Below are 141,609 nucleotides of genomic sequence, written 5' to 3' on the forward strand. Positions count from 1 at the left end.
CCCTGTCCTCTGGGGTTTGCAGCCTAGCAGGGACGACACTAATAATCAAGTTATATTATTGTGATTAGTGCTATGAAGGTAAATAATAGGAAGACAACCAAGTCTGGGAGTCAGGTGCAATTTCTCTGAGAAAAGGGCGTCCAGAGTGAGACCTAGGGGCTGTGTAGGATGAGCTATGGAAGGACAGTGCGTCCAGGAATGAGTGTAGCTGGGGTATGGACAGGGGTAGAGGAAGCAGCACATGCTGAAGCCTTGGGCAGGAAAAAGAATGGGAGCCATGAGGACCTAGAAGTCCAGTGTGGCTGAAGCATCAGGAGCTGCGGGAGAGTGGCGCAAGATGATGCTAAGTGGGGGGTTGGAGGCAAGTCACACAGGGCCTTGTAGGCATATCGAGGATTTGGGACTTTATCTTCAAAATGGGAACCCACTGAAGGGGTTAATGTGGGGATGACAGGATCCACCAACTATATGGAGACCAGCTGGGAAGCCATTATAGGGTGAGAAAGGGTGGCTGCTCAGGTTAGGACGGTGGTCATGAGGATGGAGAGGAGGGAAGAGATTTAAGTGATATTTGGGAGGTGGACTAGACAGGGAAGGGGAGAGGAAAGTCTGAAGGATGGTACCAGCAACAAGGTGGATGGTAAGATAAGGAACTCTGGTGAGAACAAGTTTGCAAGGAAGGAGCATGGGTTCAGTTTAGGACAGGTTGAGTTTGAGATGCCTGTGAAGCATCCATGTGGAGACATCAAGTTGATAGTTCGGGATGTTTGGCAGAAGCCTGGGCCAGAGACACAAAGTTAGGATGGGTGGAAAGTAACCGTGAAATCTCCCTTCGCATACAGATATTACAGCGTCTGAAGCATTTTATCAGGTTGTTTATTTATCCATCTTTCTTCCTACTTCAGTGATTCTCAATTTTTTAGTGAGGAAGATTGTCCCTGAGCTAACATCTGTTGTCAATCCTGCTCTTTTTGCTTGAGGAAGATTGGCCCTGAGCTAACATATGTGCCAGTCTTCCTCCATTTTGTATGTGGGAAGCCGCCACAGGATGGCTTGATGAGCTGTGTACAGGTCTGCATCTGGGATCCGAACCTGAGAACTCTGGGCCACCAAAGTGGAGCTCGCTCACTTAACCACTACACCACCAGGCCAGCCCCAAGTGATTCTCACTGTTTTTGTCCTGCCCATTCCTGGACCTGTGCAGCACTCTCTCTAGAAATGTCTCTCATTGTGTACAGTGATTCTCCCTGGGCTATAGGCTCCGTGAAGATAGGAAGATGTTGCTTATTTTTGCATCCCCAGCATCCAGGACATAGTTTAGAAACTCACTAGGTTTTTGATTGATGACTGACCAACAGAACACATGAATCAATGACTGTGTTGGAATCTACTTAAGAGCACCGATTATAGATAGCAGTTGACATCAATCTTTTATTTTTAAACACCCATTATTATAGTTAAAAATAATCTTTATTTATTTATAAGAAAAATATAAAATCATACAGGGGATCAAAATGAAGGCAGCTTAAAAAGTACAGCACAAATATATATAAACATGTAGTACCACAAAAACTCGTAGTTTAAAAGCATTGCCTTCATCAGCTGAAGAAATGTCCTCCATGAAGCTTCTGAGGGCCTGCCTCAAAGGAGAATGGTCACTGGCTGTCACATAAAATGGAAGAGCATGGCTCAGCTCAGGAAGTCATGAGAAGCTACCCCTTACATTTCCAAAAGGGTTGACAAAACTCAATCATTTCATTTCGAGTTGCACCGTCAGCTCCTTTGATCTCTTCAGTTCAACTGCGGAGTTGATTTCTAGGAGGCATCCTCAGCTGAACAGAGCCACAGGAAGAAAGAGAACAGGCTCTCCTCTGCTGAGGACCACAGGTGCGGCACCCACTCCCCCAGAGGCTCCAGCAGGCCCAGCACATGGCTGAGCATCAGGGCCATGATCCTCTCTAAACACAAGAGAAGCAAGTCTTGCCCCATCCATTTATGACCAAGTGCACAGGGTTCAGAAGATTGGAATCTGAATTCCCAAGTAGGAAATCACAGAACAAATGGGGTGAATGTTTCCCGTCACTTCCTTGGGCATATGTAGTTATGTATGTTTCAGTTACAAGGGCAGAAAACAGTGTTAATGTTATCAGGCCCAACGTGTCATTAAATGTGAAAGACAATCCAACAAATTGCTTCCACATGTGTAAGTCAAAAAAGGAAGCAGATGTTAGCCTGCAGCTGGGACAGAAAAGGCCATGGGCATATAGAGGAAATCTGATTCGAGAAATGAGGGGATGGTTCTAAAGTTAGCAACACAAAGAGCAGAAACATGGACTCAAAGGAGAGGAGAACTACGCAACAGGGAGGGCAGACGTGGAAAAAATGTTCTAAGGAGGATAGTCCTGGCTCAAAACTAGACAAAACAGATTTATTCATCTAAAAAAGAAAGGGAAAGAAAATATGCCAGACCTTACTTATTAATATTGTATTGAAAGGAAGACGTGTTTATATTACATATTAGAGAGGAAGAGGACAGGCTAGTGCTCCTGGTCGATGTCTGCACAAGTGAGGGAGCTCAACTCCTCTGCCTTGTTACATGAAAGCCACTGTTCCTCACCATGGTAAAGAGAGAGCATTGCTACGCTGAGAGAGAGAGAGACCAAATGCCCACAGACGGCTCACCCTAACTCGACATGGAGGAAAAGTCCTACTGAATGCTAAAAGTAATTCCCAGAGTATGGAATTCTGAATGACGGGCTGAGGTAATGATGGGCACCTTCAGGAGGCTGGCACCCCCATCTCAATTATACCGACCTCAATCTGCTTATACCTGTCAGTTTGTAAAAGAACTCTCCTCTTCCTGTCTTAGCCGGGCTGCTCATAAGGGTTCCAACAAACAACCAATAATTAATAGAAGGTTGGTCCTAGGTTGGTCTTAACCAAGCCATGAAGGATGTGTGTGTAGATTTTATACTCCAGCAGAGGGCAGTACCACATAAAAATTACTATTAAGGAAAAACTGAGGTGCAGCCTCTTTTGTCAATTACCCTGAATTTTCTGTATTATTGAATAATTATTATTTACTGTCACAAAAATGGGTAACTTGTTCATACGGTTATCTTGAGTATCAGTGGACAATCCTGGCAATCAATTTAAGCCCTAACAACTTTAAATCTTACAATTTTACATAACACTTGCTTTACGTGAGTCTCTCTCCTCTCACATGAGTCTTCCTTTGTGTGTGTGTGTGGATGTGTGTGTCCTGGGTGTGTGTGGTGGCTAACACAGCTTTACTTTCCATTCTCTTGAGTCTAGTAATTTTTTCGTGCGGCCAAATAAAATGCATCTTAGTATAAAGCCTCTTCACATAACAATGCAGGTGAGAATTTTGTTGAAGAGAGTTTGTGTTGGAACTTAGCTAAAGAGATTTCCTCTTTCTATAAGCAAAAGGCCCTCATCACAAGCAGTTTAGCTCATAGTGTGGTCAATTTAAAGTGGATCCCTACAGACAGCATAATGAGCAAAGCTCTTATGTATTAATGAACTTAAATCTTAACAATTATTTGATCAATTAGTCATAAAGTAATTTCCTTCCTCTTCACGCTCCCCTTTGTAAAGTATCAGCATATTTATGCTATTATGGTATTTATTTGCTATAGATTAAAGAAAATTACTTTGGCTTATTGTACAATTAAGATATAGTTCTATTTCAGCTGAGAATTACTCTTTGATATGTCTGGATGTAACACGGATAAAAGTCATCCCACATTTAGTCATTAGAATCTGAATGAACTTTAAAAAAATCTTTTGCTTAAATTTCTCTCTGCTAATATTAAACTCCTAATAATTAAAACTTTTCCTAAGGGAAATGCCAAGAGATACAGATGGCCATATGGGCAAATAATGGTAGAGTCAAATTAAAGCAGCACATTGACATCAGCTCTCCATTTTAAAAAATCCCTTCCCCTCTGGCGCTTCCCACATGCAATTACGATAGGAATTTTAAGCTTTCAGAGCCAGAAAATTATTAGCAATCAGGACTTTGGAAATAATGATGCCAAACGGAGAGAGGAGGGGGTGGTGTTCTGTGGTCACAAGGGTTTCCTGTAATTCCTGAATTTAAAGATAAAGGAGCACTTGGCTCTGCCCGCCTCTGAGCTGCCTGAATTCTGTGTCTTAACCTTTCTGATCCAACTCAAAGGTAAGTTCAGCTGACACTTATGAACAACAGCCATGTTCAAGATATGTATGATGAGAAGTTCAGTGTAAAGTCAGTTTCGAGATTGGAATTTTGAGTGTGGAATTTTGGAGCCACGTCCCATGGAAGCAGCGCCGACAGGGACCCATGTTCCCAAGCCAGCCCACAAAAAGCTTTTAAATCAGAAATGTGTGAAATATAGAACTGACGGTTCTATAGAAACTAATCATTATGTATATCAGCATTTTCATGGGAAAATTTTCATCCCATTTTCTAGATTTTAAATCTGGGATATTAGGAACCTGTTTTGATTTTTCATTTGTAGCCGTGGCCTTATTGGAGGGAGTTAGAAGCCTGCCTCCCTCAGCTGCTGTTCCAAGGCACTGAGATGGCCCTCGGCCTGCTGTGGCCTCCAGTCAGCAGGGCCTCAGGGAGCTGGGAACTAGCGAGAAGACCAGGGCAGCGCATGGGGCAGCAGGGGAAGGAGGGCAGGGTGGCGGGGAGGGTGTTATTCCCATCCCCTCCCCCCTCAGCCTGCCCTTTCTTTTTGCTACTCCTCTGCCCCCTGTCAATCACAGGTGGGGGGAGGCTCGGGAAATAAGGGAAGCCTTCCCAGCCTTCCTCCGTAGGAATGATGGCTGGGGCTGGGGGCGGAGGTGCCACCTGTTCTGCTTTCCTGTCTCCGGGGAGGTTGAGGCCTAGACGTGGGAGGAGGAAGGCGCAGGCTGAGGGAAGGGAGCAAGAAGGGGTTTTCCCTCCTCCCCTCCTCCCGCTCTCCTCTCCCACTGCCTCTATGTGGTCACAGAGCCTGAAGGCTGGTGTCGAGCTGAGGCGACAAGTGTGCCTGGGTGGGATGAGGGAGGGGCTGTGAAAGGAAAGGAGTGGAGGCAGCTCCCCAGCAGTGTGGCGAGGGAAGGGACTTTCTGGCCAGGCAGCAGTTAGCAGGACATTTGTCAGGCTGGGACCCACTCCTGACATCCCGGGGGGTGCAGGGTCCAAGGAGTGATGCCTGTCTGACTGCTGGGGGTCTGGGACCACAGAACGAGAAATAATCACCCCCTTTTAGTTCCATTTCCCTAAAATGTCAGCAATGAATGCCAGAAGCTCATCTATATTTTCCCACAGTCAATTTTGGGCTAACATATGAGGACGTGTCCCACGTAGCTTAATGAGAACATGGTACATAAAACCAAATTCCTAGAAGACAAGTTCTATACGGGGCCTAGAACGTGGCTGACAATAAATATTTAACAACCACGTCATTCAACATCAAGTTGCAAAAGAATCTATTTTTAAAAATCTCTACATTTTATTACTGGCTGTTACTTTACATACATCTTGCAATAAACCTGACATTTATCTGATAAATCTGACAAGGAGAGATGAGCTGGGTGTGATTAACCCTGAATCAGAAGTGTGAATAAGTCTCTTTGGTAGATTGTGCTAGTTTAGAGCTTACATTTGATGGTGAAGCCGACTTCATGTATTAGCAACCCAATAAAAACAGCTGTAATCATTAGTGGAAAAAAATGGTGGTGGTTTAGAAAATAACTTGCTTTTGAGTTGATCCTAATCTTTCTTGTACTCCAATCAATGTTATTCATCATTTTTGTCCATTTTAATCAGGGTCTTGGACAGAATCCCCCCAAAGTGAACAAAGTGCCTTAACTTTCTAAACCTACAGCCAAAACCAAACAGCACTTTTAGGAAATTGTCAAGCAAACCAAGGCTTTGTATTCTTCTCTCTCTCTCTTTTTCCCCCCAAAACTAGAAAAATCTGATCTCTCCCTCCTATCACCATACTTTCTCTCCCTGTAAACCATCAAATAAGAACATTAGATATTCTTTGGATCCAATTTTTCACTTGGTTTTAAAAATCCCTTAAAATTTGGATTTTAATGCATATCTTCCCTCCCAGGATCACCATTAAAGACCCCCCTTCTTGGCGAACCTGTTGTGTAGTGTTATTGGGCCCTGTTTTAAGCTGGGACAGTAGGTGCTAGAGGTGGTTACGTTGTACCTATGGGCCAAGTGATTTTTATTTATTTTTTATCAGAGCTTCATCTCAGGGGTGAGACCCTCAGCCTTAGACAAAAGATGTAAAAGTAACTTTTAAATTAATTTTTTAAAAGTCATGGGTAATACAAGGGCATTTTGAGCACTCTTTGCCAAACATCTTTCCCATGGTCCTTATCCCCCTCCTAATTCCTGACTGTGCTCCCAATAGCCATCGGTTTATTTCTTTCAAAACTACTTGAGCAAATGACATTTTTGATAGCAGTTCATAAAGTATTTGAATAAAAAAGATGGCACATGTGTTCTGAAGGGTATCACCACATAATACCAATATCCTCTAATTCACCTAAGCATAACAAAAAAAAGTAACAAACAGACCAAGCAAGGTGATTTCTCTGTGTCATTTCCTTCTAAGCTGTGGGAGTGCCACTGTCGTCAAGGATCTTATGGATGATGACTGTTTGGTGCCATCAACAATCTTAGTTCCTCTTTCAATCTTCAACAGTATTTAAGGAAGAGGATAATTTTATTTTCATCATGGCACGAATCCATTCGGATTGTGGGCTTTGGCCCTGGTCCTTATATGAGCCTACCAAATGTTTTTCCCAGTTCCAGATTCAAATATTAAATTAAAACAGATGTGCAAAACTAAACAAATGAAAATCCACCACCGAAACATAACCTACCCCTCCACAAAACCACCAGCTTTGGAGAAAACCAACGTCCACTGTTCCATGTCCTTATCCTAAACTCTTAAAAAAGAACAGATTTGCAGTCCTCCTTAACCTGTGGCTGTTTCAACGTCTGAAGAGGCCGAGAAGAAGCAGAGGTCTAGAAGTTCCTGGCGTGGTCTCCATGGCCCCTCTTGGGCCACTCCTCATCCACCCACCTGCGTAGGACCCTCTCCACATCGGCCCTGTGGTAGAGTCTGCAGAGCTCCATCAGCTGGCCCACCGATCTCTGACTGTTCCGGAGCAAGAACTCCAAGGTGGGGCTCTGAGGCCTCTGCTCCAGGAAGCACAGTTCATCATAGGGCATGCCCCATTTGCTTGCAAAATTCCTCCAGTTTTTGACTGTTGGGTGACATGGATCCAGCTTTATCCTGATCACGTCTAGTAAGTCCTGATCATTGAGCAAGTCACTTATGGTGGGGGCCCGGGGCGAGCAGGAGGAACAAGTACAGTTCTCCTTGTAGGACTTGTCCTTGCTTCTATCTGCAGGAACAAACAGGACAGTCCACATGTCAGCAAGAGGCCTGAAATACGCCTTCATCTCCTCTGTGCTTTATTTTCCCTGCTGAATCGTCAATAGCATCAGTGTAAGTATAACATAGCATATGTTACGGAGGAAGATTTCAGGATCCTCGTTTCTATATACTCACACAATAACGTGTTGTTCTTTATGGCCAAGGACGGTTGCTTAGCTGGAAGCAGTAGTAAGATTTCATTAAGCCAGTTTCCCTTTCTTTCTGAGACTCTCTTGTTTTACAAATGTGCATTTTTGAGACTGCTGGCCAGAATGAGGGCTCCGAGGAGCAGAGCTCTCGCTGTGGCAGATTGCCAGTCCAGCAGGGGTCAGACTCGGCTGACCCACACCTCAGCCATCACCCCTTCCAAGTTACAAGTCAGTCCCGACAGCTTTTTAATGCCAAACAATAGCATGTTAGGGTGTAAAGGACTGCACAATTCTTTAAAAGGTCTTAAAAAAAACACACTGAAAACTGGAATATCCACTCCATACACATATTTGAAAGTGAGTGATAATTAATAATGCCAGAAAACTTTTTAAATTTATGGCCACCTTATCATACCTTTGCCTTTATCCGTGTTTTCTTCACCCCTGGGGCTGCCTTTGAAGTGCAGCCAATACCCTGAGGTGTGTGCAGTGGGATGGATGAGTGGGGGGCTTGTGAGCTGAGCCTCACCAAGAAGAGCAGCCCACGCCCAGAGGAAGGGCAGCATTCTTCCAACATGCTGCGAAGCGTGTTAGGAGGAGGATGAAGCCAGCAGCTAAAAGGTGTGAAGTCATCTATAACAGAACTGCGAGCAGTACTGCACAGCACAACAACCCCAGCGACTTAGATTCCACCACAGCGCTGGGTCTCCTGATCCCTCTGACTAGGGATTTCAATAGCCAAAGGCTCCGCTAGACTTCGCTGGCTTGGAAAATTCTGGAAGGTTGTTATGGTCTTTACCACACTGAGCTATGGACCGCCCAATTGGGAAAGTAAAGACTTTGGATAAAGGGAGTCACTTTGGTGAATGTAAGGTTGAGAACCAGCAATTTTGAGGCAAGTACAAACGATAACAAGAGCCTTGAAAATTATGTCCGTACTCTTTGACCTACTAACATACCTTCTGGGAATCCAGCCTAAGGAGAAAATCTAAAAATGTACATACATGAAAATTTTTATTAGTCTTACGTATATTATCCATTTTTTAAAACTGAAATGTCAAAATTAGGGGACTAGTGAAATATATTATTGTACTACTTGGAATATTACTTAAATAATTTCGAAAGCTAGGTAGCAACCTAGAAAATGTTTGTGCTGTAATATCAAGTGAAAAATGCAAGATAAAAAGAATGTATGTACTCTGATTAGAACGATGTGAAAACTCTAGGTTAACATTCCCATGGAAGGAAATGTACAAAAGTAATAACAGCCATTGTGTTAATTTGGTAGGATTATGTTTCTATTTTCCAAACTTTCTCTAGTGCTGTTATATTTCTGTGACAACTAAAGCAATGTATTACATTAACAAATACGTTGTTTAGCTTAACACAGAGAAGATGTATCAAACAGCATCCTTCCTGCTTGGCAAGTTTTACCCACGGTTGAGCCTACCCCTTCCTACCTTCTCCATGATTTGTTTCATCAAATATCTCCTTTCTTTCCCCTCATCTCCACCACCCATCTCTATTGATTCTCTTTCCTTTATCTACAAATATGTCTAGGGCTCCTCTATCATAAAAAAACAAGAATCTCAAACTACCCTCCTCTGGTTTCATAACTTGCCGAAGTCATCTTCCTCTTCCTCTTCTTTTATTCCCTGTTACATTTCTGGAAGGAGAATTCAAAACCTGCTGCCTCCAATGACTCACCATGTTCTTAATCTTCATCTTCTTTGGCTTCAAGCAGCATCTGACCCAGCCTAGTTCCCGCCAAACCTTGTGGAGACTGCCTCAGTTCCCTGCACCCCAACTGTTGGCCAGAGTCCAGTTCTGATTGGGCAGGAAAATCCAGAACAGAGAAGGAGATCCCCAGCTGACTTTGAGGATCACCAAGACCTCCTGTTGCTGCTTATGCCCCCATCGCACTAGCTCCCCTTGGATGTGGCTGCCTCTGGAACCGGACCCAAGGCTCTTTTGCCCTTTGGACACGGTATATTGCCTTGCAGGCTGCATCCTCGGTGAAGGTTCCTTCTGATAGTCAAGCCCCATATCACCAGACACATCCCACCAGGTCCCGGCTGCATCCCTTCCCGTCTGCCTGACATGCTGCGATCCCAGCCTGTCTCATCGCCGAGGCCTCAGGAGATATAAGGAGGTGCTCCAGTTAGGTTCTTAGCCCTAAACCTTCCCCTTCCACGTTCTCTGCTTTTGGTCATCTCCTTCACTCCCAACAACCCCTACAAGGCTCTCCCACTAGCATGGAAGGCCCTTTCTTATTGTAACTGCAGGACTCAGCACTGCCCCTGGCATATAGTAAATGCTTAGCCAATGTTTATTGAACGAGTGGGTGAATGCATGAGTGAATAAATGAATGATTAAAATTGCCGGCTCTCCTGTGTTCCAGAACTGACTCCTGGAAAGCCCCTCTTGATGTCCAGATGACATCTCTAACTCCATGGATCTAAAACAGCACTTAAATGTCTCCCTCGATGCACCAAAAGCACCTCGACTCCCCTATTTACATTTGCAATTCCCTGGCATCCTTATAGACTTCTTCACTGTATCCAACCAGTTCCCATGTCCCAGCCTCCACCAGAAGCTCTCCGTGATACTACGCCTGTCTTGTTTCCCATGACTTCCTTAATATAACCTGTGCTCCCGACAAGCTAGACTATTCTGTTTCCTGAATAAGATACCCTGAATCTTCTTTTTTAAAAAAGCTTAATTAAATTACAAGAAAACTAACAGAAGCTCAGTATAGAAAATTTAGAAATTATATATGATTATGGATTTTTAATAAACTATTGAACATTTAGGATTTTCCTAAATTTTCATGACTCTCAGTAACAATTCCATGCAGACCCTGGCATGTGTATTTGGCCCCATCTTTAATCACCTCACCAGTAACTGGATTATTAGGCCAAAAGGTATGAGCATTCTAAGGCTATCAATGCATGTGCCCCAAACTGCTTTCCAAAAATAAAGCCTGGACCAATTTACACTCCAACCAGAGTGTACAGTAAGGGTGCTGATCTCACTTCACCTCTGGCAGTGCTAAGGTTAGCTTTAAAAAATCTCTGTCAGGGGGCCAGCCGTTAAGTTCGTGTGCTCCACTTCAGCTCCCCAGGGTTTTGCTGGTTCGGATCCTGGGCACGGACATGGCACCGCTCATCAGGCCATGCTGAGGCAGCGTCCCACATGCCACAACTAGAAGGACCCACAACCAAGATATACAACTATGTACTGGGGGGATTTAGGGAGAAAAAAAAAGCAGAAAAGAAAAAAAGGAAGATTGGCAACAGCTGTTAGCTCAGGTGCCAATCTTTAGGAAAAAAAAAAAATCTCTGTCAGTTTCATAGGTGGAGAAAGTATACCTTCTATTTTTCTACCTCCCTGCTTCCTCTGGTGTTTTCTCTCTTCTTCCCGTCTCCCTCTCCCTGAGATTCCTCTGCTGACCCTCCCTTCCTCTACTGGACGTCATCCATCCTGTAAAACCCGCCTCAGAGACGCCCCTTCCATGAACTCTTCCCGGCTCCTGCCCGGAATGCCGGCTCGCTCCAACTCCCAGGATTCTGTTCACATCTCCTGACTCTGCCCTGCAGGGGGACATTCTGCATGATTTCCTTGTTCCTCATTATACCTTCAATGCTCTGAGAACAGATGCATAGCCTTCGGCAGTGTGTTCCACATCTTAGAGCTTTAAAATGTGGAATTACGTTTCTACGTAATGTAGGGAGAGTTATGCTTCAGCTACAGTAATCATCGTGTATAAAGAAGACTTTAGCTGCATGGTGAGACAGAAGCTCATTTATCTAAAGAAAGAACTTTCTAATGGTGAAGGTGGCTTCTCACAAAAACACGGGTATAAGAGGAATTTTGCAATTTTCTTTGCCCTTGTTTAAAGATAAGGTCAACTTAACAATATTCTGCCAAGTGGAAAAGAAAGCAGGTTACCAAAGAGTATGCATAATTCAGTTTTTGTAAAAACAAATAATACAGTCGCTCATATCCATGTAAAGTATATTATATACACATTCATAGGCATAGAGAAAAATCTGGAATTGTGTATAAGAAAAATGTTAACAATGGATGTTTCCCAATTTTCTATAATTATTGTGTTTATTTGGATACTTTAAAAGTATTTTTTAAATGTCACAGAAAAATAAACTAAGATATAACCTCGAAGTCCAGAATTTAATGGCTGAAGTTCCTCCCTGCTGTTACTTTTATAAGATTCAGCGTTGGCAATGTTTTCTCCTTTAGCGTCAAGAAGAAGAATAAAAACATGAGTAAGCTTTCTGAGAAGCTCCTTGAAACCTTCTAGTGTCTGAGAAGGTTTCATTTCTTTGAACAATCACACTGACCACTTACCAGTTTGTTTTAAAAATAAATGATGCGCCAAAAGTCTCTGATGTTTTTCTTTGTATTTGCAATGATGCAAATGACAAACCATTTACTGAAGTGGAATCTACATGAACTGCCAACACTACTGAATTTAAAGCTGGCTTTCAGAATCATAAACTATAATTAGCTCTCTGGGGGACTTAAGTGGGGAAACGTCTTTTTTCTATCAGATACATTTAGTCCTGCCACGCTTTAAACACCTATCCGTAATAGTGCACATAAAGGATGGACTGGGTGATGCCTTGGGGAAGAAACAATCGTGGGGAGAGAGAGACTTAGGACCAAAGAAGTTTTCATCAGAAATGGAGGAAAAATGGGATTAATATTTGACGCCTTGCAAATGATAAGCACAGCGTTGTTGTACAGTAGAAACTCAAAAATTGTTTGCTAAATGAATGAATGAATGAGAACTGTGCTTTGTCCTCAGAACAAGTCAGGCAGATTTGTTATTATCATTTAACGAATTTTAGAACCTGAAGAGAGAATTAATAGTAAAGGAAAGAGAATGTTGCTGGTGTCTGCTGGCAGTAAACAGATATCGGTGGAAAATAGTACAGAATTGGTCTGAAAATACAAAAAGATGGATCAATTCTAGATTTTGGGAGGAAAGGAGAGGGTTGTTGAAAATAAAGAAGTTAATTATGAATGAAAATTCACTTAGATTCTCTAATAATTAGGGTCCTCACTTGCCATATTTGGACCTGTGTATTTTCCACTGATGCAAAGCAAGAATGGAACACACTGTTAATTTATGATGACTTCTTATTTTAGAGGTGAAAACCCTGGAAGGACTTGCTCTCTGTAACTCTAGTTTGAGTGCTGATGTGAACGAAGGAAGAATTTATCAGAGGAGGAAGGGCCCGATTTCTCAGTGGGTTTTCATCATCACAATAACTCATTTATCAAGTGCCTAGTGTCTAACTAGTCCTGCCCTGAATCCTTTACATGCATAATCCTGAATCACACCAATTCTGGATCCATATTAGATGGGCCTCATGAAATCCCAGTGCTCCAACTTCTGAGAGCTTATGTTTATTGCCTGTCACTCCCAACTAGCATGTAAGCTCCTAGAAGAAAGGGACTTTGATGTTTGATGTCACTACTCCATTCCAGGGACACAGCAGGCATTCCATCATATTTGTTCAGTAAACCAAATCAACGAAGAGTGTGACAAAGAGAAATAGTCAAATTAGAAACCTCTGGGCAGCCCATGAAGAGCTCTGTAGACATTTTCAAATCAACTGAAACTTTTTTTAGTGCTGAGTATATACAAGGCAGAAGCAAGATTACTGGTTGCCATGGAGAAGGAGCACCCTGTGTACCATAGAGATTAACAAGAAGAGCTTTAGAGGCATGCCAACTGACTGTCAATACCAGTTAACACTGTGCAGGTGTGCGACTTGGCAGTTCTCGAGCTGCTAAGCCCGTGTCCTCACTCCCAGTCCAGGCAGAGCTATGCCTATCTCATACAGTTGTTGAGAGGATTAAATGAGATCATCCATTAACGCCTCATCCGAACACGTGGTGAGCACGCAACAAAGAATTAGTCACTGCTGGTGAGGGGTCATAACCCACAGCCTTTTTTAAAGCAGTGGTTCTCAACCTTGGCTGCACCCGGGGGGGTGGGGAGAGATGAAACTCTCCCCATCCCCACCCCCCAGGAGATTTACAAAATCCTGATGTCTGGTCCCACCCACCGAGATCCTTCTTTAATTGGTCTGGGGTGCAGGTAGGACATGGGAATTTTTAAAAGCTCTCCTGGGAAGTCTAAGGTGCAGCCACAGTTGAAAACTACTGCCTTAAAGACATCTGCAGAGCAAATTCTTAGTCGGAAGGGCCTACCAAAGTTAGATTCTGGAACTACAGCTGCTCGTCTTTGAGAGATACCATGTCCGTTAGGTGATTAGGAGTCTGTGGATAGATAACGTGTCCCCAGACGCACGAGCAGATGAATGGATCTTTCTCTCAGGGTTTTCCGACCCTCGCCCCTACTCTTCATCCTCTCTCACACACATTTTGCATTATACCTAACGAAGAGTTCCAGAAGCAAGCAGTTCATCAACAAAGTATGTCTACGTCATTGAAGGCAACTGTAAGAAACAGGCAGCCTATAAAAAATCGGTCAATTAACAGTTGTGAACGGGAACAAGATTCAGAATTCACAAAGGTCATGATTAGCTGAGCCTAGAAAATGGCTCCAGTCAGGATGTTGTTGGCAGTGGATCACAGATTGACTTAAGGTGCCTCCCTGCAGCGGAGGTGCTGTCTTAGCTGTCTTATCTCGCACACTCCGGCTCTTCGACCCTGTTAGCACTGGGTCTTTCCCTCCAAAGCGCTCAGTGCGACTGTCAGCTCTCAGGTTGTTTATATAATAATGCTCCCAGATAACTAGGTCTTGAGTTAGTTCAAATAGTTAAATAGTAAACATTTTACGTTGGCAACTTTGCAGATGGCAAAACACTGTGGTTCTGAAATAAAGTAACTCTATCCCAGGTGTCTATAAATTATCAGATTTGGAGCCTACAAAATACCAACAAGTGTCAAAGTAGAGTCAAATACTTCTGCAGTTATGTTTATGAAGGGTGTAAATTCGTGCTTTTTTCTGTGTGTGGTTTCCAATGTGGTTGGAAAGAAATATATTTAAAATGCCAGTTCATGGCTTTGATATATCATTGGGGCGCGCACACCACATTATTCATCAGAGGTAGGTAGTCACATGCTATGAGCTGGAAAGTGATGAAGAATTATTTTTATCTACTAAGAAACTGACCCAAGGGCTTTTGATGGGCGTTTGATCTCTTAACCAAAGAGAAAAACGAGATGATTTCATTTTCTCTCTCCAAAGCACCCTTCGAGGAGACAAGTTGGTGGCAACACTGGGGAGTCTAACTGACAAATTGGATGCATCCAGGTAATCATGCTGGGCCTCAACCTTGTCATCAAGCAAAATTGGAGTGTAGAAGGCATGCGAGAAAAATGAAACTCTTACAAAAGAAAGGACCCAATTTAAATTCAGCACAGAATTTTACGTGAATTTGAAGTCTGAAATTATGTGACACAACATATTAACAAAGTGTCATTTTATGGACCTAATTTGAAAAAAAACGAAACTCCTATTTTACATTCATTTCTATGGGGAAATTTGATTTAGATCAGGCAAGTGCTGACTTATTCGAGGTCGTCAGAAAGTCATCCTTGAAAAACTGGCAACTGTTGTGAACAGGTGCAGAAAGTGTTATGGTCCATGTGAAATCTACTGCCACTAGAAACGAATACGAGAAGAGGTTTTTATTTTCCAATTTGGGGAGTTTTTTGTCTTACAACTGAGCCTTTTTTCTTTAATGCCCAAATGTCTTCATTTTGAAAATCTGTATAAAAACACTGTACAACTTCAATGTCTCCTTTAACAGGGTGAACTGAACATCCTTTGTTGTTTTAATCCAGGGCATTGCCATGAATATCTTCTCCTTTCTTGTGCTCTGCCCTGGGGCTGTCTGCTTCGGTGTTCGAGGGTTCCACAAACACAGCATTGCTTTTTTGGTGGTAGCTGATTCTGAATCACATTCTTTTTCTTTCCTCGATTACAAACTGTCAGCTGTCATGTCTCACTCCTGTCTTATGCCTCCTTTTATCGGATTACCCTCCACCCTCCTATCTTAACCAGCTAAAACTGGATCCCAGATGACTAAGGTTTTCAAACTACAAGAATTAAATAAAAAGCCAGGCTCTGAGTTAAGGCCGGAGGGCCTGATCCAGGGAAAAGTAGCAAGCTTTTGTGAAAGGTATTTCAGCGGCTCAGAGATGGACTCGTGGGGGAGTGGGGCTGACGGACTTTTGGCTTTGTTCCAGCTTAAGACACTCAGAAAGCTGGAAGTCTGACCTTCACCCCTTGTAGGACACGGAAGCATTCAACGGGTGTACACAGAGGTGGGGCCAGGCCAGGGGTTTGAATCCCACTTAGAACCTGTGTGACCTGGCGCCAGCCGTGTGACCCAGCACTGCTTCCCTCGCATCTACCTGGGGAAGAAAATAATTGGACCTATGCACAGAGTTGTCAGGAGCACTTTACGTTTGTAAAGGGCTTAGAAACAGGCCTGGTATACATGGTAAATGCCACATTAGCATTTGTAAGTAAAACAATAAAATAAATCTTTCTTAAGTTGCTACTTTCATTCAAAGACAAACTACGCAGATCTGCTTTGGCCATTTCATCCAAGAGCAAAGCCATTATGGCCAGGTCTCTCATATACTGGTTTATGGGGAAAAAAAAAACCAAACCCAACCAAACAGACACCTGAACAGTCCTGTGTCAAAACACCATGCTGGGTGCTACAGATGTCACTTCAACAGCGCAGGTCCTGCTCTCAGTAACAGGACCACCATCACTGTGAAGTTTTCTCTTTGAGAGTCTTCCATTTTATTCCCACACAGGTAAAATTTTTTAGAGATAATTTGAAACTTGATGAAAGTTAATTTATTAATCATGACCTTAACACTTAAGAATCCTTGAAGGGTTTATAGATATTCCTAACCAACTTACTTTATTCATTTTCATTTGAGCTGACATTTCACACTAGTGTGTGGGCTGTTAGTTTTTAAAAAGTTTAAATGTACGTTTTTTCAATTAGAAAAGAAATATGTGCTTGTCACAGAAAATCTGAAAATTTGCATGAGCATATGGAAGAAAAAATTCACACTCTTACCACCCAGGCCAATCACAGTTAGCCTTTTAGAGATTTTGTTGGTTATTTTACCATGCATTGTATGTATTTGCCTATATCTGATCTTTGTTATATACATATTTGTATATACAGATTAAAGTTTTTGGCAGGGGAGGAGATTTTTCTGATACCCACTCATGTTTAAAAAAAATTTTTTTTTTTTGAGGAAGATTAGCCCTGAGCTAACATCTGCTGCCAATCCTCCTCTTTTTGCTGAGGAAGACTGCTCCTGAGCTAACATCCATGCCCGTCTTCCTCTACTTTATATGTGGGACTCCTAGCACAGCATGGTTTGCCAAGCAGTGCCATGTCTGCACCCAGGATCTGAACTGGCAAACCCCAGGCCGCCAAAGCGGAAAGTGTGCACTTAACCACTACGCCACCGGGTCAGCCCCTAAAATTTTTAAATTAAAAGATTTTTTAAATTTAGAAATTTAAAAAATATAGGATAGTGGAAAGAAAATAAAATTTGTCTCTGCTTGTATGCAAAGATGCTTTCCCCTCCTCCACGTCACCCAGCTAGGTGCTTCTAACTTGAGCCTGGGTCCGCAGCAGCATTTATGGATGAGGAATAATTACTGGCCAGTGGCCCCAGCCTCTGGTAGGAATAGGGGGTGGTCCAAGGAAGGTGAGTTCCAATGAGGTATCCAGATGGGACCCTGGACACTGGCCTGTCCCATGAAACCTGGTGGGAAGGCTCCACCAGAAGTTTATCTGGCCCAATCTCTCCCTTGACTTCTCTAATCACAGCAAGGTGGTGGCTGGGCTGGAACCAGAACCCCAACTTCTGTCCCCCAGAGCTGCACTTCTGCCACATGGCCTCCTCAGAGAGCCTGGCACACAGCGGGTTCTTAATTAATAAAAACATGTTGAACGAAAAAAAAATCACCCAGATCTCACTACCCAGAGATAACTGCTGTTAACATCATGTTTCTAAGGGAAAAAAGGAGTTGATTATGCACCGCGTGTTCTGATTTTCAGCATGGTTACCCGGGCATAGTCTGGGACTGAGGACAGATTCTCCCGAGGGTCTTACGGCCCCCAACCCCCACTTAACAAAGAAAGAGAGAAGGAAACCCTGAGGACTCAGTTCATTCAATATGTGTTTTAAAAGATGTAGAAAATGTTGGTGAGGTTTTTTGCTTTTAATTAGTATTTTGGCAGCTTATTTTAATGCTCACTCCATATTTTCCCCATGGTTAATTAATAAGAAATCTAAACATTGCCAAAGTTTCTGTCTCACAATAAAAAAAGGGGGGGTGGGGTGGGGAGACAAACTTTAATGCTTCTTTGGTTAAACACACTAAAAGCAGAAAAGGTGGGGCATAGCACATGGCCAATGTCAGGAGGGCACAGAGAGGGAGCGGAGCAGCGGATGGCTGAGCTGGCCCCTCCCCTCGCTCCTGAGGGTGCCTAAGGCCCACTGCTCCTTCCGCCTGGCGGAGCTCTCCACCGATCCTGTCACCCTGGACGCAGAGGGAGGGAGAGAAGGAGGGCCTCTGGGTTCTGACCTTAGCCCAACCCCAAACCTGTCCAATTCACAGCCCTGCTATGCCCCTCACAAGCAAAGGAGCCTTAACTCAGAGACAACGCTCTTTGAAGGCTTTTGTGAAATCTTCTAAGATTTCCTTGCAGCTCACCATGGCCTGTGGCTGGGAAGTTTCTCTAGTCTGTAATACAGATTTTGAAAGTTAATGCTAAACATATTCTCCAGTTATCTTTAATTTAGCCACGCCAGTGATCACTGCCGCCCAGATCGTTCAAGTCAATCATTTACCTGAAAGGGGGTCTCCAGTACTGTCTGGAAAGCCATTTTCTTCTTCCTAAAAACCAAAAAGCAACTGTCATTAAAATCATACCATATGTGAACAGAGATGGTATCAATTTCCCAATATAGTTAAATTTCCACCCAAACCTGAGCAGGGGAACAGATCTTGAAAATGGCACTTTAATGGGTAGTGAACTATGCGTCTGGCTCTAGAAGGGCAGCGACTCCCGCCCATTTGCTCCCCGTGCTGGGTCCTCAGTGCCCGACACACAAAGACAATCAACAAACGCTTGTTAAGTGAATTACTGTCCCTGTTTTTGAAAACACGTACCAATGCACACAACAAGGTGCTATGATTTAATTTTATTTCTCATCATGGATTATTTTCCTTATTTTATTCCCTGTCTACTTTTTGTTGGGCTTGTTGTTTGTCTGTCTAGGTTATAATTCTTTCCTTTATCGATTACACTTTTTAAGTATAAACAACAAAGCAGCAAAGAGAAACTGTTAAAAAGCATGTCCAAATCTCTTGAGAGGTAATCGTGCTTCTGCCCAGCTGATTCGGGTTCTATTTTGAGAGCCAAGGCCGTGCCACGGAATATGCTAGATGGAGGGGTTTACTCTGATCTTCTTGGAGGGACGGGGTGTGTGTGTGTGTGTGTGTGCGCGTGCGTGCGTGTGTATTTTCAATGAAGCCAGCAGAGGAGACCAGCCCCAGGATATGTTTCTTCACGTTAACTCCATCTTTATACCACTAAAATCCCTCTCAGCAGCTAAGATCGTCCCCTGCAGCCACAGGATTGCAGAGGAAGCAGTAGAGTTCAGGGTCAAAGCCCTGGGTTTGGTCCAGCTGCACTCATGACAGCGGGCACAACACTGACCAGCGCTGCTCTCTGATGCCTCGTTTGCGTACGAGATGCTGAGGGATGAGCTTACCTGGAAGATGCTCAACATCCTCTGGTCTCTGAGAGATCCACCCTTAAAGACATGCTAAGTTGACCCTCAAGATGTCAAACATTTTATACACTCTCTTTCTCTTAATCTTCTAAGAGGTCTTTCTCCTCGCTCCTGGCTCATAAATCCCCATGGCTCAGCAGGGTACAAACATTTGTCTAATTACAAGCCTCGCTTTTTTTTCCCACACCAGAAGCATTCCTCTGTTTTATCAGCTAGATTTTTCCCCTAACCAGTCTAAATATTTCTTGCTTCTGTCTGAGTCTCGTTCCTCACCGCTGTCCTTACTGGGACAAAAGCAACCCGCTCACCATATGTATATAGAGTTTGTAAGAGTTACGGGAAGTCTCTGCAAGAACAAAAATGTTTCTGCACAAACTTTTTACTTTTACAAGGCTAACCCCAGAGGCTCTGCAATGCCGGGGCCACTAGGCACCAGTCGCCAGGTCAGGTAGGGACCTGCCTTTTCGCATCTGCCCGACTCCAGCAGGACCGGGCAGGTCTGCTCTTTTATCAACATGGTCACGGTTCTGCTCACTGAACTGGAAACCTGCTGGAGGAAACAGAACCAGGACCTTCAGGTAGGGTTAAGAGACACGACTGTTAAAACTTGACAGACTTCGCAGCACAATCGGGGGCCCTGCTAATGCATGAACTTTCATCGAAGGAAGGACTACACTACACGGCATATTGGACTTGACTTCTCAGAAGCTGGAGAAAATTTTACCAAAGTCAATGTCTGGCCAGAATCACACCCATGATGTAGACAAGGGACACGACTCAGAATTACCTGTGAAGGGTGAGGAAGACAGAATTCAGCTTAATATCTGCGATCTGTGTTCTTGCTCTGATTATTACGTTATGCTACTTCTTTTAGGTTAGTTTTCTGAGTGAAATTAGTAAAGATGCATTTTTGTGTTTTTTACGGTCTTACTGAAACCACGTTCGTGCCTTTATTCAACACCTCTGTATTGAGCAGCTACTATGTCAAGCTCCTGTGTTGGAACCTACACACAAAGATAAAAGGACCTCAGCCCTGACCTCAAGGCCTGCCCTCCGATGTGCTGGGGAAATAGAGACGCACACGGATAACTAAAACACAAGGCAGAAGACGGCGAGTCCAATAGGGAGGCAGAGACAATAAAGTCAGAGGGGAGAGGTTTCTCCCAAGAGAAAAAACAGTGGCGGTTTCTTTCAATCAGAGACATCTGAGATGAGCTTTGCTGACGATTTGGAGAGCAAGGACTTGGGAGGAAAGGGCATTTAGCCAGAGGTCCATGGGAGCCGGCAAGGAAATGGAAAATCATGGGGCACCTCTTGGGCATTTTGTCTTAAGCAAAGGCAATGAAAGGGGAAATAGAGGGAAATGAGACAGGAAAAATGAACTAAGGCAGACTGAGGCCTGAAAGCTTGTCTAAGGAGCTGGACTTCCTATCACAGATAATGGAGAGTCATTAAAGGACTCACCAGAAGCAGGGCATCTCCAGAGCTGTCTAGGAGCAGAGTGGGAAACACCCGCCCGGCTGAGGGGTGTAGCGTATACATGGTAGTCAGGGAGGGTGTGGAGGCAGGGGGACTAGGGGGTGGGAGAGCATGACTGACTTGCGGGAAATGATCAAGGGGACCCCAAACCCGAGGAAGGGATAAAGCTGGAACCACTGCAAAGATATAGCCATTAAGGGGATAGGTGAAAGGGGGAGAAATGAAGAACGAACTGTGAAGAAGTGATGGATAAGATGATGAGCTCTCTGTGGGAGGTGAACACATGATACTGGTCCTTGTGGGACACCAGGGCTAGAGATGGAAATACAGATGCTGAAGCGATTATGGAAGAAGAGTGGGGCTGTGGAGAGCAACACGTGAGGTCACAACCTCGAGGAGTACCCAAACACCTCCCTTTTGGTGGCAAGGGAGAAAATGAGAAAAGGAAGCAGAGAAGGGAGGTGGGAGAGGAGGGGAGAAAAGCAGGAGGCAACAGCATCAAAAGCCGCAGAAAGGTCAGGGGCTCTGAGGGCCACGTGGCGACAAGATTCGGTGAGGAGAGGAGTGGTGATTTCTGAAAGGAGTTCTAGCAGAGTGGTGGAAGCCAAAGCCAGCTTCTAGCAGGTGGGCGGGGAGACATGGAGGTGGCGGGAGCACACACGTGCAGCTGTGTCTGCCCGGAATGCTCCCCTCGCCCAGCCCTTCTATCTGCTTAACTTTTTCTTATCTTTGAGGCCTCGGCTGAGACACCACTTCCTCTAGGCAGCCTTCTCCAAACTCCCTGTCTGGGTTAAGTGCCCTGGGTGCTCCCATGGCAGCCTGTACGTGTGACCCCACAGGGCGCTTGTGACACTGAGTGTAGAGGTTTGAAGAATCTTCCTTCTGCACGAGACTCCAAACTATGAGGCAAAGGGTCTCGTCCACGCTGTACCATGGTGACTAGCACATCTGAGACACATAAGACCTAATATCTGCAGAAGGGAGGCCGAGCGAGGGAGAGAAGGAAGAAAACTTAAATACAGCACGGAGTGAGTGTTTTCCAAACGAGGGGAAGGACTGCATTCTTCATGATGCTCTCCTTCCTTACCCCTCCCTCTTTCCCTCGGACCCTGCTCTTTGGCTTCATCTCCTTGGCCACCAGTTGCGTGGCCTCCACTCCCACTCCATCCTTCTGGTCTCACCTGGGTTCCTGTCCACTCAGTCATTGTCAGGCCTCCTAGTGATATGTTTAAAAATACCCTAGATTTGTCCGTCAACTGTGGGCCCCTTGTCAGTACTTAACTCTGCGTGAACTCCACTCTACCAGTCTTGCTCTAAACTGCCGAGTGTTGCTGGGGAAAAAGAAGTGACAGAGCTCACGCATTCAAGAGATCTGATCTCAGCTGGGCCCAGAAGCAACATGGTCATTCTTGGTTTCCCTTCTAATTGTCCTCCTTAAGGCCCTATTGGGTCCTGTTCCAAACCTTCTCCAGTCTGCTGGAGGCCCCATACCCATTCGTGCCCTTTATCCCCTGAGACGTAGGCAGGGCCGATGGATTTGCCCACCTTCTTCCCCTTCAATCCTATCTCCAAGGAGATGGTGTCTTTCCATCTTCAAGGCCAGTCCTTTTTCCTTGAATTATGGTTCTGTGCAGATGTTTTTAATGGAACTTACTGCAAAGGGTGGGGCATGTCTTATCCATCTTTATATCACTAGCACTGAGCTCAGACGCTCTGTTCAAAAAATGTTAGCTCAATTTAAATGAACTCAGAATCACTGCAAGGTGGCCTCTTGCTACAACACGAGACTTGCCTCCAGGACCAGATCAGCCCTGAGGAGCAGTCTGACCTGGGCAAGGGAGCGGAGGTCCAGATGACCAACAAGACATCGGATGCAGAGGATGAGGCAAGTTCTGTGATGGTTCTGGAAGCAGCTGGTGCAGGAATTTCCAAGAGGAAGATGTGGGGCTCCACTCGGATATCAGAGAGCTGAGATACACCAGCAGGGAATGCGGGCCGATGACACCCAGTGACAGGTAGGGCCAGTACCCATCCTCAGGAGGGAAGCTGGTTGTGGGAACCCACTATACGTGCAGTTCTAGGACTGGAGTCCAGGGGCCTGGGGGAGCTGTGACTTGGGCCTGGAGGCTCAGTCCTGTGACATCTCTACGACACTGGGTCTGGGTCTGAGGGAATGAATGGTGTTCAGCCTCACAAGCTGCAGCTTGAGCACTCGCTGCTCCCATTCAAACTGATCCAGGAACACAGAGGACAGCGTCGGGGGTCAGAGCCTCAGTGGGCTTAGCTATGAGCAACCCAGGAGAGCAGGAGAAATGAGACAGGGGCTTAAAATGATCCCCCTCCAGCCCCTCCCTTGAATGCTTGTCCCTCTCCCTCCAGGGGACCCTATCCCTGGGGCTTGAAGCACATACTACCATCCCCAATTCTAAGCCAGCTCCCAAAAGCAACCCCCCCACCAGCCCCCTCCTTTCTTCCCTCCTTCCTTCCAGATTTCCCAATGACTGACTTCTGCTGAGTGCACATTATGTGCCAGGCAAATGACGCTTTATTGGGTTAGCTCATTTACTCCTCCAAATGCCAAGGAGCTAAGAACTGTCATCCTAGAAATGATGAAACACTGCAGATATATGGTCAAAGGCCTTGTTTTCATTCTGAATGAAGCTCATGTATAAAGTGTGGGTTTTGCGGAAGAGAATAGTTTCTGGATATGGTTGGGTCTGTATGCCCAAGGAGAAAGGTGTAGATAAGAAAAAAGATGGAAATGACCCAAATGTCTATTGACAGATGAATAAATTAATAAAATGTGGAATACTATTCAGCCTTAAAAAGGAGGGAAATTCTGGGGCCAGCCCAGTGGCGCAGTGGTTAAGTTCACATGCTCTGCTTCAGTGACCTGGGGTTCACTGGTTCGGATCCCAGGTGTGGTCCTATGCACTGCTTATTTAGCCATGCTGTGGCAGGCATCCCACATATAAAATAGAGGAAGATGGGCATGGACGTAGCTCAGGGCCAGTCTTCCTCAGCAAAAAGAGGAGGGTTGTTAGCAGGTGTTAGCTCAGGGTTAATCTTCCTCAAAAAAAAAAAAAAAGGAAGGAAATTCTGACACATGCTACAACATGGATGAACCTTGAGGACATTATGCTTAGTGAAATAAGTCAGACACAATAAGACAAATATTGTATGATTCCATTTATATGAGGTACCTAAAGGAGTGAAAAAGAGATAGAAAGTAAAATATTGATTATCATGGTGTGGGGTGAGGGGAGAAAGCAGAGTTAGTGTTCAATGGGTATGGAATTTCAGTTTGGGGTGAGGAAAAAGTCCTGGAGATGGATGGTGCTGATGGTGCTGATGGTGCTGATGTGATGATGGTACATTCACAACAATGTGAATGTACTTAATGCCACAGAACTGTATGCTTAAAAATGGTCAAGATGGTGAATATTATTATTACGTGTATTTTACCATAATATAAATTTTTTTTTTAGTCTCCTTAGTTAACGTGAAGGTACTGCCAAGTTCAACACCAATGTTGAACACCATATATTGAAGTAGGCTAAAGAAAACTCCCATTTTGTAAAACCTCACTGTGAATATGAGGGAATTACCTGATAGTTGGGCAAATGTGTTAACTGCTGCCAAGAATTCTTTGAGCAGAAAGAAAGTTGGCTAGGTTACACTAATTTTGCTCTTTGGTTAGTTTATAAACAGGTAGTCAGGTCCTATTTCTGCTTTGGGAGCTGACAGCACTGGGTGCTGAAGAACAGCCGTCTCTGGAGAGTTGCACCTGGTGATTTCACAGCAGGCCCCAAGCACCAGAGACCCTGGGGCCAGGAAAACACCCCGGGAAAGCTCTCAGCTCAGAGGTGAACATGTCTCTTTGCGTGCAGTCCATGTGGGGACGGACTGAAGGGCCCAAGACACTGACAGATTGATGGGGAAGGTTCTGACTGGCACCGAGAGGGTAGTTTTCCGTGAATCATACTCTTCTGGACTGTCTAGTTCCATCTAAGGGGAAGATAACTGAGTAGGAAAGCACACGACAGGTTGGTTAACCTGATTATAGCCTAAGTCTGGTTGGAAACCGCCATGAAGACCCAAACCATGTCATCCCTGCTTATCTGGTGGCAGCAACCTAACTCACAGGCAAAGAGCCTGAGAAGAAACGCCTCCCATGTGGATGACTTACACACTTGTGGTACCAGCTCGTCAAACTACTTCACTGGCTTCTTTGGGAGAACAACCAATGCTAAAGTTTGATCCCTCGGTTTTAAGAAAATATTTTAGTAAGTGCTTTGAAAATATGATTTTAAACGCCTAAGCGTGCAACAGAAACAGGGCTTAAATAGCATGGATTTAGCTATTCTAGCATAGACATTTCAAACTCTCTCCCATCACACGGTCAGTGAAACTCAAGTCGCTTTCAGAGGTATGGATTCCCAAAACAGACCAGGTATACACATCACTCTTCCGAATGCATTTAACAATTATCCACTTCTACACTTTCAGACTAGACTATGAGTCTCCTGTTGGGTTTTTCTAAAGCAATTTATACTCAGTTCTTTCTCTGCAAATTAATCACTATTATTGTAATAACTGTTTATACTTACTTTTACTTTTTATTGAGTATAATATACATATGGAAAACTGGACATATCTATTTGTTTGAAAGTATATTCCAGAAATTGGCTTTTAGAAATTCATTTAATTTAGGATACATTGTATGAAGCACCTATGCAGTGGAAGGGACCATTGTAGGCCTGGAATACAGAGACATACCCCTGTCACCTCCAGGTTACAATCCAGTATGGAACAAAGACATGCATAATACTGATATCACAGGAATAACGTGTTACAAAGGCACAGACAGAAGGCCAAGGGAGCACAAACGTGGGCAAGAATTCAAGTGAGACCTCAGGGAACAGGGAAAGTTTCACTGAGGATCAAAGAACTAAATATGGAAGGATGGAAATTTGAAATAAATGCTACGGTGCTTTGCTGGGATGAGAGCAAACATGCGGGTTTGTGTACATTCGGTTCTTTCTTCTCCCACCGAGTTTTCTATCCAGGTACAAGACAGACCTGCTACTTCTGGAGCAGAAGTGGGGGTCAAGGACTGTGGTAGCTGCTCTGCGAGTCTGAGGCCGGGCAGGCTCAGGTGTAATTTCATACCTTTGCTATGGTTTCAAAGATGAAAGAGGGATTTTCCCTTTGTGTGTGAAGTATAGCCAGTTACTGCTCAGAATATCACAAAGCATTGCACAGGAGATTATGGTTTGCACGTGCGAATGCAAGCAGACCACGAGGCTCTGGATGTTACAGAGAGGCAAGGAGTTTTTGCCTGTATTCATCACATTCACAAGCCCTAGGCCGTGGGATACAAGCGGCACGAGAGCACAGGCTAACCGAAGGCTGCGAGATGAGGACGTGCATTCATCAACTCCTCATTTCATCTATAACTTTCCTGTGATGCGTAATGATATGTTGGCTGAAGAAAGATGACTTGGTTTCAAGTGCCAATATATGAAAAGTTTATTGAGCCTAAACACCACCTAAATGTTTGGGTCTTGTTCCATTAGTTGTTTTTTTAATTTGAAAAAAATACCAAAAACGTACAAAAATAAAAGTATTCAAAATCATACTTTTTTAAAAAAAGCAACAAGAGATGTAAAAATCTTTTTCTCTCAATCTTTCATCCCATCTCTCTATCCCACCTCCCGCCTCAGAGGTTACCGGTAATAATCTGGAGCACGTCCTTCCAGATTCATAGTTACAGCCACATTTACAACCTATATAGAGACATTTTTAATTCCAAACCATATTAGTCTACAACTTGCCTTATTTGTTTAATAATATATACAGATATCTTTTAAGGTCAGTGATCTTGTCTCTTTTTAATGGTTTAATTGTATTACACCTTGTCAAAGTACCGAAATTTATTCAACCAGCTCCTACTGATGGGCACGTAGGTTATCTGCAACATTTTTCTATTTCAAACACACTCTGCTATGATTTCTGTAGCATCAAGTCCTTAAAGTGGGATTGCTGGATCAATGAATACTAGACGCTGCCAAATCATCTTCTGAAGGCCGTATCAACTCACATTCTGAGCTGTGGGTGAGGGCGGCGGCACCCTGACACCCACACCTACTGGAAGTTTCAGTGAAATTCTAACCCACTTGTGAAGTTCAAAGGCACTGCAGTTAATGGAGCACCGAACGATAATGAGAATAGAAGCCCTTAAGTCAAACAATTAGAGCAGACACAATAAAGGACTGTACAATTTAAGGATTAATAAACAATCTTCTCTTATGCAGTTCTTAGGGAAATAAGCCCTGAGTGCTGGAAAGCAGGCATTTTTGCCCTTTGGCTTGTACATGTCTTACGACAGTTTTTTGACTTATCCTGAAGTAGAAATAAGTCAGAGACATAGACGTTAATAGATGACATCAAATTCGAGTCCTATGATTTTTCTTTTAAAATTTCATTTCTGGGAAGTTCATCACAGAAAAAAAGTATTCAAGTCCCTGAAATGATGGCTGCGGTTTGGTGGCATGAATTTATAGTGGGAACAGCGGTTTGTATTTCATCATTTTCTCCAGCAATCAAAGACAGAGAATGCAGGTGGCCCTGGTTTACCTAAGCCGAGGGCTTGGCAAGGCAGATTCCACCAAAAATCAGTAAGAGCATCACCGAAATGCCCGATGAGTGGAGGCTGTTGAAAACTCAGCTTACATGCAGAGGACGTGAGGAAGGAGAAGGAAGAAGACGCAAGGTTGGATCTGAGAGGGGAACTTCAGAGTCTGAGGCGGAGGGTTGGCGCCCTGTGATAATGTGCTATGAGATGCGACTGTTGCCCTGGATGGCAGGAGCACAGGAGGAGGAAGGTCACTGGAAGATCGCCATCCAGGACACATAAATTTAGTCTAGAAAAAGTAGGTTGACACAACTTGAGGAAGTTAGGTACCAAATGGCAGATAGAATCAGATCATTATCTGTTTTACGCAAAACTGTCTAGAAAACAGAGAGAAAAGATCTATGGCTTTTAAAGACACTAATCAAGTTCACCTGGTATGACTCACTTATTTTTAACTTTCTAATGGTTAGGGTATCTACCCATCTATTCTAATGTGGCACCTCCATCACCCCACTAGAGGTGAGATGGTCAACGCTACAGACTGACGGGAGGGTGAGGTAAATGAGGAAGAGCAGAGGGAGCAGGGGGAGGGAGGAGCACAAGGCCAAGAGAGATCAGCGATACTCAAATTCACAGCATAGAACAGGTGACTTCCACTCTACTGAAACCAACCCTTTGAAACCCCTTCTCCCTCCTCTAAATGCCCAGACAGCTCTGCATCTAGAACCCTTTCATAGCCTGCTTCAAGGCAGTGCAGTCTGTTAGGACTGGCAGATAGTGACTGCAGGGCTGACGTGAGTCCCTCTCACCAGAGTTAAAATGACCAAGTATAGGCTCTAGTTTTCTAGTTTTACCTAGTAGCACTGGTTCCCCATTCTTTAAACTTCATATCAGGGATGAAGCGAGGAACTACCAAGTATTTCCTAAAAGCAGAACTATCTGATTTTCCCTTTGAGAAAAAACTAAAGGACTCGCCAATCTATTAAACAGATCTTGTTGGAGCTTGAAAGGATTGTTGCATATCAAGCAGAGCAGGCAGGGGCCTGCTGGGCTGACTCACACAAGATATCATCTACAGCGAGTGCTGGTGGGGTCCATTCCCTGTTATTATAAGGCGTGTAATTGCTTCGGGTCTGCAGATAGTCTGCTGGGCCGGTTGCTCTGCCAAGGCAAGGAGGCTGTTGGATGGGATCCTGCTGACTACCTCGCAGTCCAATTTAAAGAAAAGAGCAACCCTTCCATTTACCAGCTTTATTCGAGTAGCTTTTACCCACAGTAGTGCGCCGGACTGATACCATTTAGAACTGTGGACAAGCCTGAAATCTCCCTAGCTTAGACAGGGCAAGAGGCCCAGCAGCACCGGGTAACCCAACTGCTACTGACTCAGAATGCTGGGCTTTGGGGGCAGAGGAGGGGGGAGTGATGCTAGACAAGGCCCAGGTCCCAGCTCAGCCACTCACGGACTGTCTCAGGTCCCCTCTGAAACAAGCGGCTGACCAACATGATTTCTATGGTCCCTTTCAGCCTTAAAGATGCCAAGCTGTCAACTTGGGCATCTGGGCCCAGATCCACTTTCTAAATTGTCAGGATTAGCAATGCCAAGCCACCCCTCTGATTTAGTACCGAGTGGCACCGAGACAAGGCACAACAGACAGGATCAGCATATGTCAGGATGGCAGGGCGTGCGGGGGAGCTGGGAGGCAGGTGAAAGGAAGGCACAGACGGTGTGTGAGGGGTCAAGGCCACAGGGGACAGTCCCCCCTAAGATACAAAATATGTGTCCTTGGAAATAAAAGACTTCTGTTTCTTTGGTGAATAAGAAAGACACAAAATGAGTCACAATTTCTTGGGCTGCTACTTTAGCACCAGTCATTGACTAGGAGAGCTGTCTGGCTTACAAGGGACCGAGAACTTCAGCCCTGGCCACCATATTGTACTTTGTGTAAACTATCAACAGACCAGCATGCTTGGAGTTCCATGGCCTAAAAACTGGGTGTGTGCCCTCTGCCCACCATTTACTCAGGGAAACAAATGTGGAACTTTATTTTTGAAAGATATTTAACTTCAAAGAACTCAATGAGCTGTTGATGGGCTTTCAACAAATAAAACTGCATCTTTTTTTTAATCTGGTGGCACTGGTAACTAGGAATTGACTTGGAGCTCATGCTGCTTGCTGAGTGGAAGAACACACGGGCAGCCTGGCCTGTTCGGTCTAGTCTGTAAACAGGGATGTACATGGAGTCTAAGGAAACATACAGCCTCACATCGCAGGGGGAGGCGGGGAGGGAGGGATACTTGGACGTTCACCACGGCAGTATCTAGAAGAGCAAAATACTTGAGACAATCTCAAGTCCCATAATAGGGACACTCTTAAGTAACTCTATGGCACAGAATATAACAGGATATGAGACGGGATGTTTTCCTAGTGTCTTAAGAGTTTTGATTGGGGTCCCAAGCTGAGCACAATGGTATGCATACATTCCACAGAGAGGTGCCAGGTAAACCCCAAAGGACCAGCTAAGAGGGGCCTAGAATAGTGGTATGAGCCCCACCTTCAGCTTAGACAAGGGGAAGAGATTTCTTTGCAGGAATTAGTGGAATAAGTACGAGCTGTGGTTGCTTCCCTTCCTCTGCCCGTAAGGAGGAAGGCATGGCTCTCCATCCTACCCAAGCCAAGTAAGGGGGGTTTCAAGATCACTACTTGTTGGGGGTGCTTGCCAGAGGGGGAGACCAGCCTCTCACTCCTCAGCTGGATGCTTATTGATCTGTAGATCCCCATAGTTCCAACCCTTCGGCCATTGGGAGACCCTAACCTGTGTGTATGAGGAACCAGACGCTAGCTGGAGCTGGCCTTCAATGTGGGACAGTGGGGCAAGTTTTCCATGGCCAAGTGGACCAGAGCCATCTTGAAAGGAGCCTGCCCAAGGTAAGAGGAGCGTGATGCACCACCGTGAGAGAAGGAGCTGGGTTAGCTGTTGGCGGCAGATGCAAACACTCAGCCGGGAGCCCGGCTTCACCCTATCAGGCAACTGCACAGTGCTGAATTCTCACTCGCTGGGGAAGGGGAGGAGAACCGGGTCCGCCTGCCCTTCTTCTGGGCCTCCACATTTCAGACCCGGCCAGAGTCAGAGCGAAGAGAGAAGCTTTGAACTGGATGAGAGATTTAAGTTCTGTATGGAGTTCATTTCACTTAAACATATCACTAACCAGGTATTTATTGAGCATCTATTGTGTGCCAGGAGACTGGTATTATTACACCCATTTTACAGAGGTGGAAACTGACTGGGAGAGGTTACGTAACTAGTTCAAGGTGACACAGCTAAGTAGCAGAGCTGGGGCCTAGGAGGTCTGTCTAGCTCCAAAGCCCACAGTGAGGCTGGTATCAGCTACAAGCATGGACTCTGGAGGCAGACTGCCTGGGTGGTTCAAATCCTGGCTCCACTACTCAATAGCTGTGTGATCTTAAACAAATGATTTAACCTCTCTGTGCCTCAGTGTGCATCTGTAAAATGGGCATAATAATAGTTCATCCTGCATAGGATCATTTTGAAAATTAAAGGAGTTCATACAGGTAAGCGCCTGGAACAACACTTGGTCTTAAAAATGTTAACTATAATTATTATTCTTTTGATTACATCAAATTAATTTCTTATAAAAATGCTTATGACACTATATTAAATGAAGAAAGGAAAACATTTCATTGTCTATAGAGTGTGATTATAACTATACAAAAAGTGGTTATACTCGTGCAAAGGAAAAAAAGAGGAAATAATACTTCCCTCCTCTTCTTCTAATAAGCACATTACTTTTACAATGGAAAAGTAATCATTTAACAGAAAGAATTTTTTATTCCTAGCTCAGAGTTACATTTCACATTTTAAATCAATAATGAATGCCTAGCATATCCAAGGCATCGTGCTTCAACAAAGGCTCAGTAAACATACACAGCGTATCCCAGATGGGGGAAGGACCAAAGAGAACACCTAGAAGGTAAAATAAGTGTGACCTATACAGACAGACTGAATGACAAATAAAGCAAAATCATTCCTAAGAGTTGAGGTTCGTAGTCTGGAAAGCTCTGGCATTCTGCTCAGAGGAGAATGTAAACAATCTGGGGTGTGTTTTCTGACACAGATTAACTGCCACACACACACACAATACCCCGGATGCCAGGGGTTATGGGTCCATCTATCCACTCTACTTGTTAAACACTGACTGGGTATCAGATTCCAAGATAAATGCTGCAATAGAATCAACGCCAAATCACTGCATGCTGCTGTGAGCTGAATTCTACCCCCCAAAACTGATATGTTGGAGGTCTAACTGCAGTGCCTCAGAATGTGACCTTATCGGGAAATAAGGTCTTTATAGAGGCAATCGAAATGAGGTCATTAGGGCGCACTCAATCCAATATGACTTGTGTCCTTATAAAAAGTGGAAATTTTGACACAGGCACCCACACAGGGAAAACGCCATATGAAGAGGCAGAGATAAGGGTGATGTTTCATAGCCAAGGAATGCCAAAAAGTGCCAGCAAACTGCCAGAAGCTAAGCGAGGGGCATGAGCAGATTCTGCCTCCCAGCCCTCAGAAGGAGCCAACCCTGAAAATCCTTTGATCTTGGACTTCTGGCCTCCAGACTGTGAGACCAGAAATTTCTGTTTAAGGTGCTCAGTCTGCGGTACTTTGTCACAGCAGCCCTAGGAAACGTGACATGTTCATTGCTTCTCTCTGGGCCTCTGTGTTCACATCTGCAAAGTGAGAAATGGACCAAATGACACAGCGTCTTCCACCTCTAATGTCTTGAAGGTCTCCATAACCTCAGTATCAGAACGCACATTAGTTAGGTGAAGACCAAATCTAAAATAGCCCAAACTCTTACTCAGAAAAACACTGCATCAGCATTTCCCAGTGTGCGTTCCTCGGATTCCTGGGCCTAAGAGATGAAGAATGGGTTTTGGGGTGTCAAGGAATCCTCTCTTCCATGCTCTGTACTGACAGCTGGGGCTGTCCCCTTGCGCCTGGTCTGACCATAGCAGGGGACTGACTCCAGGATCAGGCCACCCAGGGTGCCCCAATTCTACTTCTGCTAACTGGGCCACACCGGGCAGTGGGTAGGAGCAGCCTGCATGCATGCCAAATGAAGAGTTAATGCTGCGGACGTGGACATGTCCGGATTCCTCTACCCTGTGGACTCATGGTCTAGCCAAGCCTTCCTCACTCTGGCTGCACAGTAAGTCCTGGGACATTTATGAAATATCAGTGCTTGGAGCCTAGCCCAGACCACTTCAGCTAGAATGTCTGGGGAACGGGACCCAGGCATTGGTATTTTATAAAAGTTCTCCAAGTGATTCTGATGTTCAGTCAGGGTCCAGAACCATTGGTCTAAACAGATCACAGGTGGGCACAAATAATTTCAGTAGAATATCTAAATCTGTTTTCTGTGGGCCACTAATAGGTGCTTTTCATGTTTCTGGATTTTTTTTGCTGGGAAGATTAGCCCCAAGTGAACACTTGTGCCAATCCTCCTCTATTTTATACGTGGGTCGCCACTACAGCATGGCTAACAAGTGGTATGGATCTGTGCCCAGGATCTGAACCTGTGAACCTGGGCCACGGAAGTGGAGCGCACCAAACTTAACCACTAGGCCACGGGGCTGGCCCCTCCGTGTTTTTAAAATCTGTCCTCAAGCATTCTCATTACTGTGTATAGTGCCAGATCACACAGCAGCCACTTGACGAGTACAAGACCTCTGCCTCTTTCCAGGGCCAACGTCTGAAGCACCTTCTATGTGCAAAGTGATGTGCCAGGCTCACGGATTATCCAAAAATGGCTCAGAAGGTTAGGGTGGCAAGAGGATATGACAGATGAAGCCTAAGAGGTACATTTGCGACTAATCTCACAATAACTTCCACTGTAGATTTATGTTGACACAAACTAAAATTATTCATACATAGACTTTGTTGTGGAAGAGGTGAATTTCACCCACGGGCAGACACTTTATCCCTCCTATACAATGATTTTTTGGGGGGGAGGGAGTGGGTGCATCAGAATCACCTATGAGGTTTCTAGAAACTTCTCAGGGGCTTGGGAAAGTTCTGCTCTTCCTCTTGCTGTTCTGGAAGCTCAGAGCTCTTGCAAGCCAGCTCCATTTCCTTCCTTCTACCTCACCTGCGTCTCTTCTCAATGATGACCAGCAGGATGCTCTCACTAATGCATCTCCACTCTCCCTCCTGCCCCCAGGTAAGAGGACCAACCCACTGCAGGAGCGAGTCCTGGAGAATCCCTGAGCGCCCAGCCTTTTGTGCGTGTGCCCAGCTGGGCCCCACAGTCAGTGTCTCGAGCTGGGTCTGTTCACCCTATGTGTGTCCTGCCAGCTCAGCTCCTCTGTGGGTTTCTGGAGGGAGGAACCTGGCCTTGTGAGTCCTCTGCAAACCACATCGACACACCACGGCCTGTGCGGCGGAAGAGGCAAGGCTGTTTGAACCTGAATTAGCAGAAGCTCTTGGTTTCTGGGGACTCTCCAAATCTATTGCTTTCATGGCTTTCTTTAACACTTTCCAAAAATACATCATGTGCTCTGATTCCCTGAAAACCGCATAGGTTGTTTCCGATTCCCTGTTACAAATGGCACCTCCCACCAGTCTTGGCTCTCCCCATTCCCCTCCTCTGCTTTATTTTTCTCCACAGCACGATTACCATTAGAAACGCCCTATATTGCACAGATTTGTTCATGGTTAGTCTTATTCGTTCGCTACATACCCAAAAAGTATTTATGATGTGCTTGATGACATTTGAAGAGCTTAAAAAAGATTAACCCACTTTTTCCCCCCACTGCTCAGACAAGCTATTTTCCTATTTTTGGCATTGCCCGCCACGCACCACTGGTCACCAGCTAGGATTCTCTGAAGGAGACCTTCAACTCTTCCCTGCTTTTCACTCCCAAATCCTGTCGGATACTGAATCCTTTTCATCTATCCTTCGAATATGTTGTTATTGTTATTGTTTTGCTCTCAAACATTGCTAGGGGTTGAATTGTGTCCCCAAAAGAGAGGCATTGGAGTCCCAACCCCCAGTACCTCAGAATGTGGCTGTATTTGGAGATAGGCTCTCCACAGAGGTAATCAAGTTAAAATGAGGTCGTGAGGTAGGCCCTTCGCCAATACGACTGGAGTCCTTATGAAAAGGGGAAACTTGGAGAGAGAGGCAGACACACACACAGAGGGAAGATGATAAAAAAAGACACAGGGAGATGACAGCCATCTACGAGCCAAGGGGAGAGGCCTGGAACAGATTCTCCCTCACAGCCCTCAGAGGGAACCAGCCCTGCTGACATCTTGATCTCAGACTTACAGGCCCCAGAGCTGGGAGACAATAAATTTCTGTTGCTTAAGCCGCCCCATTCATGGGGCTTTGCTACAGCAGCCCTAGCAAACAAATACAAATGTTTTTGGGTTGCGCTGTCCCCTCTTCATTCTCCCTTCCCCAGCCTGCATCTAAGTCCTTGGGACTGTATTCCTGGATGATCGCCAATTGCCACTTGGGACCTCCGGGCCTCAGTCTTTCTTCCTACCCATCCCCGTGACCAGCCACTGCTGGGATAACCTTTCTAAAACTCTGTTTGTATTGTACCATTCCATGGAAAGACTCTTTCAGGAACTTCCCAGGGCCTGGGGGATCAAGTCCGTACTTCAATCCTAGCACTTAAGACTTCCACCAGAGCAGTGCTTCCCGAAGTAGCATTTAGAGGAAACACTGGAGCAGGGGGGTGAACAGGTACGTGGTGGGAGAAACAAGTCTTCCTCTGTTCAAAGAAGTTTGCTTACCCGTTGAATGAACTCAATCTTGGGTGTCTTCTCTCTCTTTTCCCTTCCTATGCATATGGGCAGAGATTCTCTAAGAATCTAAGGGAGAGCTTCTTAGCTTATCTGCCTATGGAGCCTCTGTTCTGGGAGCATCCATAAAAATTCCTACTCAGCTTTCCAGGCCAGACATTTTAAATGCTAAATTTGACCTTGCTCTAAGTATTCACCATTGTACACCTAGCACCTAAGAGAGGGGTGGTAATACATTCTTCGCGCTCAAATACTTGATAGATGAATGGATGAATAGATGTTTCATCCTTTATCCTCTTGCAATCCGTTTCCAATTTATCAGACGCTATCATACCACTGCCTACTTCACGAAGGCCTACGGCCACCCGCTGTATGAACAGAACAAACTCCTTAGCCCCCCAACATCTTTGCTGGGTTTCCTCCCTTCCTGCCCCATTCAAGCATCATCATTTAAGGCACAACTCAAATTTGACATCAACTAAATCAATTTCTTGTCTTTAATCTAAAAAAACTGTTTATAATATCTTTATCTATCCAGGCTTCATTTAATCCCTCCTCTGAAAAAGAATGGCAGGTCTTACTTTTGAAATGCTAACTCGTCTATCTGTGCCTGTGATAACTTTATTTATCTAACATACGTGTACATACATCTTATCTTCCCTGCCGGATTACAAATTCCTGGAGGGAAATCAGTGTGTTCCACATTCTCCACAAAACACTGCTAAGTATACCATCAATAAATACTTGCTAAGAGGGGCTGGCCCCGTGGCCGAGTGGTTAAGTTTGCGCGCTCCGCTGCAGGCAGCCCAGTGTTTCATTGGTTCGAGTCCTGGGCGCGGACATGGCACTGCTCATCAAACCACACTGAGGCAGCGTCCCACATGCCACAACAAGAAGGACCCACAATGAAGAATATACAACTATGTACCGGGGGGGCTTTAGGGAGAAAAAGCAAAAAAATAAAATCTTTAAAAAGAAAATACTTGCTAAGAAAATTAATCCTCTTTACCTTCCACAGGGAAAACAAATCCCATTAATTATTCCATTTCTCTCTCTTCTCCCTCTTAGTTTTTAATCTCTCCACTCCTTGGAGATACCTTACCCTTTAAAATCTGATGTTTCCCATTCTAAGCTTTTTCTGTACGTTCCAACAGCCTCAAAGGAGAGTTTAACATTTTCCCTTGCAAATTTAATGAATTTGACAAAACCGCATAAACTTCCTTCTCACCCACTCACTCCTTAAGTCTTGCCATTATGTTTTTGTCCCCATGATCGATTTCCTTACTGAAGGGTCCCAGTAACATCTGAATGGACAAGTCCAGTGGTGTCTTTGTATGCCTTCCCCTTGACCACACTGTGCTCCCTGGTGATGCTGACAGTCCTTGCCTTGGCACTTAAGGCAATGCCTACTCCTGGCCTTTTTCTCTCTTTATTCAACATATATTTAGTGAGACTTACTATATACGAGGCATTGAGGATACGGTTCTGAGCAAAAAGACACAGTAGTTTCAGCCCTCACGGGTCACAGGTTAACCGCTGGGGGAGACGATTAAATCATCAGAAACGGAACTATAAACTGGTATGTGCTACGAAAGAAAGTACAGTTGCCTTGACCAGATAGCTTTCTTCTCTGGCTGCTCCTCTGTCTGCTTCTGAGCTCCCTTTCTTCCTCTGGCCTCTAAAATGAGATCTTTCTCGAGGTTCCATCCTGGGCTCTCCTGTTTGCTTTCCTGCAAGGACTCTGTCCTTGACAGGCTCATCCACTCCTAGGGCTTCAACTGTAACCTCCTGATGCAGGAATCCTAAGCCAGTACCTAGTGCTGCATTTTCTACCACTTACTGGGCACCGCCACAAATTTCACAGACCCCACACTCTACAAACTTTTATATCCTCTTTGGCAACTCATAAACAAACAAAACTCAATCCTAAAAACACACAAATCTGATCTTCTTCCTGAATTCTTTTTTTATATAGTTAGTAGCAATCGTCTTCCAGTCACAGGCCTAAACCTAATCTCATCTTCTCTCCAGCACCCCCAGGGTCCCAGATATGGTCACGGGACCATCACTTCAAACCCCCAAATACCTTCCATGTACCCCTCTCTGGCCTTGAAGGCTCTGGGGCCCTGGCTGCAACTCATCTTTCAGCCTCATTGCCTGATCTCCCAATCCTTCAGCTCCAGGCAAAGTTCAGTCTTTGCCATTGCCGCTCCTCAGAGCCCTTGCTTTTACCATTTCTCCCAGAAGGACTATTCTCATCCTGCCCTCAGACACACATCCGAGAATCTATTTCTGTGTCAGAGATGATAATAGAGGTAGCATTCAAACTGATGGTAAGGCTATGCAGCAAACTAGATAAAATGTTTGTGAGATAATGTTATATAACAAAAGCAAGACATACAATTATTTACAAAGTTTTCATAATTATGCACATAAAATGTATAAGGGAATACAGCAAATAACAAGAATAGTTATATTAGAGTGGTGGAATTGTGGAGGAGTTTTTTCACTTTTCTAGATTCTAAATTTCATTGTGTATTTTTTAAAATAACTTTTTATTTTAGAATAGTTTTAGATTTACAGAAAATTTGAGAAGATAGTATAGATAGTGCCTGTATCCCCTACAGCCAGTGTCCCTTATTAACATCTTACACGTGTAGGATACTTTTGTGACAACTAAATGAGCCAGTAATTTAATGTGGTCTTTAACATTTAAAAAACTTGAGTTTGGTAAAACCAAATAAACAACATAAATAGAGGAAAATGTCCTTCTTTCCATAACTCCAACTTAGCATCCTGACATGTGCTATTCTTATTTTTATTATTACTTGAGTCTTCTCTTGGCATGGATTCCTGGCTACAAACTGGAACAAATTTTGCTTTACAATCATTTGCTATATATTTGTATATGTAGTTAAAACTTTATTGCTTGATAAAGACTCTGGGAAATGTTTTCTTTAACATAAAGGACCGTAGGAATTTTTTCAACATATGAACCATGTCTACATGTAGAAGCTAATGTTGTGTGCGCTGCCTCTCCAACAAGGCTGTAAGCTCTGCTTAGGGTGTTATCTCCTCCCCACCCCCACCACTCTCCCCCTCCCCCACCCCCCTGCTTTTTACGTCCAAGAATACCAACTCCAGATCTGGTCTCAGAGCTTAATAAATACCGGTTGTAATAAACTGTAGGAGTAGGATAGCCCTAGGATAGCCCTGGTAGATGTGGTATTGATTTCCAATTACTAAAAGTAAACGGTTTTTTATAAAATTTGGTCTGAGACGTCCAACTTTAATCTTGACACCAAGATATCACAATGTTTTTCCTTTGCATCATTCAAAAAAGGCAGCTAAAATTAAATCATAGTAGAATTGGATTTTAGCGTTTAAATTATAAAGATCAGTAAAACAGCAAATATTAAATATTCTAAAGAACATATTTTCAGCTTGATTTTAACGTCTGAGCCATAGAAAATGGAGTGTGGGATTTTTTTCCTTGTTTTTTTAAAAATGTTTCTCCTCTAGTGCACTTTCTTTGTTCTAACTGCCAAGTTGGTTTCAAAGTATCTTTCTGGATATCTACCAGTTCGAAAAAATCCTATGGATTAAACAAAGAAATTACCAACTGAAGCAGCTTGGTACAGTGCTACTTTTTATAGGAATATAAGACATTCTGTTTTAAAACAGAACTGAAGAAAAATCTCGAATCGCCTATTTGCCCTTTTTTTTAGTTGACAAAAACATTTTCATCTTTTAGGATAGTCTTTACTTGATGTACTCAGAGCTATAACACTAAAATTAGAAAAATACTGAACACAGTGTCCCAATGTATATTCTGTACCTAATCTTAAACGGTTTTGGAAAATGCCTACAAGAAACTAAACAAACAATGCTACATTCTTCTATCTTCAAGGAAATCCATATCATGTCACAAAAAATGTGAGGAGTAAACTTTGTTAAACAAATTAAAGATTGCAAGAAAGAAAACATTTATACTTTAAGTTTACTAAAATAGTTTAAATTCAGTCAGTGCCAAAGTCAATCATTAGATTGTAATTCCAGGGAAAACGCTGAGCGTCAGGCCTAACAAATAAGAATATGATATTCACAGCAAGTGACTGAAGACCCTCAAATCAAAGACAAAAGTAGCACCATTGACAATTTTCAAGAGAGCTGTGTTTACAATTAAGATTGCTTATTTTATCAACTATTATGTAACTTGGCTTTACTACAGAAGTGATTTGACTATACAAGAATATCACTATTGATTTATTGCAGACTGATGGTTTATTTTTTAAAAACTTGGCACCTGGGCTAACAACTGTTGCCAATCTTCCTTTTTTTTTTTTTTTTTAAGGATGGGCACCTGGGCTAACAACTGTTGCCAATCTTTTTTTTTCTGCTTTATTTCCCAAACACCCCGTACACAGTTGTATATCTTAGTTGCAGGTCCTTCTAGTTGTGGGATGTGGGACGCCGCCTCAATGTAGCCTGACGAGTGGTGCCATGTCCGCGCCCAGGATCCGAACCCTGGGCCACCGCAGCAGAGCGCGCAAACTTAACCACTCGGCCACGGTGCCGGCCCCTGCAGACTGATGTTTTAAAAGCAAGCCTAAATAAAATTTCAAATTTGTCTTGTTAAAAATCAACTTGGTGTTACAGAAGGAGCAGGACCAAACCAGCCCATCTTGAGGCAAGACACGCTTTTTGAGATATTTAATGCTCTAAATATAGTTTAGCAGATATGAAGTGTTGTGCAATTTTGCTAATAAGCTTTGAGTGAGTGAAAAGAGATGTACTGGACAGTACAAGAAGTAACTGAAGCACACAGTGACCCAAGGAAGCTTCTGGAAGGATCTACCTTAAAAGGTGAACAGTAGAATGATAAGCAATTCTTGTTTGTTTTTGTACATTTTGTCTTGTCTGAAATTTAAAATAACAACCATTCTTTTATAATCAGAAAACAATAAATGCATTTGTTTTTTGGAAAAAGACAATAAAAATAATGTTAAAAGTTTGACTTCTGATATCTGAAAGAAGTGAAAGTTTTATAAAAACATTATAAAAATGTTATTAGTATCCAGTTTTGTTGTGGCTTAAAAAAACATTTCTATCCACAGCGTATCAACTACATCTGAAAGAAAACAACTCTCCTTTCTAACTCACTAACATTGATGGTCTGTCTTTGGCATATAAATATTTATTTCAAAGAATTAATTAAAGTACCATAATTACTAGAAATAACAGAAGTTGTATAGATATGCTACGTTACTGGGATGCTTAAGGATCCTTTCCAAACTTATTTAAAAATCCTCTTCTTTATTTTTAAAGCTCTAGAAGATAATTCCTAAAAAATTATAGTTGGATTAGCATGTACCTAAGAGTAAATATGTAATTGAAATTATTCTTACCTGATGCTGCACATGAGAATTTGTTGGGCAGTTCATACTAATTGGATCACACTCCTCAACTAGAGGGGAAAAAAAGACACAAGGTTGGATAAAGAAAGCACACACTCTGTGGTGTAAGGCCTGAAATGAAGACTCAATCTTATGTGCTGCCTTGACATCTGGTAAAATCAAGAGGGCCTCAAATGGCCCAACTGCCCATTCCCCACCCCACTCTGCTCCATGGGGAAGGTCCCCAGCTAAACAATGCTCCTTATCAAGGCGACTAAGCACAGTTCCTGCTTATCACTGCACAGTGGGTTTCAGTTCCCGGCCAGCCCACAGGATGATTCAGACAAGCCAATCACATCCCACCTGAGGAACCAGGGCCACCACATCCTCTTGATACTACAATGCCTGTCTCCCACAGTGGCTGGTTATTCACTCTGTTCCCGAGTGCAACCCCTGTGTGATGCTGCATGGAATGCAGTGTCCTCCTCCCCTAGGCTGTGAGTACATGTGACCCATAAACTGCTGTTATCTCCTCTGTCCCTTGTGATGGGTGTTGCGTGGTTGGTCACTCCCATAGCCCCAGGGCAGGATCCCTCCCCCATCCATGGGGTGAATAGGAGGTGGTCAAAACAAGTGGCATAATGAACAAGATGGCCCAAACGCGACAAAGGATGCCTGGTCAGATTTAACTAACTTCAGGGATGTGGAGAAGGCTGCCTGGGATGGAATTGCTAATTGCTGGCAGACTTCACTTTGGCCTGTGCAGTACCGCGTCGTCTTTGTTGAGTGTCTGTCCTCTCTTCCCACCTCAAATGTTCTCATCCCCAAGACGAAGACTGTTGTTAACTGACTGTACCCCAGTGTGACGTGTTGTCAGGTTCAACCTACGTTTGGCAGGCGCCCCTGAGAATCCCACCTAGAAGAATGTGGTAGCACAGCGCTCTAACAGGTCGCTGCTCACATCTCACTTATCAGGGGTTGGGCTAGAGCTCTCTGGGCACTGTGTCTAGCCTGGTGACCACCACTGGCTAATTAGTGGCAGGGGGGCAGGCAACCATACAAACACTGTGCTGGTACACCGTGAGACGTTTGCACACTTTGTGGCAAGGAAGGACACTGCCGCCCCAGGGAGAATTAAGCAAGGCACCCTGGTTGTTGTTGTTCAGGCAAGGGTAGCCACCTTGCCTGTCTCCTGCGCTGCTGCTTCCCTTGCTGCTGCCACATATGCTCTCCTGACCCCCAAGGGTATCACAGTGCACGTGCATGGTAGCCTGTAGCCCGGGAGCTGATGAAAAAAGGGGAGGGCAGGGAGCATCTGGTACTGGACTGCTCTGCCAATGTCAAACTCCTAGCCGGCACACTGGGGCTGAGCACAGCTGCTCACCAGCACGCCAAAAGCCTAATCTTGCAGTCATGGGCTTCATGGCCCCCACCCGGGCCAGAAACACAATGACCTTCGGGGATGTGGACCCCAACCCCAGGGAGACTGACGAGAATTCCCTGGAGGAAGAGGTGGTTGCCTGCAAAGTGGGCCTCACAAGCCTCTCCCAGTAACTACCCAGAAAGTCTGCACCACGGATGATCAGACAGAGACAGAAACTGAAAGCTGTGACTTTATGCAACCAGAAATCCAAAATATTCTGAGAGAATGTACAGAGAAGGAAAAAAACCCAAAAAAAACCCCAAAAAGCCCATGTGGTAGGAAAGGCAGGGCCGCAGCAAAGCTCGGTTTCACTGCATCAACCTTTAGGTTACAGGCCTAGTGCTCTCCCACTATGCCACTCTGCTGCCTCTGCCTGGGTGCAGCCAAGACCCTGATCTCAGAGTCACAGGGCAAAGCCCATGGTAGCTGGGCGGCACAGCAAAGGGGTTAATTCAAACCTGACGTGAGCCTGGGGTTCTTAAACCATCTGAAAGCAAGCACTGCCATAGGGAAGGCCCCTCACCCTGACAGGAGTGATCTGAGGCTCTCTGGAGGAGGAAACTTATCAATACGAGCAGAGTAGGGAGGATCTCATCCCTTTCCCCTCCCACCTGCACCCAAAGTATATCCAGAGACCAAAAAAAGGGAGGGAGAATGAAAGAAAGATGGCTAAAACCTGGATACAAAGAAGGAGACAAAAGGGAAAGAAAAAAGAACTGAAACGAGGTCCGCAACTTGACCCAACTGGAAATCTAAAACTTACTAAAATAATTTTAGGTCAACAGATCAAAGAGGGCTGACTGGCTTTGTGCCCTACAACACAGGTTCTGAAGTAACTTACTATCTGCTGAAACGTGTGAACTGGTAAACCTTCATGGACTTAATCTCAGTCCTGGGGCTCAAATTACAGTTATACCTGGAGATGCCACTAAATTTAAACGTGGCAGACGCCCAACATGTTGGGGGAGTTCCTAAATATAAAAGGGGACAAATAGGCACGCCTCTCCCCAACCATCAGAACTACTGCTTTGCCTAAACGTCCCATGGTCATAGCACCCATTTTCCTAGAGTGTCCCATCGTGGGCATGGTTTCTCTGACCTGATAAATTAATATTAAATTCCATCTTCAGCAGTTAGAAGTTGACTTGACAAAATGGGACCCTGTGAACCCCCCAGTTAAAATAATTAATATGGCCCAAGGTATATTAAACAGGACCTTCAAAGATCAAACTTCTTATATAAGACCTAATGAGTGAAGAGGTGACTATTTCCACTGGCTTCTCCATTTAATAGCCTAATTTGGCCTCTTCTTAAACTTGAAAGAAAATGAATGGTGCCTCACGGTGCATTACTCTGACCATAATACTGTGGTCCTATCCATTAAGGCCCCCACACCCAATACCCAATATTATTGAAATTACTGACTTCATCTGATCAGTAACCAGTAGTGTTTGGCTATTACTGATTTAGCTAATAAGTTCTGCTCAGTGCCTATTTGAACAGCCTCTCAGTCGCAGTTTGCCTTCAAACTTCCAAAGGTACATAATACATCGTGACCAGGTACCCTCGGGGTACCTAACAGCCTTGTCACAGCACACAATCTTTGCAGGTTACAAGATCTTAACTGCGTCCAACTTTCTCTAGCATCACGGGTATGACATTACATGGATGACATCCTCCTCTGAGGACATTCATTTGACATACTCATCCAGGCCACACAAACACTCATAAAAGAGCTCCCAGAAAGGGGATGGGCCATTGCCCCAGACATAGTGCAAGGCCCTGCCACCTTGGTTAAATTCCTAAAAATTATTCGGTAAACTAAGGGCTCCTCCATTCCTGACACTGTCAATACAGAGCTATTAACCCTCTCAGCACCCACCAGTTAATACAAGTCCAACATCTTTTAGTTCTTTTGGGTTCTGGAAGCAACATATTCCTCATTTACGTATTTTACCTAATTTCATGGATACTGTTACTTTCAAATCAGCCCACTGTAAATTTGGCCTCCTTCAACAAAAGTCTACAAAAGGCATTCCCGTTAGTACCCCCATAGACTCCTTCACTGCAGGGGTTTTAGCAACCTCCCTGCATTCCTCCTGAAGTCTCTGGACCACTCATGACAGCTATAAGTTGTCCATATGCTTCTGACGCAAGAAACTACCCTCCTAGGCCCTTCTCTATATACCATTAGAGCAGCGATCGCTGGCCGCCTACTGGGCTCTTTTGGAAACAGACGATCTCACTGCCCCTGAGCTTGTGAGCCTCCATACCCTGCTACCCATTACGCTTTGGATCATGGAAGCAGCACCATACAAACTTGACACAGCTACTGAGGCCTTCTTGCTACTGGATGGAGCTAAACCTGGGCTCTCTGGCATATTCCACCTTCAGGAAGGGATGGCCTCCCCTATTCTCAGTCCCTTGCCAGATGCCATGGTACTAGAAGAGGTTACCTCTCTCCCGGATTTCTAGGTTACCTGGGGAGCCCCTTCAGATCAACTGATGAACAGGAATAGGAGTTTGTAGACTTTACAGATGATATCATCACCATCATAAATGATGGATCTCAGGGGATTGCTGCTGCTTTCCATTCCTTCACCAGGATGTCCCTGATAATGGATGGGACCCAAGCGTCAGCACAACTGGCCCAACTTCGGGCAGGCATCTTAGTGCTGGATGGCCTGGCCAACAAACGACCCCATCTGCACATTTTTTTTTTACAAACTCTTGGACCATCGCCTAAGAGTTGCCCCCTTTGGGATGAAGAACTCTGGAAATCTCTTGCCTCACAGATGAACAAAATATAAATCAAGGTAACAGATGTCTCTACCTATAGTAAGGCCACAATATAAGGCCTCACTAGAACACTCTCTCCCATTCAGAGTTCCAGACATTACTGACAGTGACCAAGACATTCATTTCACTTCTCAGAATACACAATGCTGGGCTCTGAAAGAAGCCATTCAATGAACTTCCACCTACTCTTTAGGAAGGTGGTTTAATCAAGAGATATAACATTACCTCAGATTCCACTGTGTTCATTCATTTGTCCAACATTTTGCTAAACCTTTCAGATGGCAGAGAGTAGGATTCTACCTGTCTTCACAGCTCATCCTTCTAAAAGTCAAACCAAAACCATTGCATTTCCACTGTTACAGCGGGGATCACCGGCAGAAATCAAAGAACATGATATGCACGTGAAATGTTCAACACCTTTCAACATAAACCCTTAGGAAGGAACTTCCATTCCTATGTTGTCTCACGTACATACGTGTTACCCTCACAGCTCCCCACCTTGCGGTGAAGATTGTACAGATGTGTTAAAACTGATTTAGTTCCATGAGATTTTAATCTCTTATCACAGAATTCTTTTTCCAAAGACAGTTTTCTCTCAAAACGTGAAGAGTCACATTCTCTTCAGAACTCAAGCCAGCAGTTTCTGAGAGACATCAGGAATTCTGTGATACAAAATAAACCCCAACCTTAAACGAATCCTGAGTTTAGTGGCTGCAGGCTCACAGAACGCTCATCATAAAAGAGGCCTGACCCCCTGAAATCTCGTAATCAGAGGTTGGCTGACTGAGGCAGAAGCTACGCATTTGTCCCCGATGAGAATACAGGTATAATAACACGTGTAACCTCAAAAACGTGCTGACCACTGAGATTGCAGTAGATCCAGTCAATTTAAATCACATCATTCAGAACCACTCCTGTCTGAACTGTGTTAAGGAAGAGCTTTACACTGTCCATGAATAAAATAGGAATTAACCAGAAGTATAAGAAAGATTTTGTGAAACCCGCCTAATTGGCTTCAGAAAATAAAGTCTGAGGACTTTTCAACCATATGGAAATTGTTCAAGCTAATTACAAATGACTTCTATTAAATAGAGTAGCCCCCCAAATTCACTTAAATGCCAGAGTCCAAATTTGTACGTAATGTAATTAGATTACATTTCCTTTTAAATCTCTAAATTAGTCTCTTTGCTAATTCATATTAGTTTTGTTTCCCTAAAAACAACTTCAACGAGAAAATTACAATGTTTAATGATGATATTGGCCCCATTGGTATGTTAAAAAAAATACTAGCAGACACTAAATTGGTAATATTACTGAATAAAAGTGGTGCAGTAAGTTTTTAAGCTTCTGGAAACGTCCATTACATAGAAGACCATGTATTTCTTTGGAGACAAGAAATTATGTGCTAATAGTGCTGTTCCCCATGAATAAGGACACAGGAAAGATCTAGAGTATGGTTTTCATAGTTATGTTACCTATAAAATCATCACCATTTTAATGAAGATTTGGTAAAACTCAAATTCGAGGGGAAATGCAATAGTATGGTTACTGTAGTATCAGGTTGCTAAGCAGCAATCTTTTTCTTTCAAAACAGGAAATCACTTTTGAGGGTGACAGAAAGATCTGTAGACAGATCGAATCATGACACTGCACTCTCAGGGCCCCTGTGGCTCAGGCTTTGTCTAAAACAGGTCTGCTTTTGCCACTCTGCTAGGAACGTTTCTGACAGTCCTGGACCCTGATTTTTCACAATTCTGCCAGGTTTCCCTCCACACCTGTCTGACGCTCCGTGTGCCAGGCGCTGTTCCAGACTCATTTCATTGAGTCTCACAAGCGCCCTGGGAGGTGGATGCTAGCAGTGTCCTCCCTGTGCTGCAGACAGGAAACTGAGACCCGGAGACATGAAGTCGTCTGCTGAGGCCACTCAGAGCCGAGCAGGGCGGTTTGGCTGAAGTTTGGTTCTCTCTTCTCTATGTCTCACAGGCGGGCACACCAAATCCTTGAAGCTTCTTAGGCAGGTTCTTAAGGTGAGGTCTGCGTCCTAACCACCCCGGTATGCGATAAAACACAGCTGCCTGGGCCTGACCTCAGACCCACCACATCATGACTTTGGAACAGCAGGGCCCGAATCGGTACCTCGTACACGCCCCCCCAGATGACTCTTCACGGCACACTGACGTCTAAGGAGCACCACCCAAGCCTGCCTCCCACCCCTCCCTGGCTGCCTCGCTTGCACCTCCCACTTTCTTGCTGAACTAGAGAATCACAGGTTGGGGGATTCAGGACACCTAGAAGTCATTCATGGAGAGGGGAAAGGAGGAAGTGAGCTTCCAGAAGCCTCCCCTGGTACAGCCATGATTTGGGCTCAAACCTGGCCTTCAGCCTCTTTTCCCTCCATCACTGCCACTCCCAGGACACGCACTCATGGTGTGATTTCAGGAGCAGGGAGAAGAGTCTGGTGAATAGGGAATGGAGGGGAGGGAAGACTTGGCAGAACGCTGGGCTTAATCACAGCTGGCCCTGACAGGGAACTCCCAGTCCGCCAGGCCAGTGACCCTGTGAGCACCCAGACCACAAGAACTGCCAGGAAACCCATGTTAGCTATGCTTGGAAGTCCTACTTCTTGAGGGGGCAGCAGGGCGGGCATCTCTGAAGCTGGTCAGATCTGATTGTTCCCCATGCCCATCCCATCCAAACCCTCCTCTCTATGTTGTCTGCAGAGCACAATGTGACAACCAGCAGGTTGGCCTCCATAATGGATACAGCCTTGCAGACTGCCCCACAGAGGAAATTACGAAAGGCTAAGGCCTAGCCACCTTTATGGTCTGCATCAGGCCTAAAACATTAGTCTATGGGTTTTTGTAAAAGATAGCTGCTCTTGCTTTGGGGCCTGACAGGCATCCCTCGGCCCTTCGTCTAGTAACAGAACCCTTTTTCCCGCGGTTCACGTGGAACTGACTCCATACCCAACCCCACCCAACATTAAGGCTCGTTCCTGGCCAAAGTCCTCCATCCTCCTGATGACAACTGATTTCAGGGATGGCCACATGACCAAACTGTTCATAGCACAACTGTCCTTAACGTTGTGCTATGGGCGCTGGAGGAAAGGCACCCTCTTTCTCCGCCATCTTGAGCAGCACCAAGTAAAGCTGGAGGCGTTGGCAACCACCTTTCCCGCCCTGTGGGGAAAGTCTGCCCGAGAAAGGAGCCAACAGAGATGACAGAGCCATGAGAGAGAGAGTGAGCCTGAGACATCACTGAAATGCTTGTACCTAGCCGCATCCAAGGACCCCAAGCTGATAAGTCCCTCCCCTCTTTCTTTAATTCGAGTTAGGTTTCTGTCACCTGCAACCCGGAGTCCTGGCTACCTTCACTTTATTCACGTTAAAAACCCCAGAGGAATTGCATGTATAATTTGTGACAAAAAAACTTATAGATTTTGATAAGAAAGTCATGCCTGAGATAATCATAAACAAGCCATGAACTCAATTTTTGGTGTCTGTTTTACAATTTTAAATAATGAAAAATTACTTTGACTAGTGCTTTGTTCAAGATATGAAAATAATCACAAGTTCAAGTAGTTATAGTAACTGTACATACCTTTAGGGAGTCCTGTATCTTGAATGGGATATTTGTCTGACTGTAGAAACCAACAAAAGAGAGAGTTATTTTTAAACACCATAGTCAATTATAAGATCAAAGTGAAAGGAAAGCTTTGTCTTGACAAAGTCATGATTTTAATTCAAAACCTTGCAAGTTTTTAGCCTTAGACTTATCAATAGGCCTGACCCATTGTTTGTTTTTATTTTCAGTTTAGAGAAATGGAATCAAGGTTGATGAGGAGTTAATGTTGGAACATGAAACAGAATAAGCCTTCCTCGTTTCCTCAGCTCTGACCACTAAACCACACTTCCTCTCTTTTCTGCAGTGCTATTCTCCCTTTCTACTTCCTGCAGTTCAAAACTGAGGAGCATTTGTTTTCATGAATCGTGGGGATAGACCCAGTTCTTCTCACCATTTCTGTGACGTTCATGCAGGTCAACAGCGTGTGCTCTGAGCAGTACTCACTACTGTAGAGCTCTGGCCCGGGTTGGCTGGGACAGGATTGAAAAGGTGACCATCCTACTGATTGCACGAAGCTCTACAAATCAGTCACTCATGATACACAATTACGTACAGTTCCCCAATGCATTAGGTGAGGGCAGTACTGTTCAGGGAATTCAAAATAGCAAATGCTCTCACACTCACATGTTTCTTTGTTGGTATTTACACGCAGGTATCTAATGTTCTGGAAACTTCTATTTCAGACAAAGCAATATAGTCATCTCTGAAGACTTCCAAGAGAGGAGTGAAAGTGTGCCCAATTTCCCTATCCTGTTCCCTAATCCCATATCCACCCCATCTGGGCCTTTGGGTCCACTGTTCTCCAACTTGAAAAAGCTGCACCTTCCAACTTTCCTGTAGGTCTCACCCATGTCTTCCTTTGACAGAGGAGGAAAACAAACTTGGAACCAAGGATTTTGTTTTCAATGCCTTTTCTTGGAGTTTCTTTGGAGCTGGGCTATAAAGTTTCAGACTTCTAGGAGCCTCCAACCCCTTTCCACAAAAGAAATCACTCATCAATCACAGAGAACTTAAAAGTCAAATAGTTCTCCTCCAGGCTAAATCCTTCCCGATGCTCTGCTCCCCAGAGCCTGGAAAACACACCTGCACCTTGACACTCAGCAGGCTCTTTTTAAAGTACTTGTGTGTTTCCTCAGCTAGACTGGGAGTTTTTCAAGAGAAGGGGCTATGATTTTTGCATTCCCAGATTTTGACACAGTGTTGACCAAACATCTACCAAAAGTCTGCATGAATGAACAAACAAGCTAGAGAAAGTGCAAGTTTCCCGGAGAGATTGACATCCGAGCTAGGCCTGGAGGACGCCCAGGACTCAGATGACTGAGGGACAGAAGGCTGGTAATTGCAGATGGCGAACACAGAGGAGCAAGGCCAGGTGGTTCGAAGAATGGGAAGTGTAGGAGACGGGTCAGCCTGAAGCAGAGACGCACGTTGGAGGAGGAAAGAGGAAGACAGGGTTAGATATGAAATGATGGAGCCAGTTTGCATGGAAGACCCTGGAAGTGAGGCAAGGGATTTCAGTGGGGTGCCATTCTAGGTTCTCGGGAAGTTTGGCTGGCTCATCGAACATCTCTTGCCGCCTGCCTCATGCCCAGCTCTGCCTGTGGGGAGATGTCTTGTAGGAACACAGACAAGCAAACAATTCCAGCACAGCGTGATAAAAAGTAAGGATTGGGCTGTGAAGAAGGGAGCACCTGAAGGTCCCGGGGCAAGGCAAAGAAGGCTTCACGGATCAGGGCGTGCTAGAACGGAGAGGAGAGGCTCCGGAGGAGTTCAGTAAGTGAGGGAGCAGGGAGATTTTCCTCGCTGGAGGGAACAGCGTTATCAGTATCCAGGAAGGTGAGAAGGCGTCGGGGATTTGAGGAGCAGCAAATAGCTACACACTCAGGGGGATGTTGAGATAAGGCCACGGGGACCTCCTCTGCACTGTCAAAGAGTATACATTTACTCCTGGGAGCAGCAGCCATGTTATGGGTTGAATTTTGTCCCCAGAAAAGATACACTGAAGTCTTAACCCCGAGTACCTCCGAATGGGACCTCATTTGGAAAGAGGGTTGTTACAGATGTAACTAGTTAAGATGAGGTCGTACACAGAGCAGGCCCTTAATCCAATGACTGGTGTCCTTATAAGAGAAGAAGAGACACCGAGACATAGACACACAGGGAGAAGACGACCATGTGCCAAGGAAGAGAGAATGGAGTGGTGCAGCGAGAAGCCACAGAACACCAGGGCCTGCCAACAACCACCAGAGGCGAGAAGAGATCCCTAAGGGTCCCAGAGGGAGCACAGCCCTGCCGACAGCTTGATTTCAGACTCCCGGCCTCCACAGCCGGGACACTCAGTTTGTGGTACCTTGTTATGGCAGTCCTAGCAAACTAATACAGGAAAGCTTCAGAAAAATCCCTTTGTGCCCAGAGCAGAGAAGTGATTAAAGGGAGCCCAACTCCAGGTGAGCAGTAAGGAGCACGGCTCAGAGGGAGGGAGGGCCTGGCATCTGGGAAGTGAGTGGGAGACCAGTCACCAGTGGGGCCCAGGAAGGGCGAACTGAGTAACACTTTATAGAAACCAAAGGCTTTAGTAATAGACTACACCTGAGGGGATCATAAAAGCGACCACAGCGTCCCTGTGCGTTCTGTGTTGATGAGAGTTAAGAGATGGAGTCTTCCATGTGAATCCCACTGTGTGTTAAAGCTTGACCCCTTACGCGGTCCACACTTAGCAACCCGTGCAGTGGTAACTACAGGACACAAAACTCACACCGCAGGTCTTCAACACACTGACGGGCCTTGTGAATCACCAAAGCCTTGAAGACATTTCAATTAATTATATTGTTAAGTGTATTTGATGTCATTCTAACTAAATTAATCAGAATTTTTCATGACTCAGTAGATCCCATCCTCCAAACATTCTGAAGAAAAGGACTATGTCTTACACTATCTGCATAGTGACACATGTAGCTTTGTCAAAGGCGCTTACTTGGTCACAAGTAAGAGCAGAGCAGGGCTCCAGTCTGGGTGATTTTATACAAATGAGCTACCCTCCGTTTCCTCCTCTGTAGATTGGGGATAAAGGCACCTGCCCCGCCACCTCAGAGGCTATCCGGAGGATGAGAAACAGCGTGTGTGACTCTCTGGTACACCTAAAAGCAACAGACACCCCACAGGGGGTTCCGGGAGGGCGCGGCAGGGGTCTGAAGCCAGCTGCTGGGCTTGAACCCCACCCAGGCTGCTTCCAAGCTGGGCAACTTGCCTCAGCCCCTGGGCCTCAGTTCCTCAGCTGTGAAACAGGCAGGGCCTACCTCGTGGGCTGGCTGCAGGGACTGACCTGGTAACGGAGGTCAGTCAATGGCATGTGCCCACCTGGCACAGAGGCCACACTCAATTCCCATAAGGTAGCCCAGTATTTTGAATTCTGAAGAAGGGGTAGTTAAAAATAGACAGATAGTATTAAAAGTAGACAAGTAGGGGCCGGCCCTGTGGCCGAGAGGTTAAGCTCGCCAGCTCTCCTTCGGCGGCCCAGGGTTTCACCGGTTTGGATCATGGGCGCAGACACAGCACCACTTGTCAGACCATGCTGAGGCGGTGTCCCACATACCACAGATAGAAGGACCAACAACTAAAAATACACAACTATGTACTGGAGGGATTTGGGGAGAAAAAGAAGAAAAAAAAAAAGATTAGCAACAGTTGTTAGCTCAGGTGCCAATCTTTAGAAAAAAAAGAAGACTGGCAACAGTTGTTAGCTCAGGTGCCAATCTTAAAAAAACAAGTAGACAAAGACCTCACGTCAATCTAAGAAGATCACTTCTCATACGTGCAAAACAAGGACAGAGGCTAACCCCATTTTTAGTCTGGAGAAGCCCAAAATTTATTACATCACAGATAATATCATGATAAAGAAATTTAACTTGGGAAAATCTCATTTTGGGCTTTCTGATCTTCATGTACATACTGAGTAATAAAAATGTCAAGAAATAAAGGGAAAGGAGGAAAAACAAGAGTCGTCACCATTCATGTAAAATTTGTAACCTACCATGTTAAAGGATAAAGTGCTGGGGTCCGTGTCCTCCACTGGCTCCTTTGCCATATGCTCTGTGAGAAAATAAAAAGGAGAGGATTTTGTTCAATTTAAGAGCACAAATGCATCCTTTGATAACCGTCTTCACAGAGATGCGAGCTACCCTAGTAAGCTTGGAGAAAAACACACTTTCAATCATTAGTGGAGACAAAATAAGAAGGAGTGGGTTCAGATTTCATCAAGAAAGAGATTGATATAAATTTTGTTTTTAAAAACACCATATTTTCAGTTTACTTACAAATATCTACAAATACCCATAGTTACAAACAGCCACAAATCATGGCAGCCATGATATTAACAACTCATTTGCATATTAGATTTGATCATAACTTTGAACAGGAATGATTTAATTCTGACTTCTTTCCTTATTTTCTACTCTTCTACAATTCATATTTATCATTTTAAAACATTAAGCCTCTGAATGTGGCTCATGTGAATCAATAAAGTCAAAAATACCTCACAGTATCTTTATCAAACAAAAAGTGGGTTTTTTTTTGAGGAAGATTAGCCCTGAGCTAACATCTGCTGCCAATCCTCTTCTTTTTGCTGAGGAAGACTGGCCCAGAGATAACATCTGTGCCCATCTTCCTCTACTTTATATGTGGGACACCCACCACAGCATGGCTTGACAAGTGGTGCCACGTCTCTACCTGGGATCCAAACCAGTGAACCCCAGGCCGCCGAAGTGGAACGTGCGCACTTTACTGCTGTGCCGCTGGGCTGGCCCCCAAAAAGTGGTTTTGATATCTCAATATTTTGCTTCTTACGTTTTACCATTTGTTGCATTTAAGGAAGTTAATGAGGAAATACAGAAGAAGGTACAGGCCACCACTACATCTTATGAATTTGTACAAATTAGAAAAAAAAGCCTCCCTTTCCAAGACACTTTACAAAATATCTGCCAGAAAACTATCTTAATAAAGAACCAGATCTGTTTAAGTGGGGTCTTCTAGATTTGTGCAGTGCACAACCTGCAAAACCCTAGGGCCAGCCAAGATTCAACTTTCATTTTTTTCCCAAATCCTCGTTAAGTCCATGCTGTGGACAAGGTGCTAGGTCCTGGGAATGCCTTTGGGGACCCAAACAAGCACAGTAGGACAGTTTATTGAGATACTGTGTTTGCTCTCCCTAGACGTTTCCCACCTGGAAATGGGCGTTCCACATGCTGCCAACAGCCATAGGAGAAACTGTGAAGGGAACACCTCTTTGTTTGTTTTACGACAGCCCACAGTCACTGGAGAGATTAAAGGAGGTGACCTCCAAGGGAGCAGGGGATAGATGTCTGCAGCTTCATGAGTGGGGACTGTACCCTGGTCCCTGGCAGAGCCCAGAGGTGCAAGATCACATTGGGGAACGCACAGAGGGCGCTAACCCCTGGGTCCCAGGGTTCCCAGCCCCAGAAAGACGGCCGTCATTCGTGTCTGGCACAGAAACGGAGGGCTGCTGGATCTCAAGGGTCTTCTCAAGGGTGGACAATGAGGACATCAATGCCTACTCCAAGGCACTAAAAAGTCAAGGCCCAGCCCTGTTTTCCAAGCACCACATCATCCTCTCTGATTCCTACGTGACCCGAAGGAGGGGGCCAGGGCTCCAATTTTGACTGAAGTGGAATTTCCTGCCAGCCCAGTGGAATATAAACTCAGATTTGGATTTAAATCAAGTAAAGAAAATAAGAACGGGGCCGGCCCGGAGGCACAGCAGTTGAGTTCATACATTCTGCTTCTCGGCAGCCCAGGGTTCGCTGGTTCGGATCCCAGGTGCAGACATGGCACCGCTTGGCAAAAGCCATGCTGTGCTAGGCATCCCACGTATGGAGTGGAGGAGGATGGGCATGGACGTTGGCTCGGGGCCGTGTTCCTCAGCAAGGGGAGGAAGATTGGTAGTAGCTAGCTCAGGGCTAATCTTGCTCAAAAAAGAAAGAAAGAAAGTAACAAATGTTTTGCTAACTCCATGCTGAGTTTGCAGAACTCCTGCTGCCCAAGTAACAGGTAATTATAATATAGAGCATTTAGTGTTAAGACAGTAGAAGTGCAGAATGATATGGAAATACACAGGAAGAGCTCATGCCCCGTCTGGTGTGTAGGGAGGTGGGGTGGAAGAGGTCAAGAAGAGCCTGCAGAGGAACTGATATCTGAGTCTGGAAGGCTGAGTTGAAGCTAGCCAGGAGAGGGGGTCAGGGAGGGAAAAGCATTCTCAGCAGAGGGAACAACATAGACAAAGGCCTAGAGACAAGAAAGAATATGACACACTAGTGTACTTCAAATAGGTCCAGCCAGATGCACCTGCATTCGGTTTTCTAGTTTTTCCTTTCCATACTTCTCCCATTCTGCTTCCTGGCTGGGAGAGATGGTCAGAGTCACCACTAAGTAGCCTCAAGTCGCTTCTTTCCTCCTCCTATCACAGCCTCATCCCAACGATCTCATCTTCACTGAAGTGTACCTGGATGATATACTTTAAAACATTACCTCCCCCAGGGGTGTGGTATTTTACAGGTATCGACAACAACGGGATTTCAGGTCAATGGGCTCTGAAGGACTTGGAGTGCTGGGGTACGGGAGGAGTGGGGGGTTTCTAAATAACTCAGAGAGTATCCTGTGCAGATGCTGCCCACTATGTTTAGGACAAGTTAGATCTGTTTCTTACAGAAGAATTCGTATGACAGCAAGAAAAAAGAAAAAGACAAAGCAGAGAAAAATGGAGGAGATGGCTGGGAAAGCAAGGATTCCACCAAAAATGGCAGCAAGGATGCCAATAGTGCAGGAAAAAGGAAGACACACGGGGCTTGGCTGGAGGACGCCTGAGTCCTCACTGGCCCGCCTCTGAGACCGGAGGTCTGGCCTTGGACAAGCCAGCACTGGGACCTTGGAGGACTCCCATAAGCGTGTGCAGCCTCAGGCTCTTCCTCTGCAACACGAGGGGGCCCAGGTATCTGGTTCCCACCCTCAGCTGAGCATCGTTCCTCTGGTCAGGCCAGGTTGGGAACCACCAGGCTGGATGAACTCGCACTCCCCGTCAGACTCTGACGGAGCTCTGTGACAGAACTGAGCACGTCTCACAGGGTTATGAGGCGAACAGGAAGATGCAGACAGGGGACCACAGGGTCTGGAGGCGCAAAGTCTCTCGCTTTGGTCTGAAATCTCTGACAATAAATGGAACTTAAGGTGGGAAGGGCACACGGAATTTAGGTTTTTTGGTGTCTGAAGCTTGACGGCACAGTGAGAGGGCACTTGGGAAAGGCCACCTGTTTAGAACAGGGATTGGCGGCACTTCAGGTCTTTTTTACTCTCATTCGAGTGGCTGTGACCGCATCAGCCTCTGATATCGATCAGGCTGCAGACGCGGTTCTTCCTCACGTGCTATCCCAACGCGCTCAGGGACCCAGGCCCGCGCGGGGCCCATGTGCTCTGTCGACCCCCCCAGCTCCCTGGCAGTTGTTGTCGTTCACACAGGGCTGTCTCTGTTCTCACAGGCCCGGACTGTTGTGTACCGAAGAGATTATCTGGAGGAAGCCCATCCTGGTTGAGACGGGTCTAGAAGCAGGAAGTTGTCCTGAAGTATTTCTTAGAGCTCTCGGAGCTGCATGTTTACAATATGAAGTCAAATCCTTCATTTAGAAGCTTCAAAATGTTTACTTGTACAGGTCCCAGGTAACAGCAGGCTGAGTCCCCAGGCGAGGCTCTGATCTCAGATGGGACATGGGGGCTGAAGCAGAAAGGGGGATCATGCGGGCTCTGAGGTGGCAAAACCAGCAGCTGCGCCAGTGCTGGGTGGAGACCTTCCTCCTGCTCGTGGCTGTGGTTTTAATGTCTCGGGAGATGCTTTTCTCCCTAAGCTGTCTCCACTCTCCTGGATCGGTCACTCTAAGCGACGCATAGAACACCCCAAATTAGCTGGCAACTGCCCAAGGGGATCTCACTGGTGGCAGTGAGAATGATGTTTAATTCAGGTGAGCATCTTCTGGAGAGTTCCTCAAAAGGCACGAGAGAAACCCACAGTGAACTGATGCAGCACTGCCCCTAGAGAAGGCACCTGGCCTGGCTCTCAGAGGCCTCAGGTGACAGCAACCTAGGCGGGTTGCACAGTCACTTCTTTCTCTGGGCCTCAAGTCCCTCACCTGTAACATTCGGGAGTAAACAGAGAGCCTCCCCATGCCTTTCCAGCTTTAAAAGTCCACAAGCGGTGAGAAGTAGTGGCCCCACAGGTCAAAGGGCATCTTCAGGCTGAAGGTTACTATGACAAAGGACGCCCGGGTCCACAGCACTTTCATCTCCAATGACAATTAGAACTCCCACTTACCTAGTGCGCCCCCCCCGCTCCGTGCTGCATGGTTTACACACAGTCTCAGTTCATCCTTACAGTAACCCTAAGAAATGCAGTGTCCTCCTTTTTATATACTGAGTGCCCAAGGTCACGGGGTAATGGAAGAGCCAGAATTTGCATCTGGGACTTTCTGGCTTCAAAATTGACCTGTTTTCCACTACCTCCAGGGTTCTAGAAGTGGTTCACACACTGCCCACCTGACAGAGTCTCCTGGGGGAGTCTCCGTGTCCAAATTTCCCCTTTTTATAGGAGCACTAGCCATACTGGACGAGAGCCCACTCCAATGACCTCACTTCAGCTAGAATACACCTGGAAAGACTCTATTTCCAAATAAGGTCATGTTCTGAGGTACTGGGAGTCAGGATGCCAACACAAATTTTGGAGGGGGCACAGTTCAACCCCTAACAGCCCACTCTTTGACCCCCCAAATTCACATCCATCCCAAATGCAAAATACATTCATCCAAAATCCCCAGAGCCTTAACCATTCCAGCATCAACTCTAAATCCAAAATCTCATCCACTCATCAACCACTCGAAGAGCCAAATCTCCTCATCTACTGACTCCGAACCTCTCCAGGAGCGCCTGGGAACCGTGCACTGCAGCCAGCAGCCTCTCCAGAAAGAATATTCGCGTAGTAGCCAACACAGACACTGCTGAGTTGCCCAAGAACTGCACTGTCACGTTCTGACACCTCCCTTTATTAGTCACATTAGATAAGGGCCAACAGTTCCTAGAGATAGTTTCTCAAAGGAAGTTCAAAGATTTCCTCTAAAGATGACCTTTCAGAGAAAACAAAGAGGAAAGCTTGTCAGAGCTTCCTGGCTTCCTCGAGCTTCGTGAGCCAAGAGTGGGCTTTTTGTGCTTTCTAGTGAAGAATTAAAGGCAATTCTTTGAACTTGTGATTTCAGAGTGAATTTATTTTGATTTGTTATTATTATTATTTATTGTACCACAGCTTTTCTTTCGACCTACAGCTGTTATTATACATTATTAGTTATTATAAAGAAACCCTAGAGTCCTAACCATATTCGAGATTACAAAAGCTTTCAGAACAGCAGAAATGCTGTGTGGCAGTGCTGACATACTGTCTAATTTATCTTCTTCTCTGTCCTTTGCAGCAACCCCACTCTGTCACCCTCTGACCTCAGAGCAGGAGCTGAATCAGCTGAGAAAGGACCAGGGATCAAGAAGGAGCCCTCCTAGAGTGACTTCTCCGGAGGGTGGCTGAGCGTGAATTTAATTAAGTGTGTCAGTCAGGGCCTGGCCCTACAGAGGGGATCAGACCAAAGAAGGGTGAGGGCAGGGGAGGAAGAGGAAGAGACGAAACAAAGGGACGAAAGAAGAAAACTTGGAAAACAGAAGCATTAGAAGAAAGGAAAAGAAATGAAGTGGGCATTGGAAAACCCCACAGAGAGGGGAAGAAAAGAGGGAAGAAAGAGGGGAGAAAGGAAAACCAGACTGCCATTACTCTCTGGTGGATTTGGAGAAAGAATTGGCTGGTCCAGCCTTTCAAATAAGGGTGCTCCTTGAAGTGGTTCTCCTTGAGTCCTGGCTTCTGCTCCCAGTGCTACTGGAGCAGCGAGGAGGGCAGGTTGCCGCCTCGGACCCATCTAAGCACTCAGGAGGGCTCGGAGGCTGGGTGACAAGTAACATGCCACCTAAGGGGCTGTCCTGACCTGGTCTCTTGGGCCAGGGCCCCCAGGGAGAAGGCTCGTTGTGCGTGCCAACCAGTCCTTGGGAACAAAGAGAGAACATACGTTGATGCGTTCCGTGGCCGTGGGCACTTCGCTCATTGCAATGAAGCAACGAATTGTACCACCTCCCCAACCCAGACTTTCAAAGCCTCTTTCTTTATTTCTGCTTTGAATATCTGTATGAACACGAACCAGATTTTATTCACATTTGACAGACAGTTCCGACTTATTCTGTGTTACATTGTTTATCAGTGGTAGAGACAGCCTGAGACAGCTACTCTGTAACCAGCACGACTATTTTCCTTCCATGAGACCTCAACAGTCTTGTAAATTTTCTTAGTGTAAAAAGTTGTTATTTAAAATTAAGCTCATAACATAGTGTAATAATATATATACACCTTTGTTATATGCATGTGGATATACAAACATCTTTTTTTAAAAAAAAATTTTACAAGGTAAACTCAGTTAACATATCTAACTTGAATAAGTTCCTAAGATGCCAATATGGGAAGAGCTTTTTCTGTCTACAGTTTGAAGCATATGTGCTTAAAATTTATATCTTTCATGCCTTCCCTGAGGTGACAGTACTTAGCCAGGGCTTACTATGTGCTGGCTACTGCGCCAGGTGTTCAAGATAAGCTGCCAAGCTAAACAGACATGCACTCGGTCCAAGAGCGTAGTCTAATGGGGGAGAGAGACTGGTGAAATACTCACAGCTACAAACGGTGACAACGGATAGAAAGGAGAGGTACAGGGTGCGCCAAGAGTGTATAATGTGGGGCTTGATCTGCATCGCTTTTGAGCTGAAATCTGAAGGATAAGGAGGAGGTAAAGGAGGTAACTGGAGTGGAGGGAGGCGAAGGGAGCCTTGCAGGCAGTGGGAACAACCTGTGCAAAGGCCAGGAGGCAGGTGGTACAAGGGCTCTCGAGGAAACACAAGGAGGCAGTGTGGCTGCAGCGCAGAGAGGTGGGGACTGAACAGGCACCAGTCCGTTGAAGGGATACGTAGAGATGGATGTACAGAATGGGGACACCACTTAAGGACTGAGGATTTGTCGGAGAGTTAGTGCAGGTTTCTAAGTAGAGGAATGACAGGATCTGGTTTGTTTTTAAAAGCTCACTGTGGCCACCTTTTGGTGAATGGGTTGGTAGAAGGCAAGAGTGGTGTGAAAACACCAGCTGGGAGGTGAGGGTAGGAAATCGGGCTAGAGAATATGGTAACTTGGTCTGGGGTGGAGAAGTGAACACTCTATCTAACAAGTTCCACATGTTGGCACCATCTGTGGCTTCTTTACAGAAATAGAAGGGGGAGGGAGAGTGTCCCGGAGGTTACAGAAACTAAATGGAATTCTAGGAAGGGAAAGTCATTTTCAAGTGTTTTTTAAATGGAGGAACTCTCATCTTATTGATAGAGCTCCAGAGTGGGACACCTTTCAGATGCCTGGATATGTCCTTCAACATCTCCAGGAGATGTGACAAGGAGATCTCTACCTTAGGAGGCTTCTCTTTTCTTTGTAGGAAGCCAAAAAGAGTTCACCTAGAGGTGTGGTTTCCATCTCGTAAAGTCAAGGAGACAGATTCCTTCCAAATGACACCCTCCTGCCATCACATCCTCAGTTCTCACATCATGCCACAGGTGCTGGGATTTCCAAGTCTCTTTGTTCCAGGTTGCTCATTTGTTCCAGGTTGTAAGCATCCGCTTTGGCTGGGCCAAGCAGACTAAAAGTACCATCACCGCAATTCTAGATCTGTAGCGTTATGACCGTTATCTAAGATTATCTTTGCTGCCCCGGTGGCCTCATCACACTATTGACTCACTGAGGCTTTTTATACACTGTGTTGCTATTAAGCTGTGTTTCCCAGGCCTCACCTTCTCTGATGCCATTGATTTCGGGGGGCCCAAGTGAGTTTACATTTATCCCCATTCGATGGATCCCCATCAGGATCTTTCTGAATCCCCCTCACCATCATCACTTAATGAGATCTGAGACCACTTTTACTAGAATCTGTCCTAACACCTCTTGGCACCTTGTCAGTTAGGTTCTCGAAGAGGAGGTGGAGGTGAGAGAGGGGAGGGGGAGGGGGAGGCTTTCTCCTTCACTGCCCCTGCTGTTTTTCCAAACAATGGGTATGGAGGGAGGGAAGGATATCCAGACAAGTTATTTTCCATCTCCAATCCATAAAATGTTTACCATGCCCCACTTAAGGAAGAATTTATATCTTTAAATAAAATCTCCAGGAAACTCTCCCAAACCCAGCATATCACAATGCCAATTTAGTTGTCTTCTGACCCACACACTTCTCCAAACACTTTGTCTCCTTCTTCTAACTGCAAAAGCCACAAATTAAGGATGGACCATTCAAACGGCCCCTGCCCAAGCCCAAGAAATAAAATAGGAAACACGTTTATTTAAGCAGTTCAATGCGGCTCTGTATTTGTATATGTGGTTCTCTCCCCAGCCTTTCCAGCCTCAACAAGACTAGGAAAAGCTCCAGTGTGCTGTGGGGGATACATCATTCATTCACTTGTGCGATCAACAAACATTCAGCGAGGATCCAGCCTAGGCAATGGGAGAGCAAGGACAGAGAACTCCTGGAAGGTGAAGTCTGAGGTGGATTGTAAATTCAGGTGAGAGATTAAAGAAAAATCTAGATTCTGGCCTCAGGCACAAACACAATATTTTAAAATAAGCATAGAACTAGAGGCCATTGTAATCAAAGGCCTGTACAGGTGGGATCCCACAGGTGGGAGCGGCCTCTTGGTTTTGCGGATACCAGTTTTTTAAATAGCTCACAAGACCAATATTTAGAAGAAAACCATTTGATAGAAGTGAAATAAGGAGAGAAGAGGAGAGAAGAGAAGGCACCTGAGCAGGGAGAAAGGGAGAGCCTGGAAGGAAAAAATGAAATCCACCCCTTGCACTCTTTACTGCCAGAGGGACTTGTTTTAACCCGGCATCCGAGGTCCAGAACAAAGCGGCTGGGGCCACAGAGTTGGAAGAGGGAAGGAGCGTCTTAAGCACGCGTCGGGGGACGAAGGCCAGGGAGCCGTGGGGGGCGCAGGGGGCCAGCGCGCCCCCGGTGATGGGCAGCCCCTCGCAGGAAGAACTCGCGCCGCCCCCTCGGGGCCCGGGCGCTGCTGCTGTCCCCTGCTGGGCCCCGCGCGGACCCGGGTCGGGCGCCGGGGTCCAGGGTCGTCCGGGACGCCCCTCGGGGATCGCGGGAGGCTTGGCCCCGACAGCCCCGCCGCGGCCGAGGGAGCCTCGCGTGCTCCCGGCCTGCGGTCCCCGCTCCGGGTGAGGGCGCGGCGCGGTGTCACTTTACCTGCGCGCAGAGGGTCGTCCGGAGAAGCCATCGTGGCGGGCTGGTGCCGACGAGCGCCCGAGCCAGGACAGGGGAGGAGAGCGGGGCGGCTGGGACGGAAAGTCGTGCTGTGCCGACGCGGCCGCAGCACACCACGCCGGCTTTGCGCGCCCCTCCTCCTCCTCCTCCACGTCCTCCTCCACCTCCTCTTCCTCCCCGGCTCTCCGCAGCTTCTTCCTCGCGCTCACTTCCTGCTCTGGCAATTAGCAAAACCCCTTCTCCGCGCGTCCCTCCGTCCCTCCCTCCAGAGGCGCAGGGCGGGAGCCGGGGTGCCGTGGGCCGGGGCTGGGGCCCCTGGGTGCCCGGGGCCTCCCCAGCGCCCAGCGCGGGCGTCTTTCCTGCCGCGCGCCCGGGTCCCCCTGGGCAGGTCCCAGCGCGGAGCTCACGCGATCGCAGCCCGAGACGGGCTGCGAAGGAATTATTAGCCTCAGAACCCGGCTGCGGTCGCGCGTCGCTTTCCTGACTCCCTAAACACGCCCTCAGCCGGGACACAACTCTCCGTACACAGGTCTGGGCTGAGATGCCTGCCGGCGATCTGATATTTAAACAATTTCCTGATCTTTAGGCAGAGTATGCCGCTGCATGATGGCACACGCTAATCATGTCTATTTTGATTTTCTTTGGCATTGGTTACTACTTGACCTCCAGGGTAAGTGCTACGCAAAGCGGTGAAAAGAAGACACTGGATACTCCCAGCCTCTCTAGAAAAAGAGCTTGGGGTTCTCTTGGAAATGCTGACTTGGTCCTTAAAAAACCCTGAGGTTTATTAAAAGGGATTTTTATACCACTTACTTACGTGAGCACAGATTGGAATCGGTTACTAAGAGTATATTTAAGATGGTTATACTCTAATTAAACCTATCATCAATCATAAATTATACAAAGGTTACAGGCGAGTGAAATTTAATAGGGTTTGAAAGCAATTTATGATAAAGGAACACCTCTGGCTAAAAGCTCAGCTCTGAGAAATGCGGGAAAGCAGCGAATGTTACATACCCTCTTGGTGAGGGGGCGCTGGCTTCGTGCCTCTCCCCATCTGTTTGGTAGTCCTGAAGCCCGTGGATTAGCGTCTTATTCTCTGCAATGTGCCATGGAAGCAGCAAGAGGCTCAGAGAAGAGGGTCCTGCCGGGTGTCTAAAGAGAGCAAAACCTTCTAGATGGAAGGTTTCTGGGGAATTTGTGGGTGGGAGGATAAACTTCCTTTTAGTCTCCCTTCTGATAGGAAGGAAATTTTTTAAAAGGTATTTTCACTTAGAATCCATTCCGAGGTTTGGTTTGTGGTTCTTTCTGTGCTTCTCTTGAATTGCTTCTGAGGTAGGTTGTCAGGAACCACATATGAAGGCCGGCCCCCTTGTTAGCAACACGACCTCAAGAGCTGCTCTAAAGCTGGCTTGCTTTTTAAAACTCTGAACTATAATTCGTCTTTTTATCATTCCCATTCTTTATTATAGCAAATAGAAGGTGAGCGGCAGAAATGCATTTTAAAGGTTAGATTTTTTTAAAGCAAGATGCCCACGTAAATGGGTTATTATTCCCTTTCACTCCATTTCCTCCTACCTCCTTTCCTATGAATTGCAACCATACATCTCATTATCTTTATTTTTCCCATGTGCTTTGTGAATTATCAAGTGTAATGCAAATAGGAGCTATGATTTTTGCAGTTTACTAAAGAAATAATTTAAAAACATTCTCCAATGCAGTTCCCAAAGGGTTCCATTTTCAACAGTTCTTTTTTTTTAAGTATGCTTTTTTGTGTGTGTGAGAAAGAATTGGCCCTGAGCTGACATCTGTTGCCAACCTTCCTCCCACAGCCCCAGCACATAGTTGTATATCCTAGCTGTAGGTCATTCTAGTTCTTCTATGTGGGACACCACCACAGCAGGGCTTGATGAGCGGTGGGTAGGTCGGCACCCAGGATCCAAACCGGTGAACCCTGGGCCACTGAAGCAGAGAGCACAAACTTAACCACTTGGCCATGGAGCCAGCCCCCTCAGCACTTCTTATAGCACCTAAATACTTATGAATCTCGGCATCACAGTAAATGGGGATAGTGAACTTGGTAATCACGGAGTCAGACATGCTGGATTTGACTCATGGGCCAGTCACCATGAGTTTGTGTTACTTTAGCAATCTCTAGGTATGTAAGAATTTGCAGGTTTGTAAAAATTCAATGAAATAATGTATATATATAAAAATACCTAAACCAGTTCCTGTCACATATTAGGTACAAATAAATCAGCTACTTTCCTGCTTTCATTCTTCCCTTGAATTTAGTCTGAGAAAAGCTCCTATTGCCTTTGTTACAAGAAATGAAACAATATTTATTATTGTGTTTGTGCATAGTGTGGATCAAGGGATTGATTCACAGCATTTATTAACGCAATTTTTAAACTGCTCCTCTGCCCCCCGGCCCCAAATAAAATGCCAAGTCCTGGGGAAACCAAAGTGAGAAGTCCCTGCCTCTTAGGAGTTTATAGTCCAGAGAGATTTGCAAATATTGTTTAACTATGGAACTGGGGTAATGGTTACGAAGAGAGAGTGGAGATAATTCTCAATCTTAGAGAAAGAGCGTTCATCACCAAAAAGTGAAAGGTACTGGTTATCACTTTTATACCATGCTAGTGACTTTGCTTTTTAAATGACTGGACAATGATGTACAGATTTTACTGTGTGGCTACTGGTTTAAAGAAATGCTGGCTGTGTTTTCATTCAGTTGTGTGGGAAAGAGGGAGAGGGACTTGTACGTAAGCTCAGTTCCTGCTTCCCCAGAATCACGTCAAACGTGGCCCACAGTGTGGGTACAGAAATGTCGTTAGTTGTGCATTTGTGATTTTATCACTCCCTTGTTTGTGTGTGTGTGTGGAAGAAAGGCACTGAAGATACCTGGAAGCCAAATGGCTTGGTGGTGACCGCTCACAGACGGACAGTGTGCCAGGGAAGCCTTCTAGCAAATTCTGAGGCCTTCATTCATGACAATACGGCTACCACCTCAAGTAGGGAAGACACTGTCGGTCTTGAGTCTTTTCACAAACAGATGAGGACAATTATGAGACACGTTATCTTCAAATAGGGAAAACAGCAACTCAAAATATATTTTATTTGATTCATCATGGAATATGTTGCTTTTGTTTATTTTACACCATTTTGGGTGTTACTTAAATTTATGCAACCTAAGATAAAAAGTTATCTTATTGAACCACATACTTCCTTATTTCAAAGGGTATGTCCATTGTGTGCGGATGAACCAGCTCACTGGCTCCCCAACAGGGTCTGATCTCTGTAACAGTGGCTAGAACTGCCGTGGTAGTGTAGACTCAGGACTCTAGGATAGGAGACTCTTAGGTTCTGGGTTGGGACAGTCTCTCAGTTGAATTTGCTTGGTGTACCCATGTGGAATTGTGTGTGGTGGAAGAGGCCCAAGTAAGAGTTAATAAGTTTGTCTCCTCATTTTTGGAACAAATATTTGTTAAATTTTGTCCAGAGTGTGTTAAGGCAGTTGTCTTTGATTTCTGTTGCTTTGCCATCTAACTTCTCATAATAACGCCCAGTTTTCTTTTGGATAACCACTGTTCCCACTCTCGGTCCATGCCATTTGGTGGTAGCAACATCACCCCTGAGTCCTGACTCCAGGGGTTGGCATGTGACCCAGTAATAGCCTTTCAGAAGATTGCTGAATGAGCCAGTGAGCCTAGGAGATGTGTGGGACCTTTGCTGCGACAGTTGGGAGATGAGTCTTTAAATAACTAGCCCCAGATCACACAGGTGGTACGTGGTGGAAGAAATGAGCAGAGTGAAATGTTCAGGAGGACCACATCATAGAGAGCCTTGAATGCCAGACAAAAGCATTTGAAACGAATTTTCAGGCAACAGGAAGCCAAGAAGCTAGTTTTTGCAAAGTGGCATATGAAAATTGATGTTTTTGGAGGATTAGCGTGGCAGCTGTGTGTAGGATAGAATGGAGCAAGGAGAGAATGCAGGCCAAGAGACCATTTAATCTTTACACTACACTGTAATTTATTACAGAGCTGAATTCACATCCTTGCCCAAATGTGAGGGAAACTTATATCTGAAAATTTAAAATGTTTTTTTGTTGCCTTTTTAAGCATTCATTGTCTCACGTGAATTGATTGCCTTGTAGATTTGCAGATATGTATAAAAATGATGTATTCCAAAATGTTAACAGAGGGACTAAAAACTTAAATAAATAAAATAATATTTTTGCTGATTTGAATCTTGTTTGACAGGGGGACAACATTCTGGTGCATATATTAAAGCGTGAATAGTTCTTAAAGGCTCCTCTACTCACTTACGCAGTGCCCTTCCACGTACCGGAGATTACATCTCTCTTGCCTACTCCTACCAGCTTACTTTGAATTATTTACCCATTAAGTTGCATGAGCTAGAAAACCACAGTTTTGGTGCTCTTTGGTTTCCCACAAAGAGAATGGCACAGTGTGGGTGATTCTCAGTATGATACATTGCTAAAAACACTTCGAATGCCATGGGTGGGGAGTGGGAGATTTGGAGAAGCAAAAAGAGACGGGCAGAAAAGGTGCGGCTGTGCAGTGAGCACTTTTATTCTAGAAATCCTCCTCCAGCCTCTGGTTCCTCATTCAGCACTCACAGGTGTGTCCTGATGCCTTGATCTTAGATGCTGTCATACTGAGCGTCATTTCTAGCTGCTTTCTCAGTAAATATCTTTATATATAACAATTTATTTCTTGCTCCAGATTTGGAGAGAAAAATCTGTTCAAACAGATGAACTTTATATATTAAAACTTGAAGCCCAACTAAATAAAGTCAGCTGAAGGAGATTTTGTTTTGTTTTTCTGTTAGGAGAAAAGGGCAAATGAGAAGAAAATCCGGTGTTATCAGTGACCGAGTAAACATTGCATAGTTGGCACATGAGAGCCCCATTTCCTGGGCTCTGCAGCCCCAGAACGCAGGAAACAGGCTCAGGTTGGTGACTAGACCATCGCCAATCTTTAAAAAAATTAATTTAACCAATTGTCATTCAGAATTTATTCTGAGCTAAGACAAAAAGGTGGGCTTAGATCCAAGTGAGTCAACTGAGAAACTATTAGAATCATTGAATTGAGTCTAAAGGAGGGAGAAAGCTCGATGTGTCAGACGCCAACAGCTTTCTCACATATCAACAAAAACCGACTGCAAAAAAAATGTCCTGTTTACAGTGGCAAATAAAGCTATAAAGTAACTAGGAATAAATTCACTAAAACTACAAAGCTTTGCTGAAAAACATAAAAATAAATCTGACTAAATAGAGAGCTATACCAGGTTAATAGATAAGAAGCCTCAACACTGTAAAAATAGTCATGATTTCCTAGTTAATCTATAGATTCAATACAACCCAATCAAACTAACAAGATTTTCTTGAAACATCAAACTGATTACAAATTCCTACGGAAGGGTGAATTCAAGATAATTTTGAAAAATAATAACAAAGAGAGGGGATTTGCCCTACAAGATATTATGAAGTAACAGTAATTAAAACAGTGAGTATTGGTATAAAAAAAGTAAAAAAGGATTAATGGAACAGAAAAAAATTCAACACCCACACTCATGTATCCTTTCGGAACTTGCTATATGATAGAGATGGTTAAATGACAAAAAGATGGACAGTTCAAAAATAGTATTGGGATATGTTGCTATATACTTGAATAATGCAATTTATATCCCCACCTCACCCTATACTCAGAAGTAAGCTTCAAATAGATTAACTATCTAACTGCAAAACATTTAACCTTAAAATTATTCAGAGAGAATGTAAGAGAATCTCTTAATAACTTCAGTGAACAGGAAAGGCTTTCATAAGGCAAAATATCAAAAGACTTAGAAAAAAATCTGATAAACCCAAAAAAGATAAAAGTTTTATTTCTATGCCACAAGACAATAGAAAATTATAAAACAAGACAAAAAATTATATATCTGAAATATTCTATCCTACAATTATAAAATATAAAAAGTAATTATAAAATATTTATATTTGTAATTATAAGATAGAATATTATATAATATATAATTTATATATAAAACAAAAGATTAGTATCTAAATTTTTAAGCACTTATTTAAATAAAATATGATGAAAAATAATTCGGTATAAAGTTAGGCAAAGACTAAACAGAAAATTCCTAAAAGAAACAAAAATGACCAATAAAAATATTAAAATGTACTCAACCTCACTAAAAATGAGAGAAATGCAAATTAAAACAATAATGAGCTAGCAGACTGGCAAAAATCTAAAAGCTTGCCAATATCAAATATTGGCAAGATTGTGGAGAAACAGGTCTTCATACACTGTAGGAGTATAAATTGATATGGCCACATTGGAGAGCCATTTGAACTATGTACTTCCCTAAAGGAACTCACATATGGTACGAGGAGTCGTGCATCAGAATGTTGGTTGCAGCATTGTCTGTAAGAGCAAAGATCAGAAACAACCCTAATGTCCATCAATAGGAGAATGGATGAATATGCTATAATAATCATGCAATGGAATATCTTATAGAAAGTTATAAAAAAAAAGCTCAAAGACATTTTAAATGAAAAAAAATAAGTTGCAGAATGATATGAGAGGGAGACATAAACCAATGTATATATTTTCTATTACTACATATAAAATTGTTTTCAGTGGATACATGTCAACTTTGCCTTGCAGCCAAGACAGAGTAACAGGAGCCAGATTTACCCTGCTGCCTGAAACAATAACAACAAAAAAACCCCGACAAAATAGATGCAACAACAGTTTTTAAGGCACTGCACATCAGGCGAAGAAGGGCCGTGACCCCTTAGAGCTAGAATATAAACGAGGTGATTGCTACGATTGCCCCTGCTTACTGCCTTGAGAGAATTTCCAGTTAGTGCAGAGAAAGGGAACCAGGCAAAGCCTGATGGACTCCCTGATTTGAAGAGATGTAGGTGAAGGTGGGAGGAGAACAAGGCAGCTGGAAGTCACAGGACAGAGTGCTGTAAAGACTTCACAGAAAGGTTCCTGGAGATCCATAGAATGTTCTCCTTGACTACTAAGCATAACACTTACTGATGGGTGCACTCATGTTGGAAATTACCCAAGGCTGGGGAAGGGAGGATTAGAGGGAACAGCACCTGGTCCTCACTCAGGGCCAACAATAGTGCTTGTTCCCACCAACCAGACTGAAAAAACCCTTATAATTCGTGGGCGTTTGATAGAGTGCACAGAAGGGTCTTGCCTCAGTGGTGGGGAATAATTAGCCCTAGACTGAGCAAGCACTAGCCCAGTACCATCTAACAAATCTTAAAAACAAGACCCAAAAGAATCCAACTCTTTTCAAGTAACTTAGCTGCGTCCCAAGAAGCTTGAGAAGATTTATAGAAATACAAAAATATCCACTGCTCAACAAGGTAAGTGCACAATGTCTAGGATACAAAGATTACCAAGCTTGCAAGAAGTGGGAAAATATAGGCTGATAATGAGGAGAAACAGTGGTCAATTGAAACTGATCCAGAATTAACAGAGAATTACATTAAACTTTTATTTTAACTGTATTCCATAGGTTCAACAAGCTAAGGAGAGACGTGGAAAATATTCAAAAACCCAAAATAGAATTTTCAGAGATTAAAACTGTAATACCTGAGACAAAAAATGGGATTAATAGAAAGCAAGATGTTGTGGAAGAAATGATTAGTGACTTGAAGACTTAGCAATTAAAAGTTCCAAAAATGAAACTCAGAAAAAAAATTTTTAAGTGAAAAATAAGAGAACCATGGGACAACTTCAAGTCCCCGAATACACATATAACTGAAATCCCTGAAACGGAAAGAGGGAGGGGGACCAAAAGATGTTTGAAGAAATAATGGCTTATTGGGAAAATAAAGTTTTCCAGATTTGATGAAAACCTTAAACCCACAGATTCAAAAAGCTCAATGAACCCCAAGAATGAGAAACATGAAAACAACTTCACCAAGGCACAGCATAGTCAACATGCTTAAAGCCATGAAGAAGACAAAATCTTAAAACAGTCATAGGAAAAAAGACACAATAGAGAGGGAGGAAAATAAGGATGACAACAGATTTCTCATCTGGGTTAAGCAGAAATTTCTTAGGTACAATACCAAAAACACAATACTATAAGAAAAAAATTGAAAAATTGGACTTCATCAAATTTTAAAACTCTTGCTTTTCTAGAGAAACTGTTGGAATAATGGAAAGACCAACCACGACTGGGAGAAAATATTTGCAAAGCATGTATTTGACAAAGGACTTTTATCCAAAATATGAAAAGAACCCTCAACACTTAATTATAAGGAAACAAACAATCCAATAAAAATGGACAAAACATTCAAAGAAACAATTCACCAAAGAAGATGGCAAATAAGCTTTTGACTGGATGCCCACACCAATAGTCTTTTGGGAAACTCTGATTAAAACCATAATGCGGGGCTGGCCCTGTGGCCGAGTGGTTAAGTTCGCGCTTTCCGCTGCAGGCGGCCCAGTGTTTCGTTGGTTTGAATCCTGGGCGCGGACATGGCACTGCTCATCAAACCACGCTAGGCAGCGTCCCACATGCCGCAACTAGAAGGACCCACAACGAAGAATATACAGCTACGTACTGGGGGGCTTTGGGGAGAAAAAGGAAAAAAATAAAATCTTTAAAAAAAAAACAAACCATAATGCGATATTACTTAACACCTGTTAGAATGGCTACAATTTAAAGACTGACCATATTGAGAGTTAGCAAGGATGTGGAGGAGCTGGAACTCTCAGACCCTGGTCGTTGCAGTGCTAAGGGCTACGACCTCTTTGGAAAACCATTTGGCAATTTCTTAAAAATTTAAATATACACCTAACATCTGATCTTGCTAGTCTATGTATTTATCCAAGTTTTTAGAAAGCACATGTCCGTACAAAGACTTGTACACAAATGTCCACTGCAGCTTTATTTATAATAGCTTCAAACTAGGAAAAACCCAAATGTCCATCCACAGGTAAATGGGTACAAAAATTGTGGTATATCTTTACAATGGAATATGACTCAGCAATAAAATGAATGAACTGTTGATACACATAACAACATAGGGGAATCTCAAAATCCAGGCATAGCTCAGAGATAGTGCAGGTTCTGTTCCAGACCACCCCAAGAAAGCTAATATCACAGTAAAGTGAGTCACATGAGTTTCTTGGTTTCCCAGTGCCTATAAAAGTTATGTTTCCACTATACTCCATTAAGTGTGCAATAGCATTATGTCTAGAAAATATACACACCTAAATTAAAAAATATTTTATTGCTAAAACATGCTAACAGTCATGAGCATTCAGTGAGTCATAATCTTTTTGCTGGTGGAGGGTCTTGTCTCAATGTTGATGGCTGCTGACTGATCAGGGTGGTGGTAGCTGAAGGTTGGCGGGGCCGTGGCAATTTTGTGAAATAAGACAACAGTGAAGTTTGCTGCATCAATTGATTCTTCCTTCCACAAATTTCTCCATAGCATGTGATGCTATTTGATAGCATTTTGCCCACAGTAGAACTTCTTTCAAAATTGGAGCCCATCTGCTGCTGCTGCTTTATCATCTAAGTTTATGTAATATTCCAGGTTCTTTGTTGTCATTTCAACAATCGTCATAGCATCTTTACCGAGAGTAGATGCCATCTCAAGAAACCACTTTCTTTGCTCATCCATAAGAAACGACTCCCCATCCGTTAAAATTTTGTGATGATATTGCAGCGATTCAGTCACATCTTCAGGTTCCGCTTCTAATTCTGGTTCTCTTGCTGTTTCCACCACATCTGCTGTTGCTTCCTCCACTGAAGTCTTGAACCCCTCAAAGTCATCCATGAGGGCTAGAAGCAACTTCTTCCAAACTCCTATTAATGTTTATATTTTGACATCTTTCCATGAATCATGAATGTTCTCAATGGCATCTAGAATGGTGACTCTTTTCCAGAAGGTTTTCAGTTTACTTTGCACAGATCCGTCAGAGGAATCACCATCTATGGTAGCTAGAGCCTTATAAAATGTATTTCTTAAGTAATGTCTTCAAAGTCAAAATCACTCCTTAATCCATGGGCTGCGGAATGGATGTTGTGTTAGCAGGCATGAAAACATTCATCTTGTACATCTCTATCAGAGCTCGTGGGTGATCAGGTGCATTGTCAATAAGCAGTAATATTTTGAAAGGAATCTTCTTTTCTCAGCAGTAGTTCTCAATAGTGGGCTTAAAATATTCAGTAAACCAGGTTGTAAACAGATGTGCTGTCATCCAGGCTTTGTTGTTCCATTTATAGAGCACAGGCAGAGTAGATTTAGCAATTTTTAAAGGCCCTAGGATTTTTGGAATGGTAAATGAGTATTGGCTTCAACTTTAAGTCACCAGCTGCATTAGCCCCTAACAAGAGAGTCGGCCCGTGCTTTTAAGCTTTGAAGTCAGGCATTGACTTCTCTCTACCTATGAAAGTCCTAGATGGCGTCTTCTTCCAGAGGAAGGTGGTTTTGTCTGCATTGAAGATCTGTTGTTTACTGCAGCCATCTTCATTAATTATCTTAGCTAGATGTTCTGGGTAACTTGCTGCAGCTTCTACATCAGCACTTGCTGCTTCCCCTTGCACTTTTATGTTGTGGAGACGACTTCTTTCCCTAAACCTCATGAACCAACCTCTGCTAGCTTCAGACTATTCTTCTGCAGCTTCCTCACCTCTCCCAGCCTTCACAGAATTGAAGAAAGTCAGGGCCTTGCTCTGGATGAGGCTTTGGCTTAAGGGAATGTTGTGACTGGTTTGGTCTTCTATCCAGACCACCAAAACTTTCCCCATATCAGAAATAAGGCTGTTTCACTTTCTTATCATTTGTGTGTTCACTAGAGTAGCACTTTTAATTTCCTTCAAGAACTTTTCCTTTGCATTCACAATGTGGCTAATTGTTTGGCTGAAGAGGCCTAGCTTTTGGCCTGTCTTGGCTTTCTACGTGCCTTCCTCACTAAGCTTCATCATTTCTAGCCTTTGATTTAAATTGAGAGACATGTGACTATTTCTTTCACTTGAACACTTAGAGGCCATTGTAGGGTTATTGGTTGGCCTAACTTCAATATTATTGTGTCTCAGGGAACAGGGAGGCCCAAGGAAAGGGAGATAGACCAGGGAACAGTTGATCAGTGGAGCAGTTAGAATACACACAATGTTTATCCATTAATTTCACCGTCTTATATGGGCGCAGTTCATGGTGCCCCAAAGCAATTACAATAGTAACATCAAAGATGACTGATCACCATAACAAATATAATAATAATGAAAAAGTTTGAAATATTGCAAGAGTTATCAAAACATGACACAGAGACATGAAGTGAGCAGATGTTGTTGGAAAAACAGCGCTGATAGACTTGCTCCATGCAGGGTTGCCCAAACCTGCAATTTATAAAAAACACAATGTCTGCAGAGTACAATAAAATGAGCTATGCCTGTAGTTACATCGAGAAAGGCCAAATAAAAAAAAAAAGAGTAGATACTATATGACTCTATTTATAAAAACCTATTGAAATGCAGACTCATCTGTAATGACAGAAAGCTGACCAGTGGTGCCTGGGATGAAGGATGGGGAGAGAAGAATGACTACAAAGGGAAATGAGTAAACTTTTGGGGATAATGGATATGTTCACGACACAGAGCTTGTGGAAATGGTTTCATAGGTATATACATATGTCAAAACTTATACTTTAAATATATGCAGTTGGTTGTATGACAATTATACCTCAATGAAGCTGTTTTTCTTTAAAGAATGGATACATACCAAACTCATAACAATGGCTAATAATGGCTGTCTGGGCAATGGGGGGAGGACCAGGATTGGGAGAGAGTAATGCTTAAAGGAGACTAGGTTTTTCTGTAATGTTCTAACTTTGTATATGAATATTTATTTGTGTATATCTTATTTAATTAAAAACTTTTAAATAGAAAATTTAGAAGAGATTTTCATAAAGGTGTCTGCTTAACAATATCAGTCTTGACTTGCTCCCCCCTCAAACACTGTTTCACAGACTGATCTGTTTGCAAAGATTTAGTCACCCAAGAAATTTCCCTCCATTATCCTCATTTTCCAGACTATGAAATGTTCAAATAAATATGGAAGTAATAATTGATTTTTTTAATCCATTCTACAGAATAAGTGGAGGTTAGCATATTTGAAGTGATTTGAGACTTTTCCTATGTGAGATTACACCATTAGCATTTCACTCCTTTGTGTCACACTATTTTGATCCCCTCTAAAATGCAAATAGTCTTATGTTATTTTCAATTATTTTTATCCAATCAGGTTTTCTCTGGGGAACATGGGAACCTTATGAAGGAAGGAAATAATGAAGAGGAGCAAGGAGATGGAAGTGCACGGAAAGGGAAGGTAGGGGGCACCAAAGGCAAAGGAGAGCGCATAGGACCTTTGCATGAAACACCACAAACCAGCAAGGCACATCTGCAACACAGCAGTTTCAGGGGAAGAGACTTGTCAATTTTCATCAGTAAGTTACACTTGGCACTGTTAGCATGGAGAGAAGTTTAATTCAGGTGAAACAAAGGGGAAATTTAAGTTGCACAATGTAGAATCTAATTTCTCGTAGGTCAACAGAAGCTAATTGACCTTTCTCTTTTGATCATTAAGAACTTGCACTTTAGAAATGCCCATCACCAGTGTTTCAGTAAAAATGCTCCCAGTTTCAGGACTACTTATTTCTTTTGTAGAGAGAGGGGATTGTGACTCTAGTTATTTCAAAAGGCCACTTGCGATGATGCTCAGAAATTTGCCACTTCAATCAGTGCAAAGACTTGAAGCTCTGGAAAGAGGACTAACCCCCGTCTCTCTCCCCTACTGCCCTCTCTCCACCAAAAGATCCAACCACTTATGACTAATATAGTCATTTTTTAAATAGAGTTTGGGATTGAGGATTATGGACATAAATTTGGGGTATAAGAAGAAAATAATCCAAAAGAAGAATAATTTTAAGTACACAAAGAATAATTTTAAGTACTTAAGTATAAGTAAGAAAGAAGGGAAAAGTAGTACCCCAAAATGTTCCATGATAGTAGAGTGGTTGAATTATGGTACATAAATGATGATCACAAAAGTAAATCAAGACAACAATAAAATAGTTACTTTTCTTTCAAATACTTAAAACTTTATAGCGGCCAGCATGTAAGGAGCTTGGAAGTCGTCATTCCTTCCTTACAAGTAAAAAGCTCAAGGAACTGAAAAATCAACAGTTCTTCTTAGATCTGTCAGAAGAGTGATGTCAGAGCTCAAACTGCTGCCCTCAAAATTGAAGAGACCAACAGGCCGATCCAGAGAATCACAACTTACCGAAACAGAAACCCACAAGCAGAAACTCTCACGGGAACCAGCGCCGGGGAGAAAAACCTGAACTGTAACTGATGAACTCCTGAGGGCTGAGTATGGACAAGTCTGAGAGATAAAAACTCCAGGAGGGCTGCCAAACTTTTGTGTTTTACCTCCAGGAGTTTGACCAGGTTCTCACAGTGACTATCAGCAGGCAGAGGAGAAAAGGAACCATTTTGAAATACACAGAGCATTCTGTTCTTGACAAGGCCTGCCCTCCAGAGAAACTATTTTACCAAAGCCTGAACTGTTGGGTTTTATCAGAGCCTAACCAATCTGGAGAAAGGAAATGCCCAACTCCAGCCAGCTCTAGCCTTCCACATGGGGGAAAGGAAACACCCACCTCCAACATGCTCTAGCAATCCTGTCCCACCCAAGGGGGCGAGGGGACTGGGCAGCGTTTGTGAAGGTCACAGTCCAGAGGCACAGGCTCACTAAAAGACTGAGACCGAATCCTGGGACAATAGAATGCTTCCCCGCCCCTCATACCTCACAGCACGTTACTAAAGTCCTGTTTACTGCAGTTCCTTTTACCCAGTGCATCATGTCTGGCTGTCAAGAAGAAATTAAAAGACACACTAAATGCAAACAACACAGTTTGAAGAGACAGAACAAGCATCAGAACCAGTCCCAAATAATGCAAGGATGTTTGAATTGCCAGGCAGGGAATTGAAAATAATTATGATTAACATGCTAAGGGCTCTAATGGATAAAATAGCATGCAAGAACTGATGGGCAATGTAGGCAGACAGATGGGAATTCTCAGAAAGAATCAGAAAGAAATGCTAGTGATAAAAAATACTATAACAGAAAAGAAGAAAGCCTTTGGCTGGCTCATTAGTAGAGTGAACATGGCTGACGAAAAAATCTCAGAGTTTGAGAATACATCAATTGAAACTTCCAAAATAAAAATGCAAAGGGAAAGAAGACTGAAAAAAGAAGTGGAACAAAATATCCAAGAACTGTGGAACAATTACAAAAGGCTTAACACACATGTGTTGGGAATATCAGAAGGAGAAGAAAGAGAGAAAAGAAGAGAAGAAATTTTTTGTTTGTTTCATTTATTTATTTATTTATTTTGAGGAAGATTAGCCCTGAGCTAACATCTGCTGCCAATCCTCCTCTTTTTGCTGAGGAAGACTGGCCCTGAGCTAACATCCATGCCCGTCTTCCTCTACTTTCTATGTGGGATGCCTACCACAGCATGGCTTGCCAAGTGGTGCCATGTCTGCACCCAGGATCCAAACCAGTGAACCCCAGGCCGCTGAGGTGGAACGTGCGCACTTAACTGCGGTGCCACTGGGCCGGCCCCAAGAAGAAACATTTTAAGTGATAGTGACTGAGAATTTTCCCAAATTAATGTCAGACACCACAGATCCAGGAGGCTCAGAGAATACCAAGCAGGACAAAGGCCAAAAAAAAAAAAAAAGAAAGGAAAAAACAACCCCCAAACCCTATACTTAGGCATATCATGTTCAAACTTAAGAAAGCAACAATAAAGAAAAGAATCTTTAAATGAGCCAGAGAATAAGAACACCTTACCTATAGAAAAGTAAAGATAGGAATTACATCCAACTTCTGCTCAGAAACCATACAAGCAAGAAGGAAGTGGAGTGAAATATTTAAAGTGTTGAGAGAATCGAACTCACCAAACTAGAACCCTGCACCCTGTGAACTGATCCTTCCAAAATGAAGGAGAAATAAAGACTTTCTCAAACAAACAAAAATTGAGAGAATTTGTTGCCGGTAGACCTGCCTTACAAGAAATGTTGAAAGAAGTTCTTTAGAGAAAAGGAAAATAATATAGGTCAGAAACTCAGATGTGCATAAAGAAAGGAAGAGTATCAAAGAAGCAATAAGTGAAGGTAAAGTAAGAAGTTTTATTTTTATTATTTTTAGTTGATCTAACAGAGAGTAGTTTGTTCAAAATAATAATAGCAACAATGTATTCAATTATGTATACTTATGTACATAAGTATGTTCATGTATGCTTCACAGGTATAAGTGAAATGAATGACAGCAGTGATACAAGAGATGGGAGGGAAGAATTAGGATTGTTATTCTAAAGTATCTGCACTACCCATGAACTGGTATAACGTGATATGAAAGTGAATTTGTATTAGTTATGAATCTATATTGCAAACCCTAGGGCAACCACTAAAAAAACTAAAATAAGAAAAGTAGTATAACTGATAAGCTAAGAAAGAAGAGAATATGGAATCATATAAAATGCTCAATTAAAAGTACAAAAGGAGAAAAATAGTGAAAGACAAAAACAGGAACAAACAAGGGCAACAAATAGAAAACAGTAAAAAATACAGTAGATATTAATCCAACTATATCAATAATCATTTTAAATGTTAATTGAGTAGATACACCAACTAAAAGACAGAGATTGTCTTCCTCAAGCAAAAAAAGAGCAAAATTGGAAACAGATGTTAGCTTAGGGCTAATCTTCCTCAAGCACACACACACACAAAAAGACAGAGATTTTCAGACAGAGTGTATCAAAAAACAAGATCCAGCTATATGTTGTCTACAAGAAACCCACTTTAAATGTGAGAGAGAGTCCAAAATCTCTTTATCAGAAATGGACAGATCCAGTAGAAAGTTTTTAAGGATGTAATTGAACTCAACAGCACCATCAGTCAACTGGATATAATTGACATCTATCAACTACTTCACTCAATGACAGCAGAATACACATTCTTGATAAAGAACATCTACAAAAAACCTACAACTAACATTATACTTAATGATGAGAAACTAGAAGCTTTTATGCTAAGATCAGAAACAAGGCAAGGAAGTCCCTTCTCACCATTTCTTTTCAACATCATATTGGAAGTCCTAGAATATGCAACAAGACAAGAAAAGGAAGAAATGAAACTGTCTTTGTTTGCAAATGACATTACCATCTATGTAGAAAATCTGAAAGATTTGACAGAAAAACTCCTGGAACTAATAAATGATTGCTGCAAGGTTGCAGGATATAAGGTTAACATACAAAAGTCAATCACTTTTACACCAGTAATGAACGAGTGGAATTTGAAATTAAAAATACATTTATATTAGAACCCCCCAAAATGAAATACTTAAGTATACATCTAACAAAATATGTATAAGATCCATATGGAGGAAAACTGTAAAACCCAGATGAAAGAAATCAAAGAAGAACTAATTAAATGAAGAGATATTCCATGTTCATGGACAGGAAAACAATATTGTCAAGATATCAATTGTTCCCAACTTGATCTATAGATTCAATGCAATCCCAATCAAAATCCCAGCAAGCTATTTTATGGATATCTATAAATTGATTCTATAGTTTATAGGGAGAGGACAAAAACTCAGAAAAGCCAACACAATATTGAAGGAAAAGAACAAAGTCAGACTGATACTACCCAACTTCAAGACTTGCTGTACAGATACAGTAATCAAGACAGTGTGGTATTGGCAAAAGAAGAGACAAATAGATGAATTAAATAGAATAGAGAGCCCAGAAATAGACCCACATAAATATACTGTCAACTGATCTTTGACAAAGGAGCAAAGGCAACACAATAGAGCAAAGATAGTCTTTTCAAAAAATGGTGCTGGGACAACTCGACATCCACATGCAAAAAATGAATCTAGATTCAGACCTTGCACCATTCACAAAAATTAACTCAAAATGGATCATAGACCTAAATGTAAAATGCAGAACTATAAAACTAGAAGATAACATAGGAGAAAATCTAGATGATCTTGGGTATGGTCATGCATTTTTAGATACATCAAGGCATGACGTATGAAAGAAATAATTGATAAGCTGGACTTCATTAAAGTAAAAAACTTCTGCTTTGGGGCTGGCCCGGTGGTGTAGTGGTTAAGTTTGTATGCTCTGCTTCCCTGGCCTGGGATTCACAGGTTCAGGTTCCAGGTGCAGACCTACACACTACACATCAAGTCATGCTGCAGCAGCATCCCACATACAAAATAGAGGAAGATAGGCACAGATGTTAGCTCAGGGCCAATCTTCCTCACCAAAACAAAAACAAAAAACCTTCTGCCCAGCAAAATACACCATCAAAAGAATGAGAAGGCAAGCCAGAGACTGGGAGGAAATATTTGCAAGAGGCATATCTGATAAAGGCCTGTTATCCAAAATGTACAAAGAACTATTAAAATTCAACAATAAGAAAACAAACAACCTGACTTAAAAATGGGCAAAAGACCTGACCAGACACCTCACCAAAGAATATATACAGATGGTAAATAATCATATGAAAATATGCTCCACATCATATATCATTAGGAATTTCAAATTAAAACAACAATGAGATATTACTATACATCCATTAGAATGGCTAGAATGCAGAGCACTGACAACATCAAATGCTGATTATGACGTGGGACAAGAAGAACTCTCATTCATTGCTGGTGGGAATGCAAAATGGTACAGCCACTTTGGAAGACAGTTTGGCAGTTTCTTATAAAACTAAACATACTCTTACCATATGATCTAGCAATCATTCTCCTTAGTATTTACCCAAATGAGTTGAAAATGATAAGTGCCCAAAACCTGCACACAAATGTTTATAGCTGCTTCATTCATAACTTCCAAAACTTGGAAGCAACCAAGATGTCCTTTAGTAAGTGAAGAGATAAATAAACTATGGTACATCTGGAGAATGAAATATTATTTGGCAATGAAAAAAAATAGCTATCAAACCATGAAAAGATATGGAGGAACCTTAAATGCATATTGATAAGTGAAAGAAATCAATCTGAAAAGGCTATATACTGTATGACTCCAACTATATGACATTCTGGAAAAGGCAAAACTATGGAGGCAGTAAAAAGATCAGTGGTTTCTAGGGGCTGGGGGGGAGGGTGTGATAAAAAGGCAAAGCACAGAGGATTTTTAGGGTAGTGAAACTACTCTGTATGATACCATAATGGTGGATACATATCATTGTACATTTGTCAAAACCCGTAGAATGTGCAGTCATGCATTGCTTAATGCCAGTGATACGTTCTGAGAAACAAGTCATTAGGTGATTTCATCGTTGTGCAAATATAGAGTGTACTTATACAAACCTAGATGGTATAGCCTACTACACACCTAGGCTATATGGTACTAATCTTATGGGACCACAGTCATATATGTGGTCCATTATTGACCAAAATGTCGTTATGTGGTGCATGACTGTACACAACTAGGGTAAAACCTAATGTAAACTATGGCCTTTGAGTCATGAAGATGTGTCAATGTAGGTTCAGCAAATCCATCAAATGTACCACTGTGGTGAAGGATGTTGATAGTGGGGGAGGCTGTGTGTATGTGGGGAAAGTGAGTGAATGAGAAATCCCTGTACCTTCTGCTGAATTTTAGTGTGAACCTAAAACTACTCTAAAAAATAAAATCTACTAGAAAAACAACCTTTATATTGCAAGACAATACAAAACAAGAATGAATATCAAGGGAGAAATAATGTTTATAAACAGGGACAAAGAGCTTGAGTAAGGCATACCTAGGGATTTTTGGTTGTACATTTGTAGAACGCTCACACCATCATTAGCAATTGCTTATCTATCTGAAGCAGAGGTAACATAAATAAATAATAACAAAAATTCAAAAAAAAACATTTAAAATGAGAATACCATCTATGGGTTCTTAAGAAACATGTTCTTAAGGAACAAAGTTATTTTACATCCAATGCTTCTTGGCTTTACAAAGGCTGTGGGAAATGAAGGGACACAATTTAAATTCAGCTTTATGATTTTCAAAGATCAGATAATATGTCCTTCTACAAAGAAGGACTCTCCAAGTAATGAAGAAATAACTATGGTAGAAGAAGATGGAAAAGGCTACTTCCCCTTCAGTTCACACTCTCTGAGGCCCTGGCACTTAGTAGAACTCAATAACTATTTGATGAGTGGCAAATAGTACTCTTTTAGACTCTGGAGAATTTCACTAAGGAGTCTTGGTATTCTAGTAATAAGTGAAGTTTGTGAACTTATTTTTTTAACATGTGAAAAATGTTTATACTGCAAATACTTGCAAAGAACTGTTTGAAGCTTTTGGTGAGAATTTTTAATCAGCAGAGAGGGTCAAAATGACAAAGTTCCCAGACTTGCCTAACAAATCTTAAAAACAAGAACTGAAAGATCCTACTATTTCCGAGAACAACACACAGAAGATCTGTAGGAATACAAAAGTGTCCAGTACTCAAGAAGGTAAAATCACAATGGCTGACACCCAAACAAAAATTGCCATGCATGCAAAATAAGCAGGAATACATGACCCAGGATGAGAGAGTAATCAATCATAACTATTACAGAACTGACACAAATGTTAGAATTATATCCATTACATTTAGAATTATATATATATATATATATATTTTTTTTTTTTTTGAGGAAGATTATCCCTGAGCTAACTGCTGCCAATCCTCCTCTTTTTGCTGAGGAAGACTGGCCCTGAGCTAACATCCGTGCCCATCTTCCTCTACTTTATATGTGGGACATCTACCACAGCATGGCTTGCCAAGCGGTGCCATGTCTGCACCCAGAATCCGAACCGACGAACCCCAGGCTGCCAAAGCAGAATGTGTGCACTTAACCACTGCACCACTGGGCTGGCCCCTAGAATTATATTTTTGTGCTATTAAATTGTATTCCGTGTGTTCAAAAAGTTGAAGTAGAAACACGGAAGATATTTTTTAAATATCTAAATTAAAATTCTAGAGAAGACAATAAAAATGTCTAAGAATAAAAATACACTAGATGGGATTAAAGGAAGAGCACACATTGCAGAAGAAGAGATTAGTGAATTTTAAGGCATAGCAATAGACACTAAAGAAAACAACAGACTGTGAGAAGAGGTAACAGTAACAAAGAATGAAGACAACATCAGTGAGTGGTGGCATACCTTCAAGCAGCCTAATATATAGATAAATAGAGTCCCCAAAGGAGGGAGGCAGATAGAAAAATATTTGAAGAAGTAATGGTCAACATTTTTATAAACTTGATTAAAACCATACACCTACAAATCTGAGAAGCTCAACGAACTCCAAACACAAGACCCATGAAGAAAACTAAACCAAGGCACATTATAATCAAATTGCTTAAAATAAGCAATAAAGAGAAAATCTTGTGCATTTGTCTAAACCCATAGAAAGGTACAACACAAAGAGTGAATTCAAATGTAAACTATGGACTTTGGTTAATAATAATGTGTCGATATTGGTTCATCAATTGTAACAAGTGGAGTGATGTCAGCATTAAGGCAGAGTGAGTTGTTCTCTTTGCTTCTCTCCCTGTCACAACCGGTAGGACATCCACAGACCAACAAAGGACACTCTGCACAGTGCATCAGAATGCCTGAGAGATCCAAACATCTATACATCTGATGGTGGGTGAGCTGACCTCCTGAAGGTGGCAGAACCAGGGGAGCAGCAGCAGCAGCTCCTGAGACCAGAGGTTCCAAGAACTGTGGCCACGCCTATGACCAGAGGACCCAGGAATTGAAGTAATGCCCAAGAAAAGAAGCCCCAGGAATCCAGGCAGCCCATGCTCCTGGAGGTACCAGAATCACTTCAGACTGGCAACTTCCAGACTCTGGAAACAATGATGATACATATGACCCAGACCCCTCCCCCTCCCCAACTGGCAATGCCTTTGATCCCAGCCCTTCAAGCAGTGGGGGCTGCATCCAAGACCCCAATATCCCCAGCAATGGCAGCAGTGCCCATGACCTGATGTTCCAGGAGTCATGCCAGTGCTGGAGGCCAGAAAGTGCAGGAACCACAGCCACATTCAGGACTCAGCCCCTCCTCCTTCCCCAGCAGTGGTCAGTGGCACCCACGACCTGAGGCTCCAGGAACTGCAGCAGTGCCCAGGAGCTAGCCCCCAGGAGCTCCCCCAACACTGGCCCTGCCAGCAGCAGGGGCTACATATAAGACCCCAGGCCCCCAGCAGCAGTGGCTGTACCTGTGACTTTAGGTCCCAGGAACCCTGCAGGCACTGGAGACCAGAGGTTTCAGGAACCCTCTTGGTGCTTGTGACCCAGGCATCCCTCTCCCCATAATGGGGATACTCATGATCTCAATGGCCCCAGCACTGGCATTGCCAGCACCCCCAGATACCTGGGAGCAGCAGTACAGCAGTGGATGTGGCAGCAGCGCCCAAGCCCATGGAGAGCCCACAGAGAAACAGTGGTGGAACCCATGACCAGGCAACCGTGGAAGTACCAGAGGTACTTGCCAGCCCAGTGACCTTGGTGACAACACCCAAGACTGCAGAGCCATCATAAGCAGCAAGACACCAGCAACCTCAGAGGCACAAGCAGCACAACAAGGGCACTGACAACACCTCCAGCAGAGGCGGTGGAGGGTGAAAAACATATGGTCTCAAATACAACCAGAAGCAGCTCAGAATCAAAGTAAACAAAGCCTTATGCAAATAACAAAGGTGTTTGTACCGGCAGAGGAACAACTCATCAACACCATGAAAAATTATTGCAACACGGTAAAACAAAAAGAAAATGACAACTCTCCAGAAACCAAACTTGAAGTCATGGAAGATTGCCATCTGATTGACAAAAAATTAAAAATAGCAGTCGTGAAGAAACTCAATGAGTTACAAGAAAACTCAGAAAGACTGTTCAATGAGCTCAGAAATAAAATTAATGAACAGAAGAAATACTTCACAAATGAGATTAAAACTCGAAAAGAAGAGACAAACAGAAATTCTGGAGCTGAAGAACACAATAAATGAGATAAAGAATAAGGTAGAAAGCACTGGATATACAGCAGACCATATAAAACAGAGAATTAGCGAGGCTGAAGATAGAAACCTAGAAATGATTCAGGAGGAAGAGGAGAGAGAACTAAGATTTTTTTTTTAAATGAAGAAATTCTACAAGAAATATCTGACTCAATTAGGAAAAGCAACATAGGGATAATGAGTATCCCAGGAGGAAAAGAGAGGGAGAAAGGAGCAGAGAGCTTATTTAAGGAAATAATAGCTGAGAACTTCCCAAACCTAGGGAAGAACTGGATATACAAGTACATGAATCTAATAGGACACTTAATTATCCCAACCCAAAAAGACCTTCTCCAAAGCATATTAAATTAAAACTGTCAGAAATCAATGACAAAGAAAGAATATAAAGGATGACCAGAGAGAAGAAAATAACTTACAAAGGAACCCCCTTAGGTTATCAGTGGATTTCTCAGCAGAAATTCAACAGGCCAGGAGAGAGTGGCACGATATATTCAAAATATTGAAAGGTAAAAACTGTCAGCAAAGAATAGTCTATCTAGCGAAGTTATTTTTCAGATATGAAGGAGAAATGAAGGCTTTTGCAGACAGGCAAAAGCTGAGGGAGTTCATTGCTACTGGACCTGCCTTGCAAGGAGCCCTCCCACCTGAAACAAAAAGACAAAGGTATACAAAGCTTTGAGCAAGGTGATAAATAGAATCAGAAAATTGAAACTGTATCAGAATGGGTTAGTAAACAATTATAACATAAAGGCTAAAGGGAAAGAAAGCATTAAAAAATAACTATAACCACTTCAATTTGGTAACAAATTCACAACACCAAAAGGGATAATTTGTGACAAAAAAAACTTAGAAGGGGAAGAGGAAAAGGACAGAACCTGCATAGGCAAATGGAGACAAGATGCTATCAGCAGAAAAAGGAGTATCTCCTCTATGAGATCTTTAACACAAACCTCACAGTAGCCACAAAACGAAAAATCAGAGTAGAGTCACAAAACATTAAAAAAAGAGGAAACTGAGAAACACAACACAGAGAACCACCAAACTGAAATGGCAGACAGAAATACAAGGAAAAAGAAATAATGGAAATATAGAACAATCAGAAAACAAAAGATAAAATGGCAATTTTAAGCCCTCATATATCAATAATCACTCTAAATTTAAATAGATTGAGTTTACCAATCGAAACACACAGAGTGGCTGAATGTATTAAAAAACAATGCCCAACAACATGTTGCCTCCAGGAGACCCATTTCAGCTCTAAAGACAAACATAGGCTCAGAGTGAAAGGATGGAAGATGATACTCCAAGCGAATGGCAACCAAAAGAAAGCCAGTATAGCCATACTTATACCAGATAAAACAGACTTCAAGCCAAAAAAAGAAAACAAAAGACAAAATGGACATCATACAATGATAAAAGGGATATTCCACCAAGACGACATAACATTAATAAATAAGCATTTAACATAGGAGTACCAAAGTCTATAAAGCAACTATTAGCACACTTAAAGGGAGACATTGAAAACAACACAAAAGTAGTGGGGGACTTTAACACCCCACTTACATCAGTGGGTTGATCAACCAGACAGAAAGTCAACAAGGAAACATTGGCCTTAAATGAAACACTAGACCAGATGAACTTAATAGTTATATGTAAAACATTCCATTCAAAAGCAGCAGAATATACATTCTTTTCTCAAATGCATATGGAACATTCTCAAAGATAGACCAGATTTGGGAAACAAGACAAGCCTCAATAAATTTAAGAAGATTGAAATCATATCAAGCATCTTTTCTGACCACAATGGTATGAAACTAGAAATCAACTACATAAAGAAAGCTGGAAAAGTCACAGATATGTGGAGACTAAACCACATGCTACTGAACAACTATTGGATCAATGAAGAAACCACAGGAGATATCAAAAAATACTTGGTGACATATGAAAATGAAAACACAAGATAGCAAAACTTATGGGATGCAGCAAAAGCAGTACTAAGAGGGAAGTAATAGCAATATAGTCCTACCTCAAGAAACAAGAAAAATCTCAAATAAACAATCTAACACTATATGTAAAAGAACTGGAAAAAGAAGAACAAAGTCTGAATTTTGTAGAAGGAAGGAAATAATAAAAATCAGAGCAGAAATAAAATAAATAGAGACTAAAAAGACAATAGAAAGGATTGATGAAACAAAGAGCTGATTCTTTGAGAAGATAAACAAAATTGGCAAACCCATAGCTAGACTTACTAAGAAAAAAAGAGAAGGCTCATATCAAACCATAAATGAAAGAAGAGAAAGTACAACAGATACTACAGAAATACAAAGGCTTATAAAAGAATACTATGAAAAACTATACACCAACAAATTGGAGAACCTGGAAGAAATGGATAAAATCTTCGAATCATACAACTTCCAGAAACTGAATCAAGAAGAAACAGAGAATCTGAATAGACCAATCACAAGTAAAGAGATTGAAATAGTAGTCAAACACCTCTCAAAAAACAGAAGTCCAGGACTTGATGGCTTCTCAGGTGAATTCTACCAAACATTCAAAGAAGATTTAACATCTATCCTCTTAAACTCACACAAAAAGGAAAATTACAGGTTAATATCATTGATGAACATAGATGCAAAAGTCCTCAACAAAATATTAGCAAATCAAATACAATAATACATTAAAAGGATCATACACCATGATCAAGTCAGATTTATTCCAGGGATGCAGGGATTGTTCAACAACTGCAAATCAATCAACGTGATACACCACATTAAAAAAATGAAAAATAAAAATCACATGATCATCTTAACAGATGCAGAGAAAGCATTTGACAAGATTCAGCACTCATTTATGATAAAAACTCTCAATAAAATGGATATAAAAGGAAAGTACCTCAACATAATAAAGACCATTTATGACAAACCAACAGCCAACATCATACTCAATGGCAAAAACTGAAAGCTATTCCTCTAAGAACAGGAACAAGACAAGGATGCCCACTCTCATCACTCTTATTCAATGTAGTGTTGGAAGTCCTAGCCAGAAAAATTAGCCAAGCAAAAGAAATAAAAGGAATCCAAATTGGAAAGGAAGAAGTAAAATTGTCACTATTTGTGGATGACATGATCCTATATATACAAAACCCTAAAGAGTAAAAAAAAAAAAAATCTATTAGAAATAATTAACGAATACAGTAAAGTTGCAGGGTATAAAATCAACATATGAAAATCAGTTTCATTTCTATACACTAATAATGAACTAGCAGAAAGAGAAATCAAGAATACAATCCCAGGGCTGGCCCCATGGCTGGGTGGTTAAGTTTGCGTGCTCCACTTCGGTGGCCCAGGGCTTCACAGGTTCGGATCCTGGGTGCAGACATGGCACCACTCATCAGGCCATGCTGAGGTGATGTCCCACATGCCACAACTAGAAGGACCCACAAATAAAATACACAACTATGTACTCGAGGGGGGAGGGGGTTGGGGAGAAAGAGCAGAAAAAAATAAAAGAAGATTGGCCACAGTTGTTAGATCAGGTGCCAATCTTTAGGGAAAAACAAAAAGAATGCCATCCAATTTACAATCACAACAAAAAGAATAAAATACCTAGGAATAAATTTAACCAAGGAGGTGAAAGACCCATACACTAAAACTATAAAACACTGTTGAAAGAAATTGAAGAAGACATACAGAAATGGAAAGATTCTGTGCTGATAGATTGGGAGAATTAACACAGTTAAAATGTCCATTATACCTTAAAAGCAATTTACAGATTCAATGCAATCCCCATCAGAATCCCAATGATATTTTTCATGGAAATAGAACAAAGAATCCTAAAATTCATGTGGAGCAACAAAAGATCCTGAATAGCCAAAGCCATCCTGAGAAAAAGACCAAAGCTGGAGGTATTACACTCCTTGATTTCAAAATATAATACAAAGCTACAGCAAACAAAGCAGCATGGTACTGGCAGATAAACAGACCCACAGATCAATGGAACAGAATTGAGAGCCCAGAAATAAACCCACGCCTCTATGGACAGCTAATTTTCAACAAAGGAGTCAAGAACATACAATGGAGGAAGGAAAGTCTCTTCAGTAAGTGGTGTTGGGAAAATTGGAACAGCCTAACGCAAAAGAATGAAAGTAGACCATTATCTTACACCATACACAAAAATTAACTCAAAATGAATTAACGAGTGGAATGTAGAACCTGAAACCATAAAACTCCTAGAACAAAACAGGCAGTACACTCTTTGACATTGGTCTTAGCAGTATCTTTTTGAATATCATGTTTCCTCAGGCAAGAGAAGCAAAAGAAAAAATAAACAAGTGGGACTACATCCAACTAAAAAGCTTCTGCACAGCAAAGGAAACCATCAACAAAACAAAAAGACAACCTACCAACTGGGAGAAGATATTTGCAAATCATATATCCAGTAAGGAGTTAATATCCAAAATATAGAAAGAATTCATACAACTCAACAACAAAACAAACAACCCAATCAAAAAATGGGCAAAGAATATGAGAAGACATTTTTCCAAAGAAGATATACGGGTGACCAACAGACACATGAACAAATGTTCAACATCACTAATTATTAGGGAAATACAAATCAAAACTACAATGAGATATCACCTCATGCCTGCCAGAATGCCTATTACTAAAAAGACAAGAAATGATAAGTGTTGGAGAGGATGTAGAGAAAAAGGAACCCTTATACACTATTATTGGGAATGTAAATTGATGCAGCCACTATGAAAACAGTATGGACATTCCTCAAAAAGTTAAAAATAGAAATACCACATGATCCAGCTATTCCACTTCTGGGTATTTATCCAAAGAACCCGAAAACACTAATTCAAAAAGATATATGAATACCAACCTCATCAGAAAAGTCTTTAGAGGGTTGGGAACCTGTCAAGCTTGCAGTGGCAGATACAAGTTTTCCAGAAGTCTAATTTTTGCTTGTAGGCTCCAATTGTATAATTGGTAACAAATACTTTCAACTGTTTTCCTTGAAGTGATAGACTTACTTTGTTCCTTTTTGAGAATATGTCTGCCAATTACCCAAGTATGTAGTTTGTCGATCAATTGCTCTTTCAAGTAAAGTTGGTGTTCTCTAAAAAAAGCTGCTGGATCAGCTCATAACCTAGTCAGACAAGTACTTTTCCTTGAGATAACTGTCATACTTGAGCATGTACAGAAGTACTTTATGCACACTTATTTTGTCAAACAGAATATTAAAAAGACGTGCTCAAGGATTAAGATTTAATAAAATCAATAATTTTTATTCCTCCCTCAAAGAAATTCTTAAGCAAAACCGGCGTTAAAAAAAACAAAACATTCTGAGTATGTGGTGGTGGAGAATATGACTGTTTATATTGTTTAAAGCCACTGCTTTTATTCTTGCCATGGCCTCAGCTGTTTTACTCACCATTGCTTTTCTATCATAGGGCAAATGTCAACACAGTCAAAAAGACAAATATCTTGGTATACCATGCAAATAGTTTTGACCTCACAGACTCCCTGAAAAAAGGCCTGGAGACCCCTACGGGTCCACAAATCACACTTGGAGAACCAGGCAGCCCAGTGTTTCATTGGTTCTAATCCTGGGCGCGGACATGGCACTGCTCATCGGGCTGCGCTGGGGCGGCGTCCCACATGCCACAACTAGAAGGACCCACAATGAAGAATATACAACTGTGTACCAGGGGGCTTTGGGGAGAAAGAGGAATAAATAAATAAATATATTTAAAAAAAAATAAGGCAAAGGTCAGAGGCGGAGCTCTTTGGTGAGGCTTGGTCTGGTTCAGGGAGGTTGGTGATTGCATCTCCTTAACATAACAAAAGGAAAAAGAACAATTTGGAAAAACACTTAAAATATCCAAACCCGCCCTTGAGTTCCTTGGGGTAACTAGTCGGTCACAGTAGGTGGAAAGTAACAAGCCTGGGCTCTGAAGTTAGACTGCCTCAGTTCACAGCTCAACTCTACCATTTAGTAACAGACTTAGTATTGGGCCAGCCTAATTGATCATGCCTGCTGCGTACAGTGACTCTGAAGAGTCCGGTAATAACTGAAATGAAGGACTGACCATGTGGTATGTGTGTGACCTCTGTAAATCCACTTCTCTTAGCGCCACTATTACTGACCACCTTCTCTGTGAACTTCTATCACAGCAGCCTGCCAGCTCTTTTATCAATGTCTTGAAGGGTATCAGAGTATGCCACCCCAAAATATGCCTGTTATTTTGAGCAAAAGCAATTCAGAACAAGCAGATGCAGGAAAAGTTCTTTACCTCCCCTGACTAAAATAGAGCATAAATTTCCCCTTTTGAAAAGGAAAATTACATTTATAAAGGAAATTTCCTTTTGTAAAGGTGCCTCAGGACCAGGAAGGGAAATACTCCCAAAGACAGCTCTCACCATCTGAGACTCGATCTGCATAACAAGACAACCTTTATTTATCATACATTTCCTCCCCTCCCCTTCCTCTATCTTTCCTCCCTCTCCCAGAAGCCCTGAATCTCTTTTCCATTGTTTAGCCTAAGATGGTATAAGCCTCAATCATTAGGCCACCATCTGGAGTATCATTTCATTGTGAAATTCCCATGTGTCTTAATGTCTTTTGGTAGTTTAATTTCCAAGTCCTTGTGGGGGATCAAAATTGGTCACCCCAAAATGTGTCTCTTTGGCTTGATTATTTTGCAGGACAAAAGACTTTATGACTCTTGGAAAGAAACTTTGACCTTCCCCCTAACTGCCTAAAAGAATTTTAGAAATTCTTTTTTTCTTCTGGCCTGTCCCAGGAAGGAGCTGTCGCCATAAACAATTCTAGGTGTGTAGACAGGAATGCATCTAGCAAGAGCCATTTTATCAAAAGATCTCTTTTGGGTCCCATTGTCTATAGATAGCCCAGCAAACAACTGTTTACCAAAGATTTGCTTTTTCATTTCCATGTAAATTGCCTTCCTCCCCTCTGAAGTCCCAAAGCACTACCACCATCATCTTCCTTGGTCTTTAGCTAAAGATAGTATTTAAGGTAGTGGCTTCAGCCATTTTGGTGAATTACTCAGTTTTCCCGGGTTTTTCCCATGTATACATGTTACTAAACTTTATTTGATTTTCTCCTGTTATTCTGTCTCATGTCAATTAGACCAGCCAGAAGGACCTAGAGAGTAGAGGAATAATCGTTCTCCCTTATAGCTTCCAACTGGAGAACCTAGTTGGATAAGCGGAAAAGGTGTTTTCTTCCCCTATAGTCTGGTTAAAACCAATTATTTATTGGGCAGACACTGGGGAAAGTTCTGGGCTCTTGTTTTATACACCAGCCAAAATCAGTAGAAAGTTACAGGTAACCAGCACTTGGGACCAGAATACTTTATCAAAATCTAAAGCGGACAGGGGCTCATTCCGGGATTTTTATCAAGAGAAGGACTGGAGAAAAGGGAGGCGTCTTCCACACAGGTTAATGTTGTGGCTTCATGGGCCAGTAGTGTGAGCAAAGCAACTTGTAGGTAGGTCTTGGTCTTTGTGTTTGCTGATGTGGGCCATGTGGAGGGGCAAGGTTTCTGGAAACAGCTTCTGTTTATGCCAGTAACCGACAAGTCAAGTGTCATTTGTAACAGCCTGTAGGTAAGAGGCGACAGCAAGACGAATGAGGGGAGGAGAGCCCTATCTTCGGAAAGCCCAGGCCAAATCCTGGGCCCTCAGAGGTGTGCAAGGACGCGGCAGGATAAGGGCTATATTTAGAAAGCCTCTAAAGAAGGATGCCTAGAGCCTAGGCAGGGTGAGCGGCGACCACCTTCGGCCGAAGGGAGGGCGCACAGCAGCTCCACCCATCCGCAGCTCCACCCATCCGCACCTCCTCTTGTTTTGGAGGCCGCGTGGTCCTATGTTATTGGCCGCCGTGGAGCCCAAGGTCGTGGAGAGGCGTAGGGATCCCCGCAATTGTAGTTCCCGGGTTCGCTCGGCCGCGGGTTCCCACTTCTGGCCAGAGGCGGACTCGCGGCGGAGCAGAACCACAACTCCCACAAGGCCCCACGCTCGGAGGGGCGTGCCCAGGGCGAGGGGGCGGGGCCGTGATGCAAATAATATCTTGGCGCTCAGCTTCTCCGCCTACCCACAGGGCCTTCAAGAGCTCAGGGGGCTTTCTTATCGCTGAATAGGTGTCTGATCCTCTGTTCCCGGGAGTCGCTCACCATCCGGGAACGTCGCCTCGGACCGGCGCTCGATGGGCAGCGTGCGCCACAGTGTTGGCCGGGGAGGGGCGGGGATGGGGACTGGGTTGCGCTGAAGCTGCTGGTGGTCCTGGGTTTCCTCCGGAGCCTGTCTCAGGCCCGGGAAGTCGCAGGTGTCTGTAGGGGAATCCCGGGGCGGGAGAAAACCACAGCCGGAAAACCCTGGAAAAAAGCCCAGCCGCGAAGGAGCTTTAATTTTGGCTAAGAAGATAAGCAGGAAAGATGACACCCAAATCTATGGGATGTCTGTGGACCTGTGCTGAAACAGATCTGTCCTCCACAATTCTTTATCTGTCGTTCATAGTTTTTATCTTTTCATCCCTTGTGTTGCCTTCTGGGAGGATTCCTTGGCTTGGTATTCCAATTCTGGTTTAGTTTTCAGCAGCGCCCATTCTGCTCTTCAGCCCATCTCTTGAGAGGTTTCATTTTATCTCAGTAGCTGTTTGTATTTCCAAAATCTCTGGTTAATTCTTTTCATAACTTCCTACTGTCATTTCAGGAGGTGATAGTCTTTCTTATTCCTATGCTTATTTTAATTATACTGATTTTTAATATCCTGATCACTTTTTTAAAGTTTCCTCAGGTGCAAATTCTCTTTAAAAAAAAGATAAAAAATATGTTAAAGTTGTTCCTTTTTTCGTAGTTTGGTTTTCCTGAAGTGTTGGTGATGCTCACTCATTTTTTTGGACCTGAGGTCCCCTGTTTTTCACTCTCTTTGCAGGGCGAAGTGGGATGAGGCGGGCGTTGCAGGGCTTAATTAATTAATTAGTTGATTAACGAAAGTGGGAAGAGACAAGATTTGTAGCCTCGTGGCTACCTGGGGTCCCCCCCCTCCCCTACCCCAGCCTGATAATCATTGGGATTTTCTTGTGTCTCTTACTCTGGCTCCCATACTCTGTTGGCAGCTGGAAGCAGAGCTCCCGTCTTCTGCTTCCTGAAAGGCTGTATTTTGGTGAAGCTTCCTGTTCTAGTGTGTCAGCCAGTTACCCTTTCAGGTTCCCCTGGTCCCCTTCCTCCAGGTTTTCAACCCCCTTTCCTCAACAAATGGGGATGGTAAGAAAGAGTGATCAAGGAGCCCCCTCAAAATATTTTTTAGTATCTTTTTTTCAGTACCTAAAAGGGAGCCAAACATCTTCGCTAAGACTCTCAAAAGTGAATGAAAAGCAACACCAGTAATAACTTTGCTACAGAAATGGCAAACCATCTATTGTTTGTATTGCATATAAATAAGTTTTTAAAATTAACATTATGTTAAACATAAGAATTTGCTGGAGGTAATCATTTGAAAATTGGTGTTTTACACTTATTTCTTAGTAGAGCAAGGCACTCTAGAGTCATGCTGATCATCCATATTATATATAAGAACTCTCATAGTTCTTTAAAGGTAACACCATCCATTAAAAAAAGATAAGGTAAACTGGAACACTGATCAAGGGCAATTGTTAGATTAACTCCTGTCTGTGCCCTGAACCCCTGTTGTTAATGGGCATAATTTAAAATTTGAATATTTACTTTTTTAATCAAGAAATTTGAGGGTCTGTTGTTTTCCACACATAAGCACTTCATTGATAGATGTATGATTTTAAGCAATCTTTGTGCAGGTAGCAGAGGACATAAAAAATAAAGATATTGTTTGGTATTAGGTAAAAAAAAAAAAAGACAAAATAATTATGGCACGTAAAGCCTTCAGAGTACTGAGTTGGCATACCGTATTCCAGACTTTAATTACAGCAAACTCAGATTGAGTGAATGGTTTCAGTTACATAATATGTTCCTCACCTCACTCCGGATATCTGTGCATTTGCTCTCGCAACAGTAGGCAGCTACCTACGTTACCAGCTCCCCAGACTCAGCTCAGTACAATGGAGAATCAGACTTTATCCATTTCAAAATTTAACCTTCCTTTTGTGGTTTCCCTTTTCCCCTTCTCTTTCAACAGGTAAGAAAACTGCCCAGCAAAATTTGTATTTTTGACCAGTTCATGAGGATATAAAAAAAAAACACTACTAGCTAACTAATTAGCTATTACTAATTAGTATTACTAATACTGATAGCTGGAAATACATAATTTCAAATGTTGGTGCACAGGTATGTTTAGCTCAAACTTGACCATAGAACTTTTTTTTTGCAGGCTTGTGGTAGAGTGAGAGAGTAAAAACAGCTCAGCTATGAAAAAGTCAGACACGCACAGACATCACAAACGTGATTATCAGCTGAATTACATTGGTGGTTCCTTGATACCCAGACTCACCCTTGCTTGGGTGGAAGAACTTCAAGCACGTCCATAAAAATCAAGTAATTTTAGAGACGGGCCCAGTGGCATAGTGGCTAAGTTCACATGCTCTGCTTCACGGCCAAGGGTGCACAGGTTCAGATGTGGATGCAGACCTAGCGCCGCTCATCAAGCCACACTGTGGCAGCGTCCCACATAAAATAGAGGAAGATGGGCACAGATGTTGTTAGCTCAGCCACAATCTTCTCAAGCAAAAAGAGGAAGATTAGCAACAGATGTTAGCTCAGGGCCAATCTTCCTCACACGCACACACACACACACAATCAAGTAATTTTAAACCCTATGTTCCTTAGGGCCCCTCTTATCTTATGGTCTATAATGATAGTCTTTTCAAAAAACTGTTTTATGAAAGCCTGAGTTTAGGATTTCATCCTCGCAATTTGTTAGTACACTTTCTAGAGTGGGAAAGAAAGCACAAAACTGTGGAAGAATGCCTCATCCCTGCATGGATCAGATTTTACCATGCAAGAGTTAGATAATATAACACACTGCACACCTCCCCACCCCCAAGCTTCCACTTCCCTATAGATTTGAAGCAGGAACACTTATTTTAGATTTTGCTGCATTTTTTTAAAAAGATTTTTTATTTTTCCTTTTTTTTCTCCCAAAGCTCCCTGGCACATAATTGTGTACTTTTAGTTGTGGGTCCTTCTAGTTGTGGCATGTGGGATGCCACCTCAGCATGGCTTCATGAGCGGTGCCATGTCCATGCTCAGGATTCAAACTGGCGAAACCCTGGGTAGCCGAGCAGAGCGTGCGAACTTAACCACTCGGCCACAGTCCTGGCCCCAAGATTTTACTACATTTTTATTTTATAGATGATAGATCCACACTAACAGAACTCTAAGAAACGTAAAATTCCCCTAACATTCTGCAAACAACTCAAACTCTTGTCAAGAGTAATTGCTGTTTCCTTTCTAGACTCCATGTACGTGTATGTGATTTATGTAGTTTTAATTATGGTTGGATTTGAAAACTGCCTGCTATCTTATGCTCTCTCTATTCTTTCAAAAGCTTTGTTGTTAATCTAAGAGCAGAGAAATCAAAGTACATTGCTTTGCACATAAGCATTTTCTTGAAATTATACTATTTAATTATTAATGAACAATCATTAAGGGAATAGAAAATGTTATCAAACTTCCCATTCAGACATAGAATTCTTTTGGGGTTAGATTATTCTCATTTCAAAGTACGATATGAAAAAGATTCACTGGAGGGCGGGGAGAGAATAAATGATAACTTAGAATAAGTTCTAACTTAAATTGGTAAATCAAAAGCTCTTTCTAAATGCCTTTCTTACAGATAATTTTATTAAAATAGAAAAGCCAGTAGAGTACAAAATTATTTGTTTCAAAATATGTATCCTTGAACTTTCATCGTCATGTAGGTAATTACCCATTTGCCCCTATGGGTTGGTTAGACTTTTGAGAGGAAAGTAGTGTATAGAATAGGACGATTTTTAGCACTGAGTGAGGGCGAGGACTAGGGACCTTCATGCTGCCTGCACAGTCCAGCAGCAGCTTTCTGAGGTCACACTCTGATTTTGGATGGCCGTCCTTTCCCTCAGGAAGGGAGTGTTCAGAGTGAACATGTCTATTTGAAGAGAGGACTATCAAAGCCTCTGGAGCTGGGCATGCCTCAGTCACTGGTCAGGTGCCTCACTGCTTCAGATATTTGCACAATAGACTCTAGTTAAAATCCACCTCCAGCCCCTTACAAACTGTTACAGGCGATGGGCCTTCAGAGGCCTCTGCGACAAGGCAAAGCCCTGGTGGTTAAAAACATAGAACAGGGTACTATGTAGCATACACGGTGTGACAAATTGACATCAATTTTCACCCAGCAGTTCCAGTAAGCTGTTGTCCACTAGATCACAAGGGTGAGAAACATCTAGAAGTTTCCTAGGAAGTGGTGGAATTTTTTTTTTCCCAAAGAAGATGAGGGTGGGCTTACCAGATGTAGGACGTAATGAATAAAGCATGAGAGAGAGGAATGGAATTACAAACTTTTGTTGTTGGCTTGTGTCAGGGAAGTGGGAGAATTCCCCCTTGCTTTTCCTTAAGGTTCTTATGGCTGGTTAAATAATCAAAGAGGCAGATTAGCAAGAGAAAATCAAACAAAGTTTAATAGCATGTATACATGGGAGAAACCCAGAGGAAACTGAGGAACTCAGCCATCTGGCTGAGGCCACCTGTTTAAGTATCCTCAGCTACAGACAAGGAGGACATAATGACCTGGGACTTCAAAGGGGAGGAGGACAATCTACACAGAGATGGAATGCAAATGTTTGTTAAACAGGTTTTGCTAGGCCCAAAAAATGGGTTTGTTGGTGTCCTTTTATCACACCTGTTTTCCATCGTACTGTAGCTGTACGATGTAATGTGAGCTCCTTCCTGGAACAGGCCTTCTATGGTAAAGTCCTGTAGGCAGTTTGGGGGAAGGTCGGATGCTCTTCCTGAGTCTTTTGAGCCTTCATTGTCTTCAGCTCGAAATAGTCTGCATGCCAAAGTGGCACATCTTGGGGCGGCCTGCCCTGAACCCCATCACTTGGCAGGGGATGAGCTATAAGGGGGTCCTGGGGCTGCACTGAGGGGGCTAGGCCACAGGGAGGTGGTGAATGACTACTCCAAAGGGGAGATGGCGTTTGAGTTTGAGTATCAAGAAACCACCGATGTAATTCAGGCAGATAATCATGTTTGTAGTGTGTGTGTGTTAATTCTTCATAGCTGAGGATACTGAGTTGAATAGTTACTAATATCCTATCCAAATCCAACATTCCTAATATCTATGACTTCTGAGGCTGAAGTATAAGAGACAGCTAGAGAGAGAAAGGTTGCACCCCAGAAGCAGGGAGCACAGTATATAAAAAACAGTACAAGTTTCTCAAAAGTCTGAAAGAAGGCTTTATCAATGTATTTGTCTGCTCAGGCTGACATAGCAAAATACCACACACTGGGCAGCTTAAACAACAGAAATTTATTTTCTCACAGTCCTGGGAGCTGGAAGTCCAAGATCAACGTGCCAGCAGGGTAGTTTCTGGTGAGGCCTCTCTTCCTGCCTGTAGACAGCTGTCTTGTCACTGTGTCCTCAGACGACCTCTTCTCTGTGGGCCCTCAGAGGGAGAAGGTGGGGAGAGAGAGCCCTGGTGTCTCTTCCCCTTCTTGTAAGGACTCCAGTCCTGTGAGATTAGGGCCCCACACCTAGGACCTCATTTAACCTCTATTACCTCCTTATAGGCCCTATCTCCAAATATAGTCACATTGGGAATTAGGACTTCAACACCTTGGGTCCACAATTCAGTCCAACCAACCAGTGTAGGAAGAAAAACCATAAAGTGAAGCCTAGAGTGGTCACACTGTGCTGCTGGGAGTGTAAGATGAGGGTATAAAAAGTACCTTTGCAGTCCAAGTAGGATGTTAGTGCTAGAGGCTAAAGAGAAAGTCCCACACCTTCCACAGGTTTGAGTATGAGGCAGGGACAACCTTGAAGGGAAGATATTTGGGAATCCTCTGCCAACTACTGCTTCCAGCCAGAGATGATTCTGAAGTGAGTATTTATCAGAGCCTAAAGTACTGCATATAGTCAAGAATTTTGGGGTTGGAAAAGTGCCACCCCAAAGCCTGAGAAGTCTGGTGCTGTTGCGTAAATTAAAGAGTACTCTCCTGGGAGTTAGGAAACCTGGGGTGACTTCTGTTCTGCTGCTAACCAGATGTGAGACCTTGGGCAATTCCTTAACCGTCTAAACTCTACCACCATGTGACCGTGTTGTGTGTCCCAAGTCCCAAAGTTAGTTTGTTTTATCCATAACCAGACAGGTCCTTTGGTTCCCACTGAGTTAATTGGGTTGATCATCACAATACATCAGGAGCACGACAACCGTTAGGTAGTGGTTCACTTCCCCTTGAGGAGAGTGGAGAAGCTCTAAGAGAGGGCTGACCAGTAGGGGAAATCCAGCCGGAAGCAAACACCTCGTCGCTGGTAAGATCACAAGTCCTATATCCAACATGGCTGATGGAATCTTGGCCCTGTGTCTTGCTGTCTTTAATCTAATAGTATGATTCTTTGTTGTGTTGAGTCCCTTGCTGCAGCAGAGTGTGAAGAAAGTGGAGGCAGCTGTGACACTTGGAGCCTTTGTGGAGAGTACCCTAGTATACAAATAGCAAGAGTTATCAGTTTTGGAGAGTTGACTCTACTCTGTTCCAGGCACTGTGCTATGACCTGGGTTTATAGTGGCGAGATAAGAATAGAAGGAAAAATAGATGCGAGCTCTGTTGCCCTGAAGCTGAAACCCGCTGTTGTCTTTCAGTGCCCCATTCCCCTTTGTCTTCTTGAGGACTGTGCAACCCCACCAAGTGCCTGCAGGGTTGGAAGTGTCTTAGTTGGGAAAGGGCCTACGGGGTCCTAGTGAGCTCATAAGGCTGGCTTTGCTTTAGGCAGAAGAAGAGACAGGCCATTTCTTCCTTCTGCTTGCTGGCTATTTTATAATCTGCTGGTGGTTTCTGCTTGATGAAAATTGGTGAAATTATCTTGCATGGCCAAGTTGTTGAGCATGAGATAGGAGTGGAGGAAGTGAGCCTGAGACGGTGGAGGAAGAGAGGGTCCTGAGTGGTTCCTGCCACTCATGGGCAACAAGCTGATTCCAAGAACGTGGTTGGTGACCGGAGGATGACAGGGTTGCTGTGTGGAGTGGTTGAGAACTTAAAAGCAACGCTAACAGCCAGTTCTGTTAACTGATTTTCTGAATGCAATTATGGGAAGTGCTTTGTGCTGAAAAAGATGATCTTTGGAACAGAGGGCCAGAATTATGCAACAAGTTTTACCAGTCATTCATTTTATTACTTTTTTCATCCTGAGCGCAGCACTCATTAATCTCTAGCCTAGTCAATCTATTGGTTATAAAAATGAACTTTCCTCAAACTGACATTTCTCATTTTATAACCTCTTTTAACAACACAAATCATTCTAACTTTCTCCCAAATATATCTACTCCTGACTAGAAAGAAAGCTTGAGAGTTTTCCAGCTCCATAAACATTTACGAAAAATGATGGACTCATTCTAGTTACTTTTTTTTTTCCTGCTTTATCTCCCCAAACCACCTCCCCCCGCCCCCCCCCCGTCCCCGGACATAGTTGTATATCTTAGTTGCAGGTCCTTCTATTTGTGGCACGTGGGACACTGCCTCAACGTGGCCTGACAAGCTGTACCGTGTCCGCGTCCAGGATCCGAACCAGTGAAACCCTGGGCTGCTGCAGCGGAGCGCGCAAACTTAACCACTCGGCCATGGGGCCGGCCCCTCTAGTTACTTTTTAACGCTGTAGACTTGCCAAACAAGGGAGAAAGTAAATATCAGAAACCTTATCACCAAGCACAAATTGCAATTTATACCCAAGTCAAGATGTAATTCAACAAATAAGTCATCAGCCTCCTCAGAAGCCTTTTACCCACACCTTCTATTATCTCTATTGTGCCATGTAAATGAAGTAGTTGCCACTGCCTGGCTGCCTCACTAATCACAATTTAGCTTACTTGCTGAAGTACAAATAAATTGTTACATTTTCATCCATTGCTTTCACATTGATATAGAATTGTTCATTGGCTGATTCCTAAATCAGGAGCCACAAAATTTTAATAGAATAACAATATCCTTGATGGCATCATGATAAGAGCCCAGTGCAATTTTCTCAATTTCTACAATTACTTAAACATTAAAGTAAATGAATCAAGGTCATTGTCAAGGTCACCATCAAAGAGAGTCATTAACTAGAGGAATTTCCCATTGTTCTTCAGGATGATAGCCTCTGAGTTGACAGGTCCCATTAGTTGGTCACACACGTTTGGCAGCTTTGTGGACTTTTTGGCAGCTGAACAACATATCTCTGTTTGAGGCATTGTAATCCTTTTTCTCATTCCAAGAATGTCAGTTTTGCCATCTTTCGTGTTACTGCCCTCTTCAGGAAAGTTTCTGACTCAGAAGGTTGAACTAGTCCTCCAAGGGAATTTTCAAGAACCACCTCAAAAGTGATCACCTGAGATATCTTCAAGTAAAATTGAAATTCTAAACAACATCCATAATAAGTTTGCTAATATTGATAAGGAAAATATTTTCCCCTAAATACCATAATACTACATACATACCTATATGGAAAGATAGCTAAAAAAACAGAGTAGCCCAATAAATGAAAGAAAAAGTAATAAAATTCAGAAGAGTGTGACTACTGATATGTGGGCTCCATGAGAGCAAGATCTTTTCCTGTTTCGTTTGCTGCTGTCACCAGCACCCAGAACATTCCCTGGCACTGTAGCCATTCAAAATTAGGTTGTTCGGAATGAATCACTTTGGCCGTTGATTGTGAGGTAGGTATTTCCTGGTCCTCAGGCAAGGAGTGGGATTTGTGTTGGTATTTCAGAATGGAGGAGCCAAACAGCAAAATCGAGAGGCTAAGCCATGAAAGGATACACTTTGCTGGACTGGGGTAGGTCTGAGTACATTTCAAGCATTATTAACCTGTGGCTGTGGTCTGTGTACATTTTGATAATTTTCCTCTGAAAATCAGAGGCACACAGATGTCGTCCAGAGTAAATTCTCTTTGTCCGGATACCGAATCACCAAAAGATTTGTCCTGACTGGCTGCTGCCCACTCACTCTGGGATTATAAGTATTTCTCCCCCCATGGTTTTTCTGGTGTCGTGAACTTTCAGGTTGACCTCTCCCATATTCGGTCCCACTCCCCTCACTAGTAGATTACTTGCAATGTTTGCAATCTTGGAGTTTCAGTACTGTCTGACTTTTGGTCAGTATTTTCAGGTCTTTGAAAGTCAGTGTGTATTTTACATTTACACCGTATCTCAGTTTGGACTAGCCACACTTCAAGTGGTCAATAGCCACATGCCGCTACTGGCCACACAGTATTGGAGAGTACAGGTCTAGAAAGTCCACACATTCTTCCACTCATAAGAGATTGTGAGTTACGCTACATCTGAATTTCAATAATTAGCTTAAATGATGGTAGTAACTCAATCATGGAATCATCTGTTCTAAACCCAATGAAGCAAATTCTTGCACTGCCCCTGTCTGTGCCAGAGTGCTTACATTTCTTGTTGTTGTTGTTGTTTTTGAGGAAGATTAGCCCTGAGCTAACTGCTGCCAATCCTCCTCTTTTGCTGAGGAAGACTGGCCCTGAGCTAACATCCATGCCCATCTTCCTCTACTTTATATGTGGGACGCCTACCACAGCATGGCTTGCCAAGCGGTGCCATGTCCACACCCGGGATCTGAACCAGCTAACCCTGAGCCACCAAAGTGGAATGTGTGCACTTAACCACTGCGCCACTGGGCCAGCCCCATTCTTGTTGGTGTTGTTTTACTGCTTCTCCTTCACTTCATGATTGATAAAAGAATTAGTGAAATGTGTGACTGCAAAAAAAATAGGAGGGTCGAAGACTCTCCTTGACCAAACTTGAGTCAGTTTCCTCTGAGTCCTCTTTCTGACTAGGCCCTGACCTTGGGCTCCGTTCTTTAGTTAGATTTATCAAGAATCTGCTGAGTCACTTTATCAGAAAATCCCCTATCTTTGATATCTGATCAAATTCCTCATCCCCCACCCTCGATATTTTATCACCCTGGCCAGCCTTAAATAATTTTGTCCAGTTGGTGCAGCCAAAATCCCCCCTTCCTTACTGCTGATGTTTCCTCTTCATTTTTTTCCCACCTGCTCCCCCCGACCTGCTCTTTGATGATAAATCTCCACTTGTCCTTGTTGTGTTTGGAGTTGAGCCAGATCTCTCTCCCATACTACAAAACCCCATTGTTGTAGCCTCCCTTGACTGAAGTCTTCCTTATCATCTTTAACAAGTGTCAGAGTAATTTTTTCCTTCACAGTCAAAAGGGTGCTCATGGAGAATGATAGCAAAAAGTGTAACCACCTATAATGGACATTTGTTGGGTTTGCCTGATCAATAACCTTTTCCTCTTCCACTGAGGTACTACTCTTCTCAACTCCAGTGGTGAAGGGAATACAGGACATCCTTGACTCTAGGAGATATGTGTGAGGGAGAGACATTCATAATCTTTGTCTTTCAGAACTGCCCCTGAAGCTTTCCTCACAAAAGAAAATGCCATGGTGTGGCTCTCCTAATCTCTGGCAAGCCCCTTAAATTTAATTGACTGCTGAGTCTGCCATCCCTTGCCAAACTATGATTTTATTGCCATTCCTCTTGACCTGATAGAGAAGGCCACTGGAAACAGCAGGAAATGGCCCTAACTCCTGCACCTCCCACGCAAAACATGTGTCAGCTCCTGTAGACGTCGTCCCCACTCCCATTCCTGTAGACATTGCTCAGCCATTCGATGGGGTGGACAAATGCTGCTGGTTGGTGGTGTGGACAAACTGGACAAGCTGCACTTGCAGCAAAACAAGGACGAGACTCAGTTCCTCAAACTTAAGTGGGAACTCTAAGGCTTACAGCTGCCAGGAGGCCACACTGAAGGCACTCAACCTGTGCCTTTCCACTGATATGGGTCTCACTCCAACAACTGTTGACAACACTTTGTTTCTAGGGACACCATGTGGTCCTCTGGTGCTTCACTTCTTCATGGAAGTCAGGCATTAATTTACCTCCTTTCCAAAAACTCATGGCCTTGCACTTTAGGAGTGAGGCTAAGAGACCTTCAGGTCTTTAAGGAAACACCATCAGGAGGTCATGTAGCCCTAAGATGATTACAGAGGTCTCCCCCAAATGAGGCTATTCGTGGTTACTTAGGGGAACTTTCCAGAGAGATAAGTGATTCATTACCTGTGCACACATTGCAGATAGTTTTCTTTACAATAGGACTCATCCAGTTAGAAAAGATGGTACAAAATTTGTTCCTGACTTTAAGTGATCACCAGTTTGGCCCTGGGAGGCAGTCACGTCAGCCTCAGCTCACTGGCCAGGGTTATTATCGATGTCAGAATTGCCCTAGACTTCTTCCTTGTGGATGGAGGTAGAGACTGTGCAATCACTAATACATCTTGCTGCCTGTAGGTTAGTGCCTTGCACCACGTGGAAATGTCAGCACAGCACCTTTATGACAATGCTGATTTATGAGATTCATTGAGTTGGTTGGGTCTAGGACCCTAGGGGGCGTGGTTGAGGTCAAACTGCAGGTTGGAGTGTCAGAGCATCAGAGTGTCTCACTTATGAGAAAATTCACAAGAAGCCAAGAGAGAGTAGAAATAAGGAGTGGATAGTGTTGGGAGACCGTTCTCCAGGAATCTCTCCATTTCTGCACGTTTTGTAAGCAGAGGCACTGAAAGACTTTGTTCCAGACAGTCTTTTCAAAGGTGTTTATGTAGTGAACATCCTTGAAATATAAGAGGAGTGCCTCTTTCCAGAGCAGAGGGCAGGTTTGTTTATTGTCCAGTATGAGAAAGATAATGTTCCCCTCTAGGGAACGGTCAGCCAGGCTTACTGTCCATTAAAAAAGATTTGGTGGTCGGCCCAGTGGCACAGTGGTTGAGTTCGGTGTGCTTCGCTTTGGTGGCCCAGGTTCGCAAGTTCGGATCCCTGGCAGACCTAGCACGACTACTCATCAAGCCGCACTGTGGCGGCATCCTACATAAAATGGAGGAAGATTGGCACAGATGTTAGCTCAGCAACAATATTCCTCAAGCAAAAAGAGGAAGATTGGCAACAAATATTAGCTCAGGGCCAATCTTCCTCACACACACACACACACAAACACACACACAAATGATTTGGGGTCCCTATGCTCAGGGTTCCTGAACTGTGATGCAAACCTACTGTGCATGCAGCATCCACCTGGGCTGCTCCATGTTACCCCCATGGCACCTGGGGAATGAAGGGAACTGACAAGAACATGAAGCTACTTGCCGCGCCTTTGGTGATAATAAAGTTCTTTATTCCTGACTTAAATACCTTGTATTTTCTGCCAGTGTCCATGAAACTGTGGCAGGCAAGCTTCTTAGCTTGCAGGTAGGGTAAAACTTCAGACCCTTCACAGTTCTTGATAAAGTCAAATAGGCAGTTGAATTTACAAGTACAGAGTTCGCAGGAGTGGTCTGGGACTTATGTGACCTGAAACAGCTCTAATTTGTAGATGAAGAGCCTGAACCTTAGAGAGGAACAGCTTGTCCATGGTTATGGCAAGGTTACAGCAGAGCTGAAACCAGAACCAGGTCTATACGCTTATTGGTTAAGCCTGGTTGTGAAGTCAAGCTGCTTGGACTCAAATCTTGGTTCTTTTAGCTACTTCTTGTTCTCTGACCCTGTTTCATAATTTAGAAAATGGGGATAATAACAGTACTTGCCTTAAAGAGTTATCCTGAGTTTTGAATGATTTAATCCTTGTCAGACATTTACCACAGGGCTTAGCACATGCACACACATACACAAATGCTTGGCACTCAAAAATCTGTTCCTTAATATTAAGATTACTTATCAGTACACTTTGTACCCACTACCAATTGGCTCTTTGTCAAGAACTGATTAAAGCAGGATTGTCATATGGGGAACTTTTAAGGCAAACAGTGAATGTTACCGCCCAAGCGGGTTTGTCTGCCCGCCGTAAGACACGCCAATAGTCAGGAGGCAAGGAGGTAGGAGAGAAAGGACTTTCATACAGCTTGCTAGCAAGAGGGAAGATGGCCAACTCATGTCCGAAAGAATCATCTCCTGGAACAAAGACTACAGACCAGTTATATATGGGGCCAGTCTCCAGGTGGGGGTGGTGGCCGGCCTCAGGGTGGGGCAGACATCTGGTCCCAGTTCCTGAGAGTCCTTTGTTTTACTGGATATGCATCAGAGAATGGAGCAACAACCTATACCCTGATATTCCAGTTTCATTGATGACGGCTATCAGCATAGGCTCTCTGCCTGGGAGTCATCACATTCCTAAGGAACTCAAAGGAACAAAGTTATCATCTTTTTTTTTTTTTTTTTTAAAGATTGGCACCTAGGCTAACAACTGTTGCCAATCTTTTTTTTTTTTTCTGCTTTATCTCCCCAACCCCCCCCCCCCCCTCCGCCCGTACACAGTTGTATATCTTAGTTGCAGGTCCTTCTAGTTGTGGGATGTGGGATGCCACCTCAACGTGACCTGACGATCGGTGCCATGTCCGTGCCCAGGATCCGAACCCTGGGCCACCGCAGCGGAGCAAGAGAACTTAACCACTCGGCCACGGAGCCGGCCCCAAAGTTATCATCTTAAAGCAGCTGGGAGGGGCCACAAAATCCACAGAGCATGTCTGGGCTAGTAAGTCAGAGGTCATTTAAAGTTACAGTATGGTTTCTTTTCTACAATCTGGCTTCCCTTATGTCAACCTTGTGTTGAATTGGTATCATGAACGCTGTGAGAAACCAGTACCCAGGAGATTTTGTCTCGACTGTGTATCCATGATTAGAAGGTGGCAGAACAGGCTTCAGAGACACAGTTCATCCCTTCACGAACCAGTCAATCAGGGACTTTCTCAGAAGTGTTAAAGCTTAGTCTTCCAAAGACCACCTGGAACAAGCCTGTAGACTGTTAAAATCAGATTTATTGACTCAATACAGCATGGGGGATCAGAATTGGCCACCCCAAAAGGTGTCTCTTTGGCATGAGGATTATTTTGGGCTGGTTACTTTTAAGAAACTGCAGATGGGGGAACTCTGAAAAGTAGAAGTTACCTTTTGTGAAGACATTTACATTTGTAAAGGAAATCTCCATTTGTAAAGGTGTCTCCCTCTCTGTATCAGGAAGAAGGGGAGATGAGCTTATCTCTAGAAACTCTTATCAATGAGGAAGGCAAGGACTTAAATCTGCATAATAACCTTCTTCTTGTTTACTATGCTTTTCTGATCATTTCCCATAACTGACTCCAGCCATCCCCAGCATCCTCCTTTGTCTTTTGCTAAAGATGGTATTTAAGATGACATCCTCAGACATTCTGGCAAGTTGCTCAGTTTTCCTGAGTTTCTCCCATGTATACATGTTATAAAGCTTTGTTTGATTTTCTCCTGTTATTCTATCTCATGTCAACTTAATTCGTAGATCAGCCAGAAGGACCCAGAGGGTAGAGGATTTGTCTTCTTCCCCTACAACAGTAAGGGAGTGATACTGGATCAACACAAGGTTGATAAAAAGGAATCCATATTGTAGAAAAGAAACCATATTGTAACTTTAAATGAACTGATTAACCCAGGCATGCTCTGTAGATTTTGTGGTCCCTCCCAGCTGCTTTAAGATGATAACTTTGTTCTTTTGAGGTCCCTAGGAATGTGATGACCCCCAGGCAGAGAGCCTATACTGATAGCCATCATCAATGACAACTGGAAGATCAGGGTATAGGGTGTTGTTCCATTCTCTGATGCATATCCAGTAAAACAAAGGGCCCTCAGGAACTGGGACCAGATGTCTGCCTCGACCCAGAGATCAGATGGAGGCTCCACCCAGAGACCAGCAACCTCCCCTACCTGGAGATCAGGCCAGTATATAACTGGCCTGTAGTCTTTATTCCAAGAGATGGTTCTTTCAGACATGAGTCAGCCATCTTCCCTCTTGCTAGCAAGCTGTAATAAAGAAACCGTTTCTCTCCTACTGCCTTGCCTTCTGACTATTGGCTTGTCTTGCAGCGAGCAAAGGACCCCACCTTGGGAGGTAACAGGAGGACGTTCCACAGGAACCATAGAATGCTGCTTTCCAAGAGGGAAGAGGAAAGCATCTTTTGAAAGGTTTGGGCTCCTGCTGAAGGTGTCTGAGGCAGGTCTAAGGGAAGCAGAGGTCAGTTCTGGATTGGTTGCTGTTTCTAAGGTAAAATTAGTAGAAGCAAGAGTTAACCAGGACTGGGGTGCTGTCTGATTCGATTCAGGCTGCTGTAACAAATGACCATAGACTGGGTAACTTAAACAACGACTTATGACTCACAGTTCTGAAGGATGGGAAATTCAAGATCAAGGGGTCAGCAGATCAGTTGTCTGGTGAGAGCCCACTTCCTACCACTTCCTACCACTTCCTAGTTTGTAGACAGCCATCTTCTCATTTTATCTTCACATGGTTGTCAGCAGAGAGAACAGGCTCTCTTGTCTTTTCTTATAAGGGCACTAATCCCATTCATGAGGACTCTATCCTCATGACTTGATCACCTCCCAAAGGCCACAACTCCTCATGACATCACATTGGGGGTTAGGATTTCAACATATGAATTGGGGGGGAACACAAACATGTAGCCCATAATAGGTGCTGTCATGAGGACTGAGTGGCTAAAAAATTGGGTAACCCCAGTAATACATGGAGAATAGCAAAGCAGGTCTGGGGACGTCATTGTTAAGAAAGCAGTAGTCACTCAAAGAAGGAGTCCTCATGGTATTTTACAAATAGAGAAACAGTGATTCCTGTGACCTGGGCTGCTGCCTTTGTCTGTGCCTGTGCTCCAGGCCTGATTCATAGCAGGGCTGCTTTTTCTTTTTCAGCACAAACTGATTTCCACTCTTTCAGTCTTGACAAATTTTTACTCTTTCAGAGTTAGCATGTTGATCCTCAGAATTTGGCACATTTGTATTTGCAATCATGGAAACTGCCAAAGATCCAGAGTCCCAGGTCTCTGAACCCAGCCTTTGTTGGCATTTCACAAGATATGGAACTCCAGTCTTTCTCACACCCTGTGCTGCCACCAGAGAGTTTACATACATTGGCTGGTTGTTTATTTTTAAAATTTAATTGCTTATATATGATTAAAATGGTGGTGATTATGAAAGCCTTTAATTGGGCTTTCAGTGAAAAGGGTGCAGAAGCTACACCTAGAAGTCACTGATGAAACTTCTAAGAACTCCCAGTTGGTATGAGGCCAGAGAGAGAGAAAGAGAGAAAAGGAATCTGACCCCTATGTTTTTTAAAGTCCAGGCCAAATGCTAAGGCTATGCAGGTTACCAGGACAGGCTAAATATCAGTTAGAAAATTTTGGAGGCTCCACGCAGGGAAGCCTTCCTGAGTCTCATTGCTTTGAGCTCTTCCAGGATCAACCTTTAGTTTGAGACCTGAGCTTCGGAAGGAAGAGCAGCAGACTAGGGTCCAGAGGGAAGGACTGCCACAGACCATGGGACACAAGAGGGCAAGCTCTCTGTCCAGGCTGTGGGCCCTGGAAGAACACACTCATAGGTGCCAGGCTGGCACCTTCTCTAGTGTTGACGTCCAAGGGGTCTCAGCTCATCAGGTACAGGGATGCCTTTGGCCCCTGTGATGGACTGTATGGTGCCTCAAACTCGGGAAGAGAAAAGGCTGACTAAGATGACTTATTTTTGGCTGGGAAAAAAAAGCAGGAAGGGAATGGCAACATAAATAAAACAAGTTGGGAATGATATTGGAACTTTAGGATTTGTCCTTTGTATCTAAACTTTCTTTCGTATCTTCCCTCTCTCTACAGCACATTCTCAAAACAGTCCTTGGCTTGATAATCCCATCACTGATTTACTCTTGAGCCATGTCTTTGCTATTCAGCCCATCTGGGGAATTTACCTTTAAAAACTGTTTTTCTCTTGCAAGATCTTTTCTCAACACCCACTCCATTTTTGGCAGGTGCCATCGTCTCTTAGGCTTCTAAAAATGTTAACTGCAATTATTTTAGAACCTCCTTCTGTTTTTAAAAAGACTCTTCATTTGTAGAAATTGTCGTCTCTCTTTTGTGATGTTGGTTTTCCTCAAATGTTTGTGATTGTTGGTTATTAACAAATCTGAGCTTGTGAGTCCCTGATAACTTGACCTCTTACTCTCCCTACTACTAGGGGTGGATGGGAGGAACTCCTGCCTGAAGGCAGACTCTCCTTATGCTACTGCCTGGCTCAAAATGGGGCAGGAAGCATCCTGGTGCATTTTCTTCATCTTTATGTCGTGGTGATGATAGGATGACCTGATGTGTCAAAAAAACTGAATTTTTACAGTCTCTTCTTCATAATTGAGAAGTAAACAGGCATATGTTATGGGACTGTTGAAGAAAAACATAAAAAATATTAAGCATTACTTTTTTTTTACAGAAACCAGTATGCAAAAAACTTTATTTGTGATGTCAAATATGTGAAGAATTGATTACTTTTAAATCATCTTTTAAATATGAGGTAGGCTTCATATAATACTCTTTTTTATTTCCAAACTGATAATCAAACTAGCAATGAAAGAATCATCCCTCTTTCTAGGTTCTCCTCAAAGCTTTTGTGACATCGAACCTTAAAATAAAAATCTCTGAGTATTGATAAAATGCAGTTATTAGTTTACCAGGAATCTCTGAATCCACATAAATTTGAAATATTTGTTAAGTTAAGGTCAGAATGCTTCAGACTATTCATACTTCTTGAGTAGGGCTTCTCAGCATTCTTCGGGTACACAGCCAAGGGCATACAGAGCTCTTGAAAGCTCAAGTTTAGTTTTATGGAAAAGTATGATGTGAAGATGGTGTACAAGCCTTGAACTAACAGGACTGGAATATTGCATTCCTAATTTATATTACAGTACTTCAGAAGAATTAATGTTTTCTTTTATAAAATCCCCATAATTGTAGTGGGCTTAGACAGCCTAGAATAGGATCAGACATCACCAAGATTTGAAAAACATAATATTTTCCTTTTTAGAAATTTCTATTTTCCTCTTTTCTTCCAACAAGAGGAAATTGTCTGTGTAGGGACAATTTCCTGACAGCAGTGCAGGGACCTGGAACCCAAGCATAGCATGGTGGTCCCACTGAGATGAAGAGGAAGACACTAGAGTTTGGGGCTACTGAAGCGCTGAACACTGGAGAGGAGGGAACTGCCCAGATAGCAAAGGCAGAAATGTATGTAGGAGCTTCCTGAAAATCCTTGGCAGACAGAAATCTGAGTGGTTTCCTGCAAATCTTGGCAGAGGATTGGGCTATATATGCACAAAGAAAGACAAAGCAAAGTCTACCAGGGAATGGCTGCTATGAGGTTGAGAATTGAATAGAGATAGTAGAAGTCAAGCACCGTGGGGAGACAGAGTTCCGGCCTTATCAGTTCATGACTTTTACAACACCCAAACATCCATGTAAAACAACAGAAGAACCATACCCTAGGAGTAAAGACCCTGTCCTAGAGCAGGTGTTGGCAGCTTTTTCTGTAAAGGGCAATATAAAAAGTGTTTTAGGCTTATAAGCCTAAATATATGCTCAAAGACTTAAAGGGAAATAAGGGCTTAATGGTTGAACAGATGAGATAGAGACTCTCAGCAGGGAAATGGTAACTATATGGGAAAAAAAACCCCAATGAAAAATCTAAAGCTTAGAAGTATAATAATGGAGGGGCCGGCCCCATGGCTGAGTGGTTAAGTTCACGCACTCTGCTTCAGTGGCCCAGGGTTTCGCCGGTTCAGATCCTGGGTGCAGACCTCATCAAGCCATATTCAGGCGGCATCCCACATGCCACATCTAGAAAGACCTACAACTGAAATACATGACTATGTACTGGGGGGCTTTGGGGAGAAGAAGGAAAAATAAAAAATAAATAAAATAAAAAAGTACAGTAATGGAGCTGAGAATAGAGGTTCTGAGAATAAGGGGTTTTATAAGGTCATTTTTTACCTCTCCCTCCATCCTTCTAATTCTGTCTTTTAGCTTCATTTGGTTCAGGAAGTATACATGTAAACACATGGAAATCAACATAGCTAGGGTTCAGGTGTCCCTTGACTTTCTGACCTTATCTTTTATGCCTATTGCTTTTCAAAAGAAAGAGAAGCGTTTTCAGAAAAGGCCAGAAAACATAATGCCAAGCAAAAAGTCACTCATATAAGTCACAGATAGAGATCCAAGAAAGAAATCACTAGTATCCCCTATATAGTACAATATTTGTAGGAACCAATGTCCACCTGGTTCATTCATACAAATTCACCTTGCTACTAAAAATACAAAGTATGTAATTACATTTCATCCCAACACCTTTAAGTTGAAATAGAGCCGTTCATCAACTGTTTCCTCGTTCATTAAAATGGCAGGTCAACCCAAACACTGTCAGGGTAGACTGGCAATACATTTGCTAGCATCACGGAACTGCAAATACTCAGGGCAATTTAATTCACACAATCTCTTAACACCATAGCAACCTAACAAGGAGCTCTGAAGCCTTTGTTGTGAAAAACATCACTAGCCATTTAAAATCGTGCTTCAGAAAACCTTGAGCTGATAGGATTCCATGCATTGGTACCCATATGCAGGAGAATCATTTTGACATTTTGACTCTCTGATGATCTTTTTGGAGAAGTTATAATATCCTTTGTTAATGAAAAATTGCTTTCCATTGTACATCCTTTTCAAGAAATGTCATATTTAAGCCCTTTAACAGAAATATTCAGCATATTGGAGAAACAAGATTCATATTTTACTTAGATAAGTCTGTTAAAATTATAAAATATATTTTTCTGAACCAGGCCTGAGAAAGAATGTCAAGACAAAGTGTCTTAATACTTTCTGCCTAGAAAGTGAATTTATGCTACATCTATATTGGTGAAGTTAGAGAACAAAGGTGTAAGAGCACAGATGGCAAATTAATCATTATAGTGATAGCATGTACCTTAAAACTTGGGTGAGTAAATTAAATTTCTACAACAAATGAATTTAAAAATTATAATTCCCTATAATAAACACATAATAAATACAATATCTTACAATAAACTTGCATCTCTACACTCAAGGTTAAGGGTTAAATTCCATAGGAGAGGGCAAAAAAATTTGCACTCAAGAATAGATTGTTACGGGAGACTGTTTTGGCCTTCATAGAAAAAAATTAGCCAGAAACTCAACTTCATAATGATAAAAATCAGAGTATGTTCAGCCTTCGTTTTGGGTAATGTTCTTTTCTCATTGTGTTGCCACAGAGACTGATGAGTAAATCTTTCTCAGCTTCCTTTTTCTCTGTCCAAGAGTACTGATAAGTTGGTTGTTGCTTTCTCAGAAGTGCTTGCATCATTGATCTTATCCTCTCAAGGAAATATTACACTGCTTTTTCCCCCGTATAGCTTCGAATTTAACAAGAGCTAAATCAAAGTATTTAGAGTTTATAATTTTCTCTTTCCACAAGGGGCACTGATTCTAGGATGTTCCTCTGGAATATTCTTTGGGATCAAATGGAAAATTCAAACAATATGAATGATTCAATCAACAAATGTTTATTGGCAATTATGTATAGGTACTGTGATAATCAGGGAGCAATTACATGAATAAGGATTTCTCTCTTCAGGAATGTTATAGTCTGGACAGGCTATGATGCAACCACACCCAAATAATATACAGAGCAGTTAATGATGAGTGCTAAATGAATGCAGTGGGCTACAATTGCCACTGGGCTTCACAGGAGAGCGATTGCTTTGGCCTGTGGCAGTGAGGTTGGCTACACCTCAGGGTAAAGGTAGCATTTGAGCTGGGCTTCGGGGGACTAGAGGAGTTAAAGGATCAGAGTGGAATGGAGGGAAAAGAACAGCAAAGCTAAAGAGGGAGAAGAGGAGCTATTTCCAGAGCAAACTGAAAGAACCACAATGAATTGAAGTATGCTTTAGCAGGCTGGAAATTAGATCTGAGTATGTTTCGTATATATATCGATCTGTGCGTATTTTCAGAATACCCCTTTGAAAAGCTGACACGTATATGGTTGAGTCTCTTGGCCCCAACCAAAGCCACAGGGCAATTTCCATGGCTGTAGTGAAACTGCCCTATACCAGGACTGCCCCAACCCTTATCTCTCGTGTCCTAGACTTTCAAGCTGACCCCCTCTCCCATATCCAGCACGTTGCTTCAGTGTGGGTTAGGATTTATAATCTTGCTATAATCAAGTCTTAAAGAAAACCCCCCGCCTTCATCTATTTAACAATCTTTCAGGTTGCAGCACTGCTCAGAATTTTGTCTTCTAACAGAACCCGGCTCAATGATCATTTTTACTTCAAAAAACATTCATGAACAACGGCTAATTACAGATTTGCAGTCTCTGACCTGAGCCAGGATTTTATTAGCTAGGATCAGAACAAAGAATAAGGGGGATCCAGAAATAAAATAATCAAATGAGGAGATTCAGGAAAGAATTACACAAATGTCAGCCTATACACAAACACCCATCACTGTCTTCCCTTGAGGATTCCAGAGAAAGACCACATTTCCCCTCCCACCCCACCCCTCTTTGTTAGTCAGAGTCACCTTCCTTAGGGGAGAAAGCAAACAATCCCCCATTCACTGCATTGCCACTAGTTTGCAACGTGATTTTAGGCAACTTGCTTAACTTTTTGATATCTCGGTACTAACCCCTGCAGTTGTTGGGAGCAGTAAACAAGTTAATAGTTGCAAAGTGAAAAAAACAGTGCCTGGCACGTGGTAGTACCAGCAACAGCAGCAGCAATGGTAGTAATAGCAGGGGTCGCTTGCCTTGTAATCCAGTTTCAATTTCAGTACAGCCTTGGCATGGTGAGGGTTTGCAGAATTGCAGAATAGGAATAGGAAAAAAGACACTGTAAGAGTTCACTACTTTGTTTCTTGAAAATTGGGGGAATATTTGTGGGACTTGAATTTTGAAGATGTGTAACGAAGAGGATCATAATTTTGAATCCAGATGATGGTGTTGCTATCAGTGTGATCACCAGAGTCTGCATTCAGTATGCTGCTACATTTCAACAGTTTTCTGGGTTAGCTATTGCAAGCTTGGATCTAATGGTGATAACATTAAGTTATATAGATAGATAAGAAATCCTTTGGCATAATATAGCAGTGGTTCTCAGACAATTTGGCAGTGTCTACAGTTTTTATTGTCACAATTGGCAGGGTGCTCCAGGCTTCTAGTGAGTAGAGGCCAGAGGTACTGCTAAACATCCTACAATGAGCAGGACAGTCTCCAACCACAAAAAGAAAATGATCCACAAAATGACTATAGTGCCAAGGTTGAGATACCTTGATGTGAAAGAAGAAGCGCCAAGACTTGGAATGATGAGAATATTGGCTTTGAACCATATGAATGTTACTTTCATTAAGGCCTTCACCATGTCCCCAAAAGGCCAAGAAAATTATTTATATCCCATTGCAGAGGAAGTCCTTAATTAAGGAGATAAGACAACCTGAGGTCTAGATGTTAGCCTCTCGTTTCCTTGGCCAACCCAGTGTGCTCATGAATACATCATTGTCAGCAGCAGGGCTGCAAGTTACGTGAAAGTTCAGTAATATAGACCTTCGATCACCAAAGCTGCCATTGTGCAATGCCTAATTTGCTGGCCACCGTAATTCACACTGAACCCCCAATCTGGCACCCTGACCTGAGGTGACCAGCCAGTTACCTAGTGGTATGCCAGTGACTTTGGACTCCTTTCTTTTTGGAAAAGGCAGCAAGTTTTCCTCCACCAGGATAGACACATTCTGCCTTTGGATTTTCCTTTTCTGACGGTCCTGGCTCCCCCAGTAACATTATCTATGGATTCTCTTTGGCAACAGGAAATGATCAAGAATGAATTCTGGGATGACAAGTCATTTTGGACTGAAAAACACAGTGGGACACATTAGAAAGAATAATCAAAAGATCTTTTACAGATCCTAAATATGATTTAAAAAAATTGTTTTGTGATGCCTGAAATTTGATTACTTATTGCAAAAGAATATTAAATTGCAAGAGATCTGTTGCATTGCTTAAATGAGTGTTCTATTAGTAGTTGAAATGTTAAGTAACAAAGAAATTTCTAACTTTCTTTTGATTAGTTTGGAAAAACAGAATTCTACTTTGAGCAGTGTGGTTTTAAAATAAATTAGAAATGAATTGCATAAATACAGGAATACGGATCTAATAACCCTTATTAAATATTGAAGCAATGTTGCACAGAAGATTGCAGACTACCTTCCCTCAAGATCACAAGATAGGTGCCAGTAGCTTGTAGGTCAAGACATTTCTTCACTTACCTTTACCCCAATCGTAGAATAAAAGCTCTTCTCATAAGTCCAACTGGACCAACTTTGGTCACTTCCCTACCCCTGAACCAATAATAACAGCCTGGGGTTGTCCTGTGTTAACTGGCTCTAACTTAGTGTTCCGATTCTATTATGGTAAGGCCATGGAGTCACCATATTTGATTTAGACCAATCAGGACCCACCTCCGTGACTGGGAACAGGATTATCATCTCTGGAATTACGTGAGTCATAAGGGGAACAAATGGATGATGTCTGAAAATTGGGGTTCTGATGCAAAGGAGGAAAGAAGGGATAGATGCTGAGGGAAGTGTCCACAAGGAGCGAAATTCTCTTTCCCTTGTAGATAGAGTCAGGGTCACATACACGTCAACACTGTAACCCTAATTCTCTTCTTCTCATCTGTTTTCCTGGTTGTGCAAAAAGCCAAACACAGCCAGGTGGCAGTGTCAGCTTCTGTTTCAGTGAAAAACTTACTATGTTTTGGGATGGGGTGGGAGGACGGAGAACACATCAGTAAAACCTTCAGACCTGCAGAACCAAGAGTCCTGGGGAAATGAAGCAAGTAGTTTGTGAGCTGTAATTGTGGGAAGAATCCTCTTGTCCCTCCATGGCCCAACTGTACCCTTGGGTTCCTGTGTCTGTGTATTCTGCTGTTGGAAAAGTAAAACTATATATGCCGCTAATTCAAAGCATACATTGCATCTGAAAGGAAGCAGCCAATCCCCCATTGTGTTGCTCTTGGTAGCATAGACAAAGCTGACCAGAGCAAAGAGCAAAGAGAAGATGCAAAAAATTGAGCAGGACCTCTAATCAAAAAGTGCCTGAAACCTAGTACACTTTCTGACTACATGTTCTTTAGAAAATGAAGTTCATCATCTGATTCAGTTTTAAATGGAGTTTCCGTTACTTTGTTCCCCTCAAAGCATCCAAATGGATACTCTGTGATATGATGGAGGCCATGAAGAGAATGGTGAGAATCTGAGTCCTGTCTGGGATTCTTCCTTAATTCCTATTCCCAACAGCACAGGTGCGAAAAGATTACTCTTACCCTTCACTGGCAGAAGGACCATAGACTCGGAGCCCTAGGGAGTGACTCTACTGAGGGTTCAGCCACTGAGTACACATCCCTGACCAGTAGAGCTGCTGTCAGATGTGGCAAGGAGGAGGGAAGACATGGTACCAGCTGTAACCTTTTAACCAAGCTTTGCCTCAGTCTGTATTTCCTTATTTTCTTGGTCCTTTATTCTTTAAATTTCCCTTCTCTCTGTGCTTACCTCTCCCATTATTAGCAGTATTTGGGCAGAGGTTAAATTCATAATGGACTTCAGAATATTAAGAAAGTATTGAGATGAAGTAAGAGGTGGAATGGACATTATTGGAAGCTTTGTAAACTCAGAAAACATCTAAATCTTTACTTCTAGATGCAAGATGTAGGCATGGCTTTCGATTGCCTTTCATTTGTAGGGGGATGAGAGTTATTTCATATTTCTCCATCAGCCATTTTGTTACTATTGCCAGTATTTCTTACCCTACTTAGACCAGTAGTCTCCAAACATCTTTTCTGGTAACAGCTTTATTGAGATACAATTTACGTATCACATAATTCACCTAGATCCTAGACAGGGAAACCCTCAGAAGAAGGATTTGTAGTGTGTACGTGTGTGCGTGCTAGGAAGCTAAGGGCTGGAATATGATGGTGTTGGAATATAGGTGTGTTTTTTTCTGTGCAGCACCCATCATTCGGAGAACTGTCCTCAGCCGCTGTATATGGTACTTGAAATTGTAACCCCAGTTCCTTCGAGATCAGATGGTAGGATAGGATTATATGTGCAAGAAATTTCTTTGGTGAAGTGCCTGTCAGAGAAAAAGGGGAGAGAGCTGGGAGAAGATGGGAAAGCTGTCAGATTTGGATATAGGTCTGATTAAAGAAGAGAGAGAACATAGGAAGGAAGATGAAGTGGAAGAGTCTTAGACTGAAGCATAGTTCTCAAGTCCGTTCAGGGGAGTCCTGTGTCTGAGGAGTCTGCATCGTCCAGGAACGGGCTGACCTCACATCCCTGCTGAGCTCAGTTGTTGGCTGGGAGCAGCCTGTGGAGGAGCGTGGGCTCTGTGCTAACCTAGTGATGGATTTCAGAGCATAGCATCAGGGCCCTGCATCATTTAGAGCCCTTTAGTCGGAGATCTGAGAGGTGCATTCCCCGTGACCACACAATCAGTAATAGAAGGGAACATGCTGGACTACCCGCTCCCACCGCAGGGAGGTGAAACTAAGTTGGGTCAATGACATACACTTTCAGGAATTTAGGTTTCCAAGGAGAAAACCCACAAATGACTTAAGGTGTCAGAAGCAGAGGCACACAATGGCAGGGCCCACAGGGAAGGGCCTGCTGCTGAGGACTTTGGTGCTGCCTTGATTTCATTTCAAGATTTCACGGTTCAGCACTTTTTTTGACTATATGGATTGTTCAGTATAATTTTAATACACCCCTGTTTTTTAAAAATTTAGAGTTATTTTCTATTGCTTGTAAACTTCCAAGAAGCACAGCTGAGGTGGAGTTAGGGGGCTTGCTTTTAAGAATAAATAAATGTTTTTGGAAAAATATAAAGGTAGGTATATAGGATTGTTTAAAATTTTTTAAAATTTACATACATGATATTCTGTTGCATGTGTTCTTCTGGAAAGTTTACCTTTTGCTTAGAATTATGAAGATTTCATCCATGTCTATAGATCATTATGAAATATTCCTTTGAATGAATATACTGTTCATGAAGAAGAAAGTGGATGTCAGACGGCATAAGGTATGCCAATGGTACATCCATTCTCTTCTTCATGAACAGTAAGAAAGATTATAATTTTTTGCATAAAAAGCTGCCTCTGGATGTACGTTTTTGTGTCTTTTGTGCACCTGTGAAAGCATTTCTATAGAATGCATACCTGAGGGTAACTGCTGTGTCCTAAGGTACCCGCTTCTTTAACTACACCCATATTGCCAATTGCTCTTCATAATAGTCGTAACAATTTACTCCACTGTCAGAAACACAGAAGATTTCTCATTGCTGCACATTACTGAAACACTTGCTATCTTTAAATTCTTCAGTATGATATATCCATAAGATGGAGTTATTTGTCGGTGAATGCAGTACAGTTACCTACTACGACAAGAGTGAACCCTGAAAATATCACACTAAGTGAAAGAAAGGAATCCTAAAGACCACATCTTGTGTGATCCCATTTATATAAAATGTCCAGAGGAGGCAAAGCTACAGAGACAGAAGTAGATTAGTGAGTGCCAGGGACTCAGGGCTTGGAGGGAAATGGGGAATGAATGCTAATGGGTATACACTTTCTCTTGGGGTCAGCGCGAATGTTCTAAAATGTCTTGTGGTGATGGTTTCACAATTTCTTGAATATACTAAAAGCCATTGAATTGTACACTTTAAATAGGTGAATTATGTGATACGTAAATTGTATCTCAATAAAGCTGTTACCAGAAAAGATGTTTGGAGACTACTGGTCTAAATAGGGTAAGAAGTACTGGCAATAGTAACAAAATGGCTGATGGAGAAATATGAAATAAAGAAGTCACAGATTTTCATTGCTTATTGGAGATGGGGCTAAAAAATGTAAAATTAGGGGTGACGGAGGTTGAGATCCAGGTAGACATGCAGACATGTGGTACTATGAATGGAAATGACATCAAGATCAGAGAGGGTGCAGATTTTGTTGGCAGCACAGTGTGTCTCCAACAGCTGTGATTTCAGACTGTCAAAGCCTGGTGATGTTGAGTGGCAGAGAGTTTTGGGTGCCCTATAAAATCTAAGTAGACGACTGCCTTCTTTCTTTCTGATGTTCTGTGGTTAAAATATTTGGTGAAAATTAAAGGTAAACAAAACCATGAGTCACTTCATAAATTTTTAAAAGGACAGAAAGTAATGTGAATTGTGTCAAATGTGGGTACAAACAGGACTAGGACTACAAATATAAGACTTCAAAAGACATGGACACTTCTTGTTCTTTCTGGATAGCACACCTGCTTGACAGCAATGCGTTCTCATTCCCTGTGGAGGAACGGTAAATTGCGATGCTTTTTATACTGCACAGTACGTACTTTTGAGATGCGAAATTAACATAAATCTGTAATTACTGATTACTTATGGGAGAAGCAATATTCTCAATTACGGTTCTGATGATACTGCCATCTTGGTTCACGTCCACTTACATCTGAATGGACTTTCACTCTATATGGGACTATAATTCTAGATTTTCCAGAGAACTTGATTTAGTATGGTTTAACTGTTGTCAAGAATAATGAGTTGTGAAGTCTATCTAAAGGTAACCCAGAGTAGGATATACTCTTAGAAAGTATCAAATTATAACAAAATTGTCAGATCTCATATCTCAATTTGGAGGTTTGAAGATTTTCTCATGAAGAAAATTCTCTCTATGAAAGATTCTGTCTTAGTCACTTATGTACATACTATTTCAAGAGTTTTCAAGAAACAGTCCCTTCTTAAGTTGGCTATAAGCTGATCATCATATAGCTTTCTGCAGACATCACATTTCTGCAGCATAACATATATTAATTCTGGCATCTTGACATTCATTTTTTAAAAGGTTCATTTGTGAAATAAAAACTAAAAACACTATAGTCTTAAAATGAATATATTTTAGACTCTAAAGATCATTTGTCATCAAAGATGCCCTACCAGAAGGCCATTTGATAAAATGGATTTTCTGGATGCCTGAAATCCTCATTATTAGCACCATTCACTTAATGGCTCCTAAGGAGAATTTGCATTTTAGCAGGGCTAAGGTTTTTTGTTTTTTTTTTAACCTGGAAATAGTCAACAACTGAGTAAATGGAGTGGACAGCCTTCAACCAGAAAGGTGCTAGGCATCTGGTGCAAAGGGCTGATGTCAAGGAAAAGCCCTAAGAAGCTAGGATAGGGATTGCCGCTTCAATTGCTATGAGGAGTCCAGGAGGTATGGACATTAGCGAAATGGGCTGCTGGGGGTGCTGGTGAGCGGGACCGTAGGGAAGAGGTGCACATGCCCGTTGCAAGGGCAGCAGCATCTGCTGAGCTCCAGCTGGTGGTTGACACGTGGGACTGCTGTCAGACCTTCAGATTTTTCGAGGCCAGCAACTTGGATATAAACATGAACGCTTTTTATTGCTAAGTGTTGACAACTAATTACATTTTAAAAACCTGTAAGTCAACAATTTGCAAGCCAAACAGGTTAGTTCTGTGGGCTGTGTGAGGCCACAGAATACCAGTTTGAAACCTTCCCAATAGAACACCTCCCAAAGGAAGCTGAAGAATCTTGAAGACAAATGTGGTCCTCTTCTCAGCTGAGCCTAGAGCTCACGGCTCCAGGAAGTCTCATCTCTGCTCTTTATAGACCATTCACGATTAGGCTCTGTACAGTAAGTGTCTCTATGGGCTAGGCCAGGTCCCGCCCTGAAGATGGAGTTCAAAGGCAATACTCAACTCTCTCAGCATTGTTGGGACAGGCAGAGGCCCCATCCTTTCCCAGAGGTTACGAGTCAATCTTCTGAGTTGAGTAAAATCATGGGGGATGCTGCTGCTTATGCCAGGGATTTAAGAGCATAAAAGTTATTGGATACTAACCTGACTCCACTTTCCTGTGATACAACGATTTGTACTTGGCTTTTTCCTTGACAAATCACTGGGAGCTTGGAGCATGAAAGTCAGGCCAGAGAGTTGGGAGTTGGTATTACACACGCGACTAACCCAATTAAGGTTCTGCCATGGTTAAGAACATTGAGCTCTGGAGCCAAGAGCTTGGGTCAAATTCTGACTCCACCACTTAGTAACTGTCTGAGCTTAGCCCGTCTGTAAAATGGGGACGATAAAATACTTATCTATAAGGTGGTTGTGAGGATTAAACAAGTTAATACTTAGTGCATCATATAGTTTGCTGTTATAGGAAAAATGTTATTTTAGAAATTTGAGGAAACTGGGCTCAGAGAAGCTAGCTGACTTGTCCAAAGTCACACTATTCAAAAAAAAAAAAAAAAAAGGCAGGTTCTAGGATCTGAACACCAGCCTCTCTAATTCCAAATACAATATTGTGGTCTATTTACCCCACCCCCAAATTTTCTCATAATGATGTTGGGTTTGTCTGATTGCTCACTATGAGTGATTTGTACATAACCAGGTTCTGCTGCAAATCCTGGAAGTTCTTGAAAGAGGAAAACAGGTTCAAGACAGTAAAGGAAGATTCGCAAGGCAAAGCCAGTATAAGTCCTATAACCCAGAAACAGTGGGCGCCAAATAAAAAGGTTTGTCCACAAGTAGGGAAAACTAAAAGCTTAGCCCTTGGTGCTTGTTTTGGGGCGTAGCAGATCAGTTCAGGTTGGATAGTAAACTAGGCAGTAGAGATCAAAAGAGGCCTCATGAACTAAATGGCCTTCAAAATTAACATACACTAAAAAGTTCACTCAAAAATATTTTTATTAGTTCAACATCTAGCAGAGGAGAACTTCTAAATAGCAAGTGCTCTAATAACAGTCATAAAACCTCAACTCAGAAGCAGCTTAGTGATCATTTACAGAGAAGGAAAGCAAGGCCCAGACGGATGAATGACTTACACAAGTTCACACAGTGAGTAGTAGCAGAATTAAAACTAGACTGTAGAAACATGTCCTTCAGTGGTTAAGACCATGACCCTGGAATCAGACCGCATAAAGCCAAATCCTACATCGTCTCTTGTTTTCTCTGTAACAATTTCCCAACTTCAATTTCCTCGTTCTGAAAACAGGAGAAAGAGCAGCATTTGCCTCCCGCGATTGTGCTGAGGCCGTGGTCCGTGAAAAGCACCATGAAGCCTGGCACAAGGTGAGCGCCCCCACGCCGCGGTTCCTGAGGTGATTGGCTGCTAGCGCAGTGCACACTCAAGTGCACAGTCACTCAGCCATTCAATAAGGAAATGATTAGAACGGACTGTTTTATTGGGCTGATACAGAAAGGTGCTTCCAGATCCTTTAGCCCCGCCCCACCCCACATCAGCTCAAGGCAGTAAAAGCCATGGGCAACTGGCACCTGCTAGGTTTTACCAGGCCTGGGACGAGGCTTCTCAGGAAACAGGTTTACTCAAGGATCCTGAGTCCATCAATAACAGGCAGCAAACGGGGCTTCAGTGGGGTAGTCAGACTCCGTGGCCAGGTAAATCAGGACACACGTGGGCTAACACGCTGTAACTCCTCTTGGAGACAGAGGGAGAAAACAGCCAAGATTCATGGCTTTCAGCCTGCATTTTCCTCTTGATGTACAAGCCCTTGGCTCCCTCCCTTTGCATGCCCTGGGTCACGGGCTCCCCTCTGCTCACTACCCACAACTGCTTCCTCTCCCCGCAAATCTACTCTGCTGAGGGATCTGCAGATGCCAAGAAAAGACTCCAGCTACCACAATGCATCTACCCTGGAGGGGCCTGGCTGAGGGAGAAGGGGCAGGCAGGGGGCCTCGCGGAGAAAGAAGTGAAGGACTGGACTTTTCAGCTTTTGGCTAGGGCTACTGAAAGCTGGAAGAAGATTTTTCTGGCCCTTTTGAGTGATCAAATCACTGATTTTGCTGTCTCTCATTTTCTGAGACCTGTGCTCCAGAAGGGGACAGGCTGGGCCATGGAGGTGTCTGCCTCCCAGTAGGCTGCCAAGGGGCTGCTGCTGGTGTTGGGCTTCCTGGGGTGCTCCTCTGAGACACTGGAGGCACAAGTAGGCACAGGTAGTCACAGGTGTTAGTTAGAGCACAAGCCCAGGTGCTGGGTGCAGCTGGGGCTCCCAGGCTGGGGCCTAATAGGTGGATGGGAATGGGCTGGGCTCCTTATAGCGATATCTCTGGGGAAAAAGTTGATGAGGAATAATGACAATAAAGTCAGTTAAATGTATTGGATCAGTATTAAAACTTTTTTTTTTGGTGAGGAAGATTGGCCCTGAGCTAATATCTGTTGCCAATCTTCCTCTTTTTGCTTGAGGAAGACTGGCCCTGAGGTAACATCTGTGCCAATCTTCCTCCATTTTGTATATAGGATGCTGCCACAACACGGCTTGATGAATAGTGTCTAAGTCTGTGCCAGGATCCAAACCTGTGAACCCTGGGCCACTGAAGTGGGCCTCGTGAAGATAACCATGATGCTACTGGGCTGGCCCCAATATTAAAACTTTTAAATGTTTCCACTATGCCTTTTAACTTTGGGTGAAATTCTTCATCAGCTGCTATGCTTATTCTCCTATGTAACCCAAAGTGATTTGTTTTTAAATTGTGGTAAAAAATACATAACACAAAATTTACAATTTTAACCATTTTAAGTGTACAACTCAGCAGCATTAAGTACATTCATAATGTTGTGCAACGATCATCACTATTCATTTTCAGAACCTGTTCATCATCCCAAACTGAAATACTGTGCCCATTAAACACTGACTCCCATTCTCTCCTCTCCCCAGCCCCGGATAACTCTATTCTACTTTCTGCTTCTATGTATTTGCCTATTCTAGATATCTCATTTAAGAGGAGTCATACAGTATTTGTCCGTTTGTGTCTGGCTTATTTCACTTAGTATAAAGTCTTCAAGATTCATCCATGTTGTAGCACGTGTCAGGATTAAATTCCTTTTTAAGGCCGCAAAATATCCCATTATATGTATATACCACATTTAGTTTACCCATTCATCTGCTGATGGCCCGAAGTGATTTTTAAACAACTAGATATTTCATTTGCAAGATCTGTAAAATTTTTAAAGTATATAATGGCCTTTCACGTATGTGATCCCTTCTCTTAAATGTCTGAAGTCATCAATCGTGCTTTTAAAATATATAAAACCCTGCCCTGTTTACTCTTTTACCTCTGTTTTCTCCCAAGCAAGTTTGTCCCTTTATTTTTCTCTCCTCCACAGTGTCAGCTCGCTCCACATATTTGGTACTTTTAGGTCATGAGTTTATCTTCCTAGATGAGACTCTCTATAGAATGTCTGTTGCCTTTATTTGTACATCCTCTTGGGAGAGAGGGAGTGAGAGTCCAGGAAGCACCACAGACTTATATCCTGGCCAATTTCTAGTGTAAATGAGGAGAAGCAGGATGGGCTACCCACCTCACAACTCCAGCCTAGAGGCAGATCCCCCTCCTCTCTTATCGCCCCCTGGGCCAGAGAGGACCCAGACGACTGGGTTGCCTTTACTTCAGTCGCCCAACTAATCAGCTGGCAGTTGTCCCAGGTCCTCCTCCTGCGATGTTTTCTCCACCTCCATTTCCACATCTGTAAAATGAGTATGAAAATAGGAAGAATGATTCTAATAAATCAACATTAAATTTGTATCCTCTTTTCTTCAGTATTCCCATTAGAGAGAATCTTTTATGGCAATATCAAGTGAATAATTAATTCTTTTAAAGAAACTACATTGTATCTATGGGTGTGTGTGTGTGTGTGTGTGTGTATGCATACATATATATGATTTTAAGTAATGCCAGATAAAAAGGGACTGTGATTTTTAAACTATGTTTTAAATGTGACATTATTTCGATATACTTATTAGGAAAATGAGGCATTAAAATATTTCTATAATGCCAGAGGCTGAGGGTTCATACTGCAACTTAAACTAATGATAAAATTATGATCCATTCTTCTTAGGTAAAAATAATTCTCTTAAAGCTGCATAAATAAGTTAATACCAGCTACTTTAAAAATATGGAACATTGGTCCAATATAATTACCAAATTAGTTCTTCTGTGGTACAATTATAATTTTAAAATGGAACCAGGAATGGTTGATGTCAAGACAGTGGCTTAGGCGGGCTGTGAACTCACCTCCTCCCATGGACACAACAAATTTATAACTACTTTTGGAAGAATTGCCCCTGAGAGATAACTGAAGACTGGATGAAAAGAACCTCCACAACAAGGTCCAGTTCTGACTGCAGTGGAAGAGGCAGAAATTCCTTTCTGGAGAGGAAAAAAGCAACCTTTGCAAACTGTGGTGTTGCGCAGCCAGCTGGGAGCAACCTTAAGGTATGAAGCCTTCCCTGGAGAAGTGAGGGAACTGAGCAGGGGAACATTACTGCTATAAGCATCTTTTGGACTCAGCACAACCAAGATGAGTGTCATAACATCTGGCTTTGCTGCCTACCAATTATAATGGAGAAAAGCTGTTGGACATAAGGGGAAAAAAGCTGGCTCTTAAATGGTCCATGCACAGATTCACCCATTTTGGAAAGCAACCTAAAATCACCAGAAAGAAAGGTGCACAGTCCTTTCGTGAAAAGAGACTCACCTGGTAGGCTCTGGGTTCATCTTGGTGACAGGTGAGACCTCTCCAAGGAGTGAGATATTGGTGGCAGCCATTGTTGTCACCTAGTACAGGTGTGCTGAAACCAACACTGGCAGATGCCATTGGAGTTCTTCCCCTACCTGTTAGCCCAGGGTTTGCCCCACCCACTAGAGCACTGAGTTAATCCAGCTCAGCCAGGGCAGGCAGCCTGCCCTAAGGACTGGCCCCACACAAGAGCAAGCCCTCAGGCAACTTGTGGGCCTGCATAGGCTAGGTGCCTGGATCCTCTGCAGCCTGGTGAGTGGGTCCACCTCTGAGGTGTAGGGCATGTGCAAGGAGTGGGTGGAGTGAGTGGGGCATTGGTGGAGTATGTGGGGCCTCTGCAGTGGGGTGACTGGGTCTGCTTGACGGGGTGGAGATGTGTGCACAGGGCAGGACTGTGTTGATGGTATGTGTGGCCTGTGGGTGGTGGGGCTTGTCAGCTGCAGAAGACTTGTGCTTCTCAAATAGCCACACAGGGGATCGGCCCCACCTTCCAAAGCCTGAAATGATTGGGTGCTCCTGTGACTGGGGCCAGCTCAACTCAGCTGCAATCCTGAGAGAGCTGACAAAAGCCTTGCAGGTCAGAGGCCTACAGCAATTATAAGCCCCTGAGCTTAGCAACCAGCCATGATGGGGACCTACTCACTTAACAGAAAAACTGCAACAGGAATGTGCTATTAAACCTTGCAGCCAACTGTGCTGGGGCTCCCCATGCCTGATAAAGTGACTGAAGGGTGCATAGCAACCACATGCAGGTGAACATTACAACCACCTGGCCAGGGGGAGAGCCTAGCCTCCCTGGGCACCTGCAGCAACAGCAACCCTGCCACAACAGAAGGACACACGTAGCCCACACAAGGGTCACCCCTGGAACATTTGGAACTGGTGACAAGAGGGAAACAAACTGCTGGGCCTTATAAGGCATCTCTTACATAAGGCCACTTCTCCAAGATCAGGAGATGTAGCTGACTGACTTAATACATAGATATAAACACAGAGAAAGAGGCAAAATGAGGAGGCAAAGGAATACATTCCAAGTAAGGGAACAGGACAAAACCCAGAAAAAAAACTAAATGAAACAGAAATAAACAATCTACCTGACAAAGAGTTCAAACAAAAAGTCATAAGAATTCTCACTGATCTTGGGAGAAGAATGGATGAACTCAGTGAGAACTTCAACAAAGAATTGGAGGACTTAAAAAAGAACCCACCAGAAATGAAGACTACAACACTGGAAATGAAAAATTCACTAGATGGATTCAATAGCAAAGTAGATGATACAGAAGAATGAATCAGCAAACTGGACAAAAGACTAGATGAAATCACCCAAGCTGAACAGATAAAAGAAAAAAGAAATAAAAAGAATGAGAACAGTCTAAGGGACCTCTGGGACAAAAATAAAGCACACTAACATTTGTATTATGGGTGTCCAAGAAGGAGAAGAGAGAGACAAAGGGGCAGAGAATCTGTTTGAAGAAATCATAGCTGAAGACTTTCCTAACCTAAGGAAGGAAACAGACATCCACATACAGGAAGCAAAGAGAACATCAAACAAGATAAACCCAAAGAGGCCCACACCAAGACACATTATAATTAAAATGTCAAGAATTAAAGATAGATAGAGAATCCAGAAGCTGGAAGAAAAAGGCAAGTTACATACAAAGGAAACACCATATGGCTATCAGCTGACTTCTCAGCAGAAATCTTACAGCCTAGAAGGAAGTGGCATGATATATTTAAAGTGCTGAAAGGAAAAGACCTACAGCCAAGAATACTCTACCTAGCATGGTTATCATTCAGAATGGAAGGAGAGATAAAGTGTTTCCCAGACAAGCAAAAATTAAAGGAATTTATGACCAAGAAATCAGTCTTACAAGAAATGCTAAAGGGACTTTTTTAAGTGGGAAAGAGAAGACCACAAACAGGAATAAGAAAATTATCAACAAAAAAAGGAATAAAATCACTGGTAAAGGCAAAAATACAGTAAAGGTAGCAGATCAACCACCTATGAAGACAATATGAAGGTTAAAAGACAAAAGTACTAAAATTACCTATTTCCATGATAAGAGGGTAACAGATACACACACACAAAGAGGTTAGGTATGATATCAAAAACATCAAATGCAGGAGGAAGGGAGCAAAAAAGTAGAGCTTTTAGAGAGAGGTCAAACTAAACAGACCATCAACTTAATATAACTTGTTATATATGTAGGTTATTATACATGAACCTCATGGTAATCACAAACCAGAAACCTATAATAAATACATGAAAAATTAAAAGAAAGGAACCCAAACATAACACTAAAGAAAGCCATAAAACCACAAGGGAAGAGAGCAAGAGAAGCAAAAAGGAACAGAGAAGAACTACTAAAACACCTCCAAAAAAGTAACAAAATGGCAATAAGTACATACTTATCAATAGCTACTTTAAATGTCAGTGGACTAAATGCATCAATCAAAAGGCATAAGGTGGCCTACTGGATTAAAAAAAACAAGACCCACATATATGCTGCATACAAGAGACACACTTCAGACCTAAAGACACTCACAAACTGAAAGTAAAGGGGTGGAAAAAGATATTCCACGCAAAAGGCAATGAAAAGAAAGCTGGGGTAGCAATCCTTACATCAGACAAAATAGACCTTAAAACAAAAATTGTAACAAGAGACAAGAAGGGTGCTACATAATGATAAAGGGAACAATCCAACAAGAGGATATAACACTTGTAAATATCTATGCACCCAACATAGGAGCACCTAAATATTTACAGCAATTATTAACAGACATAAAAGGAGAAATAGACAGCAAAACAATAATGGTAGGGGACTTTAACACTTCACTTACACCAATGGATAGATCATCCAAACAGAAGATCAATAAGGAAATACTGGCCTTAAACAACACATTAGACCAGATGTACTTAATAGATATATAGAGAACATTCCATCCAAAAACAGCAGAATGCATCTTCTTTTCAAATGCACATGGAACATTCTCCAGGATAGAGCACATATTAGGCCACAAAACAAGTCTTAATAAATTTAAGAAGATTGAAATAATACGAAGCATCTTTTCTGACTACTAAGGTATGAAATTAGAAATCAACTACAGGAAGAAAATCAAAAAAGCCACAGATATGTGGAGATTGAACAAAATGCCACTGAACAATGATTGGGTCAATGAAGAAATCAAAGGAGAAATAAAAAAAATACCTGAAGACAGGGACCAGCCCCGTGGCTGAGTGGTTAAGTTCATGTGCTCTGATTTGGCAGCCCGGGGTTCACTGGTTCAGATCCTAGGCATGGACCTAGCACCGTTCATCAAGCCATGCTGTGGCAGGCATCCCATATATAAAGTAGAGGAAGATGGGCACAGATGTTAGCTCAGGGCCAATCTTCCTCAGCAAAAAGAGGAGGATTGGTGGCAGATGTTAGTTCAGGGCTAATGTTCCTTAAAAAAAAAATACCTGGAGACAAATGAAAATGAAAATATGACATGCCAAAATTTATGGGATACAGCAAAAGCAGCTCTAAGAGGGAAGTCTATAGCAATTAAGGCCTACCTCAATGGACAAGAAAAATCTCAAATAAACAATCTAACAGTGCACCCAGAGGAAGTGGAAAAAGAATAGCAAACAAAGCCAAAAATCAGTCAGAGGAAGGAAATAATAAAAATCTGAGCATAAATAAATGAAATAGAGACTAAAAAATAATAGAAAAATCAATGAAACAAAGAGATGGTTCTTTGAAAAGATAAACAAAATTGACAAAACTTTAACTCTACTCACCAAAAAAAAAGAGAGAAGGCACAAATAAATAATATCAGAAATGAAAGAGGAGGAATTACAACAGACGCCTCAGAAACACAAAAGATTATAAGAGAATACTATGAAAAGCTATATGCCAACAAATTGGATAATCTAGAAGAAATGGAATCATACAACTTTCCAAAACTGAATGAAGAAGAAATAGAGAATTTGAATCGACCAATAACCAGTAAGGAGATTGAAACAGTAATCAAAATCCTCACAAAAAATAAAAGTCCTGGACCAGATGGCTTCCCTGGTGAATTCTACCAAACATTCAAAGAAGACTTACTACCTGTCCTTCTCAAGCTCTTCCAAAAAATTGAAGAGGAGGGGAAGCTTCGTAACTCATGCTACAAAGCCAATGGTACCCTGATGTGAAAACCAGACAAGGACAACACAAAAGAACCAAAATTACAGGCCAATATCACTGATGAACATTGATGTAAAAATCCTCAAAAAAATACTAGCAAATCGAATACAATACATTAAAAAGATTACACACCACGATCAAGTGGGATTTATTCCAGGGATGCGGGGATGGCTCGACATCTGCAAATCAACTGACATGATATACCACATTAACAAAATGAAGAATAAAAATCACATGATCATCTCAATAGATGCATAAAAAGCATTTGATGAGATACAGCATCCATTTATGATAAAAACTGAATAAAATGAGTATAGAAGGAAAGTACCTCAACATAATAAAGGCCATAGATGACAAACCCACAGCTAATATCATTCTCAATGGAGAAAAACTGAAAGCTATCCCTCTAAGAATGAGAACCAGACAAGGCTGCCCACTGTCACCACTCTTATTTAACATAGTATTGGAAGTCCTAGCCAGAGCAATCAGGCAACAAAAAGAAATAAAAGGGATCCAAATTCGAAAGGAAGAAGTGAAACTGTCACTATTTGCAGATGAAATGATTTTATATATAGAAAACTCTAAAGAATCCACCAAAAAACTTTTAGAAACAATAAATGAGGGGCTGGCCCCATGGCCGAGTAGTTAAGTTCATGTGCTCCGCTTCGGCAGCCCAGGGTTTCACTGGTTCGGGTCCTGGGCACAGACATAGCACCACTCGTCAGGCCATGCTGAGGCGGTGTCCCACATGCCACAAATAGAAGGACCCACAACTAAAATATACAACTGTGTACTGGGAGTATTTGGGGAGAAAAAGCAAGAAAAAAAAAAAAGATTGGCAACAGTTGTTAGCTCAGGTGCCAATCTTTAAAAAATAAATAAATAAATAAAAATAAATGAATATGGTAAAGTTGCAGGATACAAAACCAACATATAAAAATCAGTTGTGTTTCTCTATACTGACAACAGTTGTATATTTTAGTTGTGGGTCCTTCTATTTGTGGCATGTGGGACACCGCCTCAGCATGGCCTGACGAGTGGTGCTATGTCTGTGCCCAGGACCCGAACCAGTGAAACCCTGGGCTGCCGAAGCAGAGCACATGAACTTAGCAGAAACAAAGTAGCAGAAAGAGAAATTGAGAATATAATCGCATTTACAATTGCAACAAAACGAATGAAATACTTAGGAATAAACTTAATGAAAGACGTGGAAGACCTGTACAGGGCCATTCTTCCTCATCAAAAAAGAAAAAAAAGGCAAATATAGTGGAGCATAATATTGTTTTCATCAGAATATATACTTTTGAACATTTGTCTTATAATAAATTACCTATGTAGGTCCATGATGGAAAACAGCCATTCTAACAGAAAAAGGCAAGTTTAACATGAAAGGATACCAGGACACAGGGTGCTAATGATGTCTTCACAATTTATCTTTATCCCCTGAGGTTTCTCTCTAGTTTTAGTTGACTATTCTTTCCTTCAAGATGCTTAGATAAGATGTAAATTCAAGAAGTAAATGCAGTTAGCTTGGCACTGGTAAACCATATGTCCTGCATCTTCAGAGCCTAAAGCCTTCTCCATAAAATGTTTAGCATGGTAAGTAAAAAGGAAAGGCTCCTTGAGACGTGGATTCTACGCTCGCTCATTATATATAACTCACTCCCTCGCTGTAGACTCAAGCACACTAATTTTAGATTTGCTCTTCAAAAAGACTGGATATTATTACATGCTGAGGCTCTTCAGAGTCCTTCAGACCACTCAAAACCAACTGGCAAAGCCAAGAATTGGAGGACTGACTAGGATCTTGCTACTCAAGGTGTCGTTCAGGAACTGGCAGCATCAGCAGCACCTGGGAGCTGGTTAGAAATGCAGAATCTTTGGCTCCCTGCGGACATCCTGAACCTGAATCTGCATTTTAACAGGACTCCCAAGTGACCGATATGCTCATTAGAGTTTGAGAAACACTAGACTAAAACACATCCCAGTGTCTCAGGATTTGCCAGGCTGGCATCTGTCTCTACTCTGGCAATTTTATGAAAGCAGCTCCCAGACCCCATGGAAGGATTCTTATATTTTTTTCATATGGAATGGAGACAGATGAGTGGGGGATTTCTTGAGACATGGTATATTCTCATCTTGGTCTGCATTTAAAGCAAATTTAAAATAGGGGGCAGATGTTCATCTGACTTGACAAACAGATAAAACAATAACTTCTAATCGAATAATAACAGTAGTTCAGAATTTCTAGACAACAGTATTTTTAGTCCAACAATCTGGAGATTACTATTCACACTTCCAAATTTGTCTCTCATTTGTATAATATATTTGCCCTGTGGTTAGTTTTGAGTTTCTGTTGACCAAGTGTCATTGGTTGTTTATTATCGAGAGGAGAAGTCTGAACACTTCTGCCCACTGTGTCTTGGTATTGGAGTCGCCAAGGAAAACACCACAGTCAATCACTGGATGGAACACCACTTTACTCACATAGAGAAGAAAGAGTAAGATCAGCTTCAATAGTGGGCATCGGTCCCCCACGGCCAGCAGGTCTCCCCTGGCAGCAAATGCAGGGCAGTGGCTCTCATACATCCCTTGTGAATTGCGGCAGAAGGACCCCATCCCCTCCCCACAGGAGACAGATATGCCAGTGGTGTTGGCCAGGTGCCACATGACACATATGCTTAAACAGAACAAAGGAGTGTGCGTTGAACCTGAAACAGAGAAAGACATTCCCACACAAGGGGACAAGTCCAGCACAGGCCGTGATGGCTCTTGATCTCTTGGTAAGGAGTGTCCCAGGCCCAGGGCCCATTCTTACACAGCAGTGTGGGGGTTGAAAGACTGCATGCAGAGACTCCTGTCCCAACAGGAGTTAATTTTAGTATCCCTCCATCTTACATTAACTTTGTATAAAGCTATTTCATTTAACAGTAACCGAAATTGAGAAGGTTCACAAACTGAGATAAATTCCATTTCCCCTCCTTCCCTTCAACCAGGGATACAATTCCTGCTTCTCACTAAGGCTGGCTCAAGAACTACAGCCTTTTGAGATACTTTTTAGTTGATAAAGTAAGCCATTAATAGCTGCCTGAGTCTTTATATGCTGTGGGCCATACAGTGACAGTAGCAAGTGAGACAAGCAAATTGTTTCACTTAAATCACACACATCATTCCTCGACCAACAGTTAGGTTTTGTTTTTGATCTTTCTTCCACTGGATGGCTGAGCCAGAACAGTACCTACTATTCCTTGGCATTATGAAACATCTTTATAGAATTTCCAGCAAACAGGTTCTCAGGGATCCCAGGCTGTTGCTGGTAAACTAGGTCCACAATGGCCTAGCCATGTAATCATGTAACCACGGAGGTACTCAATGGCTACACACTGAGTTCATGTGGTCAGGAAAAATAAAAATAAAAATAAAATAAAATAAATTAAAAAATAATGCTTAAATTTAGATGTAACAAATCTTGTCAGATTGATGCTACTTTTCACACACTATCGGGTCTCTGAGGAAAATATACGTTTTGTTACGTACCACAACTTTGTTGATGGTCACTTTAAATGAACAGAAATCCTTAATTTTGTCATAATAAAATTTATCAATTTGGTTTACATTTTTAAAGTTGGGTTTAATAATTCCTTTCCCATCCTTAGTTCCAAAGATGTTCTCCTGTATCATTTTCTATTAACTTTATAGTCTTGCCATTGAAATTTAGATATTTAATCCACCCAGAGCCCTTTTGTATGTTGTCATGTAGAAATAAATCAATTTTTCTCCACATAGTAAACTGGTTCTCCCAACAGCACGTGGTAAGCAGTCTGTCCTTTCTCCATTGCTTTGCGGTACCACGTTTATGTATATTTAGTTGCCATCTATACAACGTCAATCTCAAAGCTCTCTCTTCTGTTCCATTGGGTTATTTACCTGTTCTTTGGCCACTATCACCATTTTAAAATTTATTTAAATGGCTTTGAAGTATGTCTGAATACGTGGAAGGGAAAGTTCTCCCTCTTTTTTCTCCTTTTTAAAGATTCACTTAATTATTTGTGGACTTTATTTATATAAAGTTTAACAAGTTTATCAAGTTTCTCAAGAAAAATCCAACTGGAATTTTGTTTGGGATGGTACTAGTTTGAGAGATTAACTTGAAAACATTTGATACTTTTATAATATAAAGATAGTTCATCCAAAATCACGGGATATCTTTCCTTTTTTTCTTCAGACCATATTTAAGTATACATCTGCTATCTCTCGTTCCCATGTAGTATCAGTTAGGACTTCAAAATACTATGTTAAACAGTAGAAATGATATTGGGCATCACTTGTTTTGTTTACTATCTTAAAGATATCTTAAAGATTTTCCATTAAGAATAATGTTGGGAATATTTTTTGTATATAAACTTTATTGAATAAAGGATGTTCCCTTCTTTTCTTAATTTGCTGAGTCATTCCTTCTTAATCATAGCTATTGAGTGTTAATTTTTTTCTGCATCCTTTGATGTTTGTATCGGTTTTCTCCTCCAAGCTGTTAATACATTGAAGTGTATTAATTGATTATTTAATGTTATTCCACTCTTATGTTCCTGGAATAAGCTCAACTTTGTCAGCTTCTTTATATGCTGCCGGATTCAGTTTGCTAATATTTGGTTTGAGACTTTTGACGTCTTATTCTTGAGTGAGACTGCCTGTCATTTTCCTTTTTCAAACTGTCCTTGTCTGGTTTCACGATTAAGGTTATACTAATCTAACAGAAGGAATTGGAGGAGAGGAGGCTTTATAAGTTTGAAATGATCTGTTTCTTTCAAGTTTAGCAGAATTTGCTTTTGTGTGTGTGTGTGTGTGTTAGGAAGGTTGGTGCTGAGCTAACGTCTGTTGCCAACCTTCCTCTTTTTGCTTGATGAAGATTTGCCCTGAGCTAACATCTTTGCCAGTTTTCCTCTATTTTGTCACCACAGTGTGGCTTGATGAGCAGTGCTATGTCTGCACCCAGGATCAGAACCTGTGAACCCTGGGATGCCAAAGTGGAGCGTGTGAACTTAACCACTATGTCACTGGGCCGGCCTCCAGTAGAATACGCTTCTAAACTAGCTAGACGCAGGTAAGAATTGAAAAATGTATATATAAAAAACTAGATATGTATATACATATATCTTTGCATGTTTACTGAAATATAGCACACACCAGAAAAAGTTCAAAAGACATGTTTACCTAGAGTTTCACAAAGTAACTTCACCTATGTAATCACTGTATTGATCAAGAAATAGAACATTACCTGATCACCCCTTTCCAATTTACTTGCTATTACTGTCTTTTTGAACTGCTTATTAGACATTGATGTTATTTTTTTACACAGATTGTGTTTATATTAATTTGTCTTTACTGATTTCTTTACTCATCCATTCTTGCACTTCAGATTTTCATTTTTAGGAGTTGTTTCCTTCCTTTGAAAGTATATAATCTATGAGTTCTTTTAGTGTCTGTTAGAGAGAGGCTCTCTGGTTTAGGCTAATATGAAAATGTCTTTATTTTGCCCTCATTTTTGAAACATAGATTTGATGGTACATAATTCCAGGTTGATGCTTGCTCTGACTTTGAAGTTGTTTGTTCCATTGTCTTCTCACTTAAATTGTTGCTTTGAGAAGTCTGCAGTACATTCGTCACTCTTTCAGAAGTGATCTGCCTTTTCTCTATGGTTGCTTTTAAGATTTTCTCTTTGACTGTTCTGCAATTTCACTGCAAAGTGTCTATTGTGGGTTTCTTTTTATTCATCCTGCTTGAGGTTCATGGGGGTTCCTAAATTTGTGGCTAGATGTTTAAAAAACTTCTTGCCCATTATCTACTTGAATATTGTGTTTCTTTCATTTTCTCTTTTCTCTTGTAGGGGAGCAGAATTGGCCACCCCAAAATGTGTCTCTTTGGCCTGATTATTTTTTAGGACAAAAGACTCTGAAGGAAATTTTGACCTTCCCTCTAACTGTGTAAAAGAATTCAAGATAGAAGGCCTGTCTCAGCATAGGCCATCACTATAGACAACTCTAGGTATTAGTAGGCTGAGAGGGTCTTTACTAAGCCCATTTTTATCAAAGTTCTGTCTCTCGGGTCACATTGTCTATAGGTGACCCGGCAAACATTTGTTTATCAAATATTTACTTTTCCATCTCCAGGTGAATTGCCCTCCTCCACTACCCCCAACATCCTCCTTTGTCTTTAGCTGAAGATGATATTTAAGGTGGTGGTTTCAGCCATTTGGGCAAGTTACTCAGTTTTCTTAGGTTTCTCCTGTGTATACATGCTATCAAACTTTGATTTTCTCCTGTTATTCTGTCTCACGTCAATGTAATTCCTAGACCAGCCAGAAGGACCTGGAGAGTAGAGGAATAGTTCTTCCTCCCCCACACTTTCCTCCTGGGATTTTGATTCAGTGTCTGCTGGACCTCCTCTTTCTAGATTTCATGACTCTTATCTCTTTTTCATATTCTCCATCTTCTAGCTTCTATGCTAAAATCTGGGTAATTTCTTCAGAATTATCTCCTAGTTAACTAATTCTCTCACCTGTGTCTAGTTTACTTTTTAACCTATGTGTTGAGTTTGAAATATCCATGATTATATTTTTCATTTTTAAATGTTATTTTTTTGTTCTTTTTTACATCAACTTTGACGGTTCCTTGCTGTTTGTTCATTTTTAAAATTTGGTCTTCATTTAATTTGATCATACTTGAGGCATATCTTACATAATTATTTTATATTCAGAATCTGGTAATTCCCATATTTGGGATCCTCAGAGGCCTAAATCTATTATTTGTTGTTTCTGCTGACTTTTACTGGTAGCAGATGATTCCTATTTTTTAGGTGATTTTTCCAAAATTGTGAGTTCATATTTGACTGAAGTTAACTTGTGGGAATCCAGAGTGCCTAAATTGGAGTTGTTTGCCTCCAAGAGAGCTTTTGAGTTTGTTTCTACCAGGAGTGGGTGATACTACCAACATAAGATCACTTTAGTTTGATTTGAGGATCTTGGCTAAATGAGGAACCTGAGAATGGACTACTTAATCATGCAATGGGCGATGGGCTTAGCCTAATAATCATAGTAATGTTACCTTCCATTGCCCCAGGGAAAGTACTACTTCCTTTTCTTTTCTACTCATGGATCAGCTTTCAACTCACTAGTTCTTTTAATATTGTTATTTTCCTTGGTTCCCAGTCTATTGATTGGAATAACTTCCCCACAGTATAAAATATAAGACTGCTTCCTCTTCCTCACAGTATAAGACCTGGTTTTGTTGTGATTACATCAAAGTTCTCCAACCTTGGACTAAGAGAGAGAAAAATGAAAAGAGAAAAGTGGGCTGGTGAGTCTACAGCAATAGATTTACAGTGCTGCTTCCTGATTCCTGGTAGGAGCGCCTGTCATCCATCAAGTAAAACAATAGTGAGCTGTTTTTGTTACTGCTGTCAATGTGCCAAACACGAGAGGGAAATTAAGCCAGGGGTAGCCACTAGTGATATTTGATCTTTTGTCTTAGATGTCTGTTTATTGTGATAAGGATGCATGCAAGATTAATGTAAAGGAAAATCCTATCCCAGACTACAAACACAGGTTGAAAGACTTTAGAGAGATTGATACCCTGGCCATCTCTGGAGATACTGATTTAATGAATGTGAGCGACTGGTAGTTGGCAAGTCTATCTAGGATTGTTGAAATACACCATGGCTTATGTAATACGAATCCTCTTTATCTGGCTATTCATTTCTTTGCTTCTTTTAATTTCTCTTGTTCTCTTGCAATGATCCCTAATAATGTTAAATCCTACTGGGTACTGTCAGTTGCTACCACCACAACGTGTTTTGGTTCTATAACAAGGCCAGAGAAACCGAAATATCTGTGCCATCTAAGGCTTTTATTGAGGACTCTGTGCTGTCCTCTCTCATAACTCTTTTTTTCCCCTCCACATTGACAGTATTCAGTGAGTTTAGTTGAGCCCTTATTGTAATAGTAACAGCTAACATTAACAAAGTCCTTGTCCCAGGCTTGATATGATGAATGGGGATTCAGTAGTGAACAAGTCAGGTGTGGTCCTTCCTTATTCTCACTGAGCTTAAAAAATTGCTTTTCTTTTTGACAATCTCACTCTCTTTCTTATTTAATCTCACCAGAGGCACTCAAAGTAAAAATAGTTTCCCCAATCTTAGTATAAAATATTTACTGCCTTTTTTGAGAAATCAAAGACTGACCCTGAATTGAGGGGTAAGAGAAAAGGTAGCATTGCAAATTAATGTCTTATCATGAATTTCCATGAAACCTAAGTAGAGTAGATTTCCATTGGGTTGCCTCAATCAATCTGCTCACCAACCGACTCCCAAATATTCTGACAACTGCTCACTTTCATCCATACAGTGCAAATAATAGCATCTATGTTTATGCAAATTTGGTGATTCTGGGGTGGGTACCTGCTTCAAGCAGGTTCTGAGAATTTGGAATTGGGACCAAGAGATTTCATTCTCATTCTAGAAAGGAAGAGAAGTAGATCTTATAGAAAGAGGCTGCCATGTTCTGCTTATGTGGGCTGATAAGCAGAGAAAGTGAAAAAGAAAAGTTGACAACCAGAGAAGGACAGAGAGATGAGAAACGTTGAGATTCCTGAGGAATTTGAGCCCCTAATTCCAGTTTATCCCTACAGCCTGGCTACTTCCTTGCTCTTGTGGCCCATGAGTTACTCCTACATCCTTATAATACATTCCTCCTTTCTGCTGAAACTAGTTCAGGTGGGTTTCTGTTAATTTTGCACTAAGACATAACATTGGAATAGGTAAGTATACCTACAGGAAATGTTTTTCTGTTTGCCAAAGGCTGAAAAGGAAGATTAAAACTTCCTTTTAATTTGTCTCTTGATCAACTCTGGGCTTTCTAAGAACTATTAGCAGGCTTAGTAACTTTGGCAAAAGCCACTAGGCTTCATAGGTTAATTTGACCTTGGCAACTGTTCCGATTCTGCCTTATTCCATTTGTGTGCCCGCCAGATGAGTCCTCATTCTGAGAGAACCTGGAGAAGTGCAGCAAGGGATCATTACTTGTTTATTGGATAGCAAATTACACAACTTTGGGTTAATTATACTTATGTAGTGATACTACACTTTACTTCTTGAGTCTGAACCAACAACAGTATACATTTCTTGAAGAGTACTTTCCTGCTACCTGGAGTACCAGGAAAATCATTCTTGAGTTGTCTTCATGATTGGTCTCTGGTACGTTGTTTTAGCTATCCTAAACAGGGACCCTCATCTTATCCTCAGCCAGGATAATTGTATCATCCTAACTTCTCACACGGTTATTTTTATAACTGAAGATTGTAGGACATTTATGCATCATGAGTTGGAAAGTGCTTGGCATAAAGTCTACACTGTCATTCATTCATTTGACAGATAGTTATTGAGTGACTGCTAACGTGTCGGAGGTGCTATTCTGTATGCTGAGGACATAGCATAGGACGAATCAAACAAATATCCTCATGCTCATGGAGTTGACATTCTAGTTGAAAAGAAAAGAAATAAGCAAGATAAGTAAAATATATGGTATTTCAATAGAGTGCTAAGGAGAAAATAAAGGAGAGAGAAGAGAGAGAAAGTATCGGGGAAAGGGGGATTACAATTCTGGGTAGGAAAGGCTTATGAGAAGTTGAATTTTCAGTGAGTATCTGAAGCAGTTGAAGGATTAAGTCCTGTAGCTATTTGGAGAAGTGTATGCCAGGCAGAGAAGAGCAGCTGCAAAGGCCCTGGGTGGAAGTTTGCTCAGTACATTTGAGGAACAGCAAGGAGGGAAATACGCCTGAAGATGAATGAGCCAAGGAGAAAGTAAATGGAGATGAGCTTAGAGAAATAATGGTGGGTCAGATTACACAGGACCTCATAGGTCACTGTAAAAACTTGGGCTTTTATAATGAGCAAGAAGGGAGCCATTGAAGGGCTCTGAGCAGGGGGATGACATAATCTGATGTATATTTTAACAAGATTACTATGGTTTTGTTTGGTTGAGAAAAAATTAACGAGGCAAGGAAAGAAGCAGGAAGACCAGTTAGGAGGCTGTTGCAGTAATTTGTATGAGAAATGATGGTGGCTTGAACTGGGGTGATAGTAGTGGAATGGTGAGAAGTGATCAGATTCTGGCTGTATTTTGAAGAAAAAGTCAGCAGAGTTTACTATAGGGTCAGACTGGGGCAGGCATGCTTGTTAGACATCAAAGTGAATGTGTCAGGTAGGCAGGCGTGAGTCTGGAGTCAAATGCAGAAGTCTACGCTGGGAGTATAAATTTGGGAGTCACTAACATGGCGGCATTTAAAGTGACTGGAAGAAACCAAGGAAGTGAAAGTAAATAACAAAAGAGACCATACTTAGAGGTTACAGAGATGAGGAAGAACCAGCAAAAGAGACTGAAAAGCAAGAACCTAAGGGGTAGGAGGAAAACTAGAGGTGTGGATTTCTGGAAATCAAGTGAACAAAGTGTTTCAAGGAGAGAGTGATCAGCGGTGCCAAATCAGGCTTTAAGTCAAGTAAATGAGAACTGAGAATCGGCCTTTGGACACAGCAATATAGGGATCAGTGGTGAGCTTTGCTACAAGCCGTCCTGGTGGAGTAGTGAGAGCAAAAACTTAATTGAAGTGCGTTAATGAGAAAACAGGAGGAACAGAGCTGGATACAGCAAATATAGATAACTATTTCAAGGAGTGTTCTATAAAAAGAAAGGGAGGGCAGAAATAGGGTCAAGAAAGCGTTTTTAAAAGATGGATTAATTACATGTTTTTATATATTGATAGAGTAAGCCTGTAGAGTGGGAAATGGATCACGCGGGAAAGAGATGAGAGAATTGTTAGAGCGATGGCCTTAAGTTGGCAAAGGGAATAGGGCTAGTGTGTGAGGGGAGGGGTTGGCAATATGAGGAGAGGCAGAGCTTGAGGCATCTGATCTGCGTGTCGGTGGGTAGATGCGGTAGTGGGAGACACATGGCTATACTTGGTTTCCACGTGCTTTTGCAAATGAAATAAAATTTTTGGTTAATATACTTTATTGAAAATATGACAGTGAGGGGTGAGATACTTTGGGATGAAAAGATTATCTTTAAAATCTGAAAAGTCCCAGTGTCGCTAGTGCTGCTGCTGTGAACATTGAGAGAAATGATGTACTAATATTCCAAGACAGTCTGGTGACTTTTCTCCCAAGCAGTTCTTTCTGACACTGCTGTCTGGATGTTTTAAAGTGTTTCCTTAATAATCGACTCTATTAAACTAACCCCACAATAATTAGTTCCCTTCCTCTAGACATCAGCTCTTTGTTAGTTTGGATCTTTGAATCATAAAGTTTTTCTTGCTATTTTTTTCTCAAAGTGTACCACATTCCTGTTTCCTGGGCATTTTATATGTAGTCTAGTTTAT

The 141,609-nt window shown here is 42.6% G+C and overlaps 1 protein-coding gene across 2 annotated transcripts; it reads right to left on the minus strand.

Annotated features, from left to right (window-relative positions):
- Positions 1-1,454: 1,454 nt before the first annotated feature.
- Positions 1,455-63,245, minus strand: EDARADD (EDAR associated via death domain). 2 transcript variants are annotated; one of them, XM_014846531.3, is made up of 6 exons: positions 62,065-62,418; positions 52,680-52,738; positions 48,626-48,665; positions 40,816-40,874; positions 18,509-18,554; positions 1,455-7,428 (listed from the first exon to the last, which is right to left on the minus strand). In XM_014846531.3, the coding sequence occupies exons 1-6, from the start codon at positions 62,093-62,095 to the stop codon at positions 7,046-7,048; spliced, it is 618 nt and encodes a 205-aa protein (XP_014702017.3). In that variant the 5' UTR covers positions 62,096-62,418; the 3' UTR covers positions 1,455-7,045. The 2 variants fall into 2 exon arrangements, with proteins under 2 accessions (XP_014702017.3, XP_070348337.1); XM_070492236.1 differs by lacking the exon at positions 62,065-62,418 and adding an exon at positions 63,100-63,245 and having other exon boundaries at positions 5,493-7,428.
- Between the last annotated feature and the right edge of the window lie 78,364 nt (positions 63,246-141,609).

Source organism: Equus asinus, chromosome 2 (assembly GCF_041296235.1).
Source record: "Equus asinus isolate D_3611 breed Donkey chromosome 2, EquAss-T2T_v2, whole genome shotgun sequence".
NCBI classification, from domain to species: Eukaryota; Metazoa; Chordata; class Mammalia; order Perissodactyla; family Equidae; genus Equus; species Equus asinus.

What these genes read in the sequence shown, in the direction of transcription:
- EDARADD (XM_070492236.1), bottom strand. Translation starts at nt 63,139, where the DNA reads ATGGGGAGAGGCACGAAGCCAGCGCCCCCTCACCAAGAGG. An exon ending in AGCGCCCCCTCACCAAGAGG is followed by an intron (nt 52,739 to 63,099) that starts GTATGTAACATT and finishes ATTTTCTCACAG; the next exon opens with AGCATATGGCAAAGGAGCCA. An exon ending in ATTCTCATGTGCAGCATCAG is followed by an intron (nt 18,555 to 40,815) that starts GTAAGAATAATT and finishes TTTGGTTTTTAG; the next exon opens with GAAGAAGAAAATGGCTTTCC.